This window comes from Neomonachus schauinslandi, chromosome 2, assembly GCF_002201575.2.
Source record: "Neomonachus schauinslandi chromosome 2, ASM220157v2, whole genome shotgun sequence".
Classification (NCBI taxonomy): domain Eukaryota; kingdom Metazoa; phylum Chordata; class Mammalia; order Carnivora; family Phocidae; genus Neomonachus; species Neomonachus schauinslandi.
The window spans coordinates 124,719,734-124,863,912 of record NC_058404.1 but is presented as its reverse complement, the minus strand read 5'-3'; positions in this window follow the sequence as shown (position 1 = coordinate 124,863,912).

Here is a 144,179-nt window from a genome sequence, read left to right as displayed (position 1 = left end):
GTATCTTGAAAGAAATTGCTGTTGCTGTGGCTGATGTCAAAGAGGTTACTGCCTATGTTGTCCTCCAGGATTTTGATGGATTCCTGTCTCACATTGAGGTCTTTCATCCATTTTGAGTTTATCTTTGTGTATGGTGTTAGAGAATGGTCCAGTTTCATTCTTCTGCATGTGGCTGTCTAATTTTCTCAGCACCATTTATTGAAGAGACTGTCTGTTTTCCATTGCATATTTTTTCCTGCTTTGTCGAAGATTATTTGACCATAGAGTTGAGGGTCCCAATCTGGGCTCTCTATTCTGTTCCATTGGTCTATGTGTCTGTTTTTGTGCCAGTACCATACCGTCTTGATGATCACAGCTTTGTAATATAGCTTGAAATCAGGCAACGTGCTGCCCCCAGCTTTGTTTTTCTTTTTCAATATTTCCTTGGCGATTTGGAGTCTTTTCTGATTCCATACAAATTTTAGGATTGTTTGTTCCAGCACTTTGAAAAATGTCATTGGAATTTTGATTGGGGTGGCATTGAAGATACAGATTGCTCTGGGTAGCATAGACATTTTAACAATGTTTATTCTTCCGATCCATGAGCATGGAAGGTTTTTCCATCTTTTTGTGTCTTTTTCAATTTCTTTCATGAGTGTTCTGCGGTTCCTAGAGTATAGATCCTTTACCTCTTTTGTTAGGTTTATTCCAAGGTAGCATATGATTTTTGTTGCTATTGTAATGGAATCGTTTATCTAATTTCTCTTTCTACAGTTGCATTGTTAGTGTATAAGAAAGCAACTGATTTCTGTGCATTGATTTTGTATCCTGCCACATTACTGAATTGCTGTATGAGTTCTAGTAATTTGGGGCTGGAGTCTTTTGGGTTTTCCACATAAAGTATCATGTCATCTGCAAAAAGAGAGTTTGACTTCTTCTTTGCCAATTTGAATACCTTTTATTTCTTTTTGTTGTCTGATTGTTGTTGCTAGGACTTCTAGTACTATGTTGAACAATAGTGGCGAGAGTGGGCATCCTTGACATGTTCCTGATCTTAAGGGAAAGGCTCTAGCTCTTCCCATTGAGGATATTCACTGTGGGTTTTTCATAGATGGATTTTATGAAATTGAGTAATGTTCCCTCTATCTCTATACTCTGAGGAGTTTTAATCAGGAAAGGATGCTGTATTTTGTCAAGTGCTTTTTCTGCATCAATTGAGAGGACCATATGGTTCTTCTCTCTCCTCTTATTAATGTGTTCTATCACATTGATTGATGTGCGAATGTTGAACCACCCTTGCATCCCAGGGATAAATCCCACTTGGTCATGGTGGATGATCCTTTTAATCTATTGTTGGATCCTATTAGCTAGGATTTTGTTGAGGATTTTGGAATCCATATTCATCAGGGATATCAGTCTGAAATTCTTCTTTTTGATGGGGTCTTTACCTGGTTTGTGGATTAAGGTAATGCTGGCCTCATAGAATGTGTCTGGAAGCTTTCCTTTTGTTTCTATTTTTTGAAACAGCTTCAGGAGAATAGGTATTTCTTCTTTGAATGTTTGGTAGAATTCCTCAGGGAATCCATCAGGCCCTGGACTCTTGTTTTTTGGGAGGTTTTTGATCACTGCTTCAATCTCGTTACTGGTTATTGGTCTATTCAGGTTGTCGATTTCTTCCTTTACAGGTTTCCAGAAAGGCATCCATTTCATCCAGGTTGCTCAGCATATTGGCATATAGTTGTTGATAATAATTTCTAATAATTGTTTCTATTTCCTTGGTGTTAGTCATGATCTCTCCCCTTTCATTCATAATTTTATTAATTTGGGTCCTTTCTCTTTTCTTTTGGATAAGTCTAGACAGTGGTTTATCGATCTTAATTCTTTCAAAGAACCAGCTTCTAGTTTCGTTGATCTGATCTACTGTGTTCCTCGTTTCTAATTCATTGATTTCTGCTCTAATCTTAATTATTTCTCTTCTAATGCATAGCTTAGGCATTGTTTTTTGCTTTTTCTCTAGTTCTTTAAGGTGTAGAGTTAGTTGGTGAATTCGGGATTTTTCTATTTTTTTTGAGTGAGGCTTTAATGGCTATGTATTTCCCCCTTAGCACCACCTTTACAGTATCCCATAGGTTTGGACCGATATGCTTTCATTCTCATTGGTTTCCATGAATTGTTTAAGTTCTTCTTTGATTTCCTGGTTGACCCAAACATTCTTGAGCAGAGTGGTCTTTAGCTTCCAAGTGTTTGAATTTCTTCCAAATTTTTTCTTGTGATTGAGTTCCAGTTTTAAAGCATTACAGCCTGTAAATGTGCAGGGAATAATCTCAATCTTTTGGTATTGGTTGAAACCTGATTTGTGACCCAGTATGTGGTCTATTCTGGAGAAAGTGCACTCGAGAAGAATGAATATTCTGTTGTTTTAGGGTGGAAAGTTCTGTATATATCTATGAGGTCCATCTGGTCCAGTGTATCATTCAAAACTCTTGTTTCTTTGTTAATTTTCTGCTTGGATGATCTGTCTGTTGCTCCCGGTGGAGTATTGAGGTCTCCCATAATTAACGTATTGTTATCAATATGACTTTTTTGGTTAACAGTTGGCTTATGTAGATGGCTGCTCCCATGTTGGGGGCATAGATATTTACAATTGTTAGATCTTCTTGTTGGATAAACCCTTTAAGAATGATATAGTGTCCCTCTGTGTCTCTAACCACAGTCTTTAGTTTAAAATCTAATTTGTCTGATATAAGAATTGCTACCCCAGCTTGCTTTTGAGGTCCATTGGCATGGAAGATGGATCTCCATCCCTTCACTTTCAGTCTGGATGTATCTTTAGGTTCAAAATGAGTCTCTTGTAGACAACATATGGATGGGTCCTGTCTTTTTATCCAATCTGCAACCCTGTGCCATTTTATGGGAGCATTGAGGCCGTTCATGTTGAGTGTGATTATTGCAAGATATGAATTAATTGTCATCATGTTGCCTGTGAAGACCTTGTTTTTATAGATTGTCCCTCTAAATTCCTTTTCTATATCACTCTTGGGGTCTTTCTCCTTTTATAGAACCCCCCTTAAATTTCTTGCAGGGCCAGCTTAGTGGTCATATATTCTTTCAGTTTCTGCCGGTCTTGGAGGCTCTGATCTCTCCATCCATTCTAAATGACAGCCTTGCAAGATAAAGTATTCTTGGCTGCATGTTCTTCTCGTCTAGTACCATGAATATGTCTTGCCTTTCTGGTTTGCCAGGTCTCTGTGGTTAGGTCTGATATTCTGATGTTCCTCCCTCCGTCCATAAGGAATCTCTTCCCCCTAACTGCCCTTAAGATGGTTTCCTTGGTTCTAAGATTTGCGAGTTTTACTATTACATGCCAGGGTGTTGGCCTGTTTTCCTTCATCTTGGGAGGGCCCTCTCTGCCTCTAGGACACGAATGTTTGTTTCATTCCCCAGAATAGGGAAGTTCTCAGCTAGGATTTGCTCAAATATATCTTCTAGTCCTCTCTCTCTCTCCACCCCCTGAGGGATTTCAATAATTCTGGCATTGGAACATTTCATGGTGTCACTTATTTCTCTGATTCTATTTTCATGGATTCTGAGTTGTTTTTCCCTGGCCTCCTCTTTTCCCTTTTTGTCTATTAATTGGTCTTCTAGGTCACTAATTTGTTCTTCTGTCCCGCTTACCCTAGCTGTTAGATTATCTAGATTAGATTGGATCTCATTGATAGCATTTTTAAATTCTGCCAATTCAGCTTTCATTTCTGCCCTTAAAGACTCTATGTTGCCATTAATTGATTTCTCTATTCTAGATATTGTCTTCACAAATGCCTGCCTGAATTCCATCTCCAATATCTTGGTTATATCCGAATCCATTTGTAAATCTGTGGCATAAGTCATAGTCTTTGAGTCTTTCCTATTTTGGGGGTTCTTCCTCCTAGTCATTCTGTTGAGGGGTGGCTGAGGGGATGTATAGAGTCCAAATTATTGACCAGAACCCAAGCAAGATGCATCTGTTTTCTAGGGACCTTAGGGTTGCCGGCCTCTTGTTTTCCCAGCCTTTCTTCTGGGGGAGGGGCCCACCGTGCTGTTACTCAGGCAACCCTGTTTGGGCAGAGTTGCCCTGCCCCCCTGTGGCAGGGGATGGGCTCAGTAAAAAACGGTTTTGGGGGGCATTTGTTCTCTGGTGGCTTTCTCTGGCGGCTTTCTGCATCTCTTCTGAGAGTCAGAGCAGAAGAGACAGTGTCCAACCCTCTGCCTCAGAGCAGAGAGATTGCAGTCTGTTCTTCAGTGAGCTCTCTAGGCCATACTATCTCCGTTTCTGTCTGTGTTGCTATAAACTGCAGCATCCTGGGTTGTGTGCCCCTCCACATCACTCCCAGTCCTCGCCTCCAGGTTGGGGCATGTCTCTGCCCTTGGTGCTTCTAAAACAGCCAGCCACCAGTTCGCAGGGGGCAGGTTTCTGTCCAGGGGGCTGCCCTAAGGTCCTTTCCCTGCCGGTACTGGTCTGCAAGTCTGTGCCTGGTCCCCAGTGCAGGAGGCTATTGCTCAGCAGTGGTGAGGATCCTGAGGGCTGGTTCCCTCCCCCTTCCATTTATCCTCTGATATCTGCCCACGGAATCATGGATCCCCACTTCCTACCTCAAAACCAACCACCTGCGATATTCTGTTTGTGGAGATCCAGATTTATCTTCTCACATCTCAGGCTTATTTTGTGGGTGTTCAGAGTGGTCTGGTAGATATCCAGCTCAATTCCAGGTACTGGTTGGAATAGGGTCCCCTACTCCTCCACCATCTTTTCCTCCCTCCCCCCACTCCATATCTTTAAATATTGTGAAATGACAACCAAAATAATTCTAGTAAACATCCATCACCATATAGTTAGAATTGTTTTCCTGTGATAAGAACTTTGAAGGTGTACTTTCTTTGTGACTTTCAAATATCCAGTACAGTATTACTAATAGTCACTATGCTATACATTACATACCATGACTTATTTATTTTATAACTGTAAATTTGTACCTTTTGACCACTTTCACCCATTTTTCCCACTTGCATCCCCCACCTCTGGCAACCACCAATCTGTTCTCTGTATTGTATTTGTATATTATATTTTGTTTTTAGTTTACTGTTTTTGTTTTCAGATTCCACATATAAGTTAGATCATACAGTATTTGTCATTGTCTGACTTATTTTACTTAGCATAATGTCCTCTAGGTCCATCTATGTTTTGCAAAGAGCAAGAGTTCCTTTAATTTATGGATGAATAATATTCCATTGTGTGTGTATGAGTGAGTGTTTATTAAATACATCACATTTTCTTTATCCATGCATCCACTGATGGACACTAAAGTTGTTTCCATATCTCGGAATTTTCAGCTATTGTAAATAATGCAAGGATGAAATGGGGACACATATATCTTTTTGAATTAGTGTTTTCATTTTATTTTGGGGGGTGTGGGGAGGGGAAGAGGGAGAGGGAGAAAAAATCCTAAGCAGGCTCCAAGTCCAGCAGGGGTCCCAACTAGGGGATTGATCTCACAACCTTTGATAACGACCTGAACCAACATCAAGAGTCAGACACTTAACCAACTGAGCCACCCAGGTTCCCCTGTTTTCTTTTAATAAATACCCAGAAGGGAAATTTCTGGATCATATGGTAGTTCTATTTTTAACTTTTTGAGGAACCTCCATACTGTTTGTGGCTCTACAAAACTATAACTTAGAAAATTATTCTACTCCATGTTAGTCAACCAAATATCTCCTTTTAGTTATAATTTTCTACCTCTCCTCATCAATGAGATTAAGGAAAAAGGTTCAATTCTTATTAAAAAAATATTAGAAATAAGTTCTGTGTTTCCTCCTGATTAGGAATAAACATAAGAATCTTGTGCCTCATTATATGACTCAAGATACTTATTGAGGGTAGAAAACTATAGTGACAAATTACAACATCTTTGAGAGCCTGATTGAGTTTATCTCAGTAGTGGTAGGTCACAGGGAAGGACTTTGCAGTGTCACAATTATCAGTGTGGTTGTCATTGTTGCATTACCCCCTCTGGCTTTATCTGAATTAGCTTCTTAAATCTGTTTTATGTTTCCCCCGTAAAGTATCAGGTGCTCTCCAGTTTGGGTGCTCATCCCACCTAATTCAGAAAGTGTGTCAATGTCTTATCCATCTTCCCAAGATTTAGAGTTAAGTCATCATCCTGCACCCAATTCCTTGCAGGTTTAACACTGAATTCTTATGGAACCTAAGTCACACTTCTATCTTTCTTCCTCAAACCTCTAATATTGACTCTGTTCATGTAACGAGGTTTCCTATCTTAGTTTATTCTCTCATAACTTAAATTCATAATTAATAATGATCACTCATAACTAATTAAATTTAATTTAATGTTTCATAATTTAGTTTAATTGGTACACTTCACAAGACCAATCACCCCACTCTAGGAAAGAGTCCTGCTCTCAATCTCAGCTCACCATCTTAGAATCTTTGTTTTCCAATCTATTATTAGTGCTTTTCCAAGGAATAGAAAGCTGATCAGGCATAGAGTATGAGACCATATATCCATGAACAAGTTTAGATTCTGTTTCCTTTATCTGGTATCATATCAACTTCAAAATTTTAACAGCTGTTATTAAGGTTTCCATTTTTTTATTTTTACTATATCCCAGAAATTCTTTTCCACAATTCAATCTAAGAAAATTATCTTTTATACAATATACATATATTTTAAAATAGTCATATTTTATATATCTATAAATACAAAAAATGTATTTATATATAAAATTTATTTTAATGTTTTAATTTAACAGAACTGATAGTATAAATTTACAATCAGTGACTTAGCATTTAGTATATGTTGGTACTATTGGGTTTTTTTTGGCAGTAAGAAAAGAAAAAATTTAGAACAGGCAGCAAGGAAAAGGAGATGGTGCATTATAATTATGAAATGTTTGTTATGTTTTAGGAATAAGTGTTGGATCCACCCTCTGGACAATTTTGAAAATATTTTCATCTCTGTAGGAATAGATATCTTTCATATACCATCTTTATTTTTCAAAATGTCTTTTCATAAAACTTGCTAAAGATCTTTTGTCAGCTTAAATACTATCACACCATTCAAGAAAAAGAAGTCAATTTTTATCTTGATTTTTTTTTCATGCTTTTAGATTTGCTAAAAATTCAATAGTATTTGGGTAATACAACTTTTTTACTAATGTTTCTCCCAAAATCTCAATACAGACCCAGGATAATACATTTAAGTCAAAACTGAGAGCAGACTAAACTACTTGAATAGGTAACATTTAAAATAATTCACTAAAATCTTGAGGTGTTTCCTTTTCAGTCCTGAGCCAATAAGACCATATTATAAATAATAGGACCTATTGAATGCTTTCAGTTTCAGATCACCTCACCATTTATTTGATGTCTGTGCAGTTCTAGGAGAGGTACCTCTATCTTCAAATGTTGATGAGTTGATGATATGATATGTTACTATCTGGGAAATTAATTGAGTCTTCATTTCTTGAGCTACGAATATGAATTTAATGTGTGTTTATCATTTAGCTAGTGACATAGCTACCACATAACCATATAAAGACCAATAAACCAACAATATTGATATTAATATTATTGCCAAAAAGCAGCCATTGAAATATCTGTGTCAATACATGTGAAGGGAAGAAAAATGATACAAAACTGCTTATATTGTATGATCTTAAATATAATAAAAACATACAGAAAAAGACTAGAGATTTCCTACTTGTGTAATTTGTCTAAATATTAGAATTATGGATGACATTTTGCTTCTTTATATTTGTCTATACTTTATCTTTCCTCTTTGTAAGAAAGAAACACTGTTTTTATGACCAGAAATGAATTGAAAAATAAAACTCCATTAAATAAAAATAAATTAAATACAAAATGTCATTGTAAATCCCATTTGGCCAAAGGATGTGCAAATCCCAGCCTCTCTCTCTGGTGCCCATCCACCTGTTATCTTTTTGTGTATCATACATACATTACCTCAGTTTAACCTTCATAACAACCTTGGTTGGTTAAACAGAGATTATTTTCCCAATTTATAACAAAGAATATAGAGATCAGCTAAGTGAAAAGACTCACCCAAGTTGTCACAATTAGAAAGTGGTAAAATAGGGAAAATTCCAGTTTCTTAGACTCCTATTCAGGTGCTTGCCATTGTACCATATTGCCCTGTTTCCACTCTTGAACCCCTTTTTTTTTTAAGATTTTATCTATTTATTTGTCAGATAGAGAAGAGCAAGAGAGTGCACAAGCAGAGGGAGAGGCAGGCAGAGGGAGCAACAGGCTCCCCGCTGAGTGAGGAGCCTGATGCAGGGCTCCATCCCAGTACCCTGGGATCATGACCTGAGCTGATGCTTAAACAACTGAGCCACCCAGGTGTCCCACTCTTGAACCTTATCAACATAAATAGTGCAACAACTGAGGACCACATTTTTAGAAGCAGTGCTTCTAAATGTATGAGTGTTCTTCAGAAACTGGATGTAATTACGGGTTTCTGAACCAACATAGCACTTTGTCTGACCTTCCCTTTGTTCTTAGTCTACTGAACAATAAGCTGTACATGAACAGGTTATCCATCTTTCTTTTTATTCATCCATTAAATACATATTGAACATTTAATAGTGTTATGTGCATTTTTAGAAGATGGAGGGAAGTGCTGAATGAGACAGAAAAGGTCACTACTCTTGGTTTATGTGCCAAATAAGTTAATTTTAGAGAGCAAAAATTTCTGGAATAAAAAGGGTTGTATGAAAAAAGCAGCTTGAGCAAATGAAGTAATTTATTTGAGTAGCAAGGGAAGGTAAGGAAGTAGCATTAAGATTGAGAACTGAATGATGAAAGGAACCTACCACACAAAGAGCCAAGAATGCTAAGACCATGAGGCAGAGGAGAGCTTGGCAACTGAACAAAAAGAAAGGAAGCAAATGTTTCTGGAGTATAGTGAGAATGGAAGGAGCAGTCCAAGAAATATGTAAGATTGTACCATCAATGCTGGTAACGAGTTTGCAAAACCACTGGACTATTTTATGCAGGGAAATAGCATAACAAAAATATATTTTATAATGGTAACTGTGTGAAGACTAGGGTTTTGGATGTAAGAGTAGAAGCAGGGACACCAATTGAGAAGTTGTTAAAATAGTCTTAAAACAAGGTGATCATGTCTCGAATTAGAGTTATAAAGTAGAGAAAAGGAAATGAGCACATAAAAATATTTATCAAAGGACTTGCTGATAAATTCAACAACACAAGAAACAAGTGTTGGAGAGGATGTGGGGAAAGGGGAACCCTCATGCACTGTTGGTGGGAATGCAAACTGGTGCAGCCACTGTGGAAAACAACATGGAGGTTCCTCAAAAAGTTAAAAATAGAACTACACTACAATCCTGCAATCACACTACTCGGTATTTACCCAAAGAATACAAAAATACTAGTTCAAAAGGATATGTGCACCCTAATGTTTATAGTAACATTATCTACAATAGCCAAATTATGGAAACTGCCCAAATGTCTATCAACTGATGAATGGATAAAGAATATATATGTATATCATATATATACATATATATATATATGATATATATATATATATATATAATGGAATATTGTTCAGCTGTAAAAAAGAATGAAATCATTCCATTTGCAATGACATGGATGGAGCTAGAGAGTGTAATGCTAAGTGAAGTAAGTCAGTCAGAGAAAGACAACTACATGTGTTGAATCACTATCTAGTACACCTAACTAATATAACATCATATGGTATCTAACTGGAATTGAAATTAAAACTTAAAAAAAAGGACTTGCTGATAACCTGAAATGTTTGGAGTAAAGGAAAGGAAGAAATCAAGAAAGACTTTGGGGATTTTATCTGAATAATTGGGTATGTGATCTGCTATTCTCTGATCTGGAGAAGACTAATAAAGAGATAGTTTGGGAATGGAGGGAGGACTCAAGACTTTATTTCCAGATACATTCTGGTTCAGAAGACTAGTACATCTATCAGTGTGAAGATATAAATTCCGTAGTTCAATAAAAAGTTTGGGGTTTAGAAGAGCATTAGAAGATTTATAGAAATTCCTGTCTTGAGGACATGGGTCATATTTAAAGCCACAGCCTTGGAAGGATCAGCCATGGAGGGAGTGGAAAGACACAAGACAAAAGCCCTGAGTTCAACTATATTTAGCAATTGGAGAATACTGAAACCTGGCCCATATGCTATGAGAAAAGTCAGAAGAAAGGAGAAGACAACTGTGTAAAATATTGTTGAGGATCTGAATGAGATGAAGATAGAGACGTATGGACAGAAACAAAATTGGAGTGATTTCAATAGTGGACGGAAGACTTTTTGATTAAAATTGGCACATTGAGTAAAAGATGTCATACATGTAATTCCTGAGATAATATTATAGAAAAATAATTTTAATGATATAAGCCCACAATAATCCAGAGGGAATGAAAGGGTCATCAGTGGAGGGGAAAATTCAGTGAATTTTTGGATGCTTATTAGCGAATGAAGATGTTTGCTGCTGATGTAGAATGTAGTCTTCCTATCTGGATGAAATGAGAAGCCTGTAGCAGGAGTTGACCTGCCTGATAAGATCAGTGGAGAGAATCTGTGTATGGACAACACAGATATGATGGAGGGTAGGACAGAAAAGTAAGGCAACAACTAATCGACATATCGAAGAGCAGACTTCTCTACCTCCCTCTCTGATATACAATTTGCTGATCCAGTTTTACTTCTACTTGTGTCTGATAGAAATAAAGAATTATAGGTATAAAGGGAGGGTGACTTTGTACACAAGAACAGTGCTTCTCAAACTTCAAATGGAGGGGAAAATCACACAGGGGTCTTGCCGAAATGCAGATTCTGATTCAGTAGGTCTGTAATGTAGCTGGAAATTCTACATTTCTAATAGGATTCCAGGTTTTGCTGATGCTGTGGTTCAAGCCATACACTTGGAGTACCAAGGCACAAGGTAGTGATTAAAAGAGAAATTTGAACCGCAAGCTGTTAAATCAGCAATCCTAAGAAGAGAGTGAAAAAAAAAGAAGGCATTTCAATGTTGAACCATAGCAGAGCTCTGAACAGTGGGTGAGCACTTTGAATTGCTTGATAAACTGTTGAAATTAGCAATGGGGATGTCAGAAGTAAGATGAGCCAATCAAAGCAACAATTAGTGACATCATTTGTAGGCATTGGGAGAATGTGGGGAAATGGTGCTTAGCAGGGGAAGAGCTTCAATGTAAATGAAACTCGTATTTCATTAAATAAAGATGTTTTCTGATATCACTTCTGAATGTTCTCAAGTATTTACCTTGAGTAACCAACATTCTAATTACTGTCTTCCAACTGGGTTGTGGAAATAAATGCACTTGTGATATATAGAAAATATGCTAAAATGTCTTTGGCTAGATGAATAGGTCACATTTTTCAATGTTGGCAAAAAAATATAAGGGCATTAACAATAAACGTGGGATCACAAATTAGCAGATATCTTTGAGCCCCTGATTGTAAAGTTAATTGAAACTGTAATTGTAATTGTAAAGTTAAAATGAAAAATTACATTTACATTTTGATGCATTTGAAGCTTCCTAAGAATTTTACTGGATTGTCTTATTTAATATGAGCAGAAAGAAAAACCAGCTATTCCCACAACAATATACAAATTTGTTAATGGAGTATTCTCTATTAGAGTCTTAAGATTTCTGATTCCTTGGTAATTATTTTTAAAACTTACTTTTAAACCTAATTTGTATAGGACATCAGATAGCCTTACCTAAGAGAAAAGCAACACAGTATGAGCAAAGTTAGACCATTAGCTAAAGTGAATATGCAATTTGTTGTCTACATTTTTCTTTTCATGGGGGAAATGGAAAGATAATACCCACAGTTAAAGGAAATAGCTAACTACTATTTTTTCATAAATAAATGGAAACAAAAGTATTTTTATATTTCTTATGAAATTTAGAGCAATGGAAGCATTAAAGAATGCCTTGAGACCTTTCCTTTACATTTTATTTAACTAATTTCCTTTGAGAAGTTAATACCTATGAACTTAAGTTTGCTCTTTTTAAACTTTAATTTTTTTTTTAATTGTGAATTACATATTGTGGATCTGGGTGAATGTTTAAAAAGATTTCCTCTTTCCTAGAATAAGATTGCTTATATTAATGTATAAGCAAAATAATGCCCATGCCCTGACAAGACTATTCTGAATTAGTAGTTTAGTCTCATCACCAGATTAATATTAAATTGGCAAATGGGAATAATGAGGTACCCCTCAAAGATTTTCTCAAACAACTGAACCAAACTAAAATTTCTCTTCTTCATAAATGGGCCCTGATGACTCACATTTAGGTATTTCCAGTGTCTGTGGTTGCTGCAATTTCTTTTATCTGTTCTTGGATCATATTCACTAAGGTGGACAAGGCCAAATGGTTATGAGAAGACTGGCAGCTGGAAACAGAGTGAAGCTCTGTAAGGCTGAACTGAGAAAGAGTTACGAAAAGCTCAGTTGATTTGTGTATTTATCCTCTAAAGCCCTGGAACAGCCCAATTTTAAATATCAAATAAATACCCTTACTTTGTATTTCCCGCGTGCTTGAAGGTTGAAAATAGTGCTCCACATCAGGAGTCTGATTTCCATGTCACCCTGTCAAATAGTTGTTGCCTTCAGCTATAAAAGTGCTTGCAGTGCTGGGAGCGCCATGCCTAAATTTAATTGACTTCAAAGGACATCCATTCAATGAAATGAAACCCGGTGTTGGAAGATTGTCCCAGGGCAAATCAATAAGGTCATTTTGGGGGCTCTACGTTTGAGAGGGAGTTTCTTCTAGTACATTCTGTCACATGCATCCGAAAGCTTTTCACTATTTGTGAGGTCTAAGTCCATATTCACTGCTTTCTTTCTTTGTGTAGCTGTAATTGAGGTGGATTATTCAAGGATATTGTTGGCTCAATTTAAGTGAGATCTACCAAAATCTGCTTTGATTTAAGTAGGAATTTCTTTTAAATGATTGATTTCCATAATGTTTATGTTGTGATAAGAGCAATGTGAATTCTTAATAAGATTGGAGGAAGTCATTATAAAATGCTGATTTGGTTTTTCCCCGAATTAGGCTATATTTTCGGAAGAAAAAACATTTCATACCAATATATTTTCAATTTACATCATGGCAACATCTGTTATGCTTGATTTCTCATTCTGATGGAGCTTTAAATATTTAAATAGTTGTGTACAAATCAATGGTTCAAACTATTTGGATGCAAAAAAGATGTAATTCTTAAGTACAAGGTTAGTTAGCTATGAAGTGATGTGGAGAATACAAAGTTTAGCAGTTGGTATAGACTGATGAGGAACTATACAATGCTAGTGGTGCTCACTCTCTAAATGTAATCTATATCCTTATTCAGGAGATATTTATTGACATATACTATTTCAGTAAGAGGCCTTATCATATGGTCATCATATCTACGTAAAAGACGTTTAAAGAAAGAAAACCTTCAAGTCATTCTCGAACGTCCTTGCAGTTCATCAAAGACAAATTATTCCTCTAAGATAGTGAGACTTCTTTAAAGGAATGTTACAATGAAATGTTCCTTACAGTGAAAATGGTTCTTTCTACTTTAGACATAGTGTTTTGCCCTTGAAGCCTGGGTCTTAGTTATAAAATAATGACAAGCTTGGCAGTGAGGATACGTTTCTGGTATCACTTAAGTTTTCCCTGCTTTCGTTTCACGCTCGATTTCTTTAAACAAATGAATTATGGTAAGATCACTATATTAAACATAGGAGAGTTGGTGTGGTCCCTGGTGACTTACAAATCTCATGGTTCTTTTTTATTTATTATTAGTTTTTTTAAATTATTATTATTTTAGAGAGAGGCAGAGAGAGAGAGAACACGAGTGGGGAGGGGCAGAGGAACAAGCTGACTCACCCCTCCCCGAGTAGGGAGCCCAAAGCAGGGCTGGATCCCAGGACCCCAAGATCATGACCTGAAATGAAGTCAGACAATTAACCAACTGAGCCACCCACGCACCCCCAAATTCCATAGGTTTCTGAAGAATTTGATTGATGGCTCTGTGAAGGAGCCCTATGTGATTGGATATAAAAAACACTTTCTTCTGGCAATCATATCAAATTTGTTTTTTTTCTCCTGAAAATAACAATTCAGGTGATCACTGGGTTTTAATGCTATATTTAAAATTGTATCAAACTTAAAGAGGAAGAGCCACCTCTGTCCCTCCTCATAAAATGCCTGTTGTCCTCAAGGTGGGATGACTCTCTTCTTATGAAGGAAATTGTGGTCTCTGTTCCATCCATTTGATTCCCACACACAGATAGCCCTGTCCATGGCATGAAATGTCTAGGCTTAGGTCACTAAGTCTCTCATTTCTCCCACCTTGTGAGCTAATACACGCACGTGTCTCTTCAGTCCAGCCGGCACTATCTCCCCTAATAAGGGCAGTGGCTCTCCTGTGTACAAAGCATAGAGAGGGTGCTGTTTACTGGGCTCCGCAACAAAGTACCACAAACGAGGTAGCTTAAAAACAACAGAAATTTAGGTCTTACAGTTCTGTGGGCTAGAAGTCTAAAATCAAAGTGTTGGCAGGACTCGGTCTGAAACTCTGCGTAGAATCCTTCGTTGCCTCTTCCTGGCTTCTAGTGGTGGCTGACAATCCTTGGCGATTCTTGGCTCACAGCTACATTAGTCCAATCTCTACCTGTCCTCACATGGTCATCTTCACGTTATCTTCCCTCTGTGGTGTGTCTGTCTAAAATTCCCATTTTTTATAAAGATACCAGTTGTGTTAGATTAGGGTTCACCCTAGTTACTGCATCTTAACTTGATTACATTTGCAAAGACTATATTTCCACATTTTGACTTACTGGGGATTAGGACTAAATATATTGTCTTGTGCAGGATGTAGTTCAACCCATAACAGAGAATGTAATTTACTTATTTAAAAAAAATATTTTCAGGGGTGAGGAATATATTCCCAGACATAAATAGCTGACAGAAGAATTTTCAGTTTGTTGGTTTGTTTATTTGTTCTGTTTGGTAGTGACACTGTGGTGTCTTTAGTTTACACTATTTACATTCTTTTAACTCCACATTATTTAGTATATGGTCTGGCAAATAATGAGAATTCTAGTCATTGTCTTAAGATACACCGTGGATTATTGAATTCCAAGCCCAACATATGTCATGAAATCAACAAAACACCTGCTAGTTGTTTCATCCCTGGGGACATTTAAGCAGGACCGGTAATCAAAAACCGTCAGGTTTGGAGATTTCTTTGCACATCGTTTTTTTATATATATACCTCAAACACTCTGTCTTTGAAGTATGTTTCTTCCTTAGCCATTTCACCTCTGCCTTCTGTTGCTTCCTTTTACGCAGTCCCAGAGCTTTGAATTGTGTTGATTCATTCCTGGAAACAACAAAAAGCATTTTACTTTAGAACAGCATTTCTCAAAGAATGGTTGTGTTGTTTTTCCTTGCATTGGGCCATCTCTGCTTCACTGAAATCTGAACATATTTTGCTGTTATCAAATAGTACCCTGTGCACAGAGTAATGTTTTCATGTGCTATAAAAGTCGTTTTATCAGAAAGTGTCATTGATTTACTTGTGGCAATATAGGATTCCTTGATTAAGAGTTTGACAAATCCCCATTGAAGCTGCATAATAAATCAATCTTTTACTGGAAAAGCCTGAGAAGGGGGGTAAGTGAAGATGCTATACATTAATACCTGGAGGAGAGTTACTAACCTCTATTCTCTGGTGATCAATCACTTTGGCTGGGTTGTGCTGACAATGTCTGGAGGTCATCTGGTTAATGAGACAGCATTGGGACAGTCCTTCCCAGGATTACATTTTATCAGTCAATCATTAATACCCATATTAGACACCAAGATCTATTTGCTACTTTTAAGAGAAAATCTTGTGAAATATACCCAGAGCAGATTAATGATTATAAATGGATTACATAAAAACAATTAAGAAAAATATGTCATTGCTCTTAGAGTGCCACCATTAGGAAGAATTAACACAAATTAGCACTAAATTGTTTTTTTTAACCTAAGAATTTTTCTTGAATACACATTTTTATTATGCCATAGGATAAGAAAATGACAATTAAGAGATTATCTCACTTTAAAAACTGGATCAGTGGTGAAGATATCAACATTTTATTGAGATTGTACACATCCTTGTTCAAGTGTTGGTATCCGGAACATGGATGTTTGGAAATTACTATCACAAGAACATGTGTACTAAAGAAACATGAAAAATGAACTTAAAAAATTATTCATGTTTCAGGAATTGTAATTTTGGCTATTAGCTACAGAGACGAATCAAAATGTGCACTTCTCTTTTTCTCTTTTGAGGAAACAAAGGAAAGATGATGTTGGGCCCAAGGCTCATTTAGATTTTGTTTTTAATCTCTGATAAACATAGCAAATTACTTCATTTAATTTCTGTCATATAAACAGCAGACATCTTTCATCTTTATATCCTCAGCAACTAGTAAGTAGGCACTCAAAAACTGTTTTTTTTTAAATAGTTTGTTTTTATTACAATTTCAATATCAGACAAAGTTGGTTTTCAATATAGGCCTTTCTGAAGAAGAAGAAAACAATCTTTACTATTTCTACCCAATATCATCCATTTTTCTGTGATACTGAAGTATAAGTACATATCCTATATAAATGCACATTTTATATATAACCGACTTAGGCTAACGAAAAGCATTGAGCTATCATAGCCTTTTATGGCTATTGATATGTGAGTTTTTGTCATAGTTGTCTGCTAATTTTATTTTTTTTTCCTTCTTTTCAAAGTACTTAGATGGTATATCTAATTAAAGAATTTCTTGTTCTGTGTCATATTTATCTGTTTATAAATCTACTCCCCAACCCCACATAACTTAAATTTCCAGAGAGTATTGATACTATCACATTCATTTAAACAAAAGTGATTTGGAAAAATAATTCATAATATATGGTAATACTTATTGTGTATTAAAATGGTTTATATAATTTTGGCAACCTTTACATACTTAAAATATTTGTAGATATGTTTTGTTTTAGTAATATTATTTACTTATAATTAATGTCATGAATAAAACTTAAACTGTTTAACTCTGAGATCTTATGAGAAGACTTTTTTGGCAAGATTATATTTATTTATTATTTATTTATTTATTTGAGAGAGCAAGAGAGAGCAGGAGCAGGGAGAGGGGGAGGGGCAGCAGGAAAGGGAGAAACAGACACCCCCACCCATCCCCCCACCCCACCCCCACTGAGCAGGGAACCCAATGCGAGGGCTCCATCCCAGACCCCAGGATCATGACCTGAGCAGAAGGCAGATGCATAATTGACTGAGGCACCGAGGCACCTGGAGAAGCCTTTTGAAAATGTTTTCTGCTTGTAGATAAAGAGTGAATCCTTTTATATTTATTAAGCTTCTTGTTTTTTATGCTTATTTTAAATTTCTGTAGACAGAACCTGGTAATTCTATATGTCATACAATCCCTGTAGAAGGTTCTATTTGTCCAAAGATGGCTGCACCAATATCAACAATCACACAGTTTCTTCTGCCATCTGACTTTGGCGGTCCCCCGTCAAGGGGTAGATCTAAATTAACTTTGTCTTGCATCTGGTATGGCCTTCCTAACTCACTTGTTATTGGTAGAACGTGGAGAAAATGATAGTGCATGCTTTCCAAGGAGAGGTCAGAGGAACCCTTGCAACTCTAGTCTCAATCTATTGGAACCCTGACTTTCCACATATTCCCTCTTGGGATGCTCCCTGTCAGAATCCACTTGGCATGCTTTGAGAACCCTCGGTCACATGGAAGGGTGTAGATATTATGGTCAACAGTCTTAGATGAGCCCATCTCCGTGTCACCCCAGCATAGGCATCAGACATATGAGGGAAGATGCCTCTCGATGACACTGGTCCCTTTATCTGAGACACTCCCAGGTGTTTTGTGTTTTGGTCTGCAGTTAAGGTCCCGAACACTGTGGAGCAGAGACGAGCCAACCAACTGAGCCTTTCCTAAATTCCTGACCCACAGAATCCATTTTTGTGTTATATCACTAATTTGGGGGGGTTCATTATATATTACTAGGGAATTGGAATATTCTCTCAAAAAATATATAACTGAAATTCTCAGATATCTACTTCTGTAAAACATTAAATTCAATTTAACGGACTAGTTCTATAGTCATGTTTGAAATTTCTTAATATATTAAAAATAAAATGTTGGCTACAAACTATTGCATAATACATGTTAAAAAAACTTAAAATGGAAAATATAGTGCCATATCATTATGACCTTACTAAGTAAAATAAATCATAATTAGAGGAACTAGTTCTCCAGTCAGGATATATAAACCTGTTCTTTATGAAAAATTATACTAAGTATATAATATGAAGTCATTTAAAGCCTTAAACCCTCCTATCTAAATGAGTAGCATATTATTTCATTGAAAGTAACAGCTTTATATTTATTTACACACGCTGTCCTTTGATTTTTTTGTATATTTATTATCTAGTTTATCCACTTAGGTACATAAAGACTTATGTACTTAGTGCATTACTGAGGTTTTCTCAAATAAGTGAAAGCTTTTCTGCCAACTGTATTTCAGTGGTGTTTCCTTTAATTCAGAGATGACCAGAGTAATTTTCATTTTTAAATATGGATGCTGTAGGTTGTGAGAAATCTGAGCACATGATTATTTTCATTCCAAATATGTATGAGTCTTGGCAGAAAGCAATAATAATAAGAAACACTTAAGTAGTGGAGATTATTAGCCAGGCATCTTTCCAAGTATATCTATAAAAAGAGAGATACTATAATTTTCTCTTCATTTGTACAGAGGAGGAAACTGAGGCATACTTTGCCTCAGGTCACTTAGCCGGGAAGTGTTGGAGCTGGGATTTAAAAACAAGCCAGCTGGTTCTAGGGACTGTGCTTTTAAGCTCTGTACTCCCCTGACTCTGTTGAAGTAGAAAAACAAAGCAAAGAATGAGCAGGTTGGAACTTAATGATTATTGCAGCTAAAATGCATTTAGACTGTTTGTAGATTCTCTCTTGCTGTTACGTTATGCCATACCTTGAAAATTCAACCACCGAACAGATTTAAGGTAAGAAACAAAAACAAACAAAAACAAACAAAACAAACAAAACAAAAACAAAAACGAACTGAAGCCAGTGGGCATTTTGTTTATATAAAAGAAAACATAGAAATCCCCTTTTGTATTTCCGACTCTACATAAACCTTCTTTTATAGTGAAGAATAGAATTAATGTTACATTACAGGGGACAAAGCGACTCAGGAGAAAGAGGCATCCATGTCAGTCCGAATCCAAATGAGGGGCAGCTGTGCTTTGAAAACCTGCCTGTCTGCGGGTGTGCACGCGGGAACTTCTTCCTAGCTGGCCCCACTCCATGTACACTTCACCTTGTACACATAGCTTCAATCGGTAATTACTGCTTTGTCAACATGTAAAATCTTCACGAGAAGGTTTTAAATAATTGCAATCTGTTCTCTACATCTTTTCACTGCCGTGGCAGTAGCATTTCTTTATAGTTAATCTTATATATTTGATGGACAGTATAAAATGCTATATTCAGAAAAATGACCACTTTTACTCTTCATTTTTTTTTTAAACCCTGAATTTGTAGCTAATTCCTGCAACTTCAGGAGAAAGGAAATGACTAATGCCGTTAAATCAGAGCCCTATCTTTAAAGCTAATTACGTGAGGCCAAGGTATGAATATCATTATTAATATCATCACTCCATCAATCTGGTTGAAGATTTTAAAAAATTTATTTGATGACTACAGATTTCTCTCTCTACATCTCTCAGCTCCCCCTCCCAAATTCTGCAGTTTCTTCTATCCTCCTTCATTACCACCAGCGCCTAATTTCCTGAAAATCTCTCTTTGTAGGAAATAACAATCAGTAAGACTTGATGAGGTCATTTCAGTAATGCTTTGATTTCCAGAAATCAGAATTGAATACTGAATGTATTAACGACATCAAGCCTCCAAGAGTGGACATCATGTCCGGCAGTGTAGTATTTACTTCAAGCTTACTTACTACAGGTTTCCTCCTCACTCCCTCTCACCCTCTCCTTTTTCACTGAGAGTGCTGATGGGGCATGGAATAAGTTAGCTTAACTCCTTTTGCCTCTTCCAGAGTCCAATGTGCTAATCTTGGAGTGTCACCTGCACAAACTTCAATCAATTATAAGAAGCTTAAATATCCTTCTTTCTTCTTAATTTTTCATGTCTTTTTTGTTTTGTTTTATTTGTTGTTGCTGTTTTTTACCATTGTTATTTTAACCCAGTCTGGGTTAAAACGGAAAAGGCACTTGATAGATGGTTGAGGAAGATGATGGCTCCATATCATAGCCAATGCTGGAAAGACTTGCATTTGTTAGCAGAGATGCTGTGGGAGGAGGTTATGCTAAATAAAGTCACCCAAGGCTTGGCCCCCTGGAACACTCAATCTGGAGACACATCCAGAGAATGAGATTAATAGGAGAGCAGAGTTGAAACAGAGCTGAGAAAGAGGAGGGTTTGGAGAGAACGGTGAGCCCTGGAGTTGGAGCTCTCGCTGTGCTTTTTGGTTATTTAAGATGGGAAATTTTATAAATTAGATTCATAGTTGGGAATTGCATATTATTCTCAATTACCTATAGCAATAAATACTCTATGTCTTTGAAGGAAAAAGCACTCAGTGCTTAGTGCTAAAAGGAGGAGAGGAATAAGTAATTATATCTTATTGGTAGAACTATAAAATATACCTGTGATGCATATTTCAACAATGATTTACTAATTTAGTTTCAATTTACTCCAGAAAGAATTTGAATAAATTAAGGCTCAAAATGAATATAATTAGAAACCTAAAAAATAAACAATTGAAGAATAACAGATATAGTATAATAATAAAGGCAAGATAAAAGATAAACACACTAAAATTAATATCCTTAGGACCTCCCATTTGACAAAAAATTTGGCTCTAAATTCTCAAAATGTCAAGGCAAAGCAAGAAAGAGATTCGGTGTTACATTCCTGGATTTTTAGATAAATACTTTTTTTTTCGTGATAAGATATGGGCAATTTCTCCCATGGCTTAAAAGCACTTTGAGGACATCTATGACACTATGAATAATGTCCCCAAGATAGGCACAATGCAAAGTTCAAGGCACAACCCAGTAAATAGATGTAGGAAACCACTGCGTGTAACTTCTGTAGTGGAGTTTTAGATCTGTCTGTACTCTCTAACAGCCCTAAGCCAATTGCTAGACTTTTCACCATGTGATCATCATTACTTCTTCAAACTTTTACAAAAATTTACAATATTGTTGTAAACCAAAAAGAGTTCTAAGGATTTTGGCTTGAGTGCTGACCTTGTGTTGGGCAACAAATATAAGGGGAGCGATTCAGGCGTGACCTCCTCCTAGGCCCTACTTTTGTTTATTTACCTGTTTTCTTTTTTTTTTCCTTTTTTTAAATTTTATTTTATTATGTTATGTTAATCACCATACATTACATCATTAGTTTTTGATGTAGTGTTCCATGATTCATTGTTTGCGTATAACACCCAGTGCTCCATGCAGAACATGCCCTCCTTAATACCCATCACCAGGTTAACCCATCCCCCCACACTCCTCCCCTCTAGAACCCTATTTACCTGTTTTCTGTCTCACTTACATTTCCTGACCTATGTTATCTGACCTACAACCACTTGAGTATTTGTTGATCCATATTTCTACTTTAGGCCCCTGTCTCAGATATATTTCTGATCTTCTTTGGTCCAGGTTCATAGCTTATGTCTGACTTTGTTGCATCTGTGCAGAATCCTGGCATTTCCTAAACTCTCTGACATTTGATGATTGCTTAAGTATGGAAGCAGAGATAAGGAATAAAGGAAGAGAAAAAGAAAACAAAGTCTGAGGTAAAGTGGGTACAGGAGGGAAGCAGAGGAACCCTCTTGTCATTCAATTAGTTCACTCCACCCTAGCTAACCTGGGAGCCTAAAGGAAGGAGGTTTAGATTGTCATGCTCAATTCATATCAGTTACTTTGGAAGCTGAATTAACCTTGTTCATGTCATCGCTGAAAATGTATCATAAATGCATATAGTTTTTCATTAAGCTCATATGCTTTCCAGAATTAATTTTTCTACTTTTATTTCTTAATAAATTTTGGTTAAATTCTGTAAATTGTTCCAGCTAAGCAATCAGGTTTAATGATAAAATTCTATTCATAAGAATTTGCTTTAAAGGGAAGAACAATGACAAAAATAAAACAAGTAGACCACCACTATAACAACGAAAATGATGGACTGAGGAGGAGATATTTAAAATATCCAACAATTTTGGGCGCCTGGGTGGCTCAGTCGTTAAGTGTCTGCCTTCGGCTCAGGTCATGATCCCAGGGTCCTGGGATCGAGTCCCACATCGGGCTCCTTGCTCGGCAGGAAGCCTGCTTCTCCCTCTCCCACTCCCCCTGCTTGTGTTCCTGCTCTCGCTATCTCTCTCTCTGTCAAATAAATAAATAAAAATCTTAAAAAAAAAAAAAAAAAAAAAAAAAAAATAAAATATCCAACAATTTCAAATTATTTTGAAAGTAATGATAAAGTAGATTGACTGATGAGATTGTCATGAAGAGGCCAGAAGTAGCTTTTTCTCTATGTGCTGATCAGATTGTGCATTCCCTCTGGATCTGCCTCTTTGATGCTTCTCTTTCATTAACTTCCCAAATCAAATGCATCAGGAAATCCCCTTAGCTCTACCCTCAGAATGCATCTTGACTATGACCTCTTCTTACGTCCCTTCCTTGATTTCCTTAGTTCAGACTACCATTTTCTCTCGCCTGAAATACGGCAGTAATCTCTGAAATGATCTCCCTCCTTCTGTTTTTGACTCCAGACAGTCTATTCTCCACACAACAGCCAGGGAGATTATTTTAAAATACAGTGTTATCATGCGACTCCTCTATCCTATAGAGTTCAGGGATCCTTCAGCTCCTGCCCCCCATCCATATCCCTCCAAACTCATCTTCTACAATTCCTTCTGTTGATCACACAACTCCAGCCATGCTGACCATCTTGGTCTTTCTCAAAGACACCAAACATGTCTCAATTTAGGACATCAGCTGTTCTTCCTTTGGCTAGATTATCACTTCCCCCAGAGAGCCACAGAGATTTTTCCCAAAATTCCCTAAGATACATGCTTAATGTCACCTTATCAGGGAGGACTTTGTTGCCCTTTCTAACTCCATCACTGTCCTTCCTCCTTACCTTTTTTTTGTTGTTGTTGTTCTGTTTTTTCTATATTTTTTAAGTGCAAACAACGTCAAACGTATCAAAAAGTATAAAAATATATATGTAGAGTTTAAAGAAGCAAATAAAATAAATACCCATGTACCCACTGCCCAACAGAAGAGACAGAAGCTTATCAACACCTGTGAAGCACTTACGTACCCTTCACAGATTGCGTCTACTCTATACCACATCTTCTTCCCTGCCATCCCCAGTAGAAGTACCTAGTATTCTGATTTTACTTCCTTGCTTTTTATTTTACATAGATTTATCCCAAATGTATGTGTACCTAACCTAAAGATAGAGTATCTTTTCTATTTTCTATGAAAGAAATAATACTTTTATATAACTTGGGTTTTTCGGCTCAATAAAGTGCTTTTATGATTCATCCATGTTGATGCATATGGCTAAAGTAGATTAAATTATATTACTTAATCCATTATATGAATATCATGAATTCTGAAAGGTCTGTGATTTTATCTTACCTGTATGCTAATGAGTTTGCTTGTCACTGTTTCGTGAATCCTGCTAGAAGACACAAAACTCCTGGTTCAGAGACAAAGAACTTCATTACACATGCATAGTAAGAAACCGGAGCATCAACATATTTCCGCAGTACGCTGAGCCTCAGTTTCCACCGAATGACAAGAAGAGTGCCAGGTGACACCCACATGGATAGTACATTGTGTTGCAGAGAAGAAACCCTGAGATTATGAAACACAAATCTTTTATAATGGGTGATTAACTATACGGGGAAACAACATTTTTCTGGGCAGTAAGCAGGCTTATCTTTTCCTCTGGAGGGAGGCACCATGTTTTTCTTCCATGGCTGTAAGCACAAGTGTCCTCTGTTCCAGAGGAAAATATTGTATATTCCAAGGTTTCTGGTTATAGCAGTGTTCTTGGAAAGAAAGTCCAAAACAAAGAGTAGTCAGTGCTTCCCTCACAAAATGTACAGAAACATAAAAGAACTCTCAAAAATTGTCTCCCAGGAATAAGTGTAGCACAATTATTTATTCTACACTTGTTAGACGTTTGATTGGTTTCCAGATTTTTGTGCTATAAACAATACTGCTGCAAACATTCTTATAATGTGTGCTGGTTCATATATGCAACAGCTTTCAAGGATACATTCCTAAGAGGGAGTTGCTGAGATATGTTTTTACCAGTAGTGCATAATCATTTTCATTGCATTTCATCCTCAATCATTCTTTTAGTGTCAACCTTCTAATTTTAGCAATCTCGTGGGTTTAAAATCATATCTTAATTTGGTTTTAGTTTTTAATCTCTTAATACTAATTAAATTGATCATCTTTTTTGTTTTTGCTTCTAAGAAAATCCTATCCACTGTTTGGCCTGTTTTTCTATTTAGGTATCTTTTTCTTATTCAATAATAAGTGTTCTTTATGTGTTGTGGATCCTACTTTGTCAATTTTATGTGTGCAGAGGTCTTCCTGTTTGGGTAGTCTTGTCAATATCAGTATAATATATTTTGAAAAACATAGTCTTATGGATTTATTTTCAATATAATTAAAATTCATATTTTCCTTCATAATGTTTTGTAATACACTTCAGAATCCTACTTCTACTGAGGTCATAAAAAATTCATATTGATGATCTTATTGTTTTGGTTTCTTTCCTCTTCTACTTAGGATAAATTAGGTTCTGGAATCTGAGAATTTGTGCCTTTTATTCTAGTAAAAATCCGAGTCATTATTATTTTGATTATTGCTTCTGTCTCATCCTTTCAACTTCTTTATTTAGGTACTCAGCAACTATTAATTGAATATCTATTTTAGTCCATTCTCAAGCAAATGCTAACTTTTCTTTTTCCCTCAGAGTTTCTTAAACTCATTTTGATATTTGTTATCTCTATTTGAGTTGCATTCAAGTTAATTTAGTCAGATCTACCCATCCACTAATTTTCTCTTCATCTACATGTAATATGCCGCCTATGCTGTCCATTGAGTCCTCAACGAGCTTTTTATTTAAGTTTTGAATGACTGATTTGAATCTTTTTATTTGACATTCTTATTTTTATTTATTTAAGCATTTTAACAGTAGATAGTTTTGTCTAAATCTTAGTTCAAAATATTCGATTTCATTGTTTGGTGAACTTCACTCTGTAATTTACTGACTTTTTAGTTTGTTTATTTGTTTTTCTTTTTTTCCTGTGGCTTGTAATTATAGTGTGAGCTCTTTTCTACTGCACTTTATCTGTAGGAACTATTTGGCCCATCTGGATGCAAAGTGCGTTTTCCTTGGATTTCTATGCTTCTATAGAACACTTGGGAGCAAAAAAAAAAAAAAAAAAGTTGAAGAAAGATTTTAAATTAAACTTTGGCATTTGGTAGGAGATGGTTAGTGATACAATATATGAATTCTGACCCATGTAAGTGCAGAAATACCATGACAGGGTGTTGTTTCATTTTGTTTTGCCTTGCCTTATCTTGTTTTGTCTTTTCTTCACATTCTGCCCAGAGCTAGAAATAATGGTAATATTTTTCATACTTATATGTATACAGGTTTTTTTCTTTCCCTAGTGGAAAAGAAAGGTTACTTTTAACAATCTAAGTTTTATACAGGTGTTATGACTCTTTTAAATTAACATTTGTTAAGTGAAGCTCAAGGTGCCATACGGTGAGCCAGGGATCAAAAAGAGACTCCAAAAGAAATTGAAACAGAGAGGTTTATTGCTCACAGATCCCGGGGGAGGTACACAGCATGCCTCAAGGGCTGCATGGGGAAGTCAAAGCCAGGCATAGGCAGAAAAAAAGACAGAAACTGGGACACCTCACTTTATTAGGGCCCATGGGTGGAGTGGTTTGGGGTTCCTGGGTGAAGGCCAGATATGTCAATTCAAACCCACAAGACCAGGGTTTGCTGAGCAGCACAAGGGTCTTACCTAAGGGGCACATAAGGAAAAAGCTTTGGGAGGTGGAGAAAGTTGTTGATCTCAAGAGCCATTATGGAAGTCATATAAGGAACTTACATTTGCTTGTAACTCTAGGGACTGTTATCTAGGGATGAACTTGAATGAGTGGCTAGTGTTAATTTAAGGTCCATCCAGGTCTCTTGACCAGAGAAAATGGATGTTGAGGCAGCAAACCATGGAGTAGCTTAGCTAAACTCTTGGTAATCCTTCCTATGATGCCCAGCATCAGGAATGGCATTCATTTGGGTAGCAGATATGTTAAAGGACATAAGTATTGTTTTCTGAAGCCATTATAAAGAACATTCAACCAAGGGAATAATGACAAAGATGATGATGAATAGATTCACTAATGTTTGAAATTCAGTTCTTAGCCATTTTCCCCTCTGGATATGGAGAGCCATGAGAATAACTCAGGAGCCCCAGGAAGTGTGGGAATTTGTTGAAATATTTTAGTTATATCATGCATGATCTGTATATCTTGAAACAACTTCTGGAGGTTGGCTTGTACCTGTCTTGAGTTATTATTGCAGCAAGAGGTGCCCTGTAAAGAACAGATTCCACCCCATTCAGCCAATAGGAAATATAATGCCAATTGATTATCCATCACCTTCTGTGCTAGTGAGTCATACTGTTGTTGCACCAAACTGACAGCATGGTACAGCATCTGCATGTGGTTGGTTATGATGGCTGAAAATTTCTGTGTGGCTTTTAATAATTAATCTTTTTTGGGCTGGAGTGGTAGCACCTGTTCCTATACATGCCAGGCCAGTGGTAATAGGAAGCCCCAACAGGATGGGGATAGGAATGGCTCTTTTGGTAGGTAAGCAGTACATCTCCAGCACAGAGGTGACAGGAGGATAAAGGGTGGGTATATTAAAGGCAATAATGTTGCAATAATGGGGGTCATCTTACAGACTGGGCAGGGTCAAGCAGATTTGTTCTTTGCCCCTCGACTCAGGCCACAGTGGAATCCGAACAAGGCATTATTTATCATTAAGGGGCAGTGAGCATACAGGGTGAGGTCTACCCTTTGTGTTCAAGTGTAATTGGCAGCAGGATAATAGTGACATAGGTCTGTAGGTCTGGCCCTGTGTGGTGATAGATTCAACATTGTCTTACTTGCAAAGCGTGGGCTGAATATTTTTGTCATGTGGGATCTGGCCCACTTGGTTGTGGTGTGGGGCAGGACCAGAGCATACAATGTGGAGGGGCTTATGGATAAGAACTGGAGAGAAGTGGAGGTGACAGTGTTGGGTACAGGGGAGGTGTTGGTAGTGGTGGTGGAAATAACAAGGGGAATAGAGTCTGTTTTGGACACAATGGGTAGAAAGCAAAGGTTCTAATCTAGTACACTGAGCAGTGAACACAACAGCAAGAGGTCCTTAACCACGGGGGTTAAGCAGGTAAAATTAGGGGTGTTTTGAGGAAGTGTTTTATTGTGGCTAAATATGGTTTAGAATTCATTGTTTGGCTTGCCATAAAGGTAAAATGATGTCTAGTGCTGCCAGGCAGTTAACAGGGGACTTACTCATAGTTTTACAAGCATTTTGATAGAAGCAAGGCTTACAGGCAAACAATAATACTCTGTAGGGTCCTCAGGGCCTATCAACTGGATTTGGCCTCCAGGTTGACAGTTATCACAGTTATTTCTCTCCTAAAATGCAGGGGACTGTGGGGCCAGTCATAATGTCCAGGAAGTTTGGGGTACATTGTCTCCGTTGTTGCTCTCTGGAGTTGAGCCTCGATCATGTCCAGTGGTTAGTTTCTGAGCTGAGGTGAAATTGTTTGAGGAGTTGGCATGTTTGAGGTGGAAGAGACCAGCCTGGCGTGGTGGTCTTCCCTGGACAAAACTTATGAAGGGTAGGAGTGGCTGGTTGGTATTAAACTCTAAGTATATATGATAGAAGCCTGGCTCAGGATGGAATTACAAGTATGGGATCTAATTCTAGTTGAACAGATCTCAGTGAGCTCCATGGGATCTTCAGGGGTACACCTTACAAAGGAAGTCACAATGTCCATGACCAAGTTATTTTTAAGGACTCCATCCATGATGTATATCAATTTTGGGGATATTGATAGGCTAATTATAGGGACATTTTGTGTATGGCATCTTTATTATCCAGAGAGTGCCATACTAAAACTATAGTAACATCATTAGAGCACAAACCTGCTAGCTAGATGGGCAAAGCTTGTAGCCTTAGATTCGCAGCTGGTACTAGGCCATCCTTTGGGCCAACAAAATTTGCATGATCATGACCTCTGAGCAATTGAGTAAGGGTTTGTCCTCTTGGGATCTTTAATATAAGAGGGTCATATTGCACAATCTGTCCTCTAGTGGGTCACCAGTTTGTGGAAAATGGTGAGATAATAGAAAAATCAAAATGGTAGGAGTATTTATCTGGTGAATGGATATGAAAGACATTCTTTCTAACATCAGAGGAGGTAGGACTTCCCCGTAAGTACTATCAGGGAGCCTTTGGAGAAGACTGCTGGTTTGTATTGGGCATTTGGAGACCTGAAGATTGGGAGTTAAGCAGTATTAGAGTCTGGGGTAAAACTTCTGTTCATTAGGAGAGCCACTTATTGTTTAAAAGCCTGAGGAGCATGTCTTTGAGTAAGGTGACTGTGCCTCCCTATAAGTCCAGCTGCTTGGGGCCAGTAAGCCAGATGAAAATTCCACGATATTCCATGTTCTAGAGCCCAGGACAGAACAACTTGAGATGTGAAATGGGTACCTTGATATGAATCTATAATATCTGGTAGGCCAAAGGTGGTAAGAACATACCTGGTTAAGAAGGAGTTTACATGATGGGAAGCACTGTTTCTGGAGGGAGCAGCCAACAAAAGTCCAGTAAGGATATTGACTGTGGTGGGTGCACACCCAGTAGTTCTAGCAGAGTGCAGTAATGCCCGATGAAACCAATTTGCCCTACTGGTAGGTTCTGTAGCCCAGGGGCAAATGTCCCCATCTGGGAGCCTTCCAGAGTTCTATTCTGGAGCAAAGGAGGCAATTATTTACCACTCTGGCTAGAGCTGAGGGGAGGGGAGGCCACACTGTATGTCAAATCTGAGGGTTGTCACTCCCTCACGGCCTGATGTAATGTGAGTCTAAGCTGCTAGTAGGAATGGCATTTCTAGGGGAATAAGGGTGTCTGGGGCTGTATCTGGTATTCTGGAGGTGGCTCATGTGGAACCTTGGAACAGGTGTGCGGTTTGGATAAGGAGTCTACAATACTGTAATAAGTTTCTGGGGTTTGTTGGCGTGTGTGTGCAGAGATAGGAGGAACCATGGTCAGCACGTGTGAATTAGCGGTTTCTTTACAAATGGAGATTTCCAGAGAGGCTCTCCCTGAATCATGAAATTACCCTTTGGACATTGTCCAGACCAGACTGAGAGCCCATTGGCTGAGACTCGGCAGGATTAAATCCTTCACTGAGGCAGGATGAAGGCTTGTTTGTGAAGTTATAGAGGCTGTGAGCCCATTCATGTTTTTCTCTCTAAAAGGCCTGTAGGCTGCCAAGATTTGGCCACCAGGTGGCATGTACCAGGCTGCTGTCTGGGGTAGCTATGACTCCAGAACACTATGGGCAGCCAGGTAGAGTCATGCTTAGTCCGGAGACCCCATGAGACACAATCAGGCATCTCCAGTACTTTCAGCGGGAAATCTGAGCCCAGAAAGGCAGACCTGCTATATGGCTTGCTGGGCCAGCCACAGGCAGTTTGTCAAGGTACTCGCCAATGGAAAGAAACCAATTGGCCTGTAATGGCATTAATAGATCTAAGTAGAATGGATACATGTGCAATGTGTTGCCTGCAAAAAGTGAAGTGACCTAATATGGGCTGTGCCTGTTGTAATCTAGCAGCCATCTAGCTTGATGGTGAGGAGTTAACCTGTGAGAGGAATTCTGTAGCCCTCTGCTGACCATACTATGCCAAATAACTTGACAGAAGTACTGGTCCCTGGATCTTATGCAAGGCAGTGGCCCATTCTCTCTGCTGAAAATGTTGTGTGATTAGGTGTCAGTCTTCCCAGATGGCATTCTAAGAGGGTTTCCATAACTAACCTTCATGTATATAATGCCAAAGGCAGTAGTGGCTTAGCTGGCATAAATTTAGATCTTGTCAGTGTAGGGTATGGGCAGTAGCATGGGCAGCCTAGCAAAGATAGACTGGGTGCCCTTCAAATTGAAAGTAAATTGAAGTTGTAAGGCTTCAGTTACTGGGACTAAATAAATGAATTGCCTAAATCTAGGACAGCAAAGTAGGGGCCTTGAGTTTTTGGATATCATCTGTCATCTGTAATACTGGGAATGGGAATCTTCATGGTGGGAAACTGTGTGTTTTAGTTTTGATAGTCAATTGTTAGTGTCCATTCATTGGTGGCTAGTTTTAACACTGGTCAGATAAGGCCTAACGACCTTGATGTCAAACATGTCTCTAAAGACGGGCTGCAAGCTCTCTGTACCTTGCTTCAGCAGATACTGTGGTGTGATTACTCTTTTTAATTAACAAGGCAGTTGAATAGGTTCCTATTTGGCATCTCCCCGGAGAAAGGCCAGGAATTTGAGTTTATTTCACCAGACACATTGTTGAGTAAGGGCATCCATACTCAAGGATACTTTTCCATAGGAAAAGAGAGAGCCAAGAATGCTACCATCACTGGCAACTGTGCTAGAACCATGGTGCCAGTAGATACCTCTAACTTAAGTTGTTCTTCCTTTAAGTTTTACCTGCTATGTCTTGTAGACTTTATGATGTTTCCTTAGGGAGTTTAGAGGGGTTCCCTGGAATTACCATGACGGGGACTTCTGTGTCTAATAGAGTCAGGAATGGCCGGGAGTTGTCTTTGTTGCAGTGGACCACCAGAGTTGTAAGTGGGCGATTATCCCTGGAAGGTAGGACAAGCTCTGGGGAGCTGCCAAGTCCCTAGGGTAATGCTCTGGAGGCTGCCTAGCTGTAGGTCAGGGAAGCCGTTTGGAAGCCTGTCCAGATATCAGCTCAGCGGGGAGTCTGCTTCTCCCTCTCCTTCTGCCTCTCCCCCCACTTCTTCTGTGCTCGCTCTCTCTCTAATGAATAAATAAAATCTTTAAAAAAAAGATTTAATTTATTTATTTGACAGAGAGAGACATAGGGAGAGAGGGAACACAAGCAGGGGGAGTGGGAGAGGGAGAAGCAGGCTTCCTGCTGAGCAGCGAGTCCAATGCGGGGCTCGAACCCGGGACTCCGGGATCATGACCCGAGCCAAAGGCAGACACTTAACGACTGAGCCACCCAGGAGCCCCAAAATTCTGGTCTTCTGAGTTGCTTATCTTCAAAGAAGTGATAGACCCATTGAAACCTTATCAATCTACACAGTAGTGCCTCCTACAACACAGTAGTCAGAGAAGGGAATCTCCTTCTCCTTCTTATAGGGGCACCACCCAGCACCCTTCTCCAGTCGCCCACACTTGGGCTAGGGGTGCCACTCCTGTGTCCCAGCTGTGAAAATCTTAGCCAGTTCTACCATTTGGCAGTGGGTTCTGTGTTTAGGGTCAGGAAATACACCCACTGGAGGGAATTTACCCTCCATATGATATTAATAGGCAGAAGATATACCTGTGGCACCTCAAATGAGCTCTGATGAGCAGTGCTCCAAAGTTTCAGAAGGCTTTGTGTTGTTTTGTTTCGTTTTGTTTTAGAGCTTGCACTTCGTGATGGGAAGCTAAGGCAGTACTCTGTGCAGGATAAAGCAGTGCTTGCAAGCAGGGAACCCCTCATGAGAGAATTACCACCAGGGAGAGCAAGTTAGTCAGCCATTTGCAGCTACAAGGCATCCCCTCCAGTTAACTGCAATCACCGCTCTACCACTCTATTGGTGGCAAATGTTATGACTCTGTTAATTTAACATTTGTTAAGTGAAGCACAAGGTGCCCAATGGGGAGCTAGAATTCAACAACAGAACACAAGAGAGATTGAAATGGAGAAGTTTATTACTTATAGGTCCTACAGGAATTACAGAGAAGACCTCTGAACAGCCATATGGGAAAGTCAAGGCAAGATGTCAGCAAAGAGGGACAGAACCGGGGGCACGTGCCTTTATTTGTCCATGGATGGAACGGTTTGGGGTTACCAGGCTAAGGCTAGATTGGTCAATTTAAGCCAAGAAGACAGGTGTTAAGCTCCACAGGGGTCTTATCTAAAAGGGCTACAAGGGTAAGGCCCTGGGAGGCCGGAGAGATTGTTTTATCACAAGGACTATGTGAGGGGATCATGTCAGGAACTTGCATGCCCTTGGATGAGAGGCTAGTGTCAGTTTAAGGTCTCAAATGATCCGGATTTATCTTCCATCCCTAGTACTCTTGACCTTTTTAAACACAGACTCAAGAACAACTGAAAGCCTATATACCCCTTCAGCTGTATTGTTTCCCTATCCTGTAGATCTTGCATTCTGACATCACAGCATTTTCCTAATGCTCATGCCAACTCAAAAGCTCATTAAAACATTTTTTTTTAAGTTTTTTAAGTTGTGGGGCACCTGGGTGGCTCAGTTGGTTGAGCGTCCGACTTTTGATTTTGGCTCAGGTCATGATCTCAGGGTCCTGAGATGGAGCCCTGCTTAGGGCTCCCAGCTTAGCGGCAATCTGCTCCTCTCCCTCCCTCTCCCTCTCCCCTCCCCCACCCAGGAGCATGGGGGAGTTTCTGTGAATATTTAATGGAAGTTCTTAATTTTTCTCTGTAACATGGAAGTGATCTCGCATTCTGACATCACAGCATTTTCCTAATGCTCATGCCAACTCAAAAGCTTATGTTTGCTTATATTTTACACTATTGCACTATACTGTAGCTTTATAAGAATATATTTGTATTGACCTGTGTCCAGATGTATGTTTCTGAGAACAGTTTCTGTCATATGATAGTTGTTCAGTCAGTATTTGTTCAGTTGCTGAACACATCTTTCCTTCTCCACCAATCTTTTAATTTTCAGCAGACTCCCACAGAGCCTTGCCCCTCTAACATTTATCTTCCACACAATTTCCAGAGTGATCTTTTGAAAATAGACACTTATTGATGTCTTACCATTAATAAAATTTTTCACACTTCTTTACCCATAGGATAACTTCCAAATTCCTTAGCTTATTATAGGATGTCTCTTAAGATTTACTTGGTACTATCCTTTTAATCATCAAACTCTCCTTGGCTCTCAATTTATACTCTAGTTCAATAGAAATAGCTGTAGTACATAATCACCTCACACCTGTCAGAATGGCTAAAAAAAAAAAAAAAGAAAAGAAAAAAAAAGAAACAACAAGTGTTGGCTTGGATGTGGAGAAAAAGGAACCCTTGTGTACTGTTGGTGGGAATGCAAATTAGTGAAGCCATTGTGGAAAACAGTATGGGGGTTCCTCAAAAAATTAAAAATAGACCTACCGTACAATCCATGAATCACACTACTTAATATTTACCCCAAAAATACAAAAACGCTAATCCAAAGGGATACTTATAGCCCTATTATACCCCTATGTTTACTGCAACATTATCTATAATAGCCAAACTATGGGAGAAGCCCAAGTGTCCATCTATAGATGAATGCGTAAAGAAGATGTGGTGTGTATTTTATATGTATATATATATATATAAATATACATATAAAATGGAATATTATTCAGCCATAAAAATAAACAACATGGATAGAGCTAGATAGTATGATGTTAAGCAAAATAAGTCCATCAGAGAAAGACAAAACCATATGATCTCACTCATATGTGGAATTTAAGAAACAAAACAAATGAGCAAAAGATAAAAAAAGAGAGACAAACCAAGAAATGGACTCTTAACTATAGAGAACCAATAGATGGTTACCAGAGGGGAGGTGGGGAGGGTGGGGGAAACAGGGGAGGGGGATTAAGGAGTACACCTATCGTGATGAAATAAAATAAAATAAGAGTGCTAGTTCTATCACAGGATGCTGTCCTTCTGTTCCATTGGATCTCCACGTTATTTTAGCCATTCTTCTTTATTTGCCAGACTCCTCATTATCCTTCATATCATCTTCATAAGTGAACTCCATTATATGTATTTTTTTCAGACAGTTCTTTACTTTTAAGTACTTTTGTTCTTCTTGAGTCTAGTACTCTGCACTATAACACTGTTTTTCAAGTCTATCATCCTAAAAGGTATTTAGTATCTTTTATCAGAAATATCTTTATCTTTGCATCCCTCTAGTTTTTAATAGCAGTGTTCTCTTTTCATTCTTTTTTTTTAATAGTTTGTATACCTGTCTCTTTTTGTCTCTATTAATTGCACTTCCTTTCAACATATATGCAGAGTATACAGTATGTTTTGGTTAAATAATCAATCGATATGTTCCTGCTTCGACAGCCTGCATTTTGCTTTTTCACCTCACCTAAGGGACTATAAAATTGTCCTTTTTAAGGATAATACACTATTACCTGACTTGCAAATCCATTGGAGATTCTGTATCTCCTTAATCTCCCCCAGTGCTTGTCATTGTGCACCAACCCCCTGCATTAATCATGTGTTTCTGATATTTTGACATCTCAAGCCTGGCTGACCCTGGAGGGACTCTCCTTGGAGGAGAATGCCTTTCATATGCAAACTACTCAATCAGGAGCCCTTATTCCCCAATAGCTTCCTTTTTTAGGTTAGTTTTGTAGGTCAGTCTCCTTTTTGGGCAACTAATCATCCCAGGGCAAGATACCAGTCAACCAGGAGAAGCCTCGAGCCCTAGAGCTGAAATTATTAAAACCTGAAATTATTAAAATTAAGAAATTCTAAGTCTGCCTCTTGGCCTCACCCATTCCTTCCCGCAGGAATCACAATAGGCTTGTACCCCTGTTTCCCCACTCACTCCCTCCGCCTCCAGACCAAGCCTGATGCCCCCTTGTGGCCCTGCCTGGTGTGGCATGGCCCCTCGGGAACAGTGAGCTATAAACACTACCTTTTCAAGGGCAATTGTCTGTTGATCTGTTGGCCTCGCTGCACCTGAATAATAATAGAATTACATTTTGGCTTCCGTGGCAACGGAGCCACCTGATTTTCTGGGATTATTTCCTTTTTACTGAATTCGTGACTGGTTATCTAATATACAGGGCCCCTTGCAAAATGAAAATGCATGGCCCCTTTTTCAGAGAGGAAAAATGTGTTATTAAAGGTGCTACAATGTAAAGCTTTTTCCCCTAAAATATTTTACTACTTATCAAACATATTAGGAGTAATAATGACACATGAGTAACAACATAAACATAAAAACTGCAAAAATATTTTATTTTCATAATCATACACAATAATGCTTTGTTAATGTGATTATCTTAGATTTATCATAGGATTTTACTCACTCACTTTTTTACAAATTCATTTATTAGGTCATCAAAAGGTATACTTTTAGCGAGTTCATTTTTAATTGATATAATTAGAAATGATGTCAGTTATTCCTGGCAAATGTAAGGTCTCAATGTTTCAATGTTAAATCTCAAGATACTAAATAATGTTTAATACTTTCTAATTTGAGGAAATATCTCTTCTGTTGGTATAACTGTGACTGAGGCTATTAAATCTATTTTGTAGGCTGTTGTAACATTGGGATAATTTCTGATAAATTATTTGAAAATACAAATTTTGGTATATCTAGGCTGATAATTCAAGCAGAAGAATTTTTCTAAAAGAACTCTAACTTCATACAAATCAGCTTCATTTAAGTATGAATTTAATTTTACATGAAATTTATACAATGGCTTTTTATGTTTCTTCTATTTCTTGTCACTTGTGGAGGTTGTATAAAAAACCAAAAAGGGCTTCAAGATTTGTATATAATACAAGACACCTAATTATTCATTCTATCACCGCATTTTCCATTATGAGAAAAAAAATTAAAATTGGCATCCTTTGTAATAATTTGTTCATTTGAAGCTTCATATGCAGTTTTCTTTTCCATTAAATGTGGCAAATCTTTAAATTTAATTTCTATTTCTAAGCCTGTAGATAGTTGCTTTGCAATGTTGCTGCAGTTTTCAGAATCACAGATTCTGAACACTTTGAAAAAATGTAATATCACCCTAATATGCTTTACTGCAGTGACAATGTATACACTTTATTTTGTAATAATTTACTGACAAAGTTTGCTGCCTCAGCACCACTGGTTCCTGCTCTAGGGCTCAGGCCAGAGAGTGGAAAGTTGTGCATATACCAAGGGATGGGGTCCCAGATTGACAGGCAAGCCAGCCTCCCAGGGCACCTAGAGCCTTCCCTGCCTTCAGCGGGGACCTCTGCGGCAGCCTCTGGGTGCACGTCCCTGGCCTGCAGCTTTGGCCTAAAAGGTTTGTTGCAGTCTGCCAGATAACTGTTCAGCACACCTCAGCCATTCGTGTTTGCTGGCCCTGAGCCCACCCTTGTGTGCACTAGAGTTAGGCGTATCTCCCCTGTTGGTGCACATGCTGTTTTCTTATCACATTTGGTTTAACAAAACACAAGTTCCAAGATTAAGAAAAAAAAAAGAATTTCAAAATCAGGGTATCAGAGCATTAAAACCATCACAGGCTCCTTCTGCAAGTGGGGTTCTTTATTCCCACATAGATCTCTCTGTCTCTCTCTGTCTCTGTCTCTGTCTCTCTCTCTGTCTCTCTCTCTCTCTCACACACACACACACACACACACACACACACACACACACCGGTCGTGACTGCATCATCTCTATGTCATTTAACTGATTCTTGTTCTTTGCCTTCCATTTTGCATGAACACTTCCAAGAATTGAGTTGTTTACCCTCAGCTCTTTACTCTCCAGCAGAAATCAGTCACCCTAATAAGAAATTTTAATAATTACCTATAATTTTTAACTCCTAACTTTGGTCTCTCTCTCAATACCTCCGCGGCCTCTGTGGCCGGTAGTATACTTCAACTCAGATGGCTCACTCCAGAAACTTCCATGGTTCTGTATGCTTTTAAAAAGTCATTATCTTCCCAGAAAAATTGGCTCCTTTTTCTGTCTCTCTAAATCCTATAAATAATGTTGCTATTCTCTAAGTGATCCAAGCTCCAAGCTGAGTGTCAACTCTTACTTTCTCTTTATATACCATCACTTCCTTCTGTATCATTCCTTACTATGTTTGGCATTCATCGTCTCCCTTCTATATTATTATAATAGCTTTCCAAGTGATCTCCCTGCTCTGGGAGTCCTTCCTTCAATCTATCCCACATAGGAGAAACTGAACAAGCTGCCTAAAACGTTCTTTTGATGGTGTTACTTTTCTTCCTACCACCTCAAACCTACATTTAAAGTCCATAATCCAAAATTAAATATAAACTTCCCTATCACAATGCTCACCACGATCTAAATGGTTAAGCTATCATTTAAACTTCACAACAAAAACTACTATTCTCAGGATAACCTATTATTCTCTTTATCTATAATTCTGCATCACCTCACCTCACTTACATACTATGCTCGCACACACACAACTATGCTCTAATATTTTCGATTTTACATTAACTTTATCTATGGTGTCTGTTGCTCTGGCAACAAAGAAAACTGACTACTGACACCAGCCACCATCTCCTCCTTTCCTTTTTTTGGTATGTCTTGTCTTTCCAGCTAGGTAAGAACTAAAATTAAGGACATTTGGTGGAGTTAAGCAGTACTTTTCCTTAAAGATTCTCTTCGTTGCAAATGTCATAGAATGATCAGGTATAATGAAAATAAGAGTGTAAAAATATGGTCTATGAGCTCAATTGAAAAGAAGCTGATAGAGATCTGAGTTGGGGATCAGGCAGAGACAGATAGCTCTAAACACCTAGGCACCCTTAACAGAAGCCCGAGTCAAAGGGAAGAAGCCCAGGACTCTGGAGCGAGAGTACCATAAAAGCCTGACACGCGCCAGAGCATGAGGGGCGGGGCGGGGCGGGGCCAGATGGCTGGGTTACTGTGAAACTACCATTGTAACCCCTCCTCACACCGACCCTTCGCACCTGTGCTCTGCCCACACTCTCCTGGAATAATTGCACACCTGGAAGAAGAGGATGATTGAAAAAAAGTCCTGGCAGCTACTGGCACCGCCTTTCACAGAATTGCACATAGGAATAGGGTTGTGGCTTTAGTTAAAAACAAAAGCAAAGGGACGCCTGGGTGGCTCAGGCGGTTTAGCGTCTGCCTTCTACTCAGGTCATGATCCCAGGGTCCTGGGATCGAGTCCCACATCGGGCTCCCTGCTCCACGGGGAGCCTGCTTCTCCCTCTGTCTCTGTCTCTCATGAATGGATAAATAAAATCTTTAAAAACAAACAAACAAACCAAAAAAAGCGAAAACAAGAGAGGATTCCAGGTTAAATTTTAATATCCGGTGAACAATGAATGCTTATTTTAGTATAAGTGTGTTCCAAATATTGTGTATGTATATATATTCATATGCATACATATATGGATATGTATTATGTACACATGTGTATGCAGCATGTGGTATAGTGTGTCTATATGTATATATGATGTGTATTTAATATTCTGTTTCTGCTGTAATTACTCTGAACTTTAGATAAACAAAACCATAGGTTTGTGAATAACTGTGTTTCAATGTAGCATGAGTTATATCTATAGCAAAAAGAATTTATTGTTTATCTGACATTCAGATTGAACTGGCCTCCTGCGTTTTAGCTGTCATCACGGCCCGGGAAGCAGGAGTGTTTCCCTGCTGGAGGAAGAGAGAGGAGGATGACAACTGACTGCCATGCGGGGGAGGGGGGCAGCCCCTGCAAGCCACCAGGGTGACGGGCCACAGAGCAGGGAGACCACAGAGCTTCAGGGGAGGCTGTAATTACATGTGAGTAACATCTCTTGGTTATCTCCCTAGGCCCCAACAAGGTGAGGGCAGAGGGATTACAAAAAACCGCCAAGGGCTGCTGATACCCTGCTTCCTTCCCCACCACTGATAATCCTTGTCGGGAAGTCAAATTTCTCCTTTGAGTAAACTGTTACCTTCTTGTCAAAGACAAACACCCAAATGAGAGCAAACAGTAGCCGCTTATTCAGAACTTACAATAGAAAGAGCGTTAGTCACAATCACTTGCCTTTGCGAGAGTGGAAAAGCAGGTGCAGAGTTGGGAGAGCCTTACACGAAAAAATGGAAGGCTGCAGAGATGCTCAGATGGGAAGTTTTCACATGGGGGAGCTGGAGGCAGACTAACTAGCAGCAGGGTATTTTATGTGATTACTTTGGGGAGATTGTTTTGTTTTCTCTGATTGGTCCTGAGTTGGACACTCTGCCCCAAAATAGGAAGCTTGAAGTCATTGACCAAGTCCTTATTGTTCTAAGCCAATTGTTACAGAAATTGTGTGGCCTCCTAGACTGGTGGCGGCTGAGTTTATGGGTCAGAGTTCTTTTGCACGTGGGGTCTGATCATTGTCTAGTTGTTTACTTAGTCTCTTCCATGTGTATGTCTTATAAATAAAATTAGACAATTTATTTCAAGTTCTTGGGCATTGTCCAGCATAGCACAGCACTCCATAAAGCATTGTTATAATCAGTACTGATAATAGTAGTTACTATGTTAGTTTTATATTCTCCTTTTTAAAAAAGATTTTATTTATTTATTTGAGAGAGAGAGAGCTTGAGTGGGAAGGGGAGGGGCAGAGGGAGAGGGAGAAGAAGGCTCCCCCCTGAGCAGGGAGCCCCTCATGGGGTTTGATCCCAGGACCTTGATCCCAGGACCCTGGCATCATGACCTGAGCTGAAGGCAGATACTTAACCGACTGAGCCACCCAGGTGCCCCATTAGGTCTATATTCTGAACATACTGAGAAAGAACCACATGAAACCCAGAAACAACAATTCTGGAAAGTTTTCTTTCCCTCATCTTGATGAGTGTATGTTAAATAAGGCTTGTATTGACTCATAGGAAATTGCCTTTTTTTTGTAGGTCAACAATGTTTAAATATTTACAATTTTAATGGATCTACTATCAAATATTAAGTAAACATTATTTAGCTGATTGTATATATATACGAACTTATATGATAACCCATACATTTACCTTAAAATCGTTACATAATATTCTTCCTTTTATACAGCCAAGCGCATTATTTCATTCAGGGAAGATGTCAACGTTTTAGAAGCAAGATACACATAATTGCAGAGGAAGTAATAATTACATGGAATGATTATCACAGAACAATTGTTTTTTTTTTTTAAAGATTTTATTTATTTGACAGAAAGAGAGATAGCGAGAGCAGGAGCACAAGAGGGGGAGTGGGAGAGGGAGAAGCAGGCTTCCCGCTGAGCAGGGAGTCTGCTTCTCCCTCTCCCGCTCCCCCCTCTTGTGCTCTTTCTCTCTCTCACTCTCTCTCTCAAATAAATAAATAAAATCTTTAAAAAAAAAAAAGGGAATAAATCAATAAACATAAGTAAGGTTATTTACATCAACTTAATGCTCCCAAAACTTAGAACATTTGTAAAGAAGCAAAATGTTTGAAATCAATCACTTGCCTGCTGTAGTTATTTTGCAGAGTGTATTTAGAGAGAAGTGTTGCATGAAAGAATTAAGTATTTGAAACTTTAAGAGGGTGAGTTCATATGCTTTCTAAACTCAAGACCTGCTTGCAGAATTCTCCCCTCCAGATTTAGCTTGCTTGCTTTCTCTAATATCCTAATATGAAATGAGCCCAGTTATAGCCTACTTAATGCTTTGCATATAATCGCTCATATTATTTGGTAATGTTGCTTTCAGACCTATTTTTATGCAAATGAGGAATATGGCAAAACCACTCTACAATAAGCCTAATGGCATTGTTCAGGTTGTATGTCTAATTGTTTTAAATTTTACCCACTCCCCCTTACCTACATAATAGGTAAATTGGGTGGGGTGGAGAGCTGCACATTTTATTTTAATTTTATTTATTTTTATTTTTATTTATTTTTTGCACATTTTATTTTAAAAAGTTATGTAAATGTTAGTTGAGAGATGATGTGGAACCATTAACAAGTCGTGATTTCTATCACACTGTCCAGGTGAACGAAACATGAAAACTGAGTTTATTGGCTCTGAAATGAAAGAAGCATTATAAGTTCCTTTTGCCAGACATCATCATTCACTATATTAATGATGAGAATTGCCAGAAGGGATCAATTCAATCCATCGTTTTCCTACACAGGTAACATATAATGAATACTCGAACTGTCTTGTCACTCATCTTTGTAAGAAAATTTTTCCTTTCTACCAGCTTTAAACAGCTACGTTAGTAGTGACTAAACCTGAATTTAAGTGGTGCTTTATTTTAAAACTGTCAAAGAAAATTCCACAGGGTAAATGTATTTCCATGTATGCAAATACTTCAGAAATTTCTTCCCCATACTTAAGCTTTGTTATTCTAAAAATGAGGGCATGGGCGCCTGGGTGGCTCAGTTGGTTAAGCGACTGCCTTCGGCTCAGGTCATAATCCTAGAGTCCCGGGATCGAGTCCCGCATCAGGCTCCCTGCTCGGCGGGGAGTCTGCCTCTCCCTCTGACCTTCCCCCTTCTCATGTGCTCTATCTCTCTCTCACTCTCTCAAATAAATGAATAAATAAAATCTTAAAAAAAAATTTAAAAAAATTAAAAAAAATAAAAATGAGGGCATGTTTTGCATATGGTAAGGTCACTCTTAGTCTTCTATGCTTCCATATGTAAAGAGAATTATAAACTTCCCCACACCAATTCCTCAAAGATGTGTCTTTAAAGACTACTGGCTTAAGAGAATTATTTGGCACGAGTACAAATATTATTGAGCTTTTATTAAAGTGTCTTTTACACTGCAGAATTTTTATGTAATCAGGAAAGAAGCCAACACATATAGACTAATAAATAACTTAATGTCTTACAATGGATATCTGCTGTGGTTGCACATAATCAGAAGTATTATCTGGCCAGCAGATGGGTGCTTAGCCAGTTGGATAAAACCTCTATTTGAACAGCCTTTGGAAAAAAAAAAAAGCCTGAATATCAGAGAACATTTATTTTTCTTTCGTCATCTATTTCCTATGAAATAGCTGAAATAATTTGGTATCTACTTGCAAAGATTCAAATTCACTTAAAGCATACTAATTAAGGAGTAGTTATAATACCTTTTATCTCTTTCCATTTACTCTTCCTCAATTTCACAATTACAAAAATAACACTGAATGCAGTTAATATAAAACTAACTGCAGAACTTCTCAGGATAATCTTCCAGGCATTTAGCAGCCTTTAGCCATATGGGTTTTACATGTGCAGATCCAAAATGGCTCTTATCCATATACATTTATGGAGAATTTTTTTTAAAAGAAAATATATTTGGGTGATATTGAGGACAAGTGTTAACAACTATGAAACTGAGTTTTCCATAGGCCAGATACCATCTGTGTGTAAACCACTTGCTATAGGTTGGCCTTTTTTGTGATCAGTTTGTATTAGTTCTTATTTATCAGCAGCAATTCTAAATACCAAAAAATTGAGTTTTTAATTTTTGGGCTTGTGTCTTAAATTCCAATGCACTATAAAGTCTTTTTAGGATAATCACTGTCTCTTGTTAAAATCATTTAGCTGACAACATGGTGGCCCTTCCAGAATCTCTGGGATTCTCCGTTAGCCAACCTGACCTGTGAACCCATTCCTAGGGTCTGAGTGTCCCTGTGGCCTTTAGAAGATGGCCTACATGCTTGAAGTCGCCATGCGCGCTCAGAGGGCAGTAAGTGCCTGGGAGTTCACTTTCCGCTGATGCAAGTGGGCGAGAAGGCAATGACTGATTGACCCTTGTACAATGAATGAATACTATTAATGTAAGTAAAGTGGATAGAGAAGAAACCCTTGGTTCAGAGATTTAAATAAATTTGATCATTTTGACTCTTTCTTTTCTTTCTTCCTTAAGAGAATAGATTGTTACTGTTCATGACTATAATTTCTTAGAAACCATACAACCTACCACTTGATGCTCAGAGGTGAGTTTTATTTATTTTATTTATTTATTTTTAAAGATATTATTTATTTATTTGAGAGAGAGAGAATGAGAGAGACAGAGAGCACGTGAGAGGGGTTAAGGTCAGAGGGAGAAGCAGACTCCCTGCCGAGCAGGGAGCCCGATGCGGGACTCGATCCCGGGACTCCAGGATCATGACCTGAGCCGAAGGCAGTCGCTCAACCAACTGAGCCACCCAGAGGTGAGTTTTAAATGTGGGGGAGGAGCACGAGGTACACAGAGAAATTTTGCCACATTGGACAAATCTTTGTTTCTATCATTCTACTGTTGCATAGTAGTTGCTCATGTTCTCTGTGACTCAATGTAATAATCATAGAAAAATCTCTTGGGATAGATGATAATATAAAAGCTAACTTGAGTAGCTCAGTGACAAAGGGGATGAGAAGGGCAAAAAGATGGTCTACAAGAACTCGAATAATGGCAATGCAGATAATACAAATAAAAATATTTAAATTGCATATTTTCAATTTTAAGGTTTTAATTTCAGCTTCAGGTGAAACGTATTTGTCCTGAAGCTATTTCGCCTGCTATTATGGTGAGCCCTGATTTTTTATACTGCATAATTACATTTAGCTTCATATGAGGATCTAGGAATTTATAATAAAACACAATAAAGCACAGACACATAACTGTAGTCCTAAGAACTTTGCAATCCTGTGCTATGTGGTAATTCATTTGTGCATGGGAAGTAGAATCTTTGATATTTTTTTCTAGGAATGTATTTCATTTTAAAAGAAAACAACACTCTCAAATAACTATGCATGAGGTTTTCAACGATTAAATGGTCTGTCATAATTCTTGACTCTAGTCAGTAAGATACAATAATTAATGAATAAGTTAGTTGCTCTTAATGTTCCACAGTTTAGTGATATACAACTTACAGTGTCTCAGAATCTTTTAGAGTTATGTCTAGATGAGCAGGCATCTGATATATTGCTTCTTTGGTAAGAGTATAATAGCCAAAGAACAATTACTAGCTTTGTGAGGATGGCATTTTATCAATGGAACTTCCATTAAGTTAGCCTTCCATCTTGTTAATGTCATGCTCTTTTTTCAGGACCTTGACATCATTATAATGTGTCACTATATGGGGAAAAATGTACTTTTTAAGTGCCACAGTTATAAATGTGTATTCCTGTCTCTGGTAAATTAGTATTCAAAGCTTTCTTGTGACAGTCATTTTAAGAACTACACAGGAATAATATAGATATAAAAAGTATATCACCTTTACAAGAAAAAAATACAAGTTGCCCCACTGCTTACTAACATTCACTCTTTACATGTGGCATCTCCCCAAAAGTCATTTTTAAAGGGGTTCTCATGGTAGAGTCAAGGTTCTGCTTCACTTGCCTTAATGGGAAAGCTTAAGCTGAATTAAGTTGAATATTCATAAAAATGACGTTTAAATATCTCTTCCCTGTATATAGAGTCATCTTACTGGTTGGAAATTAAATGCTTTAAAACAATAAAATGCTCGTTTCTTTCCTCTTTTTTTTTTAAGATTTTATTTATTTATTTGACAGAGAAAGACAGTGAGAGGGGGAACACAAACGGGGGGTGGGAGAGGGAGAAGCAGGCTTCCCGCTGCGCAGGGAGCCTGAAGTGGGGCTCGATCTCAGGACCCTGGGACCATGACCAGAGCCGAAGGCAGAGCCCCAACGACTGAGCCACCCAGGCGCCAAAATGCTCATTTCTGTTAGGTGATTTGATTGTTATTGCGTCTTGTGGGGAAAGAGCATATCAGGAAGTGTAAATGTGGTAAAATTAACTGTTATCTTGAATATGTATAAGGTATTATTGAAAGTGGTTATACCTGCATAATGTGCAAAGGAAACATTAAAAATTGAAAATTTCAGGCAGATAGCCAGAATTCTGATGGATTGGACTACAAGTAACTGATCTGATAGATTACTTTTTCCTCCAAGTACTGCCCAGTTGTTAAATGAAGCTGACCAAATCTGTGCCCTGTGTAGGTGGTATCTTATTGAAGTAAGACAATATCAATGCCTTCTCAATAAATATGAATGCAAAACTCTTTACTGGCTAACCTCATATATTGTAACTCTGGTGGTAAGGTGACTACTTCTTGATGTCTTCAAAACAATTAAAAATATTCTTCTACCCATTTGGGGATAAAAATTACAGAAAAGATATATTTTCCACTTAAAAACAAAAATTTGATGTCATCTTATAATCAGCATATTCCTTTCAAGTTTTTTACTAGTGTCTTCTTTAGTTGTCAATAAACATATTAGGTCTTCCTACATTCATAATAGTTCTCAGATTTTCTATTAGCTTTTAATGTACCAGCCAAGAGTATAAATGAGATTAAATCCAGGTATTCTAATGCAATGAAGGAAGGATTTTTCACATGGAGGAGAGCTATCTAGACTTCAGAGTCTCAACTATTGTTCTTAAGCTTCCTCTCCCTTTGAGGGCTATCTTCGATATTAACTACTGCTGTGCAGGCCTATTGGAGGAAAGGGGACCAGGAGGTTAATCTCTGGTGGATGCCGGACACACCAAACCAAGTGGAGTAATGATCCTCTAATGTTTTAACTCAAGGAAGACACAGAGCCCTTCTCTTAATTCCCTGTTGCACAGCTGAGACCGAATTAGAAGATGCGAGCACAGCTTTAGTACCAATTCATATATTACTAAAGAGAAATACAAAGGTAAAGGGTTTACTTTTGAGATTTAATAATTCTAAGGACTCCAACTACAATGCCTACTCTTTACCACTAAGGACTCCAACTGGAATGCCCACTCTTTACCATCCCTTCACTTTGGTCTTACCCAAAGTAGGAGATGCCATCTCAACTGTACCACCTAGAACCACTATCAAGCATACCTAGATTTTCAATTTCTGAATGCAAAGATTAAATTGAATTGAATTGAATTGAATTGAACAACAACAACAGTAGTATTTCCCACCTATTTCTTCCAAAGGTTGGCTTTCTTTGTCTTCCTTTAATTTTAAAAAAGACTAACATTTGAATATAAAAGAAAATATCTAACATCTTCACAAGAGGTAGGCACATATACTTGTTGGGAAGTTTTGTTTTAAAGCTCTTCTTCTTTCTTTTGAGCTCATTTTCTTTCTTTTCTCCTTTCCTATTGTGACTGGCTTCTGAAAAGAATGGTTCTTGTTGCTAATTCCACTGCCTTTACATTGGAACTGTTTGCAATCAGCTGTCTGCTACTGCATAACTTGAAACTGACCGTCTCATCACAAAACCAAGTGACTCTTTCTCTAATACTTTACAGATCTATCTGTAACTATCCACACAGCTGTCTTCTTAAAACTCTCATCCCGTGGGTCCAGTGAACATACACTCTTCTTTATGCATGGCCTGCTCCTCTCTTCTCTTCTTTATTGACTCTCCCTGCTTCTCCACTGCCCAAACGGAGTTGTGTTACGAGAGTCAAGGCCACGCTGCTTTTCATCTCTACTGTTCTCTCTTCTTTGGCAGTGCGGCAGTTACAACCACCTCATCTTTGTGAGTACTTCTGAAATCTGAACCTCGAGATCTCTTGACTGACCTTGTCTACAACCTTTACTGTCTATTGTGACATCTAGCTGGACATCCTAAGAGACTCCTCAAACATGGCAGGTTCTCAACAGTATTCACTTTATTCTTCAAGACAGTTTTTTCTAATTTCTTCTTTTAGTTGGCTTATGGTGATTCTATTTTTCCCAATTGCCTCATCTTCACATGCCTCAATAACATTTTATTTCCTCGACTCTTCACTTTCTATATTTAATCATTTTCCAAAGCAGTTTTGTCTCTGAATGATATTTTGATGTTGTCCTTTTCTATCAATTCCCTTATTCCCTATTCAAGTTGTTTTCTTTTTCATATCTGACTCTTTTTTTTTTTAAGATTTTATTTATTTATTTGAGAGAGAGAATGAGAGAGCACATGAGAAGGGGGAGGGTCAGAGGGAGAAGCAGACTCCCTGCCGAGCAGGGAGCCCGATGTGGGACTCGATCCCGGGACTCCAGGATCATGACCTGAGCCGAAGGCAGTCGCTTAACCAACTGAGCCACCCAGGCGCCCTTTCATATCTGACTCTTATTCTTTTTTTAAAATCCTTTCTTTTGGAAAAAAAATTTTATTCATAGTAAAAAATAAACTGCAATGAAATTTGAAATTCTCTTCCCGTACAAATACGCCATTCCCTCTTTACCACAGTTTTATGTGTGTCATTATAAAATCATCATTTATGCATGCAATCGTATTTCCAAATTATCTCCAAAGTAGTTGAAACAACATACTCTCTAGCAATGTATGAAGATGTGATTTCACCACATTCTCCTAAGCCTTGTGTTATCATTTCTTAATAGTTGCCAATCTGTTCTCTTATTGTTGTTTTATTTTACATTTTATTATTTATGAATAAGATTGAGCACCTATTCATATGCTTATAAGTAATTTGTATTGCTTTTTCTGTGAAATGCCTATAGCATACTGTCTTTTATTTTTTTCCATCTTGTCTCACTGCTTCAAGCCTCTTTTGGCTTCTAAGATGATTACAAATTGTTTCTAGATTAATATTACTAATTCACATCTTTAGAATAACTGCCATTAGAATACCTTAAATTATTGTTGATTTTCAACTGTGTAGAATTTAAATCCCTTAATCTAGTGTACTAGTCAAGGTTTTTAGGTACAAGTATTAGGAACCAGAAATTTAAACGATTTTTGCAGAAATGCATTTTATTAGAAGGATACTGAGAAACTCACATTCTATGGCAGGACTTGAGAACCATAACTACAGGTTTTGGAAAGAAAATACTTAAAATTATGCTACCAAACTCTTTCACCAAAGGTACTAGTAAAGTTGCTGTGATAACACCAATACTAAAAAATTAGATATAGTCAATGGAGCTATGCTCATGGCCAACTTTGGAAAATAAGTGAAGTTGACCCCATTGCTACCGTATCTAGCTGGCCATCTACTTCAGATTAAGAAACTGGGATGTGCACATCGATTGCTCTACATCCCGTGCTAAACCCTGCATGCAAGAGAAATGTAGAAAGCGATTATCTGGCACTTTCTGCTTCTATAGTTGAATATGTACTTTGTTTCACAAATCAGTGGATTTCCCAAGCATAGAATGGGGTTCAAAAGCTGAACACAATGAAGACTCTCAGATGTCTACTAAAGTAGCTATTAATTTACTCTCTGATTCTCCCTCACTTTTTATTTTTTATTTTTGTTAAGTACATTCCATGCCCGGTGTGGAGCCCAATGTGGGGCTTGAATTCATGTCCTTGAGATCAAGACCTGCGCCGAGATCAAGGGTTAGCCCTTAGCCAACTGAGCCCCTCAGGCACCCTCTCTCAGTTTAAAAAACTTATTTGTTTTATTCTTAACCTAGCCTATGATCAGGTCATCTAGACGTATCATTACCAATATATACTCTGAATTTCTTACATTTCTCTTTTTTGTTTATTCTGTTCTTCTCACCTGATAACTTACCTTTTGATGTTTTACCCTTTTAAAAAATTTCTACTTCAAACATCTCTTTTTTTTTTTATGGTTCCCCTAATAATTGCTCTTCTTCTGAACTGTCATACAATTTGATTTCTCTAAACAATAAGATACATTGCATTCTGCCTTGTCTGGAAAGTATTCTAGTATATGCCGTCTTACCCAATCCTATATAAGCACCAATTTTTATAGGGACAATGCCTTTTCATTTTTCAATGCATTAAACTATTCAGAAGATTTAAATATCAACTTAAAGAATTCACCAGAAATAGATTTCTAATTGCTTACTATTCATTCATCCATTCAGCAAACATGTATTGGATACCTACTGTCTATGCCAACATTTTGCTCAGAGCTACAGATATAATGATAAACCACACTGACTCAATGCTTTATAGATTTTAGAAACCAAAAACCAAACTACAACAATAACAAAGCAAACAAAATACAAGTAAACAAAACAAGTTGTACTTGCAGCATAAAAGAAATGCATATGAGCACACGCTCCATTATCACTGTGCAGGGAATGAGGGTGGATTAGGAGCTGACAGGAAATACCTTGATAACTAGAATAGTCCCTTTCTTTGGTTACTTGGTTTCCATATGCATCAGCTATATATATTTGAACTTCTGCATGACAATAAAACAATCCTGTCTTACCACTTGACAAGATATACTTGTCCTTCTTATGAATGAATTTTTCACCATTTCCCCAAATACTACACTCCCTAGTCGTTGGCACTATAATGTTTCATCACAGAATCTCTGAAAAATGTCCATTACCTGAAGAGTAAATGTAAAAGTTATCCTCCTACAACTTGTATGTAAAATAAAACAAAAGGGGAAGAAGGAAAGAGAAAAAGAGCATGGTTAGTATATACAATTAAACAGACATGTATTACAAGCAAAGGAAAAAATATACAAACTATAGTCCCTCTTTCTGTAATTGATCATAAGGCTATAATAGTTCTGGTTTTCTTCTTCTAGCCCCAATTTCCCTTTGGCTCTGAGCCAAAACTTCAGCTGGCAGTGAAGAACGCAGGAACTGTCCCCACCCTCAGAAAATCTGCTGGGTTTCAGATACAGTTTTCTTTGCCCCTGTTGTACAATAGCGACACAATTTCCTCTTGATAACTGAAAGCAATTACTCCGACTAGGGAGAAATTCTCCTGTGTGTGTGTCTGATGGTTGAGTGGTGAAAGGTGCTCAGAATGGTCAGGGGCCAGTCCATTCTTCCAACTGAATCTATTACTTTAAATTTTCCAGGAAGTGGTACAAGCAGCCACTACCATTTGGACCATAGATCCAACAGTTCTCATGGCATTTGAGTATCTGCATAGAAAAACATCTTGTGTTGAGTCTGTGACAAGTCACCATAGAAGACTCACAGTAAAGAACTTTAGGATTCTAGAGCAAGTCCATTCCATGTGTAGTAGAGATTGCTATTTGAAAAAAAGCTCTTAGTATGTTATTGGATCTTAGTAGGGACCAGGCAGATGACAATGGGAATCGATAGGGACTCTAGTAAAACTGCCCATTGTGAGTTGCCATGTTTAAAACTCACCAAATTAGAAAGTCTGGTGGGCCCAGTAGGAATACATTATAAAATGGAAGTGATATATCAGAGATCAGCCTTGAAGGTCCAAACGGACTGCATAGAGGTGTTCCGGACCTCAAGGACACCCCCCTCTCCCCACAGTGCATTGATGTCATCCCTAGCTCTATGGTTTCAAAGTAAAGCAGAGTAGAACAAGTCATTGAGGAACAGGGTTTAGAAATAAAGAAACTGAAAAAAACATAGGATGGCTGGAATGAAAAGTGTAAGCAAGTAGTTAACAAGACATGAGGCTGGAAAGAGAAAGAAATGTCAGTCATGGAGGGCCTTGTAAGTCATGTTAAAATATTTTAAACTTAATCCTAAGGACTGCTATTAGAGGATTTTAGTCAGGTTCATTCATGAACAATACCACGTTTTAGGACTCATTCTGGTTTCAGCAGAATCAACGGTGGGAATGTGGGAGGCAAGAGAGAGAAGAAATATCTTCTGAGAGATTATTGCACAAATTAAGCATGGGCTGAGGATAGTCTTCATAACGTCTCATCTTGCTTTTGCTAAAAGTCTTCTACCAAAACATCTACGTATGCATTATAAGTATTATAATACACTTACACTTACAAAAGTAGCACTTCAGAGAAACAGGTTTTTTAGCTCAAGAACTTATCATCCACATGTAAATAACTAATACGTAACAGAATTGGGATTTAAGCTCTATATGATTTCAAAGCTAGAGTTCTTCCAAAAATATCCATGGGGAAAGTAGATAGGTACATTAATAAATTAAAATGCTACATAGGTGAGAACTCCTAACAATGGCTGAACAAAATGTCGTGGAATCATTGTAGACAGCAACTTAATCCGCAGGCAGAGATTACATTATCATAAAATCTTAAGAAATAGAACTGTGTTAAAACTAATCTGGACATTTTTCACTACCACATACTGCTATTTACATGGAACCCAGGATTTGGAAGACTGCCAATTATAAAAAAAAGTCATTGTTTTGTCTGTGCTGCTTAAGTGAAAAATGATACATATGTATATCTACTTTTGTCCTAAGGATAAGATTTTGCAGCATACTCTTCATTCCTGAATTTGTCAAAGAATATTTGCTCATTATGTGATAAATTGGCTTTTAAAAATAGGTGAATTTTTTTACTGTCTTTCACCTATATGTTTGTCTTTACTCTTGTTATTTAAAAGGCAGTACAAATTCATTTAATAAAAATTTTAAACTCTACAGAATTATAGAATATATATAATGAAAGAATTTTTAACAGTTTTGTGTGTATCTCTTCAATTTCTTTGCCAAATATGTGAGATTCCATCATAATCACTTTATTTGTAAAATGTTTAAATCTTGTAAGATAAAGATAACTACACATTTCATACCCTACTAGTGGGAATATATAATACAACTACTTTGGAGACTTGGTAGAAGTTATCTAGTAAAGTATAGCATACTTTATAACTCTATGGTAGCTCAACTCTTAGCATATATCCTGGGGTAATTCTTGTATTTATCAGGTAACATCAATCTATCTAGTTTATTACACAAGCATAGTTTAAAAAAAAAATCAAACTATTGTCTACTCTAAAGAGGATGGGTAAATAAATTGTGCTATATTCATGGAATGGGATTCTATACAGCAGAAAAAAATGAATGGGCTACATCTATCCACATAAAATTGTATTAAATTCACAAACAATACTGAACAAAAAATAAGTTGTAGAATATAAAATATGTTTACATTTACACAGTTCAAAGATATACAAATTCAAATACTATATTGTTTAGGGATATGCTCAGTTGAGGAGAAATAGTAAGGAAAAGTAAGACAAGCATGATCTCAGAAGTCAGGGTAGTGTTTAACTCTAGGATGTGGAAAAGTCCATAGTGTTCTTCCAATATACTAGAAGCATGCTATTTTTTTTTAAATCGGGAGAAAGTACACAGGTGTTTATTACTTTAAAAATGTTTTTAATTTACATATAATAAAATGCATTCCCTTTTGTGTACAACTATTTAAAAAAATATTTATTTATTGGGACACCTGAGTGGCTCAGTCAGTTAAGCATCTGCCTTCAGCTCAGGTCATGATCCCAGCGTCCTGGGATCGAGTCCTATATCAGGCTCCTTGCTCAGAGGGGAGCCTGCTTCTCCCTCTGACTGCCGCTCCTCCTGTTTGTGCTCTTTCTCTCTCTCTCTTTGTGAAAAATTAAAAAAATCTTTTTAAAAATGTTTTTAAAAAATTTAAAAATAAAAAAAGATTTTATTTATTTGAGAGAGAGAGAGAGAGCACGAGTAGGGAGAGGGGCAGAGGGAGAAGGAGAGAAAGAATCTCAAACAGATTTCCTGCTGAACTCAACATGGAGCTTGATCCCATGACCTCAAGATCATGACCTGAGCCAAAACCAAGAGTTGGAAGCTGAACCAACTGAGCCACCCAGGCGCCCCTTGGTATACAATTCCATGTTTCAACGAATGTATGGAGTTATGGAACCAACAACATAGTCAAGATACAGTACAGTTCATAATACCTTCTCACCCTCCACTAATTCCGTTTTACTACCCCTTTGGAGCCAAATCGTCCCCCAACCATTAACCCCTGGCATCTATTGATTTTTAATCCATCCCTAGAGTTTTGCTTTTTATAAAATAAATTGTAAATGGAGTCATAAAGCATGTAATTGATTCTGACTTATTTCAGTTAGGATAATGTATTTAGGATTTACCCATACTGTTGCATGATCAATTGTATGTTCCTTTTAGTTGCTAAACAGTATTCCAATGCATGTTTGCATCATTGTTGGTTTATCTGCTTCCCAGGTGAAGAATGATTGGGAATGTTTCTAGTTTTGCCTCATTTTACATTTATTCTTGGTATTACTCATATTATAAATATCATTTTGGGATATTCATTACCTAATAAAAACTATTTAAAATATTTAAAATAAAATAAAATAAAGCAAAGAAAAACAAAATTTTGCCCTTTGAAACATAATAATTGTAAAAATCACTTCAACCTAAAATTTGATGTTGCAAAACATAGTATGTGTTGATATTTTAATCTCCAAAAGGGATTGAGATCTTCTGTTATGAATATTTTGTGACCTCATTGGTTCTTATTTTCATGATTTAATGGAGAAAGGATAGTATTTTCAATAATGCAATGGGTTGCATTTGGATGATCATATGTGAAAAAGAAATGTACCTCAACGTAATCTCACACCTTACATGAAAAATAACTCAAAATGGATCATATATCTAGTTGTAAGTTATGAAAGTATAAAACTTCTAGGAGATGATAGAAAATCTTCGTGACCTGGAATTACACAAGAGTTCTTAGAAATGACACCATAATTATTATTTACAAAGGGAAAAAAAAGAATAAATTAGAATTTATCAAAATTAAAACTTTTGCTCTGTTGAAAATACTAATACAAAAATGAAAAGACAAGTTACAGAGTGGGAGAAAATATTTGTAAATCCTATATATTACAATGACTTCCATCCTGAATGTGTAAAGAATTCTCAAAATGACATTAAGAAAACAAAATATCAATTAAAAATTGGCAAAAATAATTGAGCAGACACCCCACCGAAGAGTATACATGTATGGTAAATAAGATGGTGAGAATATGTTCAGTATCATTAGTCATTAGAGAAATACAAATTAAGTCTACAATAAGAAATCACTATACACCCATAAGAAGGATTGAAGTTAGAGATATAACGATGCTGATACTACAAAGTGCTGGTGAGGATATAGAACACCTGGAATTCTCATGTGTTGGTAAAAGGTAAAATGGTACATCCACTCCAGAGAAGTTTGGCAGTTTCTTCTACAGTCAAGCAAATGCCTGACATATGACTCTGTAAACCTACTAAAGGTATTACCCTAGAGAAATTAACTTTTTTTTTTTTTACACAAAATCCTATACATCAATGTTTATAGCAGCCCTTTTTATAATCACCAAAAACTGGTAACAAACCAACAGTCTTCTAACAGATAAATGGATAAACAAAATGTTATACATCATCAAATAGAATAGTACTTGGTAATAAAAAGAAACAACGTTTGCCAGATTTGGGGTTGGGAAGAGAGTGTGATTACAAAAGGATAGCATGAAGATTTTGGGGGGTAATGAAATTGTTCGATATCCTGATTTTCAAACTGGTTATATGAATGAATAATTGTATTAAAATTTATAAAACTTTATACTACCTGTCAGTTTTATTGTATAATAATAAGAAAATTTTAGAACCACAAAATATTTTCATGGACTAATTTCCTGGACCCTACTCATTTCTTCTCCTACTTGACTTCTCAGCAAAAGATGCTGTTATTGACAAATCCATTTTCACACCTTCTATGCCCTTGGATTACAACAGCACACTGTTGGGGTTTTCTTCTCAACTCTTCTTGAAATATAGTTTGTAGATTCATGCTCCACTTCTCCAATATGAAATGCCATAGTTTTTCAGAGTCCAGTACAATGTTTATTTTCCTTTCATTAAATGCTGTCCTATTCTTCCATGCCTTTGCATACCATGTAAAATAACAGTGATATTCAATTTTGTTTTTGGAGTGCAGAATTGATCCTCCATACTCTACAGACTGATTCAACTACTGGGTTGTTTTACAGGCGCCATCTTACATCATATGGTCATACTGAAATTTTAAAATTACCCCACCCATTCTTCAAAAGTCCTGTTCTTTCTGGTCTAAGATTTCCTAGCTCAATGAATTGTTCCTCCCATTCTGCTGTATAAGCCAGAACTGAAGATTAGCACTTGAAATTTTTTACCTTACCATCCATATATAGGGAACCAATAAGTGTTATTGAGTATTTTTCCTAAATGGCTCCTGAAAGCCTTCACTTATCTCCAGCAACACCATCACTTCTTACTTAGACAACATAAGTAAGCTGCTGCTGCTGCTGCTTCTTCTTCTTCTTCTTCTTCTTCTTCTTCTTCTTCTTCTTCTTCTTTCTTCTTCTTCTTCTTCTTCTTCTTCTTCTTCTTCTTCTTCTTCTTCTTCTTCTTCTTCTTCTTCTTCTTCTTCTTCTTCCTCTTCTTCTTCTTCTTCTTCAACTTCTTAAGGAGCAGGTGCAACTACTTTATTTTATTTTATTGCCAAGTATTATTTATACTATAGTTTGTTTATCAATTTACATGTTGATGGACAATTAGGTTATTTCCAGTTTGGGGCTATTACAAATAAAGCTGTTATGAACATCCATTCTCTGTTTAGACATAAGCTTTCATTTATTCTGGGTAAATAGGAAGAATGAAATGGCTGTTTCATTTGACAGATTCAAATTTTTAAGAAACTAAATTGCTGTTTTCATGGTATTTTTATGATTTTTACATTCCTACCAGGCAGGGTTTGAGAGTTCCAGATCTTCTATATCTTGGTCAATACTTTGTGTACAGCCAGATTTCTATTTTTACCATTCCAAATGTATGATTTCTCATTGTGGTACTCCCCCATTTTTTTTCTTACTGGGGCAGGTTTTCCTATTTTGGTAAAAACCATCATTGGGATCTTTATGGGGATCTCATTGAATATGTAAATCACTTTGGGTACTAGTGACATCTTAACAATATTAAGTGTTCCAATATATGAACACAGAGTTGAGTGTTTTTTTGTCATGAAGGGATGTTGAAGCTTTTCAAATCCTTTTGTGCATTAAGTATGATGATCACAGGTTTTTTCCCCCTCATTCTATTAATGTGTTATATGACATTAATCAATTTTGGCTCATTGAACCACCCTTGCATTCCAAGAATAAGCCCACTTGGTCATGTTGTATAATCCTTTTAATAAGCTGTTGAATTTGGTTCCTAGTAGTCTTGTATCTTTTTCCGCCTTGCACCTTTCCTTGAATATGTATGGTCACATTCTAATTTTTTCCAGTATATACACTTGTATTTCATGTCTGGTTCCCAGAAGAGAAGAAAAAAAGAGAGAGAGAAAGTGAAGTGTGGATGAAGGGTGCTACCCCTTTAAATCCTCTGGAAATCACATTAGTGGAGGGAGAGGGCTTAAAATAATAGAGGGAGGCACAAGATTGGCTGCCCACCTCTTGGTCTGCATCTCTGTGATCAGAAGCCGCCATCAACACTGAGAACAAAGGCTTCCAATATTTGTAAGGCAGGATCCTTTTTACCCACCTTGACTCCCACAAGTTTTATGCAGGTTCATCCAGGAACAGGTGCATAGGTGACTGCCACAGGGTTTGAGTTGGGGATGGGTAGCTGTTGCTGTCCTAAGAGCTGGAAATGACCAAATTTAACCACAATATACTGTTCACGCTTTGCCTTGTAATGCCTCCTCTTTAAAATCCCTTACTGGCTACCAATTTGTATCGGGGTAATGATAAAATTCCTTAAATCCTTCTTTTAGTAAGTGCCCGTCTTGTTACCTTCATCTCATACTGCTTTTCTGATTTCTTTTGCTTTTCTAGTCAAATCTGCCTTCTTTTTGTACCCAAATATACCAGTGCTATTTCCCATATGATTTTGCATATGTTTCAACCCTTTTTCCAAAAGTCTCTTTTCCATGCCCTTTTATTTAGTTAATATCTACTCATTCTTAAAGTTCAACCAAATGTCCCTTTTTTCAGGGAATTTTTCCTGACACATCACTCTTTCATGAGACATGAAACATGGACAAATGTTAGCAGGGCTGCCTCTTATTTTCTTCATATTGCTTATTTTGCGTTACATGGCACATTTATGTCATCAGTTATTATATTTTCCCCTTTTGGATTGTAAATTCCAGAAGAACAAAAGCCACATCCATATTTTTTTTTTTTTGCAATAACTTCAGGGTCTGCAATAGTCATAATGGTCATTCAGCCAACTCACCCAAATATCCCATTTTGTCTGTCGTGAAACAACTACTGATTTCCCCATTTCTATTTCAATCTGAAGTTAGTTGTGTAAGAGATTCCTATCTCGATCTCTCCCAATTTCCTAATTTGGAGAAAGTCACCGCAACATCCTAATACCTCTCCCTTTCTTCTAATCTCTTATTTAGCAGGTCATCTTTGCCGTGTGTTGGGGTCTGCCACATTTGGGGGGTTTTCACCACTGACTCATCCATTGCATGCCTTAGATCCAGATTCCAACATCTTTGAGTCTGGCATACTGTTTGGGTTGAGCTGGAATGGACTTTTCCCTCATGTGTGGTTACTCTCAGTGTGATTGGTCCTTCTGTAATTCACTTTTTATTTGTATTTTTTTTTCTTGTGCAGAGTTCTCTAGGTTTTTGGCATGTATGTGGAGGATACCACCACTCATTTTAATTATTAACGTATGTTTGTTCCTATCTTCATATTTCTAAGATAAGGGAGTTAAAGCATTACCTCTTCTTGCCATCTGGAACCAGGAGCTCAATCTTACACATGTGTGTTTATGGAGAGTGTGTGTGTGTGTGTTTGTGTGTGTGTGTGCAGGGGGTGGGGTATTATTGTGTCACCTCTCAGGTTCCACTTGTTAGAAGTTAAATGTCAATGAATTGGAGTATGAAGATATCACTCTTCAGCTTAGTAGTTCTTAAATATTTTTGCTCTTGTACTTAACTGCATATCTCCTAAGTGGCAAAAGCTCCTCGTGGTAGTGAAGGACAAAGTAAGAAGGAGTGTCCTTTCCATTCCACAGCCCTTCAGGATTGAAACCTGAGTGTGTCAGGTGCTTTTAAAAAGCCCTAATACCAGAAACATGGCCCTCCTTCCTTCAAAATCTGTTTTCTAATTCAGAAGCATCCTTATGGTCATTCAAATAGTCCATCTCTATGCATAGATGCATAGTGATGTCTTAGTAATCTTCAGTAAGCATGTTACTTTCTTGCTCAGATACTGTGTCTCTGAATCAATGACTCCCCACTGACTAGAAGATAATGCCTAGACTCTTGATATGTTGGTATATAACCTCTCCCCTCTTGCCACAACCAAACATTCATTACCCATAAAATCTACAACTGATTTGCACTCTGAAGATTTCCTCTTACCACACCCTCTCTGGGGCTGACCTTTGCCGCCTACTGATATCTGTTATGTGATCTTAGAACCAAAGTCTGGAGTTTTCTCATGACGGCAATATAAAGTAATGTTTCTATCTTTTGAATGCCTACTGTGTTCACCACATTTTTGCAATTAATCACTTACTTTTGGTTGTTTCCGCTCCTAATGGTGTCTTCACTCTCATTTCAATCTATGACTGATATTTAAGTTTTATACTTATGTCTTGAATTTCCAAATGAATGGATCTTCAGCATTTTAAGAACAGGAGTTGCTTCTGTTTCTCTGTATCCTCAAATGCACCCACTACCGTGCCCTTCCTATTATGTGTGCTCATAAATATTTTTATTTGATTTGATTTTACTGAAATTGTTCCAAGCTATGCAATTGTGTTCTGCACAATAATTGCTGCTTTTTCAAAATAAGCCATGTCATCTTTTGAGCACAGTATGAAAAGCAATAACTGAATTGAGGCATTAGACAAATATGGCAGAAAGATAAGACAAGTAGTAGCTGGGTGGGGGGCAGGATGAGTGAGTATAGAACAAAAAGAAAAAAATAAGACAGAAAACCAAAATAGACCATTTATTTTATCATCATTTCTTGTCAATCAAAGAAAAGACTGTTCTGGCTTGAAGAAGCCTAAATAGTGATAGAAGGGAGTCAGATTTTCTGACGTTAAGGGAAGAAATAAAAGAAAAGAATATGGAGCCATGGCTTTTGCTTTTAAAGTTTGATCCTGGATTTTCATCATTAATGATATCATGGGTTTCTTGGACCAATTTCTAAATTGAAGCTAGTGGTGGAGATGTCATCAATCTACCTGTCCGTTACTAGCAAATTCAACACAAATGAAGAATAAGACAGACATCCTCTCTTGGGGCGCCTGGGTGGCTCAGTTGGTTAAGCGACTGCCTTCGGCTCAGGTCATGATCCTGGAGTCCCTGGATCGAGTCCCGCATCGGGCTTCCTGCTCAGCGGGGAGTCCGCTTCTCCCTCTGACCCTCTTCCCTCTCATGCTCTCTCTCATTCTCTCTCTCAAATAAATAAATAAAATCTTTAAAAAAAAAGAAAAAGACAGACATCCTCTCAAAAATTGAAGTGAATGATAAAACTCAGAACTTTCTAGAATAAGACTCAAGGAAAAAATTGTTTCAGTTTTATATTAATATGTTCTCACTATTTTTTGGCATACAATCCATTTCTACCTCTCTCATGTATTTGTCCTATAGCTTATGAAAGAAACATTATGTAATTTCATTCAAAAATTATATCACTTTCCATTCTCAAAGAAACAAAATGCTATATTTTAAAGGCAGTCCTTCCAATAGCCTACTGCTCTAAAACAAAACAAAACAAAACAAAACAAGCAACAGTAGTGGGACCAATACCAAGAGTAGCCAGCATATAGTATATACAGTATAATGTATATGGCTAAAAACAACGTGTTTCAATATGACAAATTTAAAATATTCCAATCTATTCCTTCACATTTTCAGTTATAATGTTCTTTTTTCTGTTACAATAATTTAATCTTTTTAAAGATTTTTTTCCTTTCCTTTGATTCATTCTAGCTGAATGAATTGAGATTAGTTTCAATTGTAGGGTGGAATACTAAATGGATAGGTTAGCAGCTGATTCTTCAATAAAAGTAGAGCCGAATAGCTGAAAAATGTAAAGTTGTGATCTTTTTGAATTATTAATATTGTACTATTTTAATGATGACCATCACAAAGAACCCTTCTATCTGAAGGCACGTGGAAGCCAAAAGACCTTGTTTTCCTGCTATGATGTTTTGCATCACTTCTCTTTTGTATACTTTTCTTAATTTTTCACAAACAACCCCTTCAAAACACACACACACACACACACACACACACATTCCCACTGCCTAATCCGTACCATTTGCTTTCTCAGCTTGAAAACGGGTTATGAAGCAAGAATCCCTTTCTTTCGGGTCTGTGAGTTGCTATGAGGCACGACTAAGAACATGTGCTTATCCAAGTACACTAACACCTTCAGCCTCAGAGCCTATGGTACATTTCTAATTTTCTGATACAAAGAACAGAGTGTCCAGTGTGCATTGATTCTCCATAGCCATATTTCTGCAGCAGGCCTTCGGACCACTGTCTTGGCTCTCTATGGACAACGGACATCTGGGTGAGATGGATTGTGCCTACATGTGGCCTGAAGATAGCCGCTAGAAATAAATGCAGAGAAGGCGGCAGAGAGATGCTAAGGGGCCCATCAACCCCATCAGTGCTGAGAACCATTATTTTGCCCTAGGGTTTCCCAGGATATCATTATAGGGTAAGTATGACCCATAAAGTCTTATTGATCATCACATTGCTTTCTTGTGAGCACTGATTATCTCTGATAAAAGTGCAGTCGGCAAACTCCCCAGAGACATTGGGTAGATTTTGAATCTAAAATTTCAAGGACACTTAATTGAATTTTTTCCCCTAGTTTCTATTTGTTCAGCTATCACTATCTATGTCTCATAAATTGAAAATGACCAATCTTAATAAGTCACTAGATTTTTATTTTCTTGACCCTTTTCTTTGTTTCTCTTGCCTTCTATGATTTGTTTCTATAAAAGTCTACATTGTACGGAAATGACAACAGCATTCCCTACAACCTTTCCCTTCCCTCTGATGCAGAATGATAAAGCTGCAGTTTAAAATATAAACAATATAGGATTGTGGACTTTCCATTATTCTGGAAATGAAATGATGTTAATTTGAGCATTTTGAAGTCTGGAAACACTTAGTATTAATCCAGGTATGAGACACATAGTATCAATTTAGGAAAAAGAAATATTCTGTCTGTTTCAAATAAAATTTAGATATTATTAAACTGTAACAATCTCCAAACCTTTGAACGAGGTGAAGGGTAAAGCATAATTATTTTGTAATCAAAAATCATTTGAATTTATTATAGTCTGTATAGAAGTTTATATTCTTAAAGAAAGAAGGTGTATTTCAGGACCTGGTCTTGAGAACCATACCTACAAATCAAGTCCTAGACAAAATAATCATCTTCAGCTAATGTCAGCCAATCACTGGCCTTCTTTTAAACTAATCTTTCTCTAGGTAGCACCTGGCAGGTGACTTGAGCTTGCACTTGATGCTCCGCCTCTACCATCCTCTTCCTATTGATTATATCTGGGATATTCTTTATTCTCCATTCTATCTTGTTATCTGTACATTGCTGATCATTTTAAAAATGTGTATGTGGAAACACAAAAAGGGCACTCCAAAGCAGTGGATACTTTTTGGAGTTTCCCATCACATAGTAGTTTTGGGGATGCAAATAATAACTATACATGGTCCCTGCCCTTGAGAAACTCACAGTCTGATGGAAAAGTTGTGAAAAAAGCTATTTCAGTACATTGTGCTTTATGAATTAATAGAGACATGCACAGGATTCTGTGAGAACTCAGAATAAAGGCCTCTAACTCAGCCTGAAGGAGTTAAAACAAAAAGGTTCTTCTGGGGTCTGTTTTGAATAACAATTCAGAATTAAGCATGGGAAAGACAAAATGGTGTTTGTTGTGAACATAGAGAAGAACTTAAGCAACAATGATAGAAGAGGCAAGAAACACTACAGCTTGCAGGAAACAACAAGTAGCTAGAACAATTCTTAAAGAGTGGTCCCTGGACCTGCACAATCAGCATCCTGAGAAATTGTTAGAAATGTACATTTTTCGGCTGCCTCTCACTCCCACTGAGTGGGTCCTAGCCGTCTGTGTTCGAACAGGCCCTCTGGGGATTTTGACAGGCACTAAAGTTGAAGAACAACTGAAATAGAAATCAAGCACTATTCAAAATGTGGCTTGATCCTGTTTGTCATCAGGGCCCACTGAATGATTTTATCAATGGGTGTCACATAACTAGATTTGAGGTTTCAGGAGACAAATGTGGTGTCAATGTAAAAACTGGTATCATTTGCAGATTATTTTTAGTCTGACTTTATAATAAAAGTCCATTCCTCTGAATATGAGTTTGCCCTTCACCTGGCTCAAATGAATATCCAGCTTGAGCCCCAAGGCAGAAAGCTATTGCTTAAATGTAACACAGTACTACCGGTGTTGCTTATCATGTTATGAGAAAACTTCAAAGAGCAATGAGCATAAAATAAAAGTTTTTCCAAAATATTTATGTATTAACAATATAACTTAAAGAGTTTATCTGCCATTAAAAATATGTAGACTTTACCTGAACCAGCGAGGTAGAACTTGCACTGTTTCATAAAGTTAATACAATACAATATATTGTCACCAAGGTTATTTTTGAAGGATACAATTCCTGAAATGATTTTCTACATGGCATAGAGTTGTTGTTTTTCAACAATTTATAATATTCAAATGTGGTCAGTATCAATTTCTGGGAGTTCACAGAGAAAAACAGTAAGTCATAGTATAAGGCAACAGTGGGAGAAAAAAAAACATTTTGTTTTACATCCAAATTAAAGAAGAAATAATTTCTGTTATTTTCTTTACAAATAAAATGATGCATATTTAGTATGAAAAGCATGATTTATTAAGTCAATTTTTAATCCTTTGTTAGTATTCAATGAAGATTTCCCTCTTAAGAATTACCTTCACAGTTTATTTTTAAGAATATTCTTCCTGTTTATCCTAAATATAAATACATCTTTGACTAATATAAATAAGATTTGGTTTCTATTAAATCTGTGCTTCAATGCCAATTTACTTAGTCAGTTCTTTCTGTCACCTAAATTTTTGCTGGTGTGTTAGAAAACAGCCACATTGGAAAATGCAAATGAGTAAAAACTGGAATCAAGCTAGCTCTGCCAGTTTTTGCATAATTTTATTTGCTTTTCCAAAAGTCACTTTCAGATACTTGTTTGTTACAAGTAACAATAATGATTCCCATTTTGGCGCCTGTTCTGAACCTACTGTTAGCCTGTAGTTTCAGTTGGTTGAGGTACCTGGTATGTCAACCTTAATTCAGCCTCAACCATTCAAAAGTGAATAATTTATAAAGTGACTTCTTTGTACAATTGAATTTTCCATTTTAGTCTTCGGTTATTTAACATATACAACAAGCCAAATAATAATATTTATTAGACATTCCCTATAACTAAAGTATCAGTGAGTTTTTATATAAATTGTAACTATGTAGCCAGTATTTCTCTGAAAAACAATTATTCATGTTTTTGCAATTACTCAACTTTCTTCATTATAATTCACAATAAGAAGTTATATTAAAGATCTATCTATAGACTGCAACCATTGCAATAGGAAACTACAATGCAATATTGTCTTCTGTTTTAAACAGCATAATGATAATAAGGCATAGCGGAAGGCCAGGAGAGTGGGTATAATATGATTTCATTTAATTCTCACAATCACACTGAGAATGAAATATTGCACTATTTTGTAAAAGAAATCACTGTGACTCTGACAATTTAGTCAGCTGGCTCCAAGTCAGACTTAAGCCTCTGTTGTCACTTTTCTCGGCCAGTATCCACTTCACCGTGCCGCAGCTCAGTCTTGTATAGTTCAAACGTACTTTTCTACTGTAAAGTCAAATTTAACAAAACTTCCAACCAGAGGTTTCCAACACAGCAGCTTGTTTGCAAGGTTTTTCCACAGAGGTATCAGCATCGTGCTGAAGTGACGGAATGCCATTTATTAGAGAGCTCTACATTTACAAGAGCAATTCTGGGCATGAAATTCATTATTTAGAGATTCTTCTAGTCTCACTCTTGCTTCTAATACAATTGCTAAAAAATGGAAATATATCGTGAGGACATATTCCTTAATTCTCAGGGTATAGTAACTCCTACAGCTGGGTCAAATACAATACGCACAGAAGTCAACACAATCCTATAGAAAACATAATCCATGACCTCTCATTCCAATCTATAATTTTCTATCCCTACTAACCAATTTCCAATCTCATCTTCAAGTAATGACAATTTACTCTCTCTCTCTCTCTCTCTGTCTTTCTCTAAATATCTATTTATCTATCTCTATCTATATACCTCTCTATATACATATATATACCCACATAATACACATATATTTTTTTCTGTAGACTGTGGTGACAGTACAACATTCACTGCATACCTGTAAATAAAATTTATTTACTTAGTCTTAGAGCATTTTTGTTTATTTCTGCTTAGGAAAAAAGCAGCAAAAGTTTTGTAGTCAGAGAACTCTGGGATAAATCCCAGGCTCTTATAATTATACTGATAATATAATTTTTGGTGCATAACAAGATGAGCCTCAGTTTATTCATTTAAAAAGCCGAGGCAATAATGCCCATGTTCAGTTTTGTGAAAGTTGGAAAAATATGTATGAAAATATGTGTGAAATGAACAGAGTGCTTATCAAATGGTAGGTGAACAATCGGTGATGGTCATAAGAAAGCAGTTACTATTATTTTATTGTCATAAGCAGATCACTATTTGACATCATTTTCGAGGATCAATTTCTCTTTTCTATGGAGTCGTCTAATGTGACTTTTTGTCGCCCTTGTCACATATGGTGCACCTGTTCTTCGTCTGGTCATGCCCCGTGAAACGCTATGTTAATGTTCCAGTTTTCTACACAAGCTCATTTATAAAGTGGGTTGCAGCAGGAGGAGCAGAGCGATGGGGAAGAGACAAAGCACAGATTTATACCTTCAGTGCCAGCACCTTAGGGGAATCCTAAGGAGCATTTCTACTGATTGAAGAATGTGCAGCGGGCTTGGTAATATGAAAAGTCAGTGCGTGAGATTTGCCAGAGAGAGAAGGAGGCCCAAAATTAGCAGGTCATGGTTTCTCAGCATAATTTCAAAGAAAGGTATAGAAGAGAGGAGATGTCTATGCTTACTTGCCATGTCTAAATAGGGACTTAACTCTTACGTGGTGTGGCTGGTATAGCAGAACGGTAGATAACAACAACAACAACAACAACAACAACAACAAGTGGTGTTGCTTAACAGAGGATATTAAGGGAAACTACATGACAACAATTAAGGTTGAAGCAAAAATCTCCCAAAGCAGAAGAGTGCTTACCAATTACTGGCTCATAAATCAGGCACAAGGTCAGGCCTAGCCTAAAGCATGAGGAGGGAGGCACAGAAATAGTAATCTGCAATACGGTGGCAGAAGCAAAGTTCAAAACTAACACTACAAAGGATGGAGCTATGGAGTTTCTTTTTTTGGGAAAGGCTCTGATGCTCCAATAATGGGCTTGCCATGAACAACCACCACATTCCCTGGACTCTAGTCCTGGTCATTTTGGGGCAGAGCACTTGGGTAAAACTGGTAACTCTAGCTCAGGAGTTTTATGACCAGTCGCTTCAATTTCACAGGAAGGAAAATTAGCAGATCCCAGAGGATTCCTATATTACTCCCAAAGGATTCCCTTTCTCAGTAGCCACAGGTATACAAGGGGCCATTCAGGACAGACACTGACTTACTTCTTTGGTTTTAGGGGGAAAAGGAGCAATGTAAATTTCACAGAATATAAAGACAATAGAAATTGTCCATAGAATATAAATTATCTTAGAAAGCATTTACTGTATTTCTGGTCTACATCTTGAACACTCCTTCTAATACCTCATTCTGTTTTCCCCTCAGTAACGAAGTAATCGTATCTGCTGGCTAATTCAGAACACATTACAAAATCAACGGAATAGGGTCTTCCATTGGGATTACATTTCAGTCCACTTGTCTATATCGTGAGAGAAATTGGTACCTGGACAGTTTCTTACAGTCTCAGGATTATAAGCAAATTTATTTACACCTCTTTTTCTTGGGGAACAAACAAAACATTGTTTTTCTCTGCCCTCCAACCTGCCAATGCCCTTTAGCACATTTGATGTAACCGTGATTCTTTTCTGTAGACTGTTGTGACCTCAGGACATTCTCTGCGCACCTGTTTCCTGCTTCTATCTTGCTCCAGGCAGTTTTTCGGAAGAGCTAAAACAATAAGACACCAGTCCTTCACTATCAATAACACTTCCTCATGCATCATCTCATTTGCTCTATAAAGTAAATGTGTGATGTAGGCAGGGCAGCTCTCTGTATCCCCATTTGGGGCATAAGAAAATACAATTTTATGGAGCAAAACTAATTTGCTCAAGATTACACAGCTTGGAAGTGACAGAATTAGAACTAGAACTTAGGTTTTCTGTTTCTATCCCGGCCTCCTCTTTTGTGGTTTATTGCCATCCCCAACTGTGCTACTTTTCACACAAAATACAAAGTAGAATTAGAATATTTTACTTAAAGTCCTAACTAGTTTCGGAGTTACATTAAAGCCATAGAAATTAAATGTGTAAATTTGCAGTGTTAATTGTTTAATTTAGTTAACACATGCATAAAGAACTGGGGAAAAGAGAAATATAAATGTCCGTTTTTCCAATAAAGGTGTGTTGTTTAGTAACTGCGGAGTCATTAAGATATATTTACAGTCTTATAAAATAAGGAAGAATATTGAAATGAAACAAAAGGAAGGAAAGGAAGAAGGAAAGAAAGGGGGGAAGGAAGGAAGGAAGGAAGGAAGGAAGGAAGGAAGGAAGGAAGGAAGGAAGGAAGGAAATAATTGCTGAGTATTTACTATGACATGTACTTTCATGTACAGCATCACATCTATAGAGGGAGATACCTTAGAAAAGGACTGGTTTATGTCAAGAGGATCCCAGCCAAGTCAGTTACTTTTGGCCTGGACTGGGTGGTTATAAAAGTGACATGTGTGGAGTTCATTAAGGAGATTGCTTCACTGCGAGAGGAGATTCAGGATAATAATTATTAGGAAATAAGGTTGCATTAATTAGTGTAAAGTTACACTTGTGGATAAGTTCCTCAAAATTTAGAAAAAAAAGAAGTGTTTTACACCAGAGAGGCATATATATTCCTCTTTTCTTCTGCTACCAACACCTTACTTAAAGGGGGGATAATAGCCCTGTTCTCACACTCTCACCACACGATTAGCGTGGAGTTGACTATATTCCCCATTCTGCTCCGAGGTTGGGGCGTGTTACCTGTATATAGCCAGTGAGAATATTCTACGGTCCAGAATTTTTTGAAGGATGATTTCATGTTCCAAGCTATGTAAATCAAACTCAATTTTGAGACTTTTCCTTAATAAATTGTTAAAAGCCGTGAGTCCTTCTCACAGGGTTATTAAATTCACAGAATGTTAGTCAGGGATTAATTCTTAATATATTTATCATTTCATGGTGAAATTGTTCCTTAGAAAGAATCTAAAACAGAAGAAATCCAAAACAAGAGATGAAAGGATATAGTTTCCCAATGACATGATTTGAGTATGTGGACCATGCTGTACTTAAGTCATGCCCCAGATTCTCTAGTTCTCTGAGCTAATGAATCTTCAGTTCTCACTTTAAAGAGAAAGAAAAGAAATTAAGTTTCAATGTGTAACCAAAGGGTTTAGGATAATATAAATTCAGACTTTATTTCTAAGTGCATGAAGAAAGGCAGTTTTTATGGGTTGCAGGAATTGATAAAAACGTTGTACTGTGTCTTTTCTTGGTTGTTTGCAAATTTTTGGAAGTAAATAAAAAGTTTAATATTTTTGAAATGCTTTATACTTGACATGATGAAACCTTCAGAATAAAATTGAAGTAGTAAGGTTGAATCTGAACAATGTTTGCAGACAAACCGCCTATAAAGCTAAAGAGAAAAAGAGAACATGAAGATTTCTTTACAAGAAATTTGGGCTCAATCAGTTAAGCATCCAACTCTTGATTTCAGCTTAAGTCATAACCTCAGGGTCCTGAGATGGAAGCCCCAAGTTGGGCTCTGTGCTGAGCGTGGAGCCTGCTTGAGATTCTCTCTCTCTTCCTCCTCCTCTTCCTTTCCTTCATCCCATTCTCTCTCTCTAAAAAAAAAAAAATAAATAAATAAATTTGGAAGAATAACCTTATACTGAAAGATGAGGGAAAGTTATTAAATAGAATGAAATAATTTTGTTAAGTAACAGCTTTAAATTCCCTCAAAATTTATAAATTCCCTTTAAAAAATGGTATTTCACCCACTAATTGTAAATTTTCACATCCAGGATTTAAAGTACTTCATTTGTTACCTAACTCCTTGTGTTGTCCAGTTATATGCTACTTGTTAAACAAAATAGATCATATGAGTCAGTCAATTATCATTCTCTCTTCTTTTCTTTTTTTGTTATGTAAAAGTGTATATAGCATTTTCCATGAGAATGATATACAAGTTATATGTAATTTTTGAGTCACAACAAAAAACAACCATTGAGGGGCGCCTGGGTGGCTCAGATGGTTAAGCGTCTGCCTTCGGCTCAGGTCATGGTCCCAGGGTCCCAGGATCGAGCCCCTCATCGGGCTCCCTGCTCAGCGGGAAGCCTGCTTCTCCCTCTCCCACTCCCCCTGCTTGTGTTCCCTCTCTCGCTGTGTCTCTCTCTGTCAGATAAATAAATAAAATCTTAAAAAAAAAAACAAAAAAAAAACCATTGAACTCCATCAACAGACCCTTCCTGGTCTCCTAGCAACACACTGCATTTCCCTCCCTGATCCTCTTCCTTCTTCGCCCCCATCCCTCCACCCACATAACCACTATCTGCAGCCTCACCATTACATTCTGAACATCCGATATGCCTGCTGGGTCATTTACTACTTCTGGGAGTACGTCTTATAGAAGTTGTTTTAAGAGGCATAGTAAATTATCTCAATTTTTGTTTATCTGAAAGTTTCTTATTTAACCCTTGTACTTGAAATATCTTTGGGCATTCGATTCCTACCTGACAGCTTACCTTGTCCCAGAAATCTGAACGTATTTCGCTACTCCGGTCTAGCCTACTTTGCTTTTATTGTAGAGCCCACTGTCTAAATTTCTTTCACCTAAATGTAGGGACTCTTCTTACCCTGCCTGCATTATAAAATTCTATATTCTCTCAATTTTAGTTTTACCCAGCTTTTAATTCTGTTTGCAATTTTATTTGATTTTTTAATAAATAACTTAGCTGATTTTTCTCTAAATTATCTAAGTTAACAAAGCTAATTTTTAATCCTTCTCTGAAAGATGTTCACCTTCTCCTGTCCTATTCCCCACTCTCCAACACGTTAATAGTCTAATTTTGATTACTTAAATATATACATATGTGTATGTGTATGTGCACACATATGTAATTTATTTGGCTTATTCATCAAATTCTTATACTATGTTACATTTAATCAGCATATTTTAATTTATTCCATTATTCATTCAATATTAAAATGTTTCCATTCCTATATTTTACATTTTAATTCATATTTCCATTAGCTGAAGTTTTTCTTAAAGGACTACTTTCGAGAAAGATAGGCAGATTTTCCTGTGCTTTCACCCATTAGTTTCAAATTACTTGAGTACTGGGTTTTTTTGTCAAGAATTTTCTTTCCTGGGAATGCCAATAATGTTCAATCACTTTCTGAATTTCTGAAGTGGGGAAGTCTGAGGCTGTGGTTTATGGACAACCTTTTATTTCTGCATGAATGAATATGAATTTTTATTCTTGAAATTAGGATGAAAAATGTGAGATTGTTAAAAATTAGGAAAAAAAAACCTAGGCAGAGGTTAGATCATGGAGAATCATATTTGACATGATGAAGATATGGGAGTTTATCTCTTAGGTGATGGGCATTATTATTTTAATCCTTGTTAGTTCCATCAGTAGCATTGTTATTGTCATCAGAATACCAGGTTTATGTGGGAAATTCTCCAGTTTGACATTCTGTCAAATTGGAGCATCAGTTAGCTATTGCTATATAGCAAACCACATTAGAGGTTTTAAAACACACACAAACACACACACACACACACACACACTTCTTTAGCTCATGAATCTGCAGTTCAGAAATTTGTGTGTTGTTGTTTTGGTTTGCTCTGGTCTGAAATTGACTAATCTCAGCTTTACTCATTCTTCTATCTGTGGTCAGCAGGTAGGTCTGCAATGACTGGATAATTTATAATGGCCTCGGATGGGACCACAAGACAACTGGGCCTTCTCTCCAGGTGGACTGTTACTGTTCAGGCTAGCTGGAGCTTGTCCACATAGTGACAGGGTTCCAAGAGAAGCGACAGGGCAAGATCTAATTTACAAGCACTTTTTATCTGTTTGCAACATTTTTACTACTGTTCCTATATTCAAGGTAATCACGAGACTGAGCCCAGAGTCAGAGGGCAAAAAGCACTTCTAGACAATCTAGTTACAGGGAATCATGAACTAACTGGGGATGTTACTGCATCAGTCCACTACATTTGCCCACATGGACTCTGAAATCCTGGGACACCTTCATACATCACTGAAGAATTCCTCCAGGGAGGGTAGGTATTCATAACCAATGTTCATTTAAGCTATTCTGGTGCTCTGCTTCACCTATGGCCTCAGGAAGTCCCCCCTTAAAAAAAAAAAAAAAATCTATGTTTTCTTTTTTTTGTTGTGTAAGATTTTTTATTTATTTGAGAGAGAGAAAAAGAGAGAGTGGGGTGAGGGGCAGAAAGAGAGAATCTTCAGACTCCTGGCTGAGCACAGAGGCCTAAGCAGGGCTCGATTTCACAACCCTAAGATCATGGACCTGAGCCGAAACCAAGAGTCAGATGCTCAACCAACTGAGCCACCCAGGCATTACTGTCCTAAAACTTTATTATATATGTAGAATTTTTAACACTGAGGAACTGAAAGGAGAAATTGCATGGGATATAATAAAAGTAATAATCATTTCAGCCTGATTCCTATATGCCCCATATGCTGCTGAGCCCTTCACAACAACCCTCCTCCCTCATCAGGAAACTAAATGAGGCATCAGCTTACACAATTGAAGATGCCGGGTTTTGCAGCACAAGTAAATGTTTATTAAAACATATTGTTTAATTAGATGTTAACACTTAATTGATAGTAGTATAGATTTAATTACAATCTTAAAATTTCTGTTGTTTGCATTATTATGATGTTTCTATTGTTCATATTAGGGAATATAACATTTTCTCTTTTTTTTAAATTTTATTTATTTATTTGAGAGAGAGCACGCAGGGAGGAGGGGCAGAGTGTGAGGGAGAGATAGAGTCTTAAGCAGACACCCCACTGAGCACAGAGCCCAATGTGGGACTTGATCTCAGGACGCTGACATCATGACCAGAGCCGAAATCAAGAGTCATACGCTTAACCAACTGTGCCACCCAGGCGCCCCAAACATTATTTTTCTTAAATAAGTTTAGATGGGAAAGACCTGATTTAACTTTCAGAAAAGACAATATCATTCCTTAACTATATGTTTTACATCCTACCTATTTTTAAAATGCCATCTGGTGACCTTATGAATGGTTTATTTGTATACCTTGCTTTTCCACCCCACTGGTGAGTATTTCTCAACCTTGATTTAAAAGTTAGTCTTTTTTTTTTTTTTTAAGGTCATTTATAACTGAACGATTTCTGTTGAAATGACTTACTTTTTTTTTTTTTAAAGATTTTATTTATTTATTTGAGAGAACGAGAATGAGAGAGAGTACATGAGAGGGGGGAGGGCCAGAGGGAGAAGCAGGCTCCTCGCCGAGCAGGGAGCCCGATGCGGGACTCGATCCCGGGACTCCAGGATCATGACCTGAGCCGAAGGCAGTCGCTTAACCAACTGAGCCACCCAGGTGCCCCTGAAATGACTTACTTTTAAAAAGAGCTGTACAAGGGACGCCTGGGTGGCTCAGTCGTTAAGCGTCTGCCTTCGGCTCAGGTCATGATCCCAGGGTCCCGGGATCGAGCCCCGCATCGGGCTCCCTGCTCGGCGGGAAGCCTGCTTCTCGCTCTCCCACTCCCCCTGCTTGTGTTCCTGCTCTCGCTATCTCTCTCTCTGTCAAATAAATAAATAAAATCTTAAAAAAAAAAAAAAGAGCTGTACAAAACTGAAATTCCTTCTCCAGTTGCCTTATAGCCTCCTGAAACGAAAATTAACCTAATGAGTAAGAATTAGGATGAGAAGTTTCAGAACATTTGTAATACCCTACAGCAAGGGGCCCTGCTTGGCACCAGCTCCTTAGGCAGTTGCTCTCAGGGCAGGGAACTGTTCTCTCTTTATTATCTTTTGCATGGATTACTTCAGGGGCTTTTAGCATTCAGTCTTTCTCCTTCCTTTTCTCTTGTGGTCCTAATAATTTGCTGTGGGTATTTCCGACACAACACACAACTGTTGCTGCTGATAATGAGAACCATTCAGCTACTTTCTCCCTGCCACGCACTGCGAATGAACTGTCTAGGGTTGGGGTACGCGGTGGAAACCCTTACCAGGAGGTTGTGAGTGGAAGAAGGATGATATAGGAAACAGCCTGGGTAAGCGAGGCACGAGCAAAAGGTGATTAGCGCATCGTGTTATGGGTCAGACCTCAGGGAAGCAGATGTCTCTTCGCTCTCTGCTAGCTATCCGCCCCCTTGGACCAGGCAACTGCTGTTTATGCCCCACATTCAGCACGGGTCCAGGCCTCCCCAAATCACACCTTCATTAGTTATAGTTGACTGATTCAAATGAGCTGGAAGGTTAGATCAGGCCTCCTGCTTCATATTTCGTGTTTTACATTGGAGACAGAATGGATTATAATCTTTTTTTTTTTTAAGATTTTATCCATTTATTTATTTGAGAGAGAGAATGAGAGAGAGAGAGAGAGAGCATGAGAGGGGGGAGGGTCAGAGGGAGAAGCAGACTCCCCGCCCATCAGGGAGCCCGACGCGGCACTCGATCCCAGGACTCCAGGATCATGACCTGAGCTGAAGGCAGCCGCTTAACCAACTGAGCCACCCAGGCGCCCCACAGAATGGATTATAATCTTTAAATGGAATTTCTCCGGGCCCTGGTGAACCCCTAGAGTCTCTTGAATTTACTCTTGTCAACCAATTTGGAAATTAATTAACTTAATTAGCAACAAGAGTTTAAGAAATGTCTGCATTTAAATATTATAGGATGACTTCGTTCCTTAACATGTGTTGAACACTTACTGTGACCTGAGCAACAAAGCACTGTGGGGATATTTCCAAGCAAATAGAAGACAAATTCCCTCTCCTCAAGGTATGCCGGTCCACATCAGACAGTCTTCAAGGAGCATTTTCTATGGTACAAGACACAGGCTTGACATTATGAGGCAAGGCTTTTATAACTGCAAAAATAGTAAGATGAAAACACACCAAAACATCACAACTTCTTGGAGCTACACACATATATGTCTTTGAGTTAGATATTATTTTATGAATAAGTCACTTTCTAGTTCACGACTGAACAGTTTTTATCAGAAAAGGGAACACAAAATTCATGAAGATGATAATTGTAGTAGAAGTAATATCTATCATAAGTTTATCCCTAACAAGTATTTAAAAACTTAAAAAAATTCTTCCCTATTGTTCTACTTGCTTCTCATTTTACTCATTCTCTTTAATAATAACACTGTTAATAAGTTGTCTAAACCAGGAACCCTATGATTATATCTGATTTCTCCCTTACCCTTCTGTCCTATGTCAGGAACCATGTTAGCACTCCAGCCATCTCTGTACCTTCAGACTCCCCTGGCAATCACCCTCTCCACTCCACTCCCATTGTCTTATTTCCAGCCTCTTCATGCGGTACATGGACAATCGGTATGGACTTTCTTCATCTGACCTCTTGCTATTGCAGTCCATGTTCTACTCTGTTGTGACGGCGATCTTTAAAAAAAAAAAAATCTGATGAATTTCCATAGCTTATAGAAAGAGGCCTATGCTTTAGTTGTGGAAAATGAGGGCCGATGGAAACTTAACATTTATATTGGCTCTGTACTATGACAATACTCTCAGAGAGACATTGTTATATGATTTATTCAAGATTAGAAAAACTAGGGGCACCTGGGTGGCTCAGTTGGTTAAGCGACTACCTTCGGCTCAGGTCATGATCCTGGAGTCCCGGGATCGAGTCCCGCATCAGGCTCCCTGCTCAGCGGGAAACCTGCTTCTCCCTCTCCCACTCCCCCTGCTTGTGTTCCCTCTCTCGCTGTCTCTCTCTCTCTCTGTGTCAATTAAATAAAATAAATAAAATCTTTAAAAAAAAAAAAGATTAGAAAAACTAGCTTGCCAAAGACACACAGTAAATAAGAGAAAAGTTGATGTTTGTTTAGTTTCATCTACCTGACTGCAAAGCAAGGCTCTGGCCTACCTCCACTGCCTCACCCCTACCGACCTCCACTGGTATCACATTGGAATCTTACCACCTCTCCTACATGGTGCACGCTTCGCTTCCTGCTAATCTGTTTCATCCTTACCCATCTTTCAAAACTGAAATAGAGTGCATCTTTAGTTCTTCAGTTTCCCCTGAAATTCTGCCTCCCCACAAAGGACTATTTAATTATGTGTTTACACTCCCATAACATTTCATATCTCTCTTGAGCAATTTTCAGATTCTATCAGTTATTTGCTTATTTATTCATATCAACCATTAGACTACATGTCCTTTGAGACCTGAGACCATATGTTGCTCTTTTCTAATACTCATGGTTCCTACCATAATTTGACATGGAAGTCATAGTAAGACTTCCATAAATATATGTTGAATTAAAGTGATATTGCAAAGAATTATAGAATGATCACATTGAAAATGTTTTATGTAAGAAGTTTAACAAAAGCATTTCCTGTGAACTGCATGTAGTAATTTTGTTTTTTATTTGCAGAATCTTTAGCACATAGCAAATGCTGATCTAAATATATTTATTATCTATGTAGAGGTATACAAATATCCCTACTTATATGTATTCATGTATATGTTAAAATACATTACAAACTATATAATTGTGTATATAATGCATGTCTATTTTTTTATTTTATTTTTTAATTTTTTTAAAGATTTTATTTATTTATTTGACACAGATAGAGAAAGCACAAGTAGGCAGAGAGGGAGTCAGAGAGAGAGGGAGAAGCAGGCTCTCCACTGAGCAGGGAGCCGGACGTGGGGCTCGATCCCAGGACCCAGGGATCATGACCTGAGCTGAAGGCAGCCGCTTAACTGACTGAGCCACCCAGGCGCCCCATGCATGTCTATTTTTTTAAAAGATTTATTTATTTATTTTAGAGGGAGAGCACGGGCACCAGCAGGGGGCAGGGGCAGAAGGAGAGAGAGACGGGAGGTATACTCCCCACTGAGCAGGAGCTCAATGCAGGGCTCGATCCCAGGACCCTGAGATCACAACCTGAGCTGAAACCAGGAGTCGGACACTCAACTGACTGAGCCACTGGGCACCCTAATGCATATCTATTTTTATTCCAGATAATTTATCAAGTAGACTACAGTTAACTTGAACAATTGCAATCCTGTTTTGCATCCTTTCCTTAACCTGGGATATTAATTTTAAGAGCCACTCCAAAGAAATTCCTAATAATTCACTTTGTCAAAAGAAAAAGAAAATCCAAGGCTTGGAAAAAAATTTTAAAAACTCCTATGTGCATGATAAAGCTTGACTCATATATACAGCTTTGTTTGACCTACTTATTGACCAGAGTCTACATTCTACAAAGTTATATATTTATAAATATTGATATGTAGCAAATAATTTCCATTTTTTAAAGTTTCAAATAAATTTCATCCACTAGAAGAGATAAAGCTAAATCTTACAATTTTACTCCCTATAATACATTAACCTGTTTTATATCTATCTGTGCAAATTTGTTCAAGCATTTTTTTTCCCATTAATTTTATAGGAGTCTCCCTATTTCATTCTGAATTGTGCTATTTGACTTATTAATGAGTGAAAAGGTGCTCAATATCACTAATCATCAAGAAAGTGCACATCAAATCCACAATAAGATATTATCTCACACCTGTTAGAGTGGCTATTAACAGAAAGACAAGAAATAAGTGTTGGTGAGGATGTGGAAAAAATGGAACCTTTTGTGCACCCTTAGTGGGAATGTAAATTGGTGCAGCTACTATGGAAAACAGTATGGAGGTTTCTCAAAAAAATTAAAAATAGAACTACCATATGATCCAGCACTTCCACGTATGGGTATTCATGCAAAGAAAATGAAAACACTAACTTGAAAAGATATATGCACCCCTATGTTCATTGCAGCATTAGCATTATTTGCAATAGCCAAAATATGGAAACAACTTAAGTGTCCATTGACGATGAATGGATAAAGAAAATGTGAAATATATATATATATATATATATCTCGTCACAACGTTGTATATACACACACCCACACCCAACACACTGGAATATTATTTCACCATAAAAAAGAATGAAATCTTGCCATTTGCAACAACATGGACAGAAATTAAGGGTATTATGCTAAGTGAAATAAGTCAAACAGAGAAAGAGAAATACCATATGATCTCACCTACATATGAAATCTAAAAAAAGAAAATAAAAAGAAAAAGAAATAAGCTCATAAATACAGAGAACAGATTGCTGGTTGTCAGAGGTGTGGGGTGTTCACACACTAATCCCTGTAATTTGTGAATATGTTACCTTACATGACAAAAAAGACTCTGTTGCTGCTTTTAAAATTATGGAATTTGAGAAGGGAAGATTATCCTGGATTATCTAGGTGGGCCCAATCATGTGACTCCTAAAATAGCAGAGACCTCTTCCTGGCTGTGGTCAGATATACAGTTTCAACAACAGAATGTGGCAGAGAAATTTCGCCCTGGGAAACCCTCAATGCCCTATCACTGGTTCTGAGATGAAGGGCTATAAGCAGCCAAAAAAGAGAAACTTCTTGGTGGTAAAGGTGGTCCCCACCGAATAGCCAGCAACAGGAACCCAAATAGGAATGTCAGTCCTGCAACCCCACGAAACTGAATTCCGCCAACAACCTAAATGAGCAGGAAACGGATTCTCGTAGAGCCTTCAAAAAGGAGCACATCCCTGCTGGCGTCTCCATTTCACCCAGTGAGAGTCGTGCTGGACTTCTGTCCTAACAGAAATATACGATAATTAACTTGCATTGCTTTAAACCACTAAATTTGTGGTGATTTTTTACAGCAGCAAGAGAAAACTAATGCAATCCTTTAAAAAAATCTTTGTTATCCAATCTATACTAGTGTGAGAGTTATATTTTTAACTTTTTGAAAATTATATTTTGACAATTTTATGAGGCCTCCTTGAGTGTTCATGCCTACTTTGAAACTGGCTTAAGCAAGGCTGTGCATTGCGAATTAAGGAATACTATTTCTTCTTCTTTATCTGACTTAGAAAGTAATGATCTTCTCAGAAAAGATCCTCCTCATAATGGCAAAGGTTCTCTGTTGCGAGGGTCTTCCAGAAAGGAACGTATTCTTGAGAACTGGCTGTTCCGAAGTGTGGAGTTCCCTTAGAAGCTGCCAAATATTTCTTTCTTTCTTTTTTTTTTTTTTGATTTTATTTATTTGCGAGAGAGAGAATGAGAGACAGAGAGCATGAGAGGGGGGAGGGTCAGAGGGAGAAGCAGGCTCCCCACCAAGCAGGGAGCCCGACACGGGACTCGATCCCGGGACTCCAGGGTTATGACCTGAGCCGAAGGCAGCCGCTCAACCAACTGAGCCACCCAGGCGCCCCGCTGCCAAATATTTCTTAAACATCACCATTTTGCATGCGTTGAGAAAAAGAAAGGGGATCCCTTTGTTAGAGCCTTTAGTCTGATAAGACGATATATCCATTAAATAAAAAAAGTTTCTAAGCTGAGAGAAATTAGGTAAATTGCCAAAGATCCATTTGCAAAATAGATTGAAGGATGCCATTTCTGAGACAGAAGAATGACAGCATTGGGAGATGTTAGGAAGGGTTGAGAAGATTCTAAAAGACAGTGGGAATGATCTTATCTGACTTCCTTCTCCACTCTGTAGGGAAACATTTTAGTATTTTACATAAGTACCCAGAAACAAGTTACAGAGGATAAGAATTCCTTGTGTCTTATTTGAATAGGCTGATAAAAGAATCATTAATATTAGCCAATGTTTATAAAAAAAACTTTACAGATTAAAAGTGTATAATTTCAAGAAGCAGAGTTTGATCTTTAGGATGGAGAATAATCTTAGAATATTTGTAAAATTCAACAAAAGCTAGGTAATACCATATTGTTCACTTTACTCTCTTTCAAATAAATGTGCTAAAACTTCAATAAGAAGTTCATTTTGCCTAAAAACGTTATCGAGAATAAGTTAGAAATATTTATCCTTTTTTCTTCTATATCCTTGGAAAAAATCCTTTTATCCAAAATCCTATTTTTTTTCAAAAATATCTTTTACCAAGTGTTTACATTTTCCTAGAGAGAGACAGAACACACATGAACACACATGCACATGCACACACGTTAATCTACATTACCTAGTGCCAAAAACAACGCAGTCTGCCTTAATAAAGAAAATATAGGCTATTTACACATTTAGGCTACTAAATATGATGCTTCATAATGAAGAAATGTATAAGAACATGATTATGTAAATGTATATCATAGTGTGGCAACTAATTAAATTTGTGAATTGTTTGAGCATTGCTTTATACATTACCTAGGACAGTCTTTTATTTTAAGCCATTTGGAAAAAGGAATTCACCAGTGCCGAAAAAGAAAAAGAAAAAAAGAAAGAAAAAATTATCATACTTTAACACAGTATGAAAATTTTTATAAAGAGACCTAATCTCGTGACTTGTACTGCCTAAAGATGTACCAGGATCTAGTCTAGTGAAGTATAAATTAGTTATTGGTCAAATACTGACAATGGCAGATTTTAGTTCCATTTTTCCATCATTCTGACAATATCCACATGGAATGCTGATCTTTGTATTCATTTTGCCAAAGTAAAACATGATCGTATTCTAAGGGGAAAAATTAAAAAGTATCAATTGTCTATATACTTCAACTAATTGAAGTTTTCCTTTAGAAAATCCATTAATTGATTCAGAGGTACAGGTCTGTGATTCAACAGTCTTACACGATTCACAGCGCTCACCATAGCACATACCCTCCCCAATGTCTATCACCCAGCCACCCCATCCCTCCCACCCCCCACCACTCCAGCAACCCTCAGTTTGTTTCCTGAGATTAAGAATTCCTCATATCAGTGAGGTCATATGATACATGTCTTTCTCTCATTGACTTAGTTCGCTCAGCATAGTACCCTCCAGTTCTATCTATGTCATTGCAAATGGCAAGATTTCATCCCTTTGGATGGCTACATAATATTCCATTGTATATATATATACCACATCTTCTTTATCCATTCATCTGTCGATGGACATCTTGGCTCTTTCCATAGTTTGGCTATTGTGGACATTGTTGTTATACTCATCAATCAAATCACCAGAGGTTCATCAATGAGACAAGCTGAGATTAGACAAGCCAGCTCAGAGAAGAAGAAATGCCAGTCAACCTACAGAATCATAAGATAAATAAATGGTGGTTGTTTTAATCTAAAAAAAGAAGAAGGAAAAAAAAGAAAATCCATTAATTGAAAAAAAAAAAAGAGTTCAAAATTTTTGCCCTTAGTTAATGTATGCTGCTTAAATGGAAACAGTAGTTTGCCTGTGATTTGGTGCTTCATTTTTGCAACTTGGTGGTGATGAAGTGTCTTAGATCAGTATAATAAGAGGAAAGGCCTGATCTAATCTGATTGTAGGTTCAGACAATTGTATCCTCTCTTCCCCATTTCCTCCCAATCATATTATCCCTAACACGGAAGAATCCCTCTTTCCTCTGTCTCAGAGTATATTGATGATTTAGAGGCATTAATGAGAGCTATGGAGACAGTAAGAGCAGTGTGAGCATGAAAGAGGGAGAGGCTGAGGGAAAGGAAGGGAAAGGGAAAGGAGGGGGAGAGGAAAGGGTAGAGAGGGAGAGGGAGAGAGCATGCTCTCTCTTATGCTCCAGGACTGTTTGACCTTCACAATTTCCCTCTTGGATTCAAAGACAGCAAGAATAACTTTTATTGTTTATTGATTAGCTCTAAAGTAATAATTGTGAATCTGAAATTCACATAAATATGATTGAAAATTAGCAATAGAAGAAAATTTGTCTACTCTCTAGGACATAGGATAGAAGAAAGAAATTATTTTTAAATTAATAAGAAGACTTAAAGAATAAAATATTCCTTGGAAATACTTTTTCTCTATACAGAAGCCTTTAAATTATATACCCTCGGCAGAGAGACAGGCATTATATGAAATTCAATTGATGCTAGCAAATGATTAGATATCATTTACTTTTTTATATCATAATCCTAAGAAAGGACAGATTTATGTTCTCTTCTGTTTAATAATTGCTTTTGCCTGAGTTAATTTATAGCATCATTTACCAAATACATATGCATAAAAAATAATTATTAGTTCTCAAGAAAATACTTCAATAGATTGTGTATTGTGCCATTAATGGAAGGTATATTTCTCAAGACATATGAAGATGCCTCCACATAATTCAGTCAAGCACAAATCTATCTAGTGATATGAATTAGGTAACAGAACTGATATGTCAAGCATTTTGGATGTAATTGAAAAGCTTCAGATTACCATTACCTCTATGCTAAATAACATACTTATATTATCCCCTAGATTACAGACAACCATACACCTAATTATTTTATTTTTGGCATGCATTGTAGAAGAACTCTTACTTGGATACTAGAATGAGAGAAAATGTTTCCCTATGTTTTATCACCCTTTCCTGACCTGCTTGAAAATCATTAACTTCCTAGAAATTGGAACAAAGAATCAATGGCTATCGACATAAAGTATACCTTCAGTAGTGTTGCTGATTTTTTCCATTTTGTTTCCCAAAAGGAAACTTTGTGATTTAGTAAATGATTTTTCCACTGAAGAAAATGTTGCAAATTGAAAATACGCTCATTTGCCTGAAATATGACTGGGCTAAATGATTTCCTGTAGGTAGAGAAAGTCAGAATTTGGTTCTGCCAATGTTTTTCCTTTATGAAAGAGATCTATAGCTAATAAAGCATGCTAAGAACCAAGAATGAATAAAGGAAGTAGATCTCATTATTGAACACTTAAACATTCCCTTTTCAACCTCATAACAACCCTATGGGTAGGGCCTTTTCCTCACATTTTATTGATGAACAAACCGAAGTTGAGCCAGGATTATAGAATAAATGGATGGGGTAAGACCAGACCTGTCCTGCTCTCTTTTACACCTAACTACCACAGTAAATGACTAAAACCCAATTGAAATTTATTGGCTCTGAAATTGCCACTCTCATGGAAGTGACTGTATTTACTTGGATTTTTGTTGTTGTTTTTTGTGTTTGTTTGTTGTTTGTTTGTTTTTGTTACATAAGCCTAAGAAAGAGTAAAAATTTACAAATCCAAGGAAGTTCTAGAAGGAGAGATTAGGATTTGGGGATAATTTTTGGATTTTATTTATTTGTGATATTCTATAGATCCATAGAAAAATGTCATTTTTTAAAAGTTTTTTTTATTAATTTGAGAGAGAGAGAGAAAGAGCACATGTGTGTGAGCAAGGGGAGGGACAGAGGGAGAGGAAGAGGGAGAGAATCTCAAGCAGACTCCTCCTGAGCATGGAGCCTAACACAGGGCTTGATTTCAGGACTCTAAGATCATGATCTGAGCTGAAACCAAGGGTCCAATGCTTAACCGACTGAGCCATCCAGGTGCCCCAATGTAATTGTTTTTAATAAGTCAAGAATGATTCATACAGTTTTTCAAGATTCTATTTCTCTTAATAAAATCCTTACCAAAATAAAAGTAGTAAAGTCAGTTCCATGTTTTGAATATAATCACCCAATTTATCACTTATATTTCACTTAAAGTTTTGTAACCATAGCAATCACTCAATTTTTTCCAATTCTAATTTTTTCTAATGATTACACATATTCAAGTAAAGCAACAATGATTGAGCAGCACTACATATGAGGTGGTGAGGTTGATGTTGTGAGAGACATGATATATGCCATCAAAATACTCCCAAATCAAGTAAAGGGAATTAACATAAGTCTTAATATCTCTCAGAGAAGGTAGAATATGAGGAATTCAGGAATGTAAAGTGTAGTGATGGGTCAGAAGAGGTCAGTGGAAGCTTTAGGGAAAAAAAACAGCTTTTAACTGGGTCATGGTTGGCAGGCAGCCAATATTTGGACAGAGAAAGGAATAGATGGGAAAGAGAAACAGGGCATTCCAGAAAGAAAGAAAAGCCCAAGAAAAAGCACAGTAGTAATGAAAAACAGAGACTATTGAATATAATCTAATGTAATTCTCCTGAAAAACATGAATAAGATTGACCATGGGACCATATCTTGAAGGTCTTTGGATGTCCTATGAGGGAATTTGGATTCCATCACTGTCTTTGAAAGAGATCCATCAAACACCTAATATATTTTTCAAGTTACAAACTCGAATCAGTCTGTAATGTAACCTAAAATGATGGGTAGATTTATTCAATTTTTATATGAGAGTTGTAGTTTTGAAAATCACAAGAGATCTGTAACATTAAGTGAGACTGTCTATCTCCTTGTCAGAGATCCATAGATGTTTAGACTGCAGTAATGCAGTGGTCTTTGGTCTCAAGAGACAAACTCCAGCCATCAAAAAGAAATATTTCCCTTTGTTGGAAAGCTAAATTAATCTGTTTTCCTATGTAAATACTCATTACAGATATAGTTACAACCATCTCTCAAGCCAACCTATTTCCCCCTTAAATATGGTTCACTTAAATAAATGATATGAGGAATAGGAAATAAAATGAGATTTTTGCCAATTATTCTATAGCTTAAAATGCCAATAATTAGTGACTGTGATAGACTATACTAAAACTTTTTTTTATGCTAAGTATTCTCTATGTGATGAAACAATGTGTACTTTAAAAATGATGTTTATGAGGAAAGGATAAACATGTTTATAATGTATTTAGTGGGAAGTTTACAGAAGTGTGCTGATAGCATACTCTACAAAATATATAAAAATGTAAAGTAAAATCTTGAAGGACTTCTGCTAGCTTATTAACATTCTGTCTGAATTATTGGGTTTTACTCCTATTCCTATGTTCACTGTTACTCTCCTATTTTTAAAACATCAGTCCTGCTGATTCCAAAAAAGCTCTTAGTATATTCTCAATAAAAAGACATTGCCATGTTTTGAAGAAATTCATCAAGGTGTCCTTTACTCCATCTTACCATCCCTCCCTATCCCAAAAGTCTCTAAAAAACAGATTATACGCAGGCATAATGTATTTAAGACTTTGTCCCTTTTCCTTTTACCATTTAAGAAATGTGAGATGTTCTCTCATATTAAACTTAAATAGGCCACTACATCCCTTGTCATGCAAACAAGACGCAGGTGCACCTAGTGCTACTTACTACTTGATGTAGTGCAAATGTAAAATAGGGTTTCCTGAGGGAAAACTTACAGGCAGAGAACTATCAGAGCGCAATATCCATAAGCTCTGAGACGAGCTATGGCTGGACGGGGTGTATCACAGAAAAATCTCCAGGTGAGGGCACTTCCTATTAAAACAAAACAAAACAAAACGAAACAAAACAGACAGACAAAACAGAAAACCAGCAGACAGAGAACATCACAACTAAGGTGGAATAAGACCTTTCTTGGTGAGGGAAAAAAAAAAAAAAAAGCTCTTGATAAAAAGGCTGCACTCCCAGAACTCAGTATCTATTATCAGCCAGTTCTTCAGTGAGCTGCCCTAGACCTAAGGAAGGGCTTCTTGCCTTCTTGCTCAGTACCAAAAGTGGAGGAATGGGGCCTCCAAGGTTACTGAATTCCTCTCTTGTCATTTGTTTAATGTAGTCTCGGTCAAATCCCATTTCTACATAGCTGAATAGCTAAGTAACTAGTACAGTTAAGTGATGTAACATCTGGTGGTTCAAATAGGAAAAACAGCTCAATGATGATTTAGTAGTAAGCCAGAAACCGGATGTGGTTGAGAGTGGGTAGTATATAAATAGTATTACCTATTATTTCTGGCTTAAATGAGCTTATAGTTTCACTGTCGTTTGAGAGGGGAAATAGACACATGTGAAGACATTTCAATAATCACAATGCTCCAAAAATCCAAAATGAGTTGTAGAAATAATCATTGGTATATATTTGTTCCTTTAGCAACTTTATGATGCAGTTATATGACAAAATAAACACTCTCTAGTCCAATAAAATGATAAAAAGTGACTTTTCATGATTTTAGGAAGGTTAATATGAAGTCTGTTGAATGTCACTTAAAATTTGTTTTTTAGTTTTTCCTCTTTTGCCTTGTTCAATATCAAATTTAAAACAAAGAAGATAAAATTAACATCTAGGAGTGTGAGAGATGGACTTTTCTTTTTCAACATGTGATCAGAGTTTTAACAGTTTTGTTCAGTAACTAGCCTTTCAATTACTATTTCTATTTTTATTTTTCATAAGGCAACATATACTCACCTTACAAGCAATGGGTGAGGATTAGACTAAGATTTTTTGGTACATTATTAAGTGATTAGTCATTCCTGTAGATATTGCCCTTTTACTTTTAGGTTCCAATACTTGACATGACATTATAAATGTAGGGCTATTTGGAATAATCCCAAAATGATCCATAATAATTGAGCAAGTTAATTTTTAATGTATCTTGAAATTGTCAAATATCTATATAATCATTAACATCTTAAACTTCTACACTCAGATTAAGACGGGTATATCCCATGCTCAAGAGTGTAACAATTTTGTTAGAATCTCAACAGGTAAATTTTTTACATTCTTCACGAAAAATCAAGCAATATTATATGTGCTTCAAACACAGCCTACATTCAATCAAAATTGTTTCTTAAAATTTTGGGCTATTAATTCAATATTTAAAAAAAACACAAACAGATGGAAATTTTGGCAGGCCATTTCCTGAAGCACTTTTAAGTTGGAATAATTATATCTACATTATTTTCTTTAATTTCATGATACTAGATTATTTTCTTCATGTTATTTCTATATTTTTCCCTTACTGACATTTGACATTTATTGCATACTGATAATCTTCCAAGTACTTAGGTATTATTTTAATTAATAACGATAAAATCAAGCATAGGTTGTTCTTACCCCAAACTGTAGACTCAGAAACTAAAGTCAAGAAGTTTCAGTAAATTCTCCAGAGTCACACAGCTGTAGTTAGGAGCCCATTCCTATGCCCCCATTCCACTTATCTTAGGAGAAAATGTGATATTGAGAGAGGGTTGAAATTATATTATTATTGATTTTTTCTTTTAATTGCCTTGTATGTATGGCCTTAATTAGATCCAGACTTTTTTTTAAGACTTTTTTTTTTTTTTACAGCCGTTTTAGGTTCACAGCAAAACTGAGAGAAAGTTAGAGATATTTCATAAACACTTGCATAAACTGCCCAATTATCAACTTCTGCCACCAGTGATACATTAGTTACAACTGATGAACCTATGTTCACATATCATTACCACCCAAAGATCATAATTTATTTTTATTTATTTATTTATTGTTTTGTACAGCAATCTTTTTTTACTTTTTTAATTTTTTTAGAAGCAACTGATGAGTTTTTTTTTTTTTTATTAAATGTTAAATGTTCAATTAGGCAACATATAGTATCTAGACTTTTGTTTAAGAAAAAAACGCATAGTCCTAGCCTTTGGAATATGAGTTGTCCTTTATAGTTATACAACAACTTTGATGACTCAGTTTCCTTTACAGGCACATTTCACATCACTAAGATAAATAATAAAAACTTTATTATCTGTTCAATGTATCATTTCCCACAGGTGCTAGAAACTTTCAAGCCACTGAGAGAGAAGCATTTGAAGTTGTTTATATTCAGATTATTTGCAGTTGGTCACAAGGTAAGTAGGATACCAAGGGAAAAAACAAAACAAAAAACAGAATACTGAATTTCATAGAAGAGTGACTTTCAATTTTATCAATTAATAAGCAACTACTTTAAAACTGGAGTTCTTTATTGTTTGGCTGTATATTAATTAGTAGCCTCATTGACTGAATAGTAGTAAGAAGAATGAATCTACAGAAGAGTAAACAAACCTAGACTTACAAAACCCACACTCATCACAACATTGCATCTAGAGCTGCATGCTCCAGCAAGGGGGTGGGGGTTTGGGTAAGGGTTGAAATGAAGAAGAGAAATAAAAGATATTGACCAGCATTTATTAAAGTCTACAGTGTGCTTGCTACTTCACTTGCCCTGCCTAATTTAGTCTTCCAACAACTCTTATTATGTAATCCACTCAAGAAATGAACGATTGGAAGCTAATAGAAGTTAAGTAAATAACTCAAGGTCAGTCACATGAATGCAAACAGAGAAATTTAAATTGACAGAGAGAATAAACAAGCAATAATAATAAGGTGAGATAGACTGCAGATTGGTTGATTACTTTTGCTTTGATTTGCTCTACTTTCTCTGATACTTTTAAGCTTAGCAATTCTTTATTAGATTTCTTGATGCTTGAGTAAATGAGTAAATATCTGCTGTAAACATTTCTGAAGTAATCAACTCAATTATTTCCATTTCAACCTCCTTGATTCCAGACTTTGCAAATTAAAATAGAAATTTTAAGTGAGGACTTACAAATATGTTGGTAACTGAGAGGTTTAACGGTTACAAATGTATATCCATAAAGTGAGACCCATTGTATTTACATAATTTGCAAATTTAGCAAAATAGGAGTGAAATAGGAGTCTTGAAAGCTAAGAGTATGTGGTGATCGGAAAATATTCAATATATCCAATTTTTAAAAATTTTATGAAGAAGGTAGTAGTAGTTCACGAATTATTTATTCATTAGAAGAAGCTCTTAATCCGCAGGAGGGCTTTCCAGAGTTTTGTACTTCCTTGAAAGAAGGTTTATGGTTGGGTAAGAAGGCAATGTGTCAGCAATTAAATATTAGATGATAATTATTAAAAGATAATAAGGATGAGTATGATCTGTTTTTTAACATTTGAATGAATAACAAGCCAATTTTTGCCCATTTGGCTGCCTGGGAATTATTGTTTTGGGAACAGATTTTCAGTTTCAGTATATTGTTTCTGGGAATTAGTCCCAGAATGATATATAATCAGACCCAGCATCTTTATCTTTCTATTTTTTCCTTAGATAAATATAAACCTCTTTCTGAAATACAAGGTATATCAACAAACAACAAACAAAGTCATGTACTGAAACGTGTAAGTAGATCTGAGGAGGGCTCAGCTTCTATTTGTGGGCTACACATGGTTTCTTGGCACTGCAGACGGACCACATGGACAGAATCCCAGGGCCCCTGTGGGATAAACTGGCGTGGAGCATAGGTTGTTGATAATCATGCCTGACATGTGCTTGCAGGTATTTGGCAACTAAAAGTACTGTGTACATTTGTCAGCTAGCCAGTCACATTCAGGATTCAGGGTAGGCACGGAAGGAAGAAACTAAGATTAGGAAAAGTTTTAAACTTCAAGAAATTACCTGATATTTACATCTTTAGCAAAATGAAATTTTTCTTTAAATTAATCAGAAGACATTGACTTTTGGTTTCACCACCCCACCCCTTTTATTGGCTTAGTTTTAATTCATTTCTAAGGAAACTAAAGCATAGGTTCTTTATCTGCTGCCAAGATCTATACTCTGAAGATTAGGTAGCGATTCTGAGTGACATGTTGTAAGTTTTGATCCTATAGTTGAGTTGTTCTTGTTTGTTGTTTTTTTTTTAAACTGGCAAGACTTTGCTACAGATAAGTAAATGAATGAATGAAGAGATGAATGAATAAATGAAATAACAAATGAAGCTGAGATTATTATAACTCTTGCTTCAGAGCATGTCAACTTGTACTTTCTGAGGGGCATGCTGGGAAGTTTTATTACAGTTCCCATAGATGGATTTCTTCTTTTTGTGTTTCAAAGTAAAATCATTTCTTTTAATAACATTCTCTGTCATTATCTTTCAGGCAAGCTACAATTTTCTCCCCTATAAACAACTAATGTCAAGTACACTTTTGACTACATGAAGTATTAATTGCCTTTTCAGTATATTCTAGCAATGTTATGTAAGTATGCTTAGATTCTTAGTACTAGACACATCACAGATTTTTTCCGTAGGCAATAAAACTATTTCTTGTAAAACAATATTCTCTTACAGTTTTGAAAAGAGCATATGAAAAATTCAGCCGTTAATCATCAAAGATGTATGTCTATAAGTTTTAAAAAAAGTAGTTCACATATTCTTGAAAATCATTGCTCATTCTGCCAGAAAAAAAAAGGGGGGGGGCATCTTATTGAGCACTGTAGGCTACATAATAGGGGCTGTTTTTATTAGTCTCAGCTAAAGGCTTTATCAGGTTTGTGTTTTTCTAGATTGCTGAATGTAATGTGTGAGGGGTATTTTTATTGCCTCAAGATGTGTAGTCAGTCAATAATTTTTCATTATCATCTTAGGCTAATAATGTGGACAATACCTCCTATAAAGTTTACATTTATTATATTTAAAAACTGAAGACTTTCTGTGAAAAGCATTTCTCTCATACAGAAGTAGCACAAATTTTGCTGGTGTACCTCATTTATATAAAAAAAGGTCCTATTTAAAAGTCTAACTTTACAAGATCACTTAGCAGGGTAGAAATTGGTGTTCTATACAATTTGTGGGAGTTCTTAAGCTTTTCAATTAATTAAGTCTTTTCTCAAAAAAAAAAAAAGGGGGTGCCTGGGTGGCTCAGTCGTTAAGCATCTGCCTTCGGCTCAGGTCATGATCCCAGGGTCCTGGGATCGAGCCCCGCATCGGGCTCTCTGCTCAGCAGCAAGCCTGCTTCTCCCCCTCCCACTCCCACTGCTTGTGTTCCCTCTCTCGCTGTGTCTCTCTCTGTCAAATAAATAAATAAAATCTTTAAAAAAAAAAAATCTGTTTCTTCGAAAACATCCAAAAAGCAATACGATAAAATGAAAAGGATAAAATTATCCATACAGCTACATTCTGAGATATCCAATCTTTTTTTTAAAGATTTTATTTTTTTTTTTATTTCAGAGAGAGAAAGGGAGAGAGAGAGGGAGAGCTAGCGCACATGAGCGGAGGGTGGGGGGAAGGGGCAAAGGGAGAGGGAGAAGCAGACTTCCCACTGAGCAGGGAGCCCAACATGGGGCTTGATCCTAGGACGCTGGGATCATGACCTGAGCCGAAGCATGAGCTGAAGGCACATGCTTAACCGACTGAGCCACCCAGGCACCCCCTGTGATATCCAGTCTTAACATTATATTTGCACCATCAAAATTGTTTAGGATATCTGTATGAATTTATTTTAAAATTTAATAGAATTAAAATAATAGTTCATATACTGTCATTAGTCTAACTGATCTCAGTGATGTAAAACCAGTATATTTCATATAAATAAGTGCATTTCTATTATGCCATTTTACATGGCTATATGAAGTTCCATCTTAAGGATTTAGCTTAATCATTCAAACCCCAATCTTATGATGTGATAATTATTAATATTTTTCCTCTATATCAAATAATGTTACACTAAACATATTTGTAGCAAAATGTTTGTGTACATCCTTTATCATTTTCTTTGGATTATTAATAAAAATGGAGTTGCTGAATATTAATAGTTAATACCCATATGTCCAAGGTACTCTTCCAAGCATTTTACATGGATTATCTCCAAGTGGAGTGTACTATTATTATTTTTATATTAAATATGAGGTCGCTAAGGCATATCAAGTTTAGGTAACTTGATCAAGTTTACAAGTGGCCCCAGTCTATGCTCTGCAGCACATCAAAGAATGCATATATATTTTAACTCAATTAGTTAATATTACTAAATTTTTCCCAAGTTACAACAGGACAGTTGATCTTAATTAGCAATGGATGAATATTACCTTTCTATGAAGTTTGAATTGATTCATTAAGAATTCACAAAATACCTTATGCTATTATGCTAATATGGTTCTAGTAACTGAATAGGACTGAATTTGACTATTTGATAACCTACCACATAAAAGTTTGTTAGACTTAACTTTCCAACAGCATGTGGGGTGCCTGGGTGCTCAGTAGGTTAAGTGACTGACTCTAAATTTTGGCTCTGGTCATGATCTCAGGGTTGTAAGATTGAGTCCCACATCTCACATCTAGCTCAGTGCTGGGCATGGAGGCTGCTTAAGATTCTCTCTCTTTCTCTCCCTCTCTCTCTGTCTCTCCCTCTGCCTCTCCCTCCACCTCTCTCTCTCTTTCTCAAATAAAAACAAACAAAAATAGTCCATCAGCATCTGTTGCTATTTTCATTTCTATTAGGAATTGAAGTCAAAGTTTCGATGATGGATAAATGCTTTCTTGGTGGCTGAAAGGTTGTAAAGACTATAGCATAGTTAAGCTCATATGATTCTCCCAGAACTTTTCCTTCTAACCTGCTCTTGTAATTTCACATTGACTGAGCCCAAGGATGTGCACACATGCATCACACTGTGTACTTCCACCTATCTAATTTCTTCAATTACTTAACTAAAGTGAAATGAATGCCCAAAAGAGGTGTATTATAATGAGCTTGCTCCATTAACCTTGAAGTTCTGGCCTAATTTTTTGGAATTTTTGGAAAGAAGGTGGAAAGAAGCATATCAGTCTAACTTCATATGACTTGTAATCAATATTAGAGATTCCTGGGTAGAATAAATACCAAGTTGCCAAGGCAAAACTGGATTGATATTAATATATACATTTGAGTCGTCTGCTTGGAGAAAGATCTAAAAGCACAAGCTCATTCACTAGTCTGTTGTGATTTGAAATCACTCCAGAATCTATCATTTACAATAGCCAGTAATTTCATATTCTGGTATCATCAGGTCAGAGTATTTGACACCACTAACATTTTCAAATACTATATGCAAAAACCCTATTCTAGTAATTTGAGAAGTTGAACAAAGAAAATACCAAATATTTTATAGGTAGAAAGAAAAGAAGAAAATAAAAAAAAAAACCCTCAATATTTTGAGTTAAAAACTCATATTAAAAAAAAATGACATGGGGTTAAGTTTTAAGAAAACAAAACAAAACAAAGAAACAAAAAAAACTCTCCCTGAAGCAAATAATACTTCTTAATATATATGTATTTGAAACATTATCTCCGGATTACTTAAAAAGGAGTTCTCTAGCTTTTCCTTAGAATTGATTCAATTTTATTCTGAGGATTTTATATGTGGGTAAATCCAGATTCATGTACCATTTAAGGACTGTGATATTTTAGAATGATAGTACTAACTTTCAGAAGCTATGAAACTCATTGTTCCATAAATAATTTGGTAGATTCTTTTAAGCATAATTAAATTTCAGTTACTGTCATACTTTATACCTTTTTTGAGCCATTAGGCTATTTTTTAAGTTTTTCTCATCTCCTGAATGAAATTGAAAAAATGAAAAAGTAGATCATTTTGCATTTTCTTTTCCTGTATAAAAATTGAACAGTGTTGCAATGTATTTTATGAGAGTTCTTTGGAAGAGCAAAAAATAATAACAGGAACACAATGATCACATTTAATATTTTCAGTCTACTGAGTATTCAAATTACAAAACAAAATAGTTGAAACAGGTGTAAAAATGTTGATTCAATTAGTGCAGAAAGCCTTTTGATTTTTATCCATAAATTGTAAAACAAATGTTTTCCTATCTTTCTTTTTCGCTGGTCAATTTACATGCTAAACCGTAATTCGAATCAGCCCTCACTTTGGTAAGCCAACCGTACATCCGTTCCACAGACCCCCGTTTTAACTGGAATGGGTGCTCTGTTTCATTTTTGCAAATCTGTGTGGGAGGTAGTCAGACTGGAATGGTGAATCTGAATTAACCCGTGTGGCGGGCGCTGCTGATGCCCTGCTTGGATCCCCTTTGGGAGATGACGCACCCGATCTCTGCCGCCCTGAGTGCTGGCGGCTGGTAGCTCACAGCTGCCTCTTCCCCTGAATTTTGGCCTCCGCTAATGGGAACTGCCTGGCACTGAAATAGGAAATTATGCTCCCCTTCTACCTCCCAGGCAGCCAGTGACCAATGACGTACTCATAAGGGTCAAAAATTGGCTGAGACCTTGCTTCAAGGTGTAACAACTGAGTAATACCATTCCCACTCCAGGACTCCCTGTGAAGTGAACTTGAGGCCAGACCTCACCTGCACTGTTATCTGCACCTAGCTTTTCCCTAACCTGGTCTGCTTCCCTCACTTGCTACAGGTGGCATCAAGAGTGCTTTTCCAAAACATGACTGACACAAGAATCTGTTTCTCAAATTCTGCTTGTAGTGAATTTGATATAAGACAATCTGGTATCCTTACTGGAAAACAAAACAAAAAAAAATCAGTGTCAGTTGATGTTGAAATGATGCTTTTTAAGTGTATATTGAGAAAGTTCCAGATGCTTCTAATCTTGTGCATTCATTTAAAATGAGAATTTTTTAAAAAACTGGATTCAGAGTATTGGTTTATTTCTTAGTCCAAGTCTGTTTGCATTTAAAATCAAGGTTGTTGCCAATTGTAAGTAAAATGAAATTGCTTTCATAATATACTTTCACAAAAGTTGTATTTTTACCTTTAAAACAAGGTTTATTCTTTTCCCACCGTAAGAGTGAGGGAATTTAATAATACCAAAAAAAGACTGTCAATGTTTTGTAGAAGGTGTATAGTTTAGTAGATAGAATCAACAATGAATATGAAGAAAACCCAAATCTTTCCATAAGCATGCTGGGTTCCTCATCATATTTCTCCGCTTAAATGATATTGACGGTTGTCCTTATTGAAGAGGAAATAAGTATGTGCTTGGAGCCTCGCAGACAACCATTCATCATTCTCTCATGCAAAAGATAGAACCCCTGTGCCAGCACACAAAATCCAATGGCAGCTACAGTAGCAGAAAATCAATAGACTGTATTAGAAAACTCAGAGGCTAATCAGAGCGCAATCTCCAGGCGTGATGTACTCCAAGAGAAGCATTGCTTTAGGACATAACTCAATTCTCTGAACACCACAGACTGTAGCTTAATTCAAGCATTTAGGGGGGAAATGAGGGTCTTTAAAATATACATTTTGTTCTTTATTGCCTCCCAGAGAAGCTTCAGTGCAGTAGTGTAATGAATAATGATAACATACATTCTTAAAAACTGATGTTAGCTCAGTCATTATGCCCAAATAGAATGAGAGCCCATGCTGTGTGAAGCAATGAGATGTCATTAGTAAGCAGCATTTCTGCTAAAAGGAGGACACATATTGTTACTTGTTAAACACACTATTAATATCTGTAAAGGTAAATGACAATTGGTTCTTTACTTTCCTAAGCAGTTGCATATTTTAACTGATGCTGAACTCTAAGTGAAGCTACATACCCAAATCAAAATTTATTGTGTGACAAATTTCAAGTGAGTTGAAACTGACACTGTAAAATAAAAAATACATGTAGGTTAAATTATTCAAAAATACCAGGCTCTCAACAATACCTGAATATTTTGTACTGGTATAATATTTCCCCCCTTGGGAACTCAAAGCACTTTGGAATAATACATCGTATGGCAATTTATCTAAATTCTTTCTAGAGTAAATAGAATATATTCTTAATTTGGGTATTTTTATTTTTTGCCATCATGGAAGTATATATTTATGCAAGATTATACCATTGATAAAGTTTCTTCATATCGTATCTATCTTTTATATGTATGTAATTTTTATATTTTTAAGTCATCAAAAGTCTCCATAACAATAAGTTTGCTTTTTTTGATAAATTTATCATATCTCCACATGATTCTGATTCTGAATTGTATAGAACAAATTCCTGTTTCAGTATGAAAGGGACATTTATGTTTTTAATGAGCCTCTGATTTTATCTTAGGCTAACAACTTGAATTTAAATATTGTATAAATATACGCATTTATTGTAATAGATGAAATGTCAAGGTCAATTTGAATCTAATAATCCCAGCAAAATGAAATAACATCATGAAAAATGAAGGCCTGCTTGGAAACAAAAGCTAATTAAGAGTTTTTTAGTGCCCCAGAGAGAGAAGTGTATAGAGAGTAATCATAGTTGGTTTAAGATTGGCAACTCTGTCGGATGTGACAGCACCTTCGGCTCGTCCCATGCAGGCACAATCAGGCATCTGGGATGATAATTATTAGACTTCAGGACACTTCTTGGAAACTGTCCATGTCTTAGAGTGCTTACAAAAGCGTGCCTTCTGGAATTGCCATAGTTTTATTAATAAATTAATAAATGCTTTATCAATATTTGTTTATCACTTTACCTCTGAGTTACAGCTATTTTGACATGCAAAAGAAGAGTTCTGCAGAATTAAAGAAATACTTTTACAAAATATAAATCCTTTTGGCTTCCTTTTAGAAACAAATCTTATTATTTACAATGCCAGTATTTAAAATTCCAAATATACTGCTTCTGTTGAATAATACTAGTGAATAAGCTATCATAAATAAAATGAGTGAAAGGATCTGATTTTAGTACAAACTTAAAATATTTTATCTATTTTTACTAGTTAGCAATTTTGAGATGACTTCTTTTTGAAGGTTTTTAAATAACTGTTCATGTGTGTGTGTGTGTGTGTATTATCCTAGTACAATATTCACTTAAAAATGTTATTTGATAAGTATTTTTTAAGGTGAGCGAGAAAAGACTAATTTGAAGCTTCAGTGGATAGTTCTCTGGATAGATTGAACTATACATTGAAACTGGTTGAGTCTGTGTTCTTTTCTGAGAGTTAATGTGATTTATTCATCAAGGCATAGAACAGGTCCTGCCACTCTGTAACCTTGGGTAAGTCACCCCAGTGTGTTCTTGTAGAATATGAAGACATTTTATTGACTGTAAACAATTTACCAGACATAAGTTTGACAGAATAAAACACAATTTTACAAACACATTTATATGCTACAATATGAAGATGCTTTCTCAACCTTTTGTCCAACACTATTCTCCCAAATTACATAAAATCCTTGTCCCATAGAGGCGGCTGAGTGGCTCAGTTGGTTAAGCATCTGCCTTCAGCTCAGGTCATGATCCCAGGGTCCTGGGATCGAGCCCTGCATCGAGCCCCGCATCAAGCCCTGCATCGAGACCCAATTTGGGCTCCCTGCTCAGTGGGGAGCCTGCTTCTGCCTTTGCTGCTCCCCCTGTTTGTGCTCTTTCTCTGTCAAATAAATAAATAAAATCTTTTTGAAAAATCCTTGTCCCATAGTTTTTAGCAAAGACACAGTCTTATTATAGTCTCTCTGTTGTTTTAAGTTCCAGAATTCTTCAAATATACCCAATATATTATTGAAAAATCTTTTAGATACAAGTAATGGAATCCAAATTTAAACATAACAAAAAATTGGCTGGCTTGTATAACCGGGAAATCTATAGCCTATGGCTTTGGGCACTACCGGGTTCATGAAATTGATGATGTCAAAGCCATGTTTCTTTCATGCTCAAATATTCCACCCATATGGTTGATGAAAAGTCTGCTGGCAGAAACAGACTCACATCCTAATAACTTATCAGTGCCAGTGTGAATGGGCATTCCATTGCAATGAGACAATGTCCCTGGAAAAACTCTGGTCTAATTTTGTCACAAATATTTACTGAGTAAACAAACCTTCTTCCCTTCCCCGTATCAGTTACTCTAGCGTAGGGTTACTAAACTCTGATTTGCCACACCTGTATAATGGTCCCAAAAGCATGAATAGGAAGTGGCAGGGTCAGCTCATTTGAAGACAAGGAAAAGTTCCAAGAAGATGAATGGTTCTGCCATCTCTCCTTGTTCTTAGATCTGTAACTAGACTGGACTAGTCTAGACTGTGCCTCTAACTAGACTCAATCATTAGAAGGTCCCAAAGGGTAAGGTACAAAGTGTGACCTGTGAAAGGAACTGCATGATTATTTTTAATATATACTTACAGAAATCTGGGGAATATATATAGGAATGGATTTTAAAGATGTGGGGTAATGGTGGAAAGAACATTAAGTTAAGTCAGGCCAAATGTATTGATACAGTCCCACTAAGCAGAGATTCTGGATTCAGTGTTTGAAGATATTAGAAAGGACTCTAACAATTGTTTTGATTGTCTGAAACATGGATCCTAGTGTGCTTATCCTATATGAAGATAAAGTTTTGGAATTGTCTTAATATACTATAGAAGATGATGTCCAAAGCTTTAGAGAGATTATAATGTTAGACTGTATTTATCTGGTTAAGACATGCTCAGTCATGTTAGAAGGGTCCATAGGACATACTTTTCATGATAAATATGATGAATAAACTTGTGAGAGGACCCCCAGCATCCCTGAAGAGTTTTATGGTCATTTTTCTATGCAGGTCAGAAATTGCAGTGGGGAATGCTGCCATCAAACTGGGGTCCCTAAATGCACAAGGATAATGGAATACCAGGATGGTAGAGGCCAAGTAGTGGCACTAGTTACAAAGACAAGATAATTATGGCTAGAGAACAATTCTCCATGAATAACTGATTTTTCTGCGTATTGCTGATTCTTAGCAAAGGCATTTATAGCAAAGTTAAGAATATTTCTATAAGAAAATAGTTCATGATAGTAAACTTAAAAACCTCTGTCTCTCCAGAGACATTTCAAGGTAATAAAAATAAAAAATCCTTCCTCTCCTCACTAGAGACATTTGTTTACATTCCAGTATAAGAATAAGGCCACTCTCTCTCTGGAAGGTAGGACAGTCAGGTCACCAACAGACCTAATTAGTTCAGAGTTTCCTAATTTCTAAATTTCTCTCCTATGATCGAGGCCGCTGTATGTGCAGGTAATATATGCTCCACATTGTGTCTTCCTGTAAAGGTAGAGGTTTGAGTAATCAGGGTTAAAATACTGTTCTAGGTCCTGCTTTTACTATGAGTAACAAATTTATGTTCTTTGCCTCTGATCCATGGATCTTATGTCTTCTTATTTCTTCTCTTGGTGTGTGTGTGTGTGTGTGTATGTGTGTTTTAAACCAGGCTAACTTGTTAGCTTACAAGTAGCGTAAAAGCTCAGATTCTTCACTGTGTCTGACTTATCATTTGATACACATAATAAATTTTAATGAGGAAAACTATTTTTATAAATATAAAATACAAAAGGAAAAATATTTTTGCTAGTGAAAAGGATTTTTAAGGGAATTGTGGGTAACCTTCCCAGATAAGTAAATCAGAATCCCTGAGAAATGGGATATGATGATTATATTCATCAGAATAAGGTATTTGTTTACAAAATTTGACAAAATAGTCTGCTATGTGTTGGTTATTAAATTTAGATGAATTAAATAATGCTAATTTCTTGTGCATAGATTGGGTGCTTAAAGACATAGTGTGACAACATGATATTTATCTCCAAGGAATCTTCAGTAGTGGTAAAGAGCTAAAACTATCTCCTGTAACAATGGCAGCTAATACATTGTTATAGGTGCAAGTTTTGGTGCATGTATGCAGATTTTGGAATTTCGGGAAAATAGAAATTTCTATGGGATGGAGTAGGAGAGAAAGGCTTCATAAAGCAAAGCGATTTACTGATATTTAAAGATTTTAAGATTCAGTTTTAACTGAATTAAATTTTTAACTTCTCTGTAGCTAAATATTTTACAATAACTTTTATTAACAAGTTAACATTTCTCTGTTCTCTGTTAGCATTATCCCACTTCACATAGTTATATCTTTTTTATATTTAAGATTTTATTTATTTACTTGAAAGAAAGAGAGAACAAGCATAAGTGGGGGGTGGGGGAAAAAGGGAGAAGCAGGCTCCCCGCTGGGCAGGGAGCCTGACTTGGGGCTGGATCAAGGACCTCAGGATCATGACCTGAGCAGAAGCTTAACCAACTGAGCCACCCAGGTGCCCCTTCACATAGTTATTTCTAACTTGAGCCTACAGAAACATGCTGTGGATTAGCGGGTAGATTCATGTGCATTTTAAAGATTTTATTTATTTATTTCAGAGAGAGAGAATGAGAGAGAGCACATGAGAGGGGGCAGGGTCAGAGGGAGAAGCAGACTCCCTGCCGAGCAGGGAGCCCGATGCGGGACTCCATCCAGGGACTCCAGGATCATGACCTGAGCCCAAGGCAGTCGCTTAACCAACTGAGCCACCCAGGCGCCCAATTCATGTGCATTTTAAACATCATATATAAACTTCAAACAAGTTTGGTCTTGAGCAGGGTTGATTTAGACCCTGGAAGATACAGATTTTTCAAGATGAGGCAGTCCCTGCTAAAAATTCTTCAATAGATTCCCATTATACTTAATATTAAATCCAATCCCCTTAACAAAATCTGCAGGGCATCTGTTTGATTTGTCCCCTGCTTATTTTTCCATCTAATGCAATTCTCTATCACTCATTAAGTTTCAGCCGAACTAGCCTTTGGACTATTCCATGACAATATTAAACTCTCTCACTTCAACCCATCTGCATTTGCTGTTCTTTTTGCCTGGGAAGGTCTTTCTCCAGCTTCAATTAGGAGAGATTTCCTTCATTCACTAAAGTCTCTAACTGCACTTCTGCTGAGGTAGACATTATTTTCACCAATTTTGGAACATTTTCATAGATATTATCTTTAAATATTGTGTTTTCCATATTTTTTCTTTAATTCTTTTCTGCTGCAACTGTGGAAGATAATTTTGTCTTATCATATATTGTATTTTCGATTTATGTCTCTGGGAATTTGGGGTAATTTTCCCAGTTCCTTTATTAAGTTGTATCTAAGCTGTTCTTTATATTTCCATTGAAATTTTAAAATTTTAATAACTATCTTAATTTCTAGAATTTCTATTTCTTTCCAAATATCCATGTTTGTGGTAGTCTATTCTATCATTATGATTTTTAGTTTTCTTTTACTTTTTAAATAATTATGTACATATTTTATAATTCATTTCTATATAGTTTATTATCTAAATGACTTTAGATGGGAATCTCATTTTTGGTATAAGCTGACTCACTCATGTTTTAAGTTGTTTCAAAGCTTTGATTCCAGTGTTTGGATTGTGAGTTTATTAACAAGTTGCATCTTGTTTGAGCCCTACATTGGGAGTGCTGGGCACTGTTAGCTATAGAAATATCCTATAGAGAAGCTTTGTATTTACTTCTTCAGATTAAGCATATGACAGAGTGCAAATTTGCTTTCTACTTGAAATCAGAGCTTTGGTTCTATGTCTGAATTTTTCATGGGAAATCTTTTTTCCATACACAGAACCATAATCAGACAAGTTTTCTTGCTACTTCCTTGAGTCAATAGATAGAATTTCCAGTCTCCTTTCTGCAGAAAGGGCTGATTTAGTAGAGTTCCAACATAAAGTGTAAGGCCCAAGTTTCTCTTCTAGCTCAGCACCTCACATGAGCCCATAACCACATTGCTTGTCATCCTTTGGGCATTAACACTACTTTACTATCAAGTTCCATTTCCAGCCCTTAGTTCTCTGGGCAGCCAAAATATTAGCTCATGAGTTTAACATCCTGGCTATAGTTTCCATTATTGCTTACTAGATTTATTAGTGGAAAGGTCCCATATAAGCATACTCAACCAAATTCTAGAGTCAGGAGTTGCTACCCTTTCAATATTCTGTATTTTCTTCTTCTTTTTTTAAAAGATTGTATTTATTTATTTATTTATTTGAGAGAGAGAGTGTGTGAGAGGGTGGAGTGGCAGATGGAGGGGGAGAGAGAGAGTCCCAAGCAGACTCCCTGCTGGGAGCAGCACAGGGAGACCTGAGAACCCTGAGATCATGACCTGAGCTAAAATCAAAAGTCAGATGCTGAACTGACTGAGCCACCCACACACGCCCCACTATTTTCTATCTAAACATCATATATTCTTTCTGTAGAACATATCATTTTCCATGGTTTATAATTACAGTTTTTATTTCTTTCCTATATATGTTGAATAGAGAGAAAAATATTATATATATTATACTCTGCTGGGAGCTTGGTGTCTAGAGTATAGCTTAAACACAAAGTAAAGGCTTACAAATATATAATCATAATTACCAGACATACATAACGAAGAATAGCACATGATTCCAAAGAAAGAAAATAATTCTACAGTAGAAGTTCTCCCTCTGGGATGGCCAAGTAAGCACCTAACAGGTTGATCATCCCACAAATAAAAAACATAAACTTTGGACAATAATCTCTGGTACAGTGAAAACAAATAACAGTCATACTACAAAGGGAATTTTGATACGAAAGAATGGAACAGTGTCAAATGAGTTTCCAACAGTTAGGGCCTTTAGCCTGAGAGTAGACCATGGTCAGCAGGCATCTAAAACTCCAGTAGAAAACATTCATAAACTTCTGGGCCTGAATAGCCATTGAACAGAGCATATGGCAATCACAGACACTGAAAATTGGTTGTGGGGATCCTAGAAAATAAAGATCCAGAGTTGGAAACCTCATATTCTGTGTATAAATTCTTCACAAATCTTCAGCTGCTCACTGAAACATGCATGCCTGTTTTTTTACATACTGAAAGGAGCCCTGCTAAGGGACAATAAAGGGTGTAAACTGAGTTTTGAGTTGTTGACTAAGAGAAAGAGTTTTATTTTGAGTCCAGCCAAGTTAGTTGCCTGCTAAAATAAAAACATCAAAATTCTTCATAGGAATACAACAGAATGCATAGCCTCTTTAACATAACATTCATAACATTTGGCCCAAAATAAAAATTACTTGATATATGAAGAATGCAGAAAATTGACCCATTCTTTAGAGGAAAAAAAAAGATAATCAATAGGTACTAGTCCCAAGATATTAGAAACAACAATAATGACCTAATAACAGCTAATCTAACTATAATAAATGAGGTGAAAAAAAGTGAATTTGATGAAATAAACAATGAAAACTTTACCAGTGAATTAAAACTACAAAAAGAACTAGACAGAGATGAAAGAGCTGAAAAATATAATATCTGAAAAAAATCAATCAAATGAACTTTGAGTTGAATAAGAAAAGAGTTAGTGAGATTGAAAATAGATTAATAAAAATTATCTGATTTGAGGACTATAGAGAATAAAAAGATTGGAGAAAAATGAGGATAAGCTTAAGCTTGCTTGAATAACGTAAAGAAACACTAACATATATATAATGGAAACCAAAAAGAGAAAGAAGAAATATAATGAGGCAGGAAAAACAGCTTGAAGAAATAATGGATGAAATTTTTCACATTTGGCTGAAAGTTATACATTTGAAAAGATAAGAAGATCAAAAATCCCCAAACTGGATAAAGATAACAAGCCTAGATACATCATAGTAAAACTACTTAAAACCAGCAATAAATAAAAATCTTGAAGGCATCCAGAGACAAATCATGCATTACATCCAGAGGAAAAATGAGTACAATGGTAGCTGTTTTCTCAACAGAAAACATAGAAGCCAAAAGAGAAATCCATAACAATATTAAATGCCAAATTGAAAAAAAATATTAACCTAGAATTCTAAATCCATTGAAAATATCCTTCAAGAATAATGGCTGAAGATATTTTTAGATAAAAGTAACTAAAAGAAATAATCATCAGCATACTGCACTACTAAAATATTAAATGAAGCTACAAAACTTAACACAATTAGCAAAAGATGAAACAGGTCTATGAATACTAAATAAATGGATCTTATTTTCAAAAATCACCCCACAAAGAAAAACCCATGCCCAGAAGATTCCTTATGAATTATTTTAAAAGATCAATTTTATATTAAAAAAAACTTTCATAAAATACAGGAGGAAAGAACAGTTCCCAGTTAGTTTATAAAACTGGAATAACTTTCATACCGACTCCTATTAATTATATCACACAAAAGGAAAATACAGACAATATCACTTATGAACATAGAAGCAAAGATTGGTATAAAATATTAGCAAATTAGATCCATTATTGCATGCAAAAAATAGTATACCATGACCAAATAGGGTTTATCTGAGGAATGTGAGATTGCTTTAACATTAAGCACTAAACAATGCAATTCACCATAACAGAATAAAGAAGAAAAACTCTATAGTCATTTTAATAGAAGAATAAATTTTGACAAAATGCAATTCTTACTCAGAAACAAAATACTCAGCAAAACTAAAAATAGAAGGTAACTCTTTAGTCCAACAAAGGGCATCAATGAAAAATCTACAGTTAACATCATACTTAATTGAATATATTTCCCCTAAGATTGGAAACAAGGTAAGGAACGCTCTTCCATTCTTTTTCTAGTGTTCTCTTTGTTGATGTTAAATAACTTGTACTTTGAATAGGAGCATTATTCATAGTAGCCAAAAACTGAAAGAATCCGTGTGTCATTCAAAAGGTGAATGGATAAACAAACTAAGGAGGATTCACACAAATACTCCTGAGCAATAAAAATTAATGAATTAATGAAGCACACAATGACATGAATGATTTTCAAAACTATAATGCTGAATGAAAGGGGCCTTAAACAAGGAGTATATACTGTATAATTCTATTTATAAGAAGTTCTTAGAAGAGTCAAAATCTTAACTATAATAGATAAAATCAGAACTGTGAAGTCCTCAGAAGAGAGTAAATAGAAATTGACTGTGAAGTGATATCAAGGAATTTTCTATAGGGATAGGAATGTTCTATATCGTAAAATTTTGAACTATATATACATTTGTCAAAACTCAGCTAATATGTAAGAGAGATGTGTGCATTTCATTGTATGTAAATTTTATATGCAAGGAAAATATCTGTAAAAATATTTAACTAGTCAGTGATATTCAAACTAAATTGTTTAGGGAGATCTGTACAGATGTCTATAATTTATTTTAAAGTACATCTAAAAAAAAGAGATTCTATGTTGCATGAATAGAGCCAGAAATACATAGACAAACACATGATAAAACAAGAAGAGTGAATGTTATTGAGGTCAGAATCTAGGTGATGGGTATACTGGTATTCAGTATAAAATTCTTTCAACTTTTATATATATTTGAAATTTTTATAATCTAATGTTGGTGGAAAAACATCTACTCAGAACCCTTTATTCCTTACCCAAATATTACATTAAAAAAAAAAAAAAACAGAAACAAAGATGAAATCCATGGCCTATAAACTTCATGAAGGCAGGGGCCATATCTGTCCTTTTCACTGATACCTGACATGTAGGTGGTACTCACAAAAACATAAAGAATATTTGTTGACTGAATAAATACATAAATTCACTTTCTCCTACCATTAGGTTAACTTCCTATTCATGTTTTATACATACTCTGTAACAAATAAAATAGTAATATATATACCAGTCTGTAGGGATCCCTGATGTCATAGACCATTTGATAAATGCCTAAAATGTGTAATCAGGTTCAGGAAAAAAAAATATATATATATTTCTCACAATTAAGTATTAGATATTTAGGCTTAACATCCTGATATCCATTTGAGGAATTTAGAACCTATGCCAAACAGTTCAGCAGAAATTAGAGCCCAAGAAGTTTGGAACTAATCACCTAAATAAAAGAAGAACTGAAGGAGCAAACAGATTAAGAAGGGGAGGTAAAGCAGAAGTATTATAAACTAAGGAAAGCCCTCTTTACACTAAGGCTGATGGGATAAAAGACAGAGGTGATAGTACATCCGGGATCCTAGGCTGCCTACTGAGACTCTTAGAGAAGGGGTTCACTCAGTAGGAGAGGAAGCCATCTAGGCAGCTTCCCATCAGAAGCAGGGACCAAAGAGGAAGGGGCTTCCCAAGGGAAATGGAACCATCAAGAAGGTGCAGCCATCGCCAACTGTACTATACTTGAAGCCAAAAGCAGGATAAACACCAAAGATTTTCTCGTCTCTTGTTTTCCCATGTCCTGTGAGTGCTTGCTATCAGCCTGTTTCAGGGCAGCTTTAAAAATATAATCTGTATGGGTTAGTTCTCTGTGATACAAGAAAGGCAGAAAAGACGGATTTGAGAAGAAATAGGCAAATGATTGGTTCACCTACTATAACACATTTGAGTATTTCACATCTGTAATAATAGTTGCCAAAATGTGTAACACCACCTGATAGACATCTGAAAAATATAAATTGCTTAGCAAAATACCTAGCATATTGTGAGTTTAGGGAAAAATGCTTATTCTTCTCTTTCCTCATTTCTGCCTTAGCCAGAAAGGGAGGAAGCTACTTCCATAACTTTCTTGCAGTATACTTATTTGTTCATCCCCAAGGCAGCAGATGTACTAATCTGATTAGTCTGAATTTGACATTCTTTGGACTGAACGTTACATGTAAGTGAACTGTTCTGTCTCAAACATCTTCGTTTTTTATTACTTAAATCAAAAATACGTAAAAAAACAAAGTGAGGTTTACAGAAGGGAGGGGGGTTGGGGCATGAGGTAGCCAGGTGTTAGGTACTGGGGAGGGCACGTGTTGGGATGATCACTGGGTATTATACACAACTAATGTTGAATTGTTGAACACTGGCTTTGCTGGCTAACTGAACATGAAAAAAAAAAAAAGCATCCTGGAATTCTTCCTCCCCTATTATATACATACCTGAATGGAGTTCAGTCTTGCAATTCTGTCCCTTGTGGCAACATGGGCCTCTTTAGACCCAGCTCTTCCTGAGGCACCCCTGAGTAAAGAAGATTCAAAGATGAAGTTTGGCTTATGATGAGGAGATGCCATTTCAGACCCCAATCTAAGCCCTTCTCTTTTTCTTCAACACAGCATGTGAAAGAGAGGCTTACATTTGGCATTTTAAGTTACTTGCACAAATTAATAAAATCGCTACTTGATTTTCATTTGGCTAGAAATCTTCATGTGTTTATTCCTTCAGCCAGAACCCTGGTGTGGAAGAGAAAGGAGTGCTTGGCCTTGAATCTCAAAGAGTAAGCTCTAATTAAATGGTAACTGTTTTTGTTATTGTTGGAGCAACATACTATAACAGGTTTTGCACAGGAAGAGTAAAATGAAGATAGTACATATAATTCTTATATTTTTCCAAATTTCCATATTTTATAGATTCATTTAAACCATGTATGTAAAGGGAGTATCTGCAACATTATCATTAAACAAAATAACTTAAGAGTAATGACACCTGTTCAATGATTAAGACTAAAATCTCCTGATATTATCTTGGATTAGGAATGTTTATTCTCTCTGTGATATTTCTCGAAGAGAAAGAGTGGAGGTTATTTTGAGAAACAAAATTAATGGCAAAGGATACCATAGAAACTGCACATAGCAACAAGGGAAAATGGTGACTGAACAATGCTGAAAATGTAGAGAGACGAAAGCAAAAATCATGCATAAAGAACACTTACACAATGCCATTGTCAGAGCAAGGTTATGAACATGAGAAACTAAAATGAAGTGATTAAGAGACAAATTAAATTTAATCCAGAGTAAAAGATATAGGTCCAGGAAAAACTGCTGTCTTCCACCCCCAATACTAGTAAGTGTTTTCGTCCCTCACAAGGTAGGAGGAATAGCTGGTAAAATTGTTTAGAGATCTAAGCCATCCACCAAGTCATGTTTTACTATTAAGAAGCTGATCTACCCTCTTTATTTCTTTCTATGTGATCAGGGCTCCAAGAAGTTGACTTTGCCAAGCATTATTTTACCTTTCCATTTCTTCTCTGCATGCAGCATGGGTGAATCAGTTGAGCCAGAGACTATTATAACCAACCAAGTTCTCCTGTTAGTCTCTATTTTTTTTTTAAGATTTTATTTATTTATTTGACAGAGAGAGAGACAGCGAGAGCAGGAACACAAGCAGGGGGAGTGGGAGAGGGAGAAGAAGGCTTCCCTCGGAGCAGGGAGCCCGATGTGGGACTCGATCCCAGGACCCTGGGATCATGACCTGAGCTGAAGGCAGACGCTTAACGACTGAGCCACCCAGGCGCCCTCCTGCTAGTCTCTAAATATTAGACAATAATTTAGGCAGACCCCCAACTCCCTGAAATTATTTTGATTTCTTTTGGTACACACATTTCACTACTCTGATTCTTTCATTTTTGCTGCTTTATGGCAATGTTTTAGTCATGCATGCATAAACATTCTTCTGAGTTGGCTTTAAATCAATCTTTTTAATCCTGTAAATCTCTACATCTGATATGAAGGATTAACTAATAATGTATTTGTGTCACATCAAAATTACTTTCAATTGTGGAAAAGTAATTTGAAATTAATTCTGTAGCATAGTTAGTGGATCCACTCAAAGTAAACAGAAAAACTCAAAAGGAAATTAAATATGTATTTTAAATATTTTTTCTAGATATATGTTTTAAAAAGCCTAAATTTAGAACTCACTTATCTAAGTTGAATGTGTGAGAGACTGTCAAACTGGCTACTAAAAAACAGTTTCTCTTCTTATACACATCTAGACTAGACTACATCTAGACTAGATGTAGTCTAGACTACATCTCTCAGCTTCTTTTGCAGTTAGATGTGACCATGTGACCATATGGTAGACAAGACAACGTGGGTAAAATGATGTGTGTCACCTATAATTCTACCCCTAAAACCCTCCCACATATGAGCCACTGAGATTGTTTCCTTTTTAAGATGGCTAGAAGACCATGCCTATGGCAAACTTGGATGCCTTGTGTTGAAATATTAGAGCCATAACGTGGAATAAGCTAGAATTCTTGTGCCGCTACTTGATGAAGAATTATTCTTTTATCAGGAGCTACCATTTTAAACTTCGTCATGCCAATAGATATATTTTATGTAATTGCCATGACAGACTACTGGATTTGGAAGTTTATATGTCATCACAGCATTACTTTAATGAGAGTAATATAATAAAAGTAAAATAAATCAAAATGTGTTTTAATAAGTTCCCTGTAATGTTAAAGTCCTCATGTATCTTAAGGGAAAGCACTTAACTAGATGTCATTCCAACTGATGTCTTCTTTGGGAGACCATTCTCCATGGCATTTGTTCATATGTAGTATCAGATTTTGTTATGAGCTCCTTTTTCAATAATATTTACATATTAAACAGCCTTAGAATATATAGGAGCTTTCTCTAGGGCTAAGGGCAAATTGGTTTGCAGTCCAGGATCATAAAAATAATGTCCTTATCTAAGGCAAACAGTTGGCAGTTCCTTTATAAGATTAGAGATGGCCTAATTCTGGACTACCTCAGGTGGGAAACAAGCTACTTATGTGCAATATCCAAAAGGGCCCACGTCCTTCTTTCTTGTATGGGGCTTGGAGAGCAAGGGGAACTAATGAGGACATGAAGCCCCTGCAGCCTGCTGTACCATAAGATCCTCTATCTCTGGCCCAGGAGTCTGATGGCATGTATGAAACTTGACATGCTAACTCATTAGCTTGCAAGTGGAATAAAATCTCACAGCCTTACCAGTTGGAGATGGCTGGAAGACCATCTTGACAGCCCTCTCTAGGGGTGTGTGTGTGTGTGTGTGTGTGTGTGTGTTTAAGTACATTTAGGTGCTATGTTTCTGTATCTATGTAGGCTAAATCATACTTTTTGCTTTCTTGCCCCTTCCTGTTTGCTCTACCAACTGTTATCTCTTGCTCCTGCCACAGGTACATACAGATTTACTGAGTTTCTTTTCGAGAAGTGTGGTAGAAACAAATCTTAGGAACAAGAATCACATGTACTTAATCAGAGTGGAAACAAAAAATAATGGTGATGATAGTGTTGATGATTATAAATTAGAAGACTTTGTACATGACAGCCATTTTAAATACTTTTCATATTTTAACTCATTTAATACTTACAACATCACTACAGGTAGATACTACTGTTATCCCCTTGTACAATTGCCTGTAAACAGTTATTTGGGATTTTTATAGAATTGCATACAATAGCTGTGCTACAGAGCAGTGTCTTAATCCATTTGGGCTGCTAAAACAAAACACCACAGAGTGTCTTATAAACAACAGAAATTTATTTCCTACAATTTTGTAGGCTGGAAGTTCGAGATCAAGTCGCCAGCATGGTTGTATTCTAGTGAAAGCCTCTCCCTGGTTCCTAGAAAGCACCTTCTCTCTGTGTTGTCACATGGTTGGAGGGGTGAGGAAGCTCTGTGGAGCCTCTTTTATAAGAACACCAACTCCATTCATGAAGGCAGAGCCTCTCAAAGACCCTATCTCCTATTACCATCACCTTTCAGAGTTAGGATCAAACCTATAAATTTTGGGGGCACACATTCAGACCATAACAACCAGCCTAGATGCATTGAGCAGCACCAGACACTGCCACAGGCCAGGTGTTCAGATGTCACGACTTAACCGCAGCTGCTAACCAACCTCAGAACTTAGATGTCACCCCAGATAAAGAAGGGGATAAGAAAAGGCAATTTGCACTGATGTGCTTTTAGAATTTGTAGTCATCTGAAGTGACTGGGAAATTGTAGAATTAGAAGGAAAATAGGGAGTTCTAAAACTTTTTTTTTTTTTAAATGAGAGCTCATGATAAAGTGCAGTTATCATGGCTTATAACGGTTACTACTAGAATTAGAATAAGGACTGCAACTGTAGTAGGCTTCCTAAATACCAGATCTACAAGAGACAGGATGATCAAGAGTATCGATTATATAGTCAAAAAGGAAGACAATTTTCTATGTGGCTCAATATAGGTAAAACAAGGGAGGCAGTCATTTTAATCAATTTGTTAAATCTTCTCCATATTTTATTTGAAAAGACAGTTATTGAGTACTATAGAATTCTGTTTTATAGTCATACTTTCATAGCTTAGCAAATTCCAGAAGATATGGAGCTTAGTATTTTTCCCCTCTGTATCTAACAGCCTTTTGACTCATGTCTTAGGATCCCTAGAAAGTGGCAGGCTCTCATATTTCCTCTGGGGTTGCTTTCTGTCTCTCAACCACCTACAGTAGGATCAATCATGCAGTGATGGTTTCAATCAGAAGGCTCTTGGGGCTCTCCCTTAAATACTGTACCCTATAACTGTGTCTTTCTAAATAAAATATGAAGAAGACAAATTGCTTAAAATAATTGCCTCCCTAGCCCTACCTAGACTGAGCCACTAGAAAGCAGGCTTTCTTCTTTACTGATTAATCTATACTTTTGGTTCTCCTGCCACTTATAGACCTGGTATTCAAAAAGTTTACAATAGTCTATCTTTACTGTAATTCTCATCATAACAATGACAAGCCAAATTATTGAGAGTTTAAGTTACCATTGATTTTCAGATAAATGATTTCTTACTAATTAGAATTCAAACTACTGAGCCTACATGATTCAGATCCCAAAAATGTAGTTCAATCCAAAAGTTTACATTTGGTTGCAAATTTCTGATTTCCATTTAATGTAAATGAATTATGATAGACTGAGATCCACCAGAACTGTTATTGTGAAGATAATGGTACATTGAAAAGTGAGTTCATACTTTCTAAGGGATGAAGGTAAGTTTACTCTCCTTTTCATTGAATTGTTATATTAAACAATTAAACATTTAAGAATATTCAAGCTTTGAGAAAAGAATACTTTCAAAGGTAATCACAACATTAATCAGAACTCTATCTTTTAAGGGTGAAGAAGAACTACCATGCAAATTACATTATAAATACTAGAGAATTTTACATGGTTGATTTGCTATTGAGAAAGAATGGAGATCCACAGGCACAAAAGTTCTGTGGCTGAGTGTGTGTATTTGTGTGTATGTAGTATGTATCTGTATTTTAACTTAAATAGGTTATTGCAATGATTTTCTTAGAATACCACCTGTTCTATTTGAGCAGCCACTGGGGTGAAAGAAAGGATTCAGGAGGTGGGGCTTCATCTGTCCCCTTAAACCAGAAAAAAATGTAGGTTCATTTATATTATGAAAACACTCTTAAATTTGCTTTTTAAGAAAATATGCCCTGGGCCCCAGAAATAGACCCACATAAATGTAGTCAACTGATCTTTTTCATAGCAGCTAAGTCAACACAGTGGAATAAAGACAGTCTCTTCAACAAATGCGACTGGAACAATTGAATATTCACATGCGAAAAAAATAGTAAATCTAGACATAGACCTTATACTCTTCACAAAAGTTACCCCAAAGTGGAACACAGACCTAACCGTAAAATGCAGAACTATAAAACTCCTAGAAAATAACAAAAGAGAAAAACCTAGATGACTCGAGGATTTTTAGAGCAGTGAAAGTATTCTGAATTATGCTATAATGGTAGACATATATCATTATACATTTGTTAAAATACATAGAATGCACAACATTAAGGATAAACTCTAATGTAGACTATGTACTTTAGTGATAATGGTGTGTCAATGCAGTTTAATGAATTGTAACAAATACACCACACTGGTGAGGGATGTTGATAATGGGAGAGGTTGTATATGTATATGATCAATTTTGCTGTGAACCCAGAAGTGCTCTAAAATATAAAGTCTATCAAAAATGCATATGCCTTGGGGGCACCTGGGTGGCTCAGTTGGTAAAGCATCTGCCTTCGGCTCAGGTCATGATCTCAGGGTCCTGGGATCGAGTCCCGCATTGGGCTCCCTGCTCAGCGAGGAGCCTACTTCTCCCTCTCCCTCTGCCTGCCGCTCCCATGCTTGTGTTCTCTGTCTCTCTCTGTCAAATAAATAAATAAGAAAACCTAAAATTCAAACACCCAGATAATCAATCTAAGCTAAACATGCTCATTCCAGTTTTCCTTCCAGTAAAATTTCAAAAGTAAGAACACTGGAGGGGAAGTATGCTAATGGCATCTATGAAAATTTTCTCTATGCCTAAGAGAGAATCAAGAGAGAGAAATTTCCTCTTCTTCACTTAGCTATTTTCTTCTCTTTTTCAGCTCATTGTCTTGGATGTAACAGGCATCTGTGATTTCTCGAGCTATCTGCTCTCAGTCTGAGGTTAAAAGCAACACTAGTTTTTGATAACATTACTGAGACAGATGTCCATTGCAATATTCTTGGATCCTGTGCTATCTGTAGGCTTCTAATTATGGAAGACATATTTCCTAATTTTTAAGGCAATTTAAGTGGGATTTTTAAAAATCCCACTTCCAAAATCATCTTACCTGGTACCATATTATGTGAAAGGACTGATAGAGATAAAGACATTCACTATAATATAGACTTAACTAAATTGTGATGATTGTATGAGAAATGGATAATATGGTTTATTTTCTGAAAAGACAAGTTAATTAATGTAAAAGATAATAAGTGCTATTAGCTCTCTTTAATGATTGTGATGAAAATCCCTGGATATTTTAGTTACATTAAGTATGAGGGAAGAGAGGTTGAAGAAAATATTCATTAATTTATCAATTTTAGCCCCTTCTACATCAGGGAATTAGTAGATGCCTTTTCCCCCCTGAAATTAATAAAATAGGAAAGGCAGATATGTTATGATTTCAATCAGGAAAAAAAATTACATTTGAGAGAATAAAAACAGTTTCTAACTTCTACGAGGCAACAAACAGATCATATAGGGGGAAAAAAAGGGAAGAAAAGGGAAAGAAAATAGGAAGTATCAACAAAGTATCTGATAAAGTGACAGAAATAAGACTGAACAGGTGCTCTATAAAAGGCAGATGTCTCTGACATGGCTGCTGCTTGCATGGTCTTGGTTAAAGCACTTAACCTCACTCAGTCTCAGTTTCCCATTTATAAAATGGGAATAATGCACAAGTAGCTATGTTACATTGGGGCAGGGCAATATGAGTTAAGGCATCTTCCGTTGACGGCGGCGCATGGCACATAGTAAGCTGTAGACAAAAGTTAGTTTTATTGTTGTGGTGATTCTTCACAAAAAGAAAATGATGATTCTGATTTGTTCTTGGATGACAAGCCTCAATATTATAAAGTTGCCCATTTTCACTAAACCCTTAATTCAATATAATTACAATTGAAATCTTAACATACTGTATTTTTTGTATTTGGTAAGTCTTAGATCTATTTCTGGTTCTATACATAGGTCTGTGTCAAACTGTCTTAATTATTACAGTAATTCTACCCCATGAAAGGAAAGAAAGCATTAAATATCAATAGAATAGATGTGGATTTTTTTTTTAGTTATATTAGTGTCAGGTGTACAACATAATGATTTGTATACATTGCAAAATGATCACCACAATATCTCTAGTTACCATCTGCTACCATACAAAGGTATAAAAAAAAATTTCTTGTTGTGATGAGAACATTTAAGATTTAATTTCTTAGTAAATTCCAAATTTGCAATAAAATATCATTGAGTATAGTCATCATGCTCTACATTGTATCCCAATAACTTCTTTATTTTATAATGAAGTTTGTACCTCTTGATCCCCTTCACCCATTTTGCCCAGCCCCTACCCCAGCTGAGCAGGGAGCCCGATGCTGAGCTTGATTCCAGGACCCTGAGATCAAGACTTGAGCGAAAGGCAGATGCTTAACCAACTGAGCCCCCCAGGTACCCCCCACCCCAAGGTTGTTTCTATATTTTGGCTATTATAAATGATGCTGCAATGAACACAGGGATGCATAGTATTTCCATTTTCTTCAGAAAAATACCCAGAATGGAATTGCTGGTAATTCTATTTTTAATTTTTTGAAGAACCTCCATACTATTTTTAAAAGATTTATTTATTTATTTATTTATTTATTTATTTATTTATTTATTTATTTATTTGAGAGAGAGAGCAAGCAGGGGGAGGAGAAGAGGGAGAGGGACAAGCAGATTCTGTGCTGAGCACAGAGTCCAACATGAGACTCCATTTCACAACCTGGAGGTCATGACCTGAGCTGAAATCAAGAGTCAAATGCTTAACTAACTGAGCCACCCAGGTGTCCCCTCTATACTATTTTCAATAGTGGCTGTCCTAATTTACATTCCCACCAAGACTGTACCAGGGTTCCCTTTTCCCACACTCTTGCCAACACTTGTTATTTCTTGTCCTTTTGATAACAGACATTCTGACAGGTGTGAGGTGGTATGTCATTGTATTTTGATTTGCATTTCTCTTATGATCCATGATATTGAGCATCTTTTCATGTGCCTGCTGATCATCTGTATGTTTTCCTTGGAAAAATGTCTATTAAGAGCCTATGCCCATTTTTTCATTGGATTGTTTTTTTTAATCATTGTTGTTATTGAGCTGTATTAGTTCTTTTTTTTTTAAGATTTAATATATTTGTTTGACAGAGAGAGAGGGAGAGAGTAGCAGAGGGAAGAGGGAGAAGAAGACTCCCCGCTGATCAGGGAGGCCAATGCGGGACTCGATCTCAGGACCCTGGCTGGAATCATGACTTGAGCCAAAGGCACTTAAACAACTGAGCCACCCAGGCACCCCTGGGTTCTTTATGTATTTTGGATATTCACCTCTAAGCAGATTTATGTTTTGTAAATCCCATTCAGTAGGTTCCCCTTTCATTTTGTTGGCAGTTTCCTCCACTGTGCAGAACCTTTTCAGTTTAATGGAGTCCCATTTGATTATTTTTGCTTTTGTTTCCACTGCCTTTGGAATAAGATATAAAAAGATGCTTTAATAGCGATGATTTTAAAATTTATGTAACAAGGGAGCCTGGGTGGCTCAGTTGGTTAAGTGACTGCCTTCGGCTCAGGTCATGAACCTGCAGTCCCTGGATCGAGTCCTGCATCGGGCTACCTGCTTGGCAGGGAGTCTACTTTGCCCTCTGACCGCCCCCCTCATGTGCTCTCTCTCTCAAATAAATAAAATCTTTAAAAAAAATAAATAAAATTTATGTAACAATACAATTATTGGATAGTTTTGCTACTACTTAATTTTGGCGTGATAAAGATTAGATTCTCCATTAATTTTGTTTTGTGAGTTTTTGACCTTTGCTCATTTCTGACAATAATGTTTTTTAGTGCCTCAGACCCAGTGTTTACCATATTGACAAAATACAGAGAACAATGCAAAGAATTACATGGCTACGTGTATAAGGAAAGTCAAAATTGTAAAATTAGTATATTTCTTTTCTCGACTGCTTTCCTGTAAGCTTACGTGTAGAAGAGAATATGTATAGTTCACTACTATATATGAAATTCCTTAGGGTCCTTTCAGTGCTTTTAGGGGAAATTTTAATGGAAAGAGTAGTTTAAAGCTAAAATGTTAGCGTATTCTAAAATACAAAATTATTTATAAAATATATTGGAAATGGAAGAGGTTTTGTTAACAGACTCACTGTGCTTTTAGCACTATCTTTGCTTTAACTTTTTGTGTAATGAGCCAGCTGCATGCCATCTTCACAGGGGCCTGATTGGACAATGGGTGCTTCCATACACCTGCTGCTCATATTACAGTGTAGCTAAAACGTAGTTGATTGTAAACCCAGAAGTTCTACCCAGAAAGCCTTCACAAAGGTTTTGTTTTGCTGGCTTAGTTGAGATCTTTACATTTTTCTGATGTTTCGACATCACTGAAGCCTGGTAACTTGTACATATCCAAAGCAAAAACTCAGAAGCCAAACAGGAATTCTCCGTTGTATGTGGTCTAAGCAGTGCAGGTCAGTGGGAACGTAGGCCAGGTTAAAGCATGATCATTTCCTGTAGGATCTGAAATGTTGGCTTGCATAAATCCAATGAATTCATCAATTCATTTTTTTTTTTTTTGGTGTTGTTGTTTTATTGTTTTTTGTTTTCTGAGCACCTACTAATTGCCAGTGAGAACGTAGCGGTTAACAAAACTAAGAAGGCCCTGCCCTCTAGTGGAAAGACATACGATAAACGAGAAATAAGATAAATGCAAATTATGTTAAGTGCTGACTTTTTGATGAAGGTTCCAGGCTAGAATCTTTCGAGATTATATTCCAGAAAAACAAGGCTCCCTCTCTTTTTTATTTTCTTAAAGAGACGTGAGTATTAATAAATGTTCTTTAAATGCTTAATCCAGAACACATCATTGACTATTCAGTGTCTCACACAGCTATCAATGAAAAAAAATTAAACAAATAGGTTGAGAGTCAAATATAGACTAACTAGAGATTTTATTTCTTTCAAAACACGGAGAAGTTTTTGAAGCTGACCCTTTCATTTAAAGTGGTACTAAATAAATACTTAAATAAATTAAACCAATTAATTAATTTAGAAAACATTTAATAGATAATGTTTGTTCCCATCTCTGAAAGAATAAGTCAACCAATATCGGTTGGGTTTGTGTCTTTATTAAATTTTACATGATGAAGAGAGTTTTCTTATCTAGAATGAATACTTGATCAAGCCCCATATTTTACTGAAACCTGCAGTTGTATACATATTCATCACCCTCATAGCACATTTATTTTTTATTTTTTATTTTTTAAAGATTTTATTTATTTATTTGAGAGAGAGAATGAGATAGAGAGAGAGCATGAGAGGGGGAAGGGTCAGAGGGAGAAGCAGACTCCCTGCTGAGCAGGGAGCCCAATGCGGTACTCGATCCCGGGACTCCAGGATCATGACCTGAGCCGAAGGCAGTCGCTTAACCAACTGAGCCACCCAGGCGCCCCCTCATAGCACATTTAAAAGGAATAATATTTGAACACTTTGAGTTAAAAGTGTTTATGATTTGTGATATTTAATTTTACTTGAGGGATGTACTTATACACAACATAATAAATTACGTCTATCCAGTTTTCCTCAGGTGTAAATACCAACACCAATGAGTGCACATACTCTCTCTTTTTTTTTTAACAAATTGAACTCTCCCTATAACCACACTGTCCAGCTTTGAATTTGCACAAAAAATTGCATGTGTTTGATTGAAGCTATATAAAAAATTATATGTGATGCATAAATATTGGATGTGACCACTAAAGGCATTCTCCCATTATTTGATATAAATTTATATTCCCAATAAATAATTTATAAGGCTTATATTTTTATTTTGAAAAATCAAAAGAATGTTATAGAGCAAGAAATGTCATAGAGTTTGAGATTCATAATGACAGAAAATTTAAAGAGCTATGTTTCTAACTTGCCACTTATATGAAAATGTGAGTGATTTTCCTTTCAAGGAAATAGTACATTTTATAGGTTTGTTTTTTTTTTTTTTTTTTTTTTGCTTCAGATGCCTTTTACCAGTTAGAGTCTGTATCCATGTTTTGGAAGAAATGTATAGCTTGATTTGGGCAATAAGTGGCAAATAGAAGTCTACTAGATTTAATTATTCATTGTTTAGACCTTCTTGGAGAGCTCAACTGCTTAAACAACCTAATAGGAGAAATAGACATGAAATGGTAGAATAATTTTTATCCTTTTTTTCTCATCCAGAAAAGGGGAAAAAAGGATTCTCTCATTTTCAATCCACTGCTCACACGTCTTAAGGCTTGGAGCTGGGGGAGAGGATTGAAAGAGACTCCAACAAAAAGAAATTCATTTGAGTTTTGGGGTAGAAGTGGTCACTTTGGAATGAAGAAAGAAATGAGATTCTCCTAGGCATTCTTCCTGATATAAACATGTAGTATGCTTTGCAGTTCCCAGGCTTATCCCCAAATCATACCACTCACTTCTACTCTCCCTAGCCAGGGATTTATTTATTCATCTGTTCCCCTCTCAGCTGCCATCACCTGCAGCTTCCTTCCTTCCTTCCATCATTCCTTCCTTCCTTCCTTCCTTCTTCTCTCTTCCTTCCTGTCCTTCTTTCCTTCTTTCTTTCTTCCTTTTAATGTTTTTGTTTTTAAGTAATCTCTACACCCAACATGGGGATCGAACTTACAACCCCGAGATCAAGAATCACAGGCACTACTGACTGAGTCAGCCAGACACCCCTCATCTGCAGCTTTACCTGTGACTCTTTTGCTCTGGCCTGCTGGGGAAGAAAACAAAATCTTTAATTTGACCCAAGTCTCCTACTCCCAAAGACCACAGCTTTTGTTGAGGTCATCACATGCAATAAACTCTCTCTTACCTGGTCTAAACTGACACATGCAGGCACTCACAATAAAAACAAACACACAAACAAAAAACTATATTGTTCAGAAATGTTCACAATCATTAAACCTTGCTTTTTATTACAGAGGAGTTAGCTCTGCAGACAAGGACAAAGCAGGGCATGGAAATGGGAGGGGCCGAATGGAAAGTCAATGGGTTTGCGGACCACTTCCCCAGAGCTTTGTCTGAGAATGTGAGAGAACTGAATTTCAAGATGTCCAAAATCTACTCATTGCAAACTACCTGTAAAATTGTCTCAACGCTTGGTGGAGTTAATAATTTCCTTACATTTAAGGGTTAAGGTTGGTTGAGACACATTTTTGCTACGATAGAGCAATAAACGGTGTTTACAATAAAAGCCAGCAAACTTTAGATGTCTTCTTAGGATAGATTCTTAATTGTGGAGTTATTAGTTCAAAGGGTTTGGTTTGTTTATGTCACTTGATGGATATGTGCTACCAAAATATTTTCCAAAAAATATCATCATATATTATACAAGCAAGCCCTGAACATATTCATTTTACAGCATTCTCAGCATAGTGATTATTTTAAAATAGAAACATTTCCATTAACTTGGTAAAGAAAATTAGCTAACAGTTCTCTACCCTTTACACACACACACTCAATATCCTGGAATGATTCTAAAGAAATGTGTGGAGTTTTATTTCACAGTTTTAAAGCAAAATTTTAAAACATAATAGTAACTTTGCCTTCCTAAATAAAACATTGTCTAAGTTTAATGAAAGGATTTGGATAGAGTAGCTATACATACTTGGTTTCCTTAAGCTTTCTATCCCCAGTGTTTCCTGTGTTAACTAGTGGGCTCTTAACAAAAAAAATGCCATCGATGATGTAGTAGCCACTAAATAACTTCTTAATAGATTCCTTAATACTCAACTATATAAACAATGTCAAGAAAAAAGCCATTGTAATCCTTTTGCTAAGTTATCCTGATAGTTCTCTGTGTGTGTTTAATCTTTTTTTTTTTTTTTTTACATGCTAGCTCCAAGCCCTGTCATCATGTTTTTCCCTGGATAAAAATGCTTCCCTGGTCTTAAAATATGAGGTGAATATTTTAAACCCTTTTCACTACTAGACGTATTAGTCTTTATGTTGCCTAACATATTACCAAAAATTCAGCAGCTGAAAACATATGTCCGTTATCTTGGTTTTCAAGTCAGGGGTTCAGGTCCTCTGCTCATGGTTTCACAAGGTGGCAATCTAGGTGTCAGCCAGGCTGCTTTCCTTTCGGGAACTTTGCATCCTTTTCCAAACACACATGGCTATTGATAGAATTCAGTTCCTTGCTGTTAGATTGCCTGAGGTCCCCACTTTCCTGCTGGCTGTTAGCTAGGAACTGCTCTCAGCTCCTACAGGCCCACTTACTCTGAGGTCCATCCATTCACCACATGCCCACCTGCCTCTTCAGTCAGTAGGAGAAGCTCTTACTCCAGTCTATGCAGATGGGGTCTTATATAATCTACTTGGGGTGGGGTGGGAGGGAACTATCTCACTGTTTTTGTCATATTCTATTGGCTAGAAGCAAGTGTCAGCTTTTATCGCACTAAAAGGAGAGCAGATTATAAAAGAGCGTGCATGATTGATTGAAGATCCTTTCAGCACTGTGCCTACCACACGAGACAATGATATGACTGCATTTAACTGCCCTGGGATCTATCACGCTAACTGTTGCGTACTCCCCCATGCCTGAGTCGTGAGCTGATTCTCTTACCACTCTCCTATGACTGTCTTACCAGAACTAAGGATCTGGTCAGCATATGTAGACTGACTTTCTAAGTATCATTAGTTGATTTTTTTCCTAATAAACTAGTCTTCTTAATTCAAAAAATAATGTCCAAACCATACGGATTATTTTCTAATTTATAAAGCATTTTAATATAATTATTTTACTTCATCCAAGAATTGAGTAAGGTTTTAGTGGTATCAGTTCATAAATAAAGATATTTCTGCTCAGAAGCTAAGCAGTTACCTGCCTGATTTAGTACAGTTTTGACTGAAGCCTTGTGATTTTGACATGATGATTTTTGGACTATTCTCAAATTAGAATGACCAGACGTTGGCCTCCGTGAGTTCTTTGGTTGGCTTGGGTCATCAGTTTGGTTATTTCTCATTTTGATTCGATTTGTCAAGTGCGAAAAGCAAAACAAATGTAGTTCTTGGATTTGTGAGAACTGTGAAAGTTTACACCCACGCATCTGACTTGAAAAAAAAAAAAGAAGATTTGAGGAAAGGTATAAAATAGAGATCATATGATTTACAAGAAAAAGTAGCAGCTGAGCAAAAGCTAAAAGTCAAGATATAAAAGTTAAATAGGTAAGAAAACTATGATAGGCACAAACGTCAGCAAGAAAAGGGGGAGAAGGAAAAAAAGTTTTACTTAAATTTAGAAAAAAAATTGCTGACTTCATTTCAAGATTATATCAACTTGAAGTTTGCTGGTTGTGAATTATAAATACTGGAAGCCACATTTGTGAAGTTATAAATTATGCGAAGAAATGCTCCCTTCCTTGCCTGAACTCTGAGACTATTGTTAGCTCACATTTACCCTTCACTGCTACATTTTTAAAAATCTTCATTTAAAAAAAAGCATTTAATTACAAAGACTGAGTTATATTATTTTGTACCGAAATAAATCATTTAGACCGAATTATACTCTATTTCGTATCATGGAAAACATCTTAATAATGTAATAATTGTCATAATGGAAAATGTATAATTTACCTTATTCTTTACATGGAACACATAAGACTATTCATAGGAAAAGGGTTGAGAAATTAGAGGCAACTAGAAATGAATAGAGCTAATTTAATAAATTATAATTATGAAACACAACTGAGTATTCAGTCCTGTACTTATTTATTAAAGTTGTCATTCAAATAAAGAGAACTACGCACTTTACTAAAGTACTCAGCACCAAACAGGACTTCAACATTAAATGTCCCACCATACAATAACATCCCTTTTTGAATTTCACAAAGCAAAGACGTAATTTTTCTCATTAAATAAATAATTGAAATAAGAAATTGCTAAAGAGGCACCTGGGTGCCTCAGTCTTTAAGCGTCTGTTTTCTGCTCAGGTCATGATCCCAGGGTCCTGGGATCGAGCCCCGCATCGGGCTCCCTGCTTGGTGGGAAGCCTGCTACTCCCTCTCCTACTCCCTCTGCTTGTGTTCCCTCTCTCGCTGTGTCTCTCTGTCTAATAAATAAATTAAATCTTAAAAAAAAAAGAAAAGAAATTGCTAAAGATGCAAACCTTATAACTTTAAATCAAAGAAATCATAAGTGAATATCCTCTAAGATTCTATTTAGTAATCTGTGATTCCTTTTTCTACAATGCACAGCTTGTGGATACAGCTGATAGATTTAACAGATGAAATGTGCTATGTTCTATTTTGCTGGAATAGGCAGGTATCGATCCCTGCAATAAAGATAGGATGAGTAATGTCCTTGTCTTACAGCTGTTAACAATTTCCCAAATATTTTCCCAGTATCTGAATAATAGTCCACCCACTTGAGAAAAGTTTTACCAACCCATCTCCAAAGATTAGAAATTATCAAAACTAACTGCTAATATTAAAGTCTAAATGACAAGCTTAGGGGACAGCTGAGCCACTTACCCTTAAAAAACGTTTCCAAAAGCCCACCCAGTTGACATCTACATTCTTTCTACGGCCAAAAGTGTATCGCATTGTGCTCCTACCTGAAAGGAAAGTTATCATAGTAAGTATTTTAACAGGGTGCTCTGGCAACCGCCCCCAACTCCCACCTAAAAAAGTGGTTTCTATTTGCAAGTTAGAAAAAAATGAATATTGGATGAGTGACTAACAATGTCTGCCACTCCTACAGATGTGCACATATGTTTCATAGGACTGTATGACTGGAGATAAATGGTCAAAGAAATACAGCAGTCTGCTAAGATTGATTACACCACAGGGGTGGGAATGCAGGTTAGAAGAGCTTGTTAACTTTTTACACCATTTGTGTACTGTTCCACTTATTACAATAAGAACACATGCTCCTTTTATTTCAAACAAAATGAAGAGAAATAAATGAAAAACAAATTGGATGAAAACATGTCACCAAAAAAAATGGGAAAAGAACAACTAATTTACTTTAAGTTGCATTAAGCCCTACAGTAGAATAATCTCTATTCAATTTAACATTCTATTAAAAATGTTATACTGGTCATAATCACCAGACTAAAAACTGGGGAAGTTTCTTGGGAAATGGATAAGGAGCAGAAAGGGAGAAATAAGAAATATTAATTTCCTTTAATATGCTTGCAAACATTTAAAAAATCATGTATATATATACGTGTATATATATATATATAATAATTTACTATACAAATAATGAAGACTATATATATATAGACTATATATATATATATATACACGTATATATGTATATATATATATATATATATATATATATAATAATTTACTATACAAATAACGAAGACTAAACTTGGTATCATTCAGGAAAATGGGTATGAAGGAGGAAACCGACTAGGAGCAAAGGCTCCAAAAGGGTAAGCCATGTTTGGAGATGGTGAGTAGTTCAGACTGACAGCCTTGCAGGGAACACATAGTGAAGGTGTGGGAGCGAGCCATGGAAAGGTAGCTGGCAACTCATTATGGAAGAACGTTGGATGACAGAGGTACGAGGGTCTCAGCTGATCTTGTAGTCAGCAGAGATTTATGTTGAAATTGAGATAGGGGAGATCGGGCTGTAATAATAAAAGTGCAATTTTAGGGAAAACAACTGGAGAAAATGTGCAAGAAGAGGAAGCAGATAGTGAGGTGATAATTTAGTCCTAGAAATAATGGCAGAAATATGGCTGAATGCTTAGGGTGATGCTGCTGTATTTATTGACATGCTGTCCTTGAAAGTGATATTTATATTTTATATATATTATATTTTATTTTGTTTTGTTCTGTTTTATTTTTTGAAAGTGATTATTTTTAACACAGGAAATGTGGTGAACAAAGTTTCAGAAGACTATAAAAGCTTGGCTTCTTCTGAGAGCTGCGACTATCTCAGTGTGGTTGGATGTAGAATGTAGGAAGGAAGAAGGCCACACTCAGAACACACCTACTCTGGTCATAGTAGCAAGATCCTGTAATTGTGCAGGAGACAGTGGATTCCATTCTAGGGGCAAAGAGAAGCCACTGAAATTCTTTCAGAGGAGGTTTTCATTTAACAAAAGTTGCTCTAAAAACATGCAAAGATTGGCTTATAAGAAATACACATAGACCATTGCAGCAACTCTCCTAAGAATCCCAAAGAAAGATGGTCAGAGCCTGAATTAAACAGGTGACCATAGTACTAGAGAGAAAGCAGATATCTGACTTGTGTAAAGGAAACATAATCAAGAGACTCTTCTTGTTATCTAGATTGAAAACTTACTGAGGTCGATCGTTTCATCTGATAGAGAAAATAATGTGTATTAATAGTGAGTTTTACTTAATTTAAAATAGCCACTTTTTTTCCAGTTTTGTAAACTACATTTAGGTGTCATGAAACAAATGTGTGAAGAAATCTGTACTACAAGTAATGAACATATTGGATAACACATTTCACCATAAACAAATTGTACTTAAAAACATCATTTCACACCATAAAACTGAACAATATGCTTATTTAAGATAAAGCTTTAACTCAAAAGTACCTCTAAACTTTCTGAATAATGCATCACTTATGTGACTCTATTGTATGGACACATATAGGGAATGCATATGTTGGTGTTTTACTTGGCCTAATCTTTAAGTGTTAAGTATAATATCAATGCCTTAGACTTTTCAAAACACCATAAGTCATTGTGTTAGCCAGGACAGTCTAGGATATCCTGTGGTGACAACCAACCATGAATCTCAATTGCTTAAAACAAAACAAAATAAAATAAAAAATAAAGGTATATTCCTAAGGCTATGCATTCATCTCGGGTTTTCCTCACAATGAGACCCAGGTAAACAGAACTTCGTCTATCTGGAATATGCCTGGTCACCATGGCAGAAGGAAAGCTACATACTACGCATTGTCTCGTAATGGCCTCTACCTGCAAGTTACACATGTTCTTTGCAGTATATTTCATTTGTAAAAGCAGGAAGTGAGGACATCTTTAACGTCCATATAGGGATATATAATCCTGCCATGTGCTCAGGAGAAAATTGGAGTTAGAGGTCAACCAGACTAATATATACCATTGTAATACATTAATTTTCCTTTTAATGAAAAGAGATTTTGATAAGCAGAAGAAGAAAAGGAAGTCCAGGTGGAACAAAGTTTCCATCTATGTACTTAACATTAGAACATTTGGGGTAAGTACACTCAGTAACTGAAATTTGAATGAACATTACATATAATGTCACCTTGGCTTTATACAAATTTTAATTAAAGTAGAAATATGGAAGAGAATAGAACTTATATCTCATCTCAAAAGTCTTTTAGGGGCGCCTGGGTGGCTCAGTTGGTTAAGCGACTGCCTTCGGCTCAGGTCATGATCCTGGAGTCCCGGGATCGAGTCCTGCATCGGGCTCCCTGCTCAGCGGGGAGTCTGCTTCTCCCTCTGACCCTCCTCCCTCTCATGCTCTCTGTCTCTCATTCTCTCTCTCTCTCAAATAAATAAATAAAATCTTTAAAAAAAAAAGTCTTTTAAAACGCACTTTAGTCCTAGTTGCTAATGAGCTCTCACACAAGCCATTTGCATGTTCTATATAATGGACAAGCATATATCACATTTTAATATCTTTATAGGTTGTAAAGAGAAAACTTTTCCCCAAAAGACTAAATTTAAAATAGAATTTGAACAAGGATTTTTATATAGTACTAGCTGGAATAGCTATTTTTGAAGTTTTAGTTACCATGCTTTCATGAATCTTTAGAATTAGAATGATTGGTGAGGAACAAAACATTACATGATGTAGTACAGCATACCAATAGGCATCTGCCTAATTTAATTTTATTTAGGCCATACCGTAAGTAAAGAAAATCACAAAGAAAATAAAAATAGGCACCGTCTTTTCCTTTCAGCTAATATGTATCCTCTTCCAAAACACAGATGCATTTGTTAGCATCAAGACATTTAAAGCCCTCAAGTATTATTTATGTAATGATATTAATAATTCCAACCGTATACTGAGTACTTTCTGGCTACAATAGGTATTCTACATATGTATGTTATTTACTGTGTATGAACATCCCAGGGTTAAATGTCACATTTTAGGTTTTTATAACAGCTTATATACATATATAAACGCGCACACACACACACACACACACACATATATCCATCCTTCAAAATGTGCAATTCAGCATTTTTTAGTGCTTTGACAAAGTTGTGCAACCATCATCGCTTCTTTTAAACCATTATCATCACACCCCAAAGAAACATCATACCCATTATATGAATAATATACTCCATTTTATGGCTATAATATTTGTTTATACATTCATTAGTGATGGACATTTGGACTGGTTCCACTTTTCAGTTATCTTTGATGATGCTGATATGAGCATTTGTGCTTAAATTTTTGTGTCACCATATGTTCCTGATTTTCTTCATATACACCTATGAATGGAATTGCTAGATGATTTGGTAATACTGTATTTAATTTTTTGAGGAATGGCCAAATTGTTTTCCATGTTGGCAACACCAATTCATATTCCCATCAGTAATGTATGAGTGTTCCAATGTCTCTACAAACTCTTCAATACTTGTTAATGTCTGTCCTCTTGATTATAGCCATCCTAATAGAAATGAATCAGCATCTCATTGTCATTTGAGTTTTATTTCAGAAATTAACATATTTTCATGTGCTTATTGGCCGTTTATATATTTTATTTGGAGAAAAGTCTATTCAACTTCTTTGGCTATTATTCAAATTGAGTTGTCTTTTTATTGTTGAGTTATAAATGTTCCTTATGTATTTTGGATACAAGTTCCTTGAATTGGTAATTTGCCAAAAAATTTTTCTCTATTTGTGGGTCATATTTTTATTTATTGATAGTATTCTTTGAAACCCCAATTTTTCATTTTAATAAAGTTCAATTTATTTATTTCTTCTTTTTTTGCTTATGCTTTTGCTGCCATATCTAAGAAACCATTGCCTAATCCAAGGCAAAGAAAATTCACTCCTGTTTCTTCTAATAATATTATAGTTTTAGCTTTTACATTTAAATCTATGAATACTTTGAATTGATTTTTATATATGGTCATGAGTTAGGGGTCCAATGCAGTTCTATCACATGCGGAAATACAGTTGTCCTGGCACCATTTGTAGAAAATACTATTCTTCCAGGGTGCCTGGATGGAAGAGGTAGAGCATGTGACTCTTGATCTCAGGGTCGGGAGTTCAAGCCCCATGTTGGGGGCAGAGTTCAATCGAAAAAAAAAAAAAAAAGACTATTCTTTCTCCATTTAATTGTCATGACATTCTTCCTAGATCCCATTCCATTCCACTTTTACATATGAGCAATGGAGACTAAGAGAATTAAATATAACGTCAAGAATATATGTCTTATAATTGATAGAGACATATTTTCAACCCTGAACTGTCTGGCTTCACAGTCTTTCCATTAGAAGCTCCTGGGGTCTGGATCCTGCGGCTGGGGGTGGCCACAGTACACTCTGAGTTATTACAACGTCTCTGAATCTATATATCTACCTTTTAAGGTCTGTATCCTGAGTGTTTTTAAGAGCTCAACTACCATAATATAGGGAATTCATTATAGGTTTTGACATTCAAGGGATAACTATACATATATATATTCATGTATTCATATATAGTTTATATTTTGTAGTTTATAGTACATATGATATATATACACACATACATAGCTTGTGTGTGTGAAAATACTTATATATATATATATATATATATATATATACTCATATATAGTGTTATACTATACTATGCTGCTTTATTTTTTTAAAGCAATATTTAGGAATTTCAGGAAATTGCCTTTTATAGAATGAGACATTTGCCACTTACCATATATATTCCTGACAACCTTACTCTAGTTCACAGTACTCCCAAACAGAAGAGAACATGTTGGGAGACCTTACATAACCATGTGCTTTAACAAAGTATTGTAAATGCTCTCATATTTGAGTGCATAAAATAAATGGATATTTATTGGAATTTGAAAGAACAATCACTGACATTTTCATTATAAATTATTATTATTTTTTACTTGAGAGATGACTAATTCCTTCAAAATATCCAGAAGTCATTTAACTCAGGAACATATTTGTATATATTTGAGTAATGTAAGGTCCATGATTCAGGGAATCCTTAAACTCAAACATTAAGAATAAGAACATTACAAATTATCATGTTTTCTGGTAGAAAGCCAAACTCTTGGGATAAAACTCTAAGAAAATATGTTAAAAATAAAAATATTAATATATTTTAGTGAGGTTTGAATGAAAACTAACAAAATTAATGGTTTCTATTTACGGTATGAAGTGTAAGGGATAGAAGAAAAAGTTACTAATATAGATGATACTAATTTTTTTCCTATTGTAAATGCTTCTACTCCATTTATATGGAGCATGGGAAGAATGGCTTTTAGAAAGCAGTTTTATTTCTTATATGGTCCAATTGACTTTTCCATTCTACAGTTAAGTTTTTTTGTTTTATTTTTGTTTTTTGTTTTGTTTTTACAGTTAAGTTTAAAGTTGTGCTCTCCCACTCCCACCCTACTCCCCCCCCCCCACCCCGCCACTGTTCTCTTTCTCTCCCTCTGTCTTAAGTCAGCTCTCTGTCCTCCTCTTTGAACCTCACACTCCCAGGTGTAAATTTACAATAATATTCCTCACTTGGCTTTGTTGTGAATATCAACATGATTAATACAAAAGAAAATGATTTAAAAACTATGTATAGCTATCCAAATGGAATTTTTATAGCATCTATGACTATCTGAAAGTATCTGGTCCATGTATTTTTGGATGACATTTTTCTCCACCTTGTTTGTCTAGTGCACTGCTATCCAATTGCTTTTAACAGTGACGTGCACTGAGTACGGATTAGACAAACGAGAGAATTCTATGCGTAATATTTCTATTGTTGTTGTTGGAGTTACTATTACTAGATAAAAACATACAAATGATCAGTTATGCACATACTTTTGAGTCATTTGTATTATCTTATATTTCAATGTCAGCATATTGACATTTTATACATTACAAAATGAAAAAGAAATGTTGGAAAAAGTAAGATTTTTATGGATGCTCTTAAAGAAGTAGCTCTTAATGAACCCAAGTACCAAACACTGTATTCATAATAGATATATTCAGAATCCGAATGTTTGATTATATTTGTTCAATCATCTGGTGGAAAGCTCTGTTACCATTTTGTGTTCATCATTGATTTCAGGAGCAATAAATCAACTTAACAATACTCATTTTTACCCACTTGGAGATCTACACTAGCTCCTGAATCAGCAGGTAACCCATTAATTTAAGAGACTCATTAGACATAATCAATATGACTTCAGTGCCTTTACTAGCTTTAGAGTCTTAATATTCAATGTCTCTGAAAGAATCAAGATTATGAATTTCATTTAAACCATATTTACTGGTGGATTATACATTTTATCTTAAGGTAAAAAGAGGTTTTATTCCAGGCATTTAAACCATATTAAAGGTATCATTCTTAACTTGAATTCACAACTTATTTAGCTATTTATATTATGCAAATGGATATAGGATATGGAAAATAGTAGTTATTAATTTTATAATTTAAAGATATTTTCTAATATAAAACTCCATTAGCCACAAACAAAAATAATAAATGGTGAATAATGACGCTTAACCAACTGAGCCACCCAGACGCCCCTCTAAATGGTGAATAATGAAAGTAATTTCTCCTAACTCTTCTAAATACTAAAATGCGTCAAAACAACAAAAGAAAATCCTGGCTTTCAGCATTAACATCAACTAAATACACTAAATGAAATAAGATGCATATATAAAATAAAATGTTAACGTAAAAAAAGAGAGCCCTAAGAAAAACTCAGAACAATGGCTGATGTAACGGTTTTTATGAACTGACAGAAAAAGCCAAAGGCATTAGCTTCATTAACCCTATGCTTTGGAAATATTTAAGTCATGTTAGGTTCTATAGGATATTATGATAAAATTTCTGAGTAAGGGTATGGGGCTCTTTAAGCTACCAGTTAAAAAGTAATTACCACAAATAACTAATAATCAGCGCGGCTCCAGTGTTAAAGCTGTCCCTGTCCAACAGGGCAAAGTGAAAACCTTAATGCCTGATAGAGACCTACTTCTGTTCTGGTCCTTCTGCAGTTTCAAATTGTGTCACCTTAGTTTTTTATCATATGTTAATTTTTGTCTGAGACGCATTCTTTATCAAATTTAGCAGTCGCTTTTCTCATACAAGGAAATTTATGCACATTTTTTACATATAATTTGACATTAAATCCCAACTGCCTGAGTGTGCAATTGCATCAGAAATTAAAAGTTTTCAACAACCGGGGAACAATAATAAGAAAAGAAGAAAACTTTACTTTTTGTGCTACTTGAAATAATCCCTTTGTGCAGAAGTAACTGATGCTGTATATTTAGTGTGTAGCTCCAGCAAATAGGGTTACTTTTGAAATATATGTTAGAGGGCTAAAACTGTGGCACTCTGTGAAGACATCATAGCTAACAATATAGGTACTTTTTCATACTAGTTTACTCCTTTCAATGTCTTTTTCTTCAGAGACTCTTTGAAAGCTAATTATATAATACAGTATTCCAATATTTACACACATTATTTTAATATTTACTGTATATTGTCAGTAGTTTTTCCTGCTGTGTCAAGTGAAGGTATTTAGATTATGTTAGCCTTATAAGATGTACCGAAAATTGTCATACTTTTATGTTTGGGACTAATTTAAATAACTGAATTCTCACTTTGTTGAAGGTTAATTAGAGCTGAATTCTAAAACCACCTGGAATTCTCGCAAGTTTAAATAGTGGGTCTTTAATTTGATTCTTGATCCCTTCACAGTTTTTGATGTGTTCTACTTCTTTGTGGATCAATTTTAATCCACTAGTTCTATAAAATGTTACAAATTTCCTTGTGATTTTGAAGTTTCTTGTAATAATATTTTTATAATCACTTTCAACTTTGATTCTATTTTCTGTCCTATTACCAATTATACTTTTACTGTGTCTTTTGATTTTTAGTCAAGGCAGTTTCCTTTATTGTACTTCTCAAAAAAACAGTATTTTATATATATTTTTAATTTTTTATCTTTTATTAGTTTTTTTTTGATTAATTGCCAGGGGACAAATGTTGAACAAACTGTGTCATAATCATTATTTGGAATATGCTGCTCTTAAAGATACTGAATTAAGTGTATAATTATTGATATATATATATATGCATATGTATATGTCCATAATGTATTATTAAATGACAAAAGCAAGTGAAGAATGTTGAGAAAAAAGAAGGCTGTTGATGAATACCTTTTAAATAACTTTGAAAACCTTTTTTTTCTTTAAGATTTTATTTATTTGACAGAGAGAGACACAGCGAGAGAGGGAACACAATCAGGGGGAGTGGGAGAGGGAGAAGCAGGCTTCCAGCTGAACAGGGAGCTCGATCCCAGGACCCTGAGATCATGACCTGAGCCGAAAGCAGACACTCAACGAATGAGCCACCCAGGTGCCCTAACTTTGAAAATCTTGATTACCTTTTGAATATACACATGAAGATTATTAACTTTGTCCATTTACATTTGTATCTTATAATAGTCTCATAACACTTTTACCACAAAACAAACACAAAAAAATTTTGCCAATAGGTAAAATTTTGTTGTTCTACTCAAGGCTTTTGTTTGTTTATAATCCATTCCATTAATCTCAAATAAAACTAGATGGGATGAAAATACAAAAATCTCAAGGACTCTTTGGCTTTTGAAGCAGTAGATAGACAATACTTAGCTGAATGGGTATCAGATTCTGGGAGATAAGGAACCTCTCACCTCCACCTCTCAGAGCCATATGGTCCCTTCTACAGCCACGTCCTTTTGCATGCTCTTTCTCTTGACAGACATGTTCTTAACTTTAATGTGCTCCCATGTCCTATATCTCACTTTCATAATATGATTTGAAGGGCTGGTTTCTATCACCAAATAGCATGGTTTCTTAGTTTTTCAGATTTGAATCAACTGATCTGCATGTCATAAATCACAGAACAGCTTATGGATTGTTTCTTCTACATTCCAGGGTCAACTACTCTGGTCATCTGCGGCTGAGGGTGTTAATTTCTTGTTCATTCCAAAGAAGCAGTGGGCAAAGATTTCCCCAGAAATGTGTTCCCCAGATAGCTGGTATGAATTTGTATCTCCAATAAATGGCTTATTATAAACACTTTGCAAATGACTGAGCAACAAAATGAAATTAAAGCAGTGTTTTAAGGACTAAAAGCCAATTATGGTCACGAGATTGGAGAGGGTATGCATTTGGGAAGAGAATTATGTTAGAAGTCATTGCTGTAAATTAATGTTGTAAGTTACCCCAAATTTTCAAGAAGCAAGACAAAAGAGGACTTCTTTTTCAAAACACACAGAGTTTAACAAATTCTGGGTGATTTAGGTCTCCTTCCAAGAGAGAAAAAAATATGCTGTCCTTTCCAAAACTTAAACCAGCCCTAGGACTAAAGCCTCTAGATTTGAACTGTGACATAACTTGAGTCACTGGATACATGTTTTGTGAATTATTTTAGCTAGTTGTGAGACTTTAGGTCATTAATGACTTTAGGTGAGATCCTTAGCTTTACTCTACCCTAAGTTTACATCAATATCTAATTATTTTTACTGCAAAAATACCTACTTAACACCCACAATACCCCAAAATTTACCCATGAGGGCAAACAAACTATTCAAGCATGACTTTATAGCACAGAAGAAAATGATGTATGTTCCCTACCCCCTCTTTCCTATGCTTGGTTCCATAATTTGATACTCTCAAGTTCTTTTCATCATACACTGGGGAGAATGAGCAGTATAATGCTGTTAAGGCTCTGGACACAGTCTCTAGTGTTGTCTCCTGATCCTCCATTAAACAACCATGTGACCTTGAGCAACTCACTGTGGCCTTCATTGCTTCAGTTTTCTCAATGATACAAAGGAAATAATAGCACCTAATTCTAGGGTTGTAATACCTTTTAAATGAATTCTTTAAAACAAACTTTATAGAATGTTTTGAAATCAATAAAAAGCTCAGTAAATATCCAGTGCTTTATGATAGCAGAAACCTCTTTAAATCTGATTTGCTTTTCCCCAACTCATGCCTGAAATTTTGAGGTTCTTTTCTTTTTAATTTTATTTTAATTCCAGTGTAGTTAATATACAGTGTTATATTAGTTTCAGGTGTGCAATACAGTGATTCAACACTTCCATACATAATTCAGTGCTCATCATAAGTGTACTCTTAATCCCCTTCACCTACCTATTTCAACCCATCCCCCTACCCATCTCCTCTCCGGTGACCATCAGTTTGTTCACTATACGTAAGAGTCTTTTCTTTTCTTTCATTCCTTTTTTTATTGTTTGTCCTTTTTTTTCCCTTAGTTCATTTGTTTTTTCTTAAATTCCATGTATGAAGGGTGCTGGGTGGCTCCAGTTGGTTGGGTGTCTGTCTTTGGCTCAGGTTATGGTCTCAGGGTCCTGGGATCGAGCCCTGAATCAGGCTCCTGCCTCAGCGGGGATCCTGCTTCTCCCTCCCCTGCTGCTCATGTCCTCTCTCTCGCTCTCTCTTTCTCTCAAATAAAAAAATAAATTTTTAAAAAATTCCATGCATGAGTGAAATCATATGATAATGACAATAAAGGGTAACTTTTATTGGTATACTTGCTGTATATAAGCTTTAAAATGTAAATTGATCATCAAATCACTTGGTCCTATTCTATTATAGCTATAATACACCCAACTGGAGAACAATCTATGAACATGAATACATGTTTTTATAATTGTTTCTATTTAAATGTGATAACTAAATTGTATTATTTCTCTTAACAAAAAAAGAATCATATTTTAGAAGGAGAAATACATATGCCCATCAAGCAAAGATTATCCACTTTCTTCACTAAAAATTAGATTCCTAAACTAAGTATTGTTATTAATAAAATAGACTTCAATCTTTCTTTTCCCAAGGAGGAAAATATCATAACGATAGTTTCTAAAACTTCTGCTTATAAATACACGTGAGGAAATTAAATCATGAACTATTTAATGACAATTATAACCACTGGTAAGGTTTGAGTCCCCAGTGATAAGCAATAATGAATGATCTTGAACAAGAGAAGGAACCAGATGAAGGTACCTAGCCACAAGCAGACACCCATAAATCAAAGCTATAAACTAGGTAGATAAATGAGAGAAAACCGGAGAAGTGAGAAGAAAGGAGCACTACAACAGCAGACTTCAGTATTGCTCAGAGACTGCAAACTTAGAAGGCAGCTGTCCTCATGGTTTGTCTAAATGTGAGAATCCCCTGGGGTTGCTGCCAAGGTGGTTGACTCACTACCTTCCCTTTACATTTTTAGGCCTTTACTTTGGCTTTTCTCTCTAAAAAGTAAGCCTTCCCCTGAACAACCCCAAATTCTTCCCATTATCCTAAGCCAATGCCTCTGTTAAAATTTTCATCATAATTAACACTTTCTTCTTCTAAATTCCAATAACAGATTACCTATGCCAATTATGGGATATCCTTATCTATTTTCCAGTTTCTTGTATCTCTGACTATCCCCTTACAGACACTGCAAAATTAAGAACTGAATGTTATTTCTGTATCATCAAATGCACAGTGCTTTATATGTAATTGCTATATAGAGAGAGGATAAAAGCAAAACAGGTGAACATGGACTATCTTATCAGTAATACTTAACATATATTATCATTATCACGGGAAGTATGTAAGATTATCCACAACTATAAAAATTACTATGTGGAATTGGATCCAAGGAGGTTAAATGTGCTGATCAAAAATGTTAGCAAAATAAGAATTTAAACTCAGGCCTATTCGCTGAAACTTGCTGTTCAGTTGGGTGGATATATGATAGCTAAATGAATCTACACAAAAAATGGCAGATTAATGGACTAATGTCAATTTATATAGGGTTCCCTAGTAAAATAATGCAGCTTCTGCTCCCATCCTTTTGATGTTCCATTTCTCTTTATTGAAGAGATGAATTACAGCTGAGAAAGCATGCTCATAAAAATTTTACATGGCACAATATTGCTGTTCCTTGCCTCCTCGCCTCTGTGCATGCTATTCATTCTGTCTAGAATGTCATTCTTCCCCTGGTATGGCTGATAGATACTTGCTTATTATTCAATATCCACTTCTGAAGTCAATTCTGAATGACCATCCCCATTGGCTTTGCGTTCACTAATAATCAAAAGAAAAAAAAATCCCACATTCCCATTTGAGTTACTACTGCACCTGTGATTAACCTGCTGTCCAAGGCCCCTAAAGTCTAATGACTTCCCAGGTTCATGCATTCCCACCTGCCCTTTTCATTCACAAGACCCAGCCCAACTGGTGTTTTGTAGTGCCACAAAGTGCTGAGCCCATTCCCAGCTCAGTGCTCTACTTCAGCCTGTTCTGTTTACCTGGAATACTCTGCAGTATCCTGGTCTTCCCTTACCTAATGAGTTCTTCATACTTTGGTTTCTGTTTGAATGCTACTTTCTCAGAGAACCATTTCAAACCAGCCAGTCGAGTCCCTTCCTGTCATTCACTTCTGTGTGTTTTTTTCATCAGAGCACTTTCAAATATCTGTAATTATTTTGTGTGTGTCTATTTGTTTAATATTTATCTCTCCTCTGGATAATAAAATCCAAAAGGGAAGGACTACATCTATGCTGTATGTCAAACTCTGAACAAGAAATATTTATCATACGCTTTTCTTTGGTCGCTGTAACAATTTATTTACTGGTGTTGCAGCATTCACCGCGGTAAGTCCAAATGAGGAACTGATTTCAATTGATTACTGCAAGTTTTGAAATACATCTAGTACTTACATAGACATTTGATATCCACTCAGAAATTGGTTATTATCTGGATCAAATAAGTGATTATTCCACTTCTCCCCTAACAACCTCATTCTAGCAACAGGCCACACCCTTTGGAAATAAGGACCAACCTGGAAGATGCCAGAGTTGACGGCACCTCCTCTGACATTGATTTGGATAGCTTACCAACCCCTGAAGGGGCTAATAGTTCAATCTGATTATTTTCCAACCTACTCCCAGAGTCCTCCCTTGCTCCACCAGATTGCTATAGGAGCCTAGAGTGCCTCATGGCCAAACTGTTGAAATTTCTTCTCTCTTATGCCCTGGTTTTGTACAACTATCGTTTTTCTTTCACAATTGTAGTAGTCTCACAGATGTGTGCATTTGGACAAAAATATTAAAAATGAAACAAAGAAAAATAGACACTCAGCCTGCTCCTCAATACTACCTGGAAAAAGCATTTGCATTCTTTTCAGTAAATATCAAGTACTAATAAACAAACAAGTAAATAAATAAGCATTGAGAACATTTGATACCACCATGCCCTGGGCTCTGGTTCTGAGACTTTAACAGGGCTAGAGCAGAAGTTAGGACTTGGGCTTATTTTAGGTAAAGATTCAGTTAGTTCTCCTTCCCAATATTAAAGTATGACCTATCCCAAAGTGTGACTTATTTAATATAAATAGGAATCTACATATGAACCTCTGCTCCCCCCCCCACCACCACATTAACGGCAAACAAACTTCATTGGCTCTGTTGAAACAAAGGAAGAAAAAAAATGAAAAGAAAGAAAGCAATCCCTGAGAGGTAAGAGCCATAATCTAAAACTTGATAGAGTTTGCATCCAGTGTTTTTCTAAGCTTGGATGGACTAAGGACTCTCAAATTGGCAAATTCATTTGAGATGGTTCTGAATGATAGAGCTCTCAGGGATCTGCAGAACAGCATGCATCACCTCCCTAGAAGGGGCAATGTCAGTTCTAGCCTTGGAACCCCTACTCTCTGTCAGAACTGTCAGTGGCAATGACCAGAAAGCAGTCAAAGATAATTAGAAAGAAAAGGAGGCAACATGAATAAAATCCAATAGAAATAAAAGAAACAGATGGATACTTACTGACATAACCATTCTTAAAATGTTTAACAAAATAAATTAAACATTGGAAACATCTGTAAGGATTAGAATTTGTAATTCTAATTACAAATAAATAAACTTGTAAGGCTGAAAAATAAATAGTTAAAATTAAAAACATATTATACACATTTGACAACAGGTTAGACATAACTAAAAGCTATTGAACTGACAAATGCATCAGAAGAAATTATCTAAAACATACCCCATAAAGAGAAAAAGAAGGAAAATAGAGATAAGAGCATAATAGGCCAGTTCAGTCTCTGCATTCATCATCACTTATGTTCTCCCTGTGCGTCTCCATCTTCACAGGACCATCTTCTTATAAAAACACAATCATATTAGAGTAGGAATCCACCTCCCCCAGTATGATCTCATCTTAGCAAATTGCATATTCAACAAGCCTATTTCCAAATAAGGCCACATTCTGAGTTTCAGCACTTCAAAATATCTTTTTGTGGAGGGGGGGACGCAATTCATTATATAATACTCATCAATAGAATACAGACAATGCATGTAACTTCCAAAGGAGTAAAGAGAGTGAATATTTCTTTTTTTTTTTAAGATTTTATTTATTTGAGAGAGAGTGAGAGAGAGAGAGAACACAAGGAGAGTGAAAGGCAGAGGGAGAAGCAAGGTCCCCACTGAGCAGGGAGCCTGATACAGGCTTGATTCCAAGACTCCAGGATCATGACCTGAGCTGAAAGCAGATGCTTAACCAACTGAGCCACCCAGGCGCCCTAAGAGAATAAATATTTCTTAAACAATATTCCTAGAAGCCAAAAAAAGAAGAATGAGAAATAAAAAACAGATCAAAAAAATTAAAAGCTCAAAACAAGATAGTAGAAATAAACTGAACAATAATTACATTGAATGCAAAGTTAAATTTTATTAATTAAAGCTACAGTTAAAAGGCAAAGATTGTCAGACTAGGGGAAATAACAATTTCAATCATATGCAATTATGAGAGATTCATCTAAAACATAAAATTATAGAAATGTTGAAAGTACAAGGATGAGATATACCATAAAATAAAAAGGAAAACTCACTAGCTAGTATAGTATAATATTAGCAGACCTTTATTTTGTCTTTATTTTGTCTTTATTTTAAGGTAGAATATCAATAAATCACTTTAACATGATAAATGCTTAAATTCATCTACAATATGTAACATTTTATAAATTCTATGATCTGTTAGCATAGCACCAAAATATACCAATGAAAAATTTTCAGGTATAAAGTAAAATAAACAAATCAGAAATGGGGGTTTTAAATGTAATATTCTAAATAATAGAATAGGCAGAGATGGTACTAGTAAGGTCATTGGAGATTTGAAAAATATAATGAAAAATACTTGACACCAAGTATTTACATAAAACATGCTCCTGATCAAAGGAAGATAGTAGAGGAGTAGGGGACCCTAGTTTCATCTGGTCCTTTGAATTCAGGTAGCTAGCTATCAAATCATCCTGAACACCTGTGAACTCATCCAGAGATCATAGAAAAGAATTGCTGCAATTCTGCAAATAGAAAAGCAACCACTTTTTGCAAGGTAAGAGGTGCAAAGGAGTGAATCTGAGCTAATATATTGGAAGATAAACCGTGGGGAGTGGGATCCTCCCTAAGCTAGCTACCAGAAAGTGATATAGTAACAGAATGCAAAATCCAAACTTTTATTTTTTTAAAAGATTTTATTTATTTATTTATTTATTTGACAGAGAGAGACACAGCAAAAGAGGGAACACAAGCAGGGGGAGTGGGAGAGGGAGAAGCAGGCTTCCCGCTGAACAGGGAGCCTGATGTGGGGCTCGATCCCAGGACCCCAGGATCATGACCTGAGCCGAAGGCAGACGCTTAATGACTGAGCCACCCAGGCACCCCTGCAAAATCCGAACTTTTAGAAGTCAGTTCTGGTGAGGGATGTCCCTGTCTGAAAGGCACTCAGACAGCAAAGCAAGGGCGGAATCACAGGTGGGACAGTGGGGTCCCAGGATTCCCAAGGTTAGAGAAAGAATAGGCGTACTTGAGTGCAGCAGAGCTCCCAAGCACTGGAGTGGGGAAGCTGGCTGCAATCAGAAAACCCAGGAGTGGGCTTTCAGCTTGGTGTTGCCATAAACTGTGAACCGAGGCAAGATAGGGTGACTGCTCTGCAAGCAGGGACCCAGCAAGTGGCAGAATCATGGGGAGACCCTCCTCCTTCCCCTGGGAGGATCAGCACAGGTGTGTACCACAGGAATCTGCAGCGTTTGGAGACTCCAGTGGCAGGGGACCTGCTGCAGGAATCTGTGGTTTGGAGACTTGAAATGGGGTTGTGTGCCTGAGATAAAAATGCTTGGTCACAGGATGGGTGAACAGAGTGCATATGGAGACCAGGGAGACAAAAGTGATTGACTGGTTTTCCCTAAAGGTCCACTGAAAAGTGGGGGCCTTGATCTTTCAGCTCTGGGTCTGGAGATCGGGGCACCGCTATTTTTATTTTTATCCTCTAAAGGGACACAGAAAGCCTTCAAGGAACAAAAGCCACGTAGAACAATCCGGAGCCACTTACATGGAGCCCAGCCCCCTGGCAAGGGGGTTGCAACTCTGCGGGGGCAAAGACACCTGAGAATCAGTGGAACAGGCCCCTCCCCCAGAAGACAGCAGGAACATCTGGCTAAGACCAAGTTTACCTACCACACAGAACTGCAAAACCCCAGCATTAGGGGAAAATAGTATATAGAATTCAAAGTTTTTAATCTCATGAGTTTTTAGTCTAAAATTTCCATTTTCTTTTTTCTTTTTTTTCCTTTTCAACTGGTGTCTTATTCTATGAATATTTTTAAGTCTTTTTTTTTTTAATTTTCATGTGAACATTTATATTATATATATGTATATATATATTTTTTTTCTTCATTTTTGGCTGCCTTTCACTGTATTCAATTTTGTTTTTGTATATATATAAAATACATATACAATTTTGGGATCTAGTATCTTCTAACAAACAGACTAAAATACACCCAGGACTTAGTGTATCACCCTGTTCTGTCCACCTGTTTGATTATATTCTCTTTTTTTTCTTTTTTTTTATTTTTTGGTTTCTGATTTCTTCTGATTTGTCTAGTGTATATTTCGCTGGGGTCGTGCTTGACATTTTTGTATTTTGTTCTCTCCTTCATCTATTCTTCTCTGGACAAAATGACAAGACAGAGAAATTCATCCCAGTAAAAAGAACAAGAGGCACTACTACCTGCTAGAGACTTAATAAATATGGATATTAGTAAAATGTTGGAGCTAGAATTCAGAATAATGACTATAAAGATACTAGCTGGGCTTGAAAAAAGCATAGAAGACACTAGAGAATCCCTTTCTGGAGAAATAAAAGAACTAAAATCTAATCAGGTCGAAATCGAAAAAGGTATTGCTGAGATGCAATCAACAAGAAAGCACAAACTGCTAGAATACTTGAGGTAGAAAAAAGAATCAGTGACAGAGATGATAAAATGATGGAGAATAAGGAAACTGAAGAAAAGAGAGATAAAAAACTACTGGATCACCAAGGGATGATTCAAGAGATCAATGATACCATAAAACGAAACAATATTAGAATAATTGGGGTCCCAGAGAAAGAGGAAAGAGAGGAGCAGAAGACATATTTGAGCAAATTTTAACTGAGAACTTCCCTAATCTGGGGAAGGAAACAGATATTCAAGTCCAGGAGGCACAGAGAACCCCCCTCAAAAACAATAAAAAAATAGGTCAACACCTTGATGTAATGGTGAAGCTTGCAAATTTCAGAGACAAAGAGAAAATCCTGAAAGCAGCTCAGGACAAAAAGTCCTTAATTTACACAGGTAGAAACATAAGGCTGGCAGCAGACCTATCCACAGAGACCTGGCAGGCCAGAAAGGACTGGCATGATATATTCAGGGTACTAAATGAGAAAAATGTGCAACCAAGAGTACTTTATCCAGCAAAGCTTTCATTCAGAATAGAAGGAGAGATAAAAAGCTTCCAGGACAAACAGAAACTAAAACAGAAAAGAATCTGTGATCGCTAAACCAGCCCTGCAAGAAATATTAAAGGGGATCCTTTAAGCAAAGAGAGAGCCCAAAAGTAACATAGGCCAGAAAGGAACAGAGACAATATACAGAAACAGTGACTTTACAGGTAATACACTGGCACTAAATTCGTCTTTAATTGTTACTCTGAATGTAAATGGGCTAAATGCTCCAATCAAAAGACACAGGGTATCAAATTGGATAAAAAAGCAAGACCCATCAATATGCTGTCTACAAGAGACTCATTTTAGACCCAAAGACACCTCCAGATTGAAAGTGAGGAGGTGGAGAAACATTTATCATGCTAATGAACCTCAAAAGAAAGCCTGGGTAGCAATCCTTATATCAGACAAATTAGATTCTAAACCAAAAACTGTAATAAGAGATAAAGAGGGACACTATATCATACTTAAAGGGTCTATCCAACAAGAAGACTTAACAATTGTAAAATTTATGCTCATAACTTGGGAGCAGCCAATTATACAAACCAATTAATTACAAAATTAAAGAAACACATTGATAATAATACAGTATAATAGTAAGGGACTTTAATACCCCCCTCACAGCAACGAACAGATCATCTAAGCAGAAGATCAACAAGGAAACAAGGACTTTGAATGACACACTGAACCAGATGGACTTCACAGATGTGTACAAAGAATTCCATCCTAAAGAAACAGAATACACATTCTTCTCGAGTTCACAAGGAACATTCTCCAGAATAGATCGTGTACTGGGTCACAAATCAGGTCTCAACCAGTACCGAAAGATCGGAATTATTCCCTGCCTATTTTCAGACCACAATGCTTTAAAACCTGAGAAATGGTCAGAAGACATGAACAGACATTTCTTCAAAGAAGACGTACAAACGGTCAAGAGACACATGAAAAAATGCTCAATATTATTCAGCATTAGGGAAATACAAATCAAAACCACAATGAGATACCACCTCACACCAGTCTGAATGGCTAAAATTAACAAGTCAGGAAACAACAGGTATTGGCAAGGATGTAGAGAAAGGGGAAACTTCTTAAACTGTTCGTGGGAATGCAAGCTGGTACAGCCACTCTGGAAAACAGTATGGAGGTTCCTCAAGTAGTTAAAAATAGAGCTACTCTACAACTCAGCAATTGCACTACTAGGTATTTACCCCGAAGATACAAATGTAGTGAACTGAAGGGGCATCTGCACCCCAGTGTTTATAGCAGCAGTGTCCACAATATCCAAACTACGGAAAGAGCCAAGATATCCATCAACAGATGAATGGATAAAGAAGAAGTGATATATACATATATATATATATATATATGATTCATCTCAATAAATTAAAGAAAGCAATAGTAGAAAGGGATAAGAGATTAATAAATTAGAAGGAAATAATTGGGGCACCTGTGTGGCTCAGTCACTTAAGCATTTACCTTCACCTCAGGTCAGGATCCCAGGGTCCTGGAATCGAGCTCCATGTCAGGTTCCCTGCTCAGCAGGAAGTCTGCTTCTCCCTCTTCCTCTGCCCCTCCTACCACTCCTGCTCTCTCTCAAAAAAATAAATAAAATCTAAAAAAAAAAGAAATTAGAAGGAAATAAAAATAATAAAATTAATGAAACAGAAAAAAGTCACATAACTGAGAAGAGCAAGAAAGACTAAAGTTGACACATTATGAAAACAAATAAAATAAAAATGTATGATGATAGTGACAAATTAAAAGGGAGTGAAGTTACAAATATCCTATGTCAAGAATGAAAAAGGAATATCACTTTAAAAAGAAAATAATATAATTATGAAAACATTGGCCTAAACATTTGACAATTAAGGACAAGTGAAGCAATACCTCAAAAAATATAAATTAACAAAATCAAATCCGTAATAGAAACAACCATTTAAATATTTAAAAATTGTATTACTAGTGAAAATATAGCCCCAAGAGAAAACATCAGGTCTAGAGAGCATAACTGGTGAGACTTACCAAAGAAAGAAGACAAAATCCAAAACTAATACAATTCTTCCAAACTAGTTTTCTGAATCTAGAGAAGTCCTAATATTCAGGCCTTACAAGGACAGTACAAAAATGAAAATTACAAATAATCTGACTCATAAATATAGTCATGAATATTTTAAACTAAACATTAGTACACTGAATTAGCAATACATAAAGAATATTCATGGAGGTTAGTTTAACATATTACATATCACATTTACATATTACATATTATATTAACAAATTAAAGGAGAAATATAACTCATTCAAAGAGCATTTTAATGAGCAACTCAATAGATTCACAAAAAAAGCTTTTAATGAATTTCAAAATGCATTCATTTCAACATTTGTGTAAAATTTTAGTCAAGTAGAAATATAGGGAAATTTCCTATGGTTGATAATTTATAGCTACACAATTCCTATAGTAAACAATTTATTTGTACTGAAGTGTTTAAATCTTTCCTTTTAGAAACTGTAAAAGACCAAAAAAAAAAAAAAAAAGAAAGAAACACTCTACTAACTGCACTAATATTCAAGATTGTTAATGAACAAGCAACTGAATGTCTATTTCATAAAACAGGACAGGAAAATGCCAACAGACATATGAAATGTCATTCCAGTTCATAAATTATCAGACAAATGTAAATTAGAACCAAAATTAGATTTCAAAACACATCCATTGGTTGGGAAAATGAGAAGTGTGATAATACCAAGTATTGCCAAGAATGTGGAGCATTGTACAGTTTCATATACTCCTGTTAATTGATACAACTATTTTAGAAAACATCAGGCATTATCTTGTACATTTGAAATACACATAACTAAGCAATTCAAACCCTAGATATATATTCAATATATACAAATGTCTATGTGCTCGTGGATCACTGATACGTGTGCAATAATGTACTTAGAAATACCTCCAGATCCACAAAATAGAATGTATATATTCATGCATATTTCATTACTACACCGCAATGAAACAAAACAAAACAAAGTAGAGCTACACATAACAATAAAGGTGAATTTTGCCTACATAACGTTGAATTAATTATACAAGACATAAAAGAAAACATGCAGTTTGATTCCATGTGTACAAATTTAAATCAGGCAAAATTAAACAATAATGTTAAAGATTCCTACATAGGTGGCAAATAAAATAAAAATAAAAGAAAGGAGTAAACTTCAGTTTCAGAAGAGGCTTTGGAATTAGTTGGGGCTGAAGTGGACTCCTGGGGTACCGATGAGTGGTGGTTTTTGACCTGGGTGGTAGTGAAACAGCTACTTATGTGTATGCCATTTGCATACACATTTGTGAATATAGATCATGCAATAAAATGTCAAAAAATCTTTAAGGTTTGTATAAAGATAAGGAAAAACACAACTTTTCACATAAGAAACAGATTTTATACAGTTCTTATTGAAAATTTTATTTCAGTTGGTTTATAAAAATTATTTCTAAGCAGTCTACACATTTTACCCAAATTGGACACTTAAACTAACTGCATATAAAAGGAGAAGAGTTATATTGGGAAGAATGAAGACTTGATTAACAAAATTGTAAATAAATGAGCTACCACTCATCAGAAACAGTGTTTTCTATTTCTGTTCCTAGTGTATGTTTTGACACACTCACATCCCCCACAAGTTGTTTGCGCGTGTGTGTGTGTGTGTGTGCTCTTGTATAAATGTTATAGAGAGAAGTCAGGGAATAGGGAAAATAGATTATGCTTCCAAATAATATAGAAAAATCAGGTCGGCGCCTGGGTGGCTCAGTTGGTTAGGCGGCTGCCTTCGGCTCAGGTCATGATCCTGGAGTCCCTGGATCGAGTCCCGCATCGGGCTCCCTGCTCAGCAGGGAGTCTGCTTCTCCTCCTGACCCTCCCCCCTCTCATGCTCTCTCTATCTCATTCTCTCTCTCAAATAAATAAAGAAAAATCTTAAAAAAAATTTTTTTTTCTAACTTTGTCATACTTACCAAAATAATCCCATTTGTAATACATGTTTAAAACGAAATGAACTTAATGGAGAACCTAACCATAGTTAGTATGTTTTCTTCCTGTTTTTCTCCTTTTCTCTTTTTTCAAAGGAATACAAACATTATAACATTCAGTAGGAAAATTTTAAGTTATTTCTGTGATCCTTCTCAAATACTGCTTTACTTGCTTTTTAATGATGATGATATATTTTGGTTTGGTTTTGGTTAAGCTGACAGTATATAGTAGTATAATTTAGCCTGCCATCTTCTAATAACCAGACTTGTATAAGCAGATTTTGCTGGTTAAATATAATTTTTTAATAATCTTATGTTAGTCATTAGTACTATAAACTAAATATTTCTAATTCCATTCCCTGGCACTTGGTAAATAGCAATCTCTGGTCTTAAAGTGAGGTGTAGCCGTATGACTACTTGCTTTTTTCAGTGTGTATCACACGTTGGAAGAGCTTTATGAGCCAGTATAATTCACCACCTTCTCTTTCTCTCTACCACAGTTAACAGTTTTAGTGGGTGAATATTCTGTTAGCATGGGCCCAAGACTGAGGACAACTTGTAGCAGGACCCTAATCAATACTGATGGACATGGAAAATGGAAATGAAATAAACTTTTGTTGAGATTTTTGGATTGTTTATGATCACAACATAACCTAGATTATCCTGACAGATACATACTCTATTGCTAAAGCAGACATATACAGAATTCTCAAAAGAAAATATTTGCTTTGACAAAGGTACTTTCTCAGTAACATGCTGCCTCAGAATGAATATATTATATTGTTTTAATAACTTCCTATATGCTAACAAAATAACTATTTTAGGATTTATGTAGTATGTTTTGTGATATAAAATCATACATATAAACTTAGTATTTGCTTATAAGCAGGAAGCAAATTATTCTTATAAATTGCTATGAGGATTTTGTGAC